At 54.6% G+C, this 139,603-nt stretch overlaps 3 protein-coding genes and 1 pseudogene across 3 annotated transcripts; 3 read left to right on the top strand and 1 right to left on the bottom strand.

Moving 5' to 3' along the window:
* The first annotated feature begins 34,563 nt into the window (after positions 1–34,563).
* On the top strand, positions 34,564–49,105 carry UBE2G2 (ubiquitin conjugating enzyme E2 G2). The gene is made up of 6 exons (XM_065876737.1): positions 34,564–34,594; positions 35,180–35,215; positions 35,309–35,354; positions 44,565–44,683; positions 47,535–47,675; positions 48,993–49,105. The coding sequence occupies exons 3-6, from the start codon at positions 35,314–35,316 to the stop codon at positions 49,103–49,105; spliced, it is 414 nt and encodes a 137-aa protein (XP_065732809.1). The 5' UTR covers positions 34,564–34,594; positions 35,180–35,215; positions 35,309–35,313.
* Positions 49,106–79,519: 30,414 nt separating this feature from the next.
* TSPEAR (thrombospondin type laminin G domain and EAR repeats) lies at positions 79,520–139,326 on the top strand. Its single transcript, XM_065876768.1, has 12 exons — positions 79,520–79,657; positions 98,799–99,019; positions 114,076–114,314; positions 116,147–116,237; positions 117,101–117,257; positions 118,503–118,634; positions 119,333–119,559; positions 120,881–121,067; positions 122,005–122,234; positions 133,137–133,324; positions 135,716–135,817; positions 138,703–139,326. Exons 1-12 carry the CDS (start codon positions 79,573–79,575, stop codon positions 138,854–138,856), a joined length of 2,013 nt encoding a protein of 670 aa, XP_065732840.1. The 5' UTR covers positions 79,520–79,572; the 3' UTR covers positions 138,857–139,326.
* Positions 86,747–87,276, bottom strand: LOC136122587 (keratin-associated protein 10-12-like; annotated as a pseudogene).
* Positions 105,096–111,605, top strand: LOC136122586 (keratin-associated protein 10-2-like). The gene is given in 8 exon segments (XM_065876653.1): positions 105,096–105,168; positions 105,767–106,063; positions 106,066–106,175; positions 106,177–106,276; positions 106,724–106,806; positions 111,162–111,262; positions 111,264–111,348; positions 111,381–111,605. Coding segments are annotated over 8 exon segments (1,074 nt in total).
* Positions 139,327–139,603: the final 277 nt, after the last annotated feature.

Here is a 139,603-nt window from a genome sequence, read left to right as displayed (position 1 = left end):
CCCAGGGAGATCGGGTGACCCCGCTCCATGGCAGCCTCCCTGGTCTGCAGAGGACAGCCACGGGGGGCACTTTGCCCTTGCGTTTCTCCATGACCCTGTGCAGGGAGTGTCCTGAGCTCAGCTGGAGGGGAGGTGCGCAGGCTCACGTAATAGGCCCACCGACACCCCCGTTTCTGGGAGCCCAGGCCTTTCCTCCGCAGCAGCGGGCCTGCACCTCGGCTGTTCACTGCGCTCGCCAGTGCCAGGCCCCACTCCCAGCCACACTCATCTCATGGGTCTCATTTCACAGGTGGTTTTTCTCCCCAACATCTCCAAGCGATCCTAATGCACAGCCGAGGCTGAGAACCGCTGCCCTCGAGGCTTGCTCATGATGTGGCCCAAGTTTTAGTAGACGGGCATCACCTGGGAGCTCAGTAGGCCTGCAGAACATCCGTCCCTACCCAGGACCTGCTGCGTCAGAACCCGCGTTTTCGCCCAGATTCCCTGACGATTTGTCTACAGTGTCCCGTCTGAGCAGCAGCGCTGTCCACCAGGGGTTCTCAAGCTTGAGCTGCGTCGGAACCCCCTGGAAGGCTCATAAAACCCAGATGGCGGGGCCCCACCCCAGGATTTCCGAGCCAGCGGGTCTGGGAGGGAGGGGCCCCAGAGTGTGCACAGCAGATGTGGATGGTGCTGGTCTAGGGACGTCAGGAAGGTTGCTCTAGAGTGCCAGGGACATTCGTTATTCTAAGCGGTCGGATGCCGGTGGTGCCCACGTTTCCATTAGCCAGACTGGTGACACCATCCCCGCCTCCTGGGGCGGCTCTCACAGAGGTACCTTCAGCCCAGTCAGGCTTGTGCATCATCTCCCTGGTCTGGCAGGTGTGAGCTCTGTTTCTACGATGTTCCCAGACCCTGCCAATATAGCTGGTGAGGACCCACAACCTTCAGGTAGATGTGTGGACCTCTGACCCTTCTTTGGGGCCCAGAGGAGGTCAGCGGAGGGGCCCCGCCTGCCTAGGGGAGGGGCCGGTGGGGTCATGTGACTGGGGCTGCCTGAGGGCCAGGCAGGGAGGGACGAGGGATAAAATGAAGGATCCCCGACGCTCTCTGGATCACAGGACCCCTTTTCCCGGTTTCTGTGACCAGGGTTTTCTCCTGAGGTGTGGGGTGCCTGGTCTATGGCCACAGTGCAGCTCCAGCATCGGGGTCTCTTCAGGACAGGATCCGGTGAGTAAAAAACACAAGACCAGCCAACCGACCAACCAACCAAAACCTGGGTTCACTCGCATGCTTTGGCTCGCAGGGTCTCCTTTCCTCTGGCCAGAGAGAGAGGCTTTCTCTTGGAGGTTTTGACACCTGCACTGGTATGTAATCCCACACTGGGGTCGACCTCGGTCGAAGCTGGCCGATGAAAGAGGAGGAACACTTGGAAAATCACCCCATCAGGTCTTTAAGTTTGGGGTCTGCTCTCTAAGCTGCCTGCTATGACTGACCTTTCAGAGTCCTCGGAGGGTTGTGTCCTGTCCACACCAGAAGTCTCTCCTTGGCTTCTGAAGGCTGGTTTGCTGATGATAGAGACCCGAGCTTCCTGTGTGTAGAGGCATCATGTCTTTGTCCTCATCGTCTTCGGCTCGCATCGTTTCTGCACCCGGTGTGCTGTGATTCTGATCCTTGTTCCTGCGCATGGAATGTGTCTTTTTTCCCCTCTCTCTGCCTTCAAGGTGTTTTCCTTATCTTTGGTTTTCATCGCTTGAATACGATGTGTCTTGTTGTGCCTTTTGTATATTTATTATATATATTATTAAATGTATATCTTTAAATCCTTCTGAATTTGGATCTGTGCTGTGGTGTCTTTATTTCTAGAGAATTTGTACTCGTTATTGTTTCCAACATTTCTCCCGCCCACTCTCTCCTCTCCTCCTGTGACTCCAATTACACATGTGTTGGACCAGTGGAAGTTATTCCAGGGCTTCCATTTGCTCTGCTCTGTTGGCGGGTTGGGGTCCACCTTGCCTCTTTGTTTAGTCTGGGTCATTTCCACGGTCTTATCTTGAAGCTCATGATTCTCTCCTCATCTGTGCTGAGTCTACTCGTGAGCCTGTTGAAGGCATTCTTCATCTCTGTTACCCCGTTTTTACTTCCAACATTTCCACTGGCCTCTTCCTCAGAGTCTCCGTCTCTGTGCTCAAAGTCTCCCCGCCCATTGATCTTCTATATGCAGATCTTCTATATGCTTACTTAGTGTTTGCCATTGTGACACCTTTCAGAAAGAAGAGGGAACCTCACCTCAAATTTGATCCAGTTGTCAAGACTGGTGACAACACACACACACACACACACACACGCACACACCCCAAGAGGGTATGGAAATGTTCATCCCTCACATAAGGAGGCTTTCTAGGGAGAGCAGTGCAGGCCTCCCAAGCTGGCCTGAAAATGGCTTGAGAGCCAGGAAAGGAGATGCACTTGGGGCTTCTATTGTGCGAGGGCGGGGCCGTGGTGAGGGTTTCTGCATGGGCAGGTGCTTGAGTGGTTTGAATTTCCCACCGGTACCAAAGGAGGCAGCGCCCGGTCTTTATCCACGTGCTAAGATGTGGGGAAGAAAGAGAAGAGGCAGGGATGAGGCTTTAAAGATGTCAGCTGTTATCAAAAAAACAGAGTGAGACCCTATTTGCATTTTTCTACCTGCCTCTTGGTGGCATGGACCCATTACTAATGTAATATATCTCTCATTGTCCATTTAATGCTTTGCAGTTTGAAATGTATTTCATCTGATATGAAAACTGTTATAAGCTATAGCATTTTTGCCTTTTATTTTTACTCTTTCTCTACAGTAGAAGAAAACATAGTTGTATCTTTTTGACCCACGTAGGGAGCCACTGTCCTTAAATAGAACAATTTAATCCATACATATCTAGTATGATTGCTGGTCTTTACTTATTCTTTTCTTTTTTAAAGGCAAAGTCTTTTTTTTTTTTAACTTATTTATTTTTATTGATTTTTTTTTGGTTGCGTTGGGTCTTCGTTGCTGCGCGCGGGCTTTCTCTAGTTGCGGCGAGCGGGGCTGCTCTTCGTTGTGGTGCGCGGGCTTCTCATTGTGGTGGCTTCTCTTGTTGCGGAGCAAGGGCTCTAGGCTCGCAGGCTTCAGTAGTTGTGGCACGCGGGCTCAGTAGTTGTGGCTCACAGGCTCTAGAGCACAGGCTCAGTAGTTGTGGTGCACGGGCTTAGTTGCTCCGCGGCATGTGGGATCTTCCCAGACCAGGGCTCGAACCCGTGTCCCCTGCATTGGCAGGCAGATTCTTAGCCACTGCGCCACCAGGGAAGCCCTACTTACTCTTACTATCTTATTTTTTGTATGCTCTATTCTACTTTCTTGCTGTAGAGCTAGTATAATTTCCTTTGCTTGAATCCTTGCTCTGCTGCTTTTAGTAACCAGGTAAACTTGGATGTGAAACTTGTGCCTCAGCTTCCATATCTGTGAAATGGTACAATAATGGTACCTACCTCATTCCATTAATGTGTATGAAGGTATGAGAGTGCAGGTCACATAAGTGCTACATAAATGTCTTCTGTTATTTCTATTGTTTCCTTTTATCTGTTTTTATGACGTTGTCAGATTGGTTGAGTTTTGTTGTTGCATTGTTCTTGCAGTGGTTTGAAAGCTATTTCTCCTATCCTTGGGACAATCCTCTCCCTCTGCTTCTGTTTTCTTCTGACCTACCTTCCATTTCATAATCTTCTCTTCCACTGTGTCTAATCTGTTGTTAAACCCATCTACTGAATTCATAGTTTCAGTGATTGTATTTGTTTTCAAATTTCCATTTCTTTATAGATTTCACTTATCTGCTGAAAATTTCCATCTCATAGTCTATTTCCTTGAACATGTTAGAGTTATTTAAAAATCTAATAATGCCGATATACTGTTCTCCTGTGGATTTATTACTAATATACACATATTTCTTCCGTTGGTTTTGGATCATTTGTTTTCTGGTTTTCTTTGTGAAGTTTTATTCTGTTCTGGATATTGTCTGTGAAGATGTTTTAGTTAACCTGAGGCCCAGGTGATGCTGCTGTCCTCCAGAGGTTTCCTTTGGCTTCAGGCTGGCAACGGGAAGGAGAGCAGATCAGCTTGGTGCAATTTGGGAGTGAGCCGTTGGGATGCTGGGTTTCAGTCTGTGAGGACTGATCTACACCTCAGCCTCACTCCTTTGTTGTAGGTTTCAGTGTTCCAGCTGAAGGTCCAGGTTATTATCAAAGCCCCCCGACCAGTTTATCTTGCAGTAGGTCCTGCCCAATCCTTGTCTCCCCCATCCTATGAGACTCAAAAGCTGTGCTCAGTGTCCCAACTTCTTGTGTACTGCACATATTAGGGACTGCATCGTGTGTCTCCCTCCCTCCCTCCCTCTCCCCCTCCCCTGCACACACAGAGGAAAGCCATGCGAGGACACGGGGAGATGGCGGCCATCTACAAGCCAAGGAGAGAGGCCTCAGGAGATACCCATACTGCCCACACCTTGATCTTGGACTTCCAGCCTCCAGAACTGTGCGAGAATGTTTACGCTGCCCAGTGTGTGGTATTTTGTTACGGCTGCTGAGCTGACTAAAACATCACACTAATCGCTAAATATCTCAAAAGGAAAACCACGTCCCTTCTTTCTGGGATCTTCGCTCCTCGAGCAAGTCTCCTCTGTTTTGGCAGTTATCGGGTGTCTTCAAATAGGTTTTCAAAATATTTTATACAGATTTTCTTGTTGTTCAAAACCATAATAGTTTTATAATTGGCTTTAAAAAAAAACACATAACGTGTGAGCATCTTTTACTGTTGTCAACTACTCTTTCTTTTTACACATTTAATAGTGGCTTAGCCTTTCGCTACATGAATCAACCATAGTTTAATTCCTTCTTGTAACACATTTAGATACTGTATTTCATCAATTCTAATTGGGGTGTCTTGCATCCATAACCTGTCATAGTTTAATGTGTGTGTTAAATAAAACAGTGTTTGGGCTTCCCTGGTGGCGCAGTGGTTGAGTCCGCCTGCCGATGCAGGGGACACGGGTTCGTGCCCCGGTCCGGGAGGATCCCACGTGCCGCGGAGCGGCTGGGCCAGTGAGCCTGCGCGTCCGGAGCCTGTGCTCCACAACGGGAGAGGCCACAACAGTGAGAGGCCCACGTACCGCAAAAACAAAAACAAATAAAACAATGTTTTATAACTGCTGACATCTTAGAGTCGATGATGGATGATGGGTCCAAGCTCTGCCTACCTGAAGTTACACCACAAACAATAATCTTGGGGTGGTGGTGGTGGTTCCCATTGTCCACCTCTGTCCTGGAAGGGGCCAGTTCCTGGAGACTCCCCTCTCCAGGAAGCACAGCTCGAGCTGGCCACTGTGCCTGGGGATCCCCTGGTAGAGGCACCACAGTCCAGGGTGAAAGGGACCAAACCCTTGGACCCGGCTGAGATGGAGGTCGGCTCTGACCAGAACTTTCAATGGACAGACTTCGTCAGCCTGTGACATGGCAGGTCCATTCTGGGGGGCCCCATTCCCCTCTCCTAAATGGTGCCTCTAGCCCAGGAAGTGAATTCTGAAGCGTCAAAATTGGTTTGTGACATTAAGGCCCGTGAAAACTTGGCTCTACGGCCTTTCTGTGTTAACAGGAAACGAGCTGAACCCAGTGGGCTAGGTCGCTGTCTTCCCCAGATGCTCAGCTGCCACTGGCTGGGCTCGGAAGGCCCCAAAGGGGGCTGGACAAGGGGAGACAAAGGAGCCGCAGAGAGTCGGCCTGGCTAAGCACAGAGTGAGAAGTGGACGGAGTGGGAGACTTTCCACCTCCCTGACCCCCTCCTGGAAAAGCCCCGTTTAGGCCTCGGTCCCCTGGGAGCTCTGGGTGGAAGCAGCTGGAGCTTGTGCGGCCTCGCTGAATGAACACGTGCCGTGTGTCCTTAGTGGACGGAGCTGCCCGGTCGGTCAGCTTGGTAGGCCTTCTTCCTTCGACCCCACTTCCTCAGGACACTTGGCTCCTCTGTGAAGGTGAACCGAGCCTTTCCTAGACCTGGGGTCGTCCCCGGGGCAGCCCTCTCTCACGCACGTCCACCGGGGCCACTGGAGGTAGTTCACCCGGCTGGCTTTATTTTCCTTGTTTCCCTGTGAGACGCACTCATCACAGAGGAAGCCAGTGGATACACCCGGTCTCAGCTGGTGGAGATGCGGTAGGTGAGGGGCCAGTTCGGGGGACGGGCGGGCCGTTCTCAGGCGCCAAGATAATGTTCCAGGCCTGCCCCCGACCCCGCACCTGTAGGGCTGATGGCCTGGCTCTCCGTGCACCCTTGGGGTCCCAGCGCGCCCCACCCACACAGCTCCCCCCGTGCCCCACGACCCTAGGTGCCCTGTGTTCCCGCGGCTTCCAGCGCGCCCCCCGAAGTACGGACGCCGGACTGCGCGGGTCCAGCCGGCTGACGCATTTGAAACTGCCAGGAACCTCGGCCGGCCGGGCACGCGCCCAACGCCCGGGAGCGCGCCTCGTGCACGCGCGCCCCACCGCGTGACCCGCGCCGGCCAACCTGCGCGCGGGGATTTGGGGGCAAAGCGCGGCCCCGCGAGCAGCTGCGGCGGGAGAGCGGCGGGCGGAGAGCGTGAGTCGCCCGCTCGGCGCTGTGTACTGCCCCGCCGCCCGCCGCGTGCAGCCATGTCCGAGGAGAAGCCCAAGGTAAGGGCCGGCAGGCGCGGGCCGGGCCCCGGACTCGGCCCCCCCGCCCGCGCCGCCCCCGTGCCCCGGACCCCGCCGCCCTCCGCCGCCGGCCTCCGGGGCCCAGGCCCAGCGGCGCCGGCAGGCCTCCCCGCCTTCCTTCCCCACTCCCCTCTCCACCCCCAGCCCCTCCTCCCCGCACCGCCCGGCTCCCCCAGTCTCCCCTCCCCCGCACGTCCCGCCCTCCGCCCAGGCCCCGCCCCCCGGGGCCGCCCCGCCCTTGAGCTCCGCCCCTGCCCGGGCCCCGCCCCCGGCTCCCTCCGCCCAGACTCCTCCTCCGCGGTCCGAGCTCCACCCCTCCGGTGGGCCGAGTCCCGAAGAGCGGGCGCCTCTAGCCCGGACCCTCCTGGCTGCGACCCTCTCCCTCCGCTGACATCGCACCTCCCGTCCCCAGTCCCTCTCTGGGACCGCCTCTCCCCAGGACCTCTTCCCTCGCCGGGACCCACCCCCACTACGCCTCTTACGCGGGGACCCACGGTCCGGGCCGGCCTGGGCCCTACTGTCCCGCGTGCGCGGGGCCCCCTCCTCAGTCCTCACTGCGGAGCGCCGAGAGGGCGCAGGCTGGGCAGGGGCTCTGAGAGGCCGGACTTGTCTGGACGCATTGCCGCCCCCAGGGTGTGCGCCCACCTCCCGTCGCTGTCACCCTGTGTGCGCCACGCCCTGCGCACCGGGCTCTCCGGTGCGCGCTCCGCACTCTGGTGCCCTGGACGGCAGTCCTCGCAAAGGCCCGCGGTTGTGCTAACTAGTCTTAAAAACAGGTTTCTGGAGCTCTTCGTCTGCGCTCTTGGGGTCTGTCTTTTTGAAGTGGACCATCTGCTGCATATTGAGTGCCTTGCGTGCAGGCTCCCGCCGACCCCGCTGATGCTGGAGGTTGAGCTGAAGTTGGGGCCCCTGGTCACGGAGCCCCTCCCTGGTCGGGATCACACGGTGGGGCTCCGGGGGAAGCTGCCTTCTCCTGTGAGAAAAAGCCACCCTCCAGGAGCGTACTCCCTCCAGGTGCAGTTGGAATTAACTTTGCTTTTCACACTTGGGGAGGCCAAATGTAAATGCCCTTTCTTTATGATTTCTGGGTGGCCTCCTCTTACTGTAGTTTATAGGCAACAAAATACACACAGTACCATCCCTTCAGTGTGTTTAAACTTAACTCTCCCACGTGGTCAACGTCCAAGGCCCAATTCAGCAGAATCAACTTGTTTTAACTACTCTCAAGGCAACTGGGCGGTTGTGCCTCGTGCCCCACCAGTGCCCACTGTGCCTGCCGGGCACTGCTCCCTACCTGGAGCCACTCCTTCCTCTGGGCCTGGAGAGGAGAGGGTAGGAGGTACACTCCCAGGCCATCTTGGCAGAAAGAAAACCTTGTGGATCAGTTGGGAAAGACAGTTTGCCTCCCCTCGAGAACACAGGCAGGGGACTGACAGTGTGAACTGTGGTTCTGGTGTTTAGGCTCTCCTCCCCGCCCCTCCTCTCTTCTAAGTTCCTTTGTTTGTTAGGGATTCTCCAGGGGTCTGGGCCAGGCCGTGTGCTCTTGGTGTCTTTCTCTGCCTGGTCTGCCCTCTTTCTGTTTGTTTTGTGTTCTGGCCCCAGTGTCCCTTTGTTTTGAACACACCCATATTGTTTCATCAAAAAAGCAAATGCATCCTCTATCCACGTGCAAAAGAATGAAGTTGGACCTTTTTTAACGCCGTATGCAAAAATTAAGTCAAGAAGGTTCGAGGACTTAAACGTAAGACCTAAAACAATAAAACTTATAGGAGAAAACATGGGACAGAAGCTCCATGACATTGGACTTGGTGATGATTTCTCGGATATGACACCAAAGGCACAGGTAACATGAAAAAAATAAACTAGACTCATGAAAATTAAAAAATTTTGTACATCAAAGGACACTGAACAGAGTAAAAAGCCAACCCACAGAAGGGGAGAAGATATTTTCAAATCACTATCAACCAAAAAGAGAACTGCAGAAGGCTGCAGATAAGAAAAGAGTTTATTTGGGGTGTTAAGAATTGCAGCTTGGGAGACACAGATTTGGGTAAAACCGAAAGAGCTTTCCGAGGAAGAGAAAGAATCAGGGGCTTTATAATAAAGGCGAAAGCCACGAGGCTGAGCTCTGACGCAAGAAAGGAAATATTTGTCCTTAAGGGATGGCTGTCACGAGTTGTTTTAGGGTCTGGGTCCCACAGGTGTCTTGAGTTTCTGGCAGGTGTCCCGGATGCCTTCATCAGGACAGGACGTGGTCACAGGGTCAGATTCCGTCCGGGCTGAGAGGAGCTTAAGGTCCGTCCTCAGTGGCCTCCTGGCTCTGTTCGAGAGGCTCTCTGAGCAACACTGACTCCATTTTGATTTTCCTTCCACATCGTATGTCTGATAAAGGATCAGTATCCAGAATATACAGAGAACTCCTAAAGCTCAGCAACAAGAAACAATGCAGAAATGAGCAAAAAAAAACTTGGATAGACATTCCTCCGAAGAAGACATACCAATGGCCAAGAAGCCCATGCAAAGATGCTCAACATCACTGATTATCGGACAAATGCATGTCAGAACTACAGTGAGATATCACCTCACCCATTAGGATTGCTGCTTTCAGAAAACAAAAGAGAAAACAACAAGTGTTGGCGAGGGGAAGTTGGAATTGGCGGTGGGAACGTAGAATGGTGCAGCTGCTGTGGAAGAGAGTATGGGAATTCCTCAAAAAGTTAAAAGTAGAATTACCATATGATCCGGCAACTCTGCTTCTGGATATAGACCCCCAAATGATTGAACACAGGGCCTCAAAGAGATATTTGTGCACCCGTGTTCATAGCAGCATTACTGACAATAGCTAAAATTGTGGAAGAACCCAAGTGTCGGTTGGCCCATGGATGAATGGGTAAGCACAACTTGGGCTGTGCATACAACGCATATTATTCAGGCCTGAGAAGGAAGGAAGTCCTTTTAGGATTTCCTAAACACATGCTGCAACAGGGATGAACCTTGAAGACATTATGCCAAGTCACGCAAGCCAGTCACAAAAGGCCAAATACTGTGGGATTCCACTCACAGGAGGTCCCTGGGGGAGTCAGATTCATAGGGGCAGAAGAGCGGTGGGGACCAGGGGCTGGAGGGGGAGGAGTTAGTGTTCAGTGGGGACAGAGTTTCGGTTTTACAAGATGAAAAGAGTTGTAGAGGTGGATGGTGGCAATGGCTGTATTTTATACTACTGAACTGTACGCTTGGAAATGGTTAAGGTGGTAAATTTTACGTGCATTTTAACGCGATGAATAAGTGGAAAAGAAATCTTATCTGTAAATGCAAGGTGGTATCCCGGATTGGATCCTGGAACAGAAAAGGGTGTTAGTGGAAAACCTGGTGAAATACAAAAGAGCTCGCGGTTCCGTTGTGAGCGGTGTGCCAGGGTCGGTTTCTTGGGTGTGATGGGCACTGCGGTACGTGAGATGTTAACAGGGGCGGGGCTGGTGTAGGAGTGCGCTGTGCCTCGGTACTGCAACTTTTCTGGAAATGTAAGATTATTCCAAAATAAAACCTTTATTTGAAAAAATGGAAAAGCAGCTGCACCCTCGGTCTCTGGGGAGGGATCATGGGGCCCAGCTCCATCAGAAGAGGCTCCTTGCCGCAGTCTCGCCTCCTGGGGCCACTTCTCGGGCCAGCCCGAGCTCACCTGCCGGGGTCTCCAGGGGCCAGAGTGCTGAGTGGCCTCCTTTCCTCTCCCCCTCCGTGAGGCAGGGAGGCGGCAGGGAAACGGCAGCGGGGAGTGGGTTCCTGGGGGAGGAAGGGGAAGAAGCAGGGAAGGAGCAGAGAGCCCGCGGCGGCCGGACCTGCCGGAGCCTCGGGAGGAGGGCGAGAGCATGTGACTGGACAGCGTACAGACCCGCTTTGGTCTCCATCCGGACTCGCCTGCAGATCGACTCAGGGGTCAGCTTCATCCTTTTGTTAGAAAGTAAACAACTCCCGTCTCCCCCGGCGCTACTCTCAGGCTGAGCCTCTGCTCTGAACACGAGCTTCCTGCGTCAACTTCCAGTGGTTTCCAGGGGCCAGAGACCCCCGCTACGGGATCATGTCAGGATAGAATACGGCGGTGACCCCGTCCAGGTGGGACTGGTGGCACAGAACGGACTTGAGGGTGGCCCTCCCTGGGTGGCGAGCAGGGAAGCTGTGGGCCGTCTGCATCCCAAGCCACTCGCACCCCACTTCCCCGGCTGGAAACATCTGTCGTTGGGTCTCATTCATCCGCGTGCGTAAGTATAAATCACCTGTGCGTACGTGTGGTTCCTAGTCTCATGAGAGCGATCTTAGAGCAAAGATGGATTTTCTCTCCACTGTTTTCTGGATCTATTGAGCAGGTTTTCCCCCTTGAATCGGCAGTCTGTGGAAACACTAGATTGGCAGGGCATTTCCTGACCCAGCAAGTAGAAGTGAAAAGTAAGTTCTGTGTAGAAATCAGGCAGTCCCACGAGTGACTGAATTGCTGGGGAATTTTAAGAAGTAGCTTGGTTTTCTCATGACTTCGCAAAAGGCCAGCAGCCACGCAAACACTTTGCCTTTAAAGTGATGTTTGTGGGGCAGCGGGCTGGAGGCCGAGATTCACGTCTCTTTGCAGGAGGGAGTGAAGACGGAGAACGGCCACATCAACCTGAAGGTGGCCGGGCAGGACGGCTCCGTCGTCCAGTTCAAGATCAAGAGGCACACGCCGCTCAGCAAGTTGATGAAGGCCTACTGTGAGCGCCAGGTGTGTGGGGGGGTCCCGGAGCACGTGCGCCTGTGTGTGTCTCTGTGTACGCACGCCTCCCCCGGAGGCGCTCCCCTCCGCCTGGCCCCTCCAGGCTGGCCGGTCACTCCCTCTTCAGCCACCCGGTCGTCCCCGGTCAGGGTTGGATGCCTGGTGATGTCCTCGTGGCGCTGCTGGGATCGGAGTGGTGGCTTCGCCTGGGATTCCATCCCTCCACCTTTGCGTCTGTGGAGCCGCTGCCCTCGACACAGTTCAGGTTCCAGACGATGCTTGATTCTCGCCCTTGGTTTACTACATTTCAAAATCAGGAGCCCGTGCTCGTATGTCCTCCCACGGTGACCAGAGAGACTGACCGCGCGGAGTGTGGAGTGTGTGCGACGTGTGTGCGTGACTGTGCCCTTGGGCCCCTCGGGCCCCTTGTGCTCTCTGAGGCTCCTGCCCGGTCTCTCCCCCTGAGCCCGTCCTTTCAGGTGAGGCAGCTTTTCTCAGGATACTTCGGAAATACCGGACCTTTGTTAGTTTCCGTTCTTGGCTTTGATAAATCCTTGCCTTGGGCTTTCTGTTGTTATTATTACAAAACCCTAAAAAAGCTCCACGCCTAACTCTCCTTCTCCCCACTTTTCAGAGCTTGCTCCTCGGAGGAGATCACTTTCAACTCCAACTTTTTTTGTCACTTTTCTTTGGTAAATATGCTTGCGCTTCTATTTCTTCACGTTCTTTGATTTTGGAGATTTTTTTCGCCTGTGAAAGGTGGGTCTTCAGCTCTGGTCCGCCATCCGCACATCCACCGCCCGCGCTTGCACACAGCTCCTTCCCTGGACTCCAGCCCATCGCTCTGGAATCTCCTGCTTCTGTCCTGACTGGGGCAGCGCCAGCCCTGAGCCACACAGCGGCCTGTGCAGATTTCTGGCTCTTGTCTGCGTCCTGTTTCTCCTGGTCTGGTGGTGGTTGTGTGTGTCATTTTCTGGGGGCCCCTTGTTAATTTATGCCCTGAATTTCCCGTCGTGCTGCGCCGTCCGCCACGTTCCTGGGCCTTTTGCTTTTCCATCGTCCCTCCCAGGGCCCCTCCCTCCCTGCCCCACCTGGACTGCTGCTCAGCCATCATCCCAGCGCCTCCTCCTGTGTATTTTCTGGATTAATCTTCTGCCCCTGTTTTGATGGAGCATATCTTCCAGTATCTTGCGCAGAAAGGGTATGAAAAACACTGCACGTCGGAAAGTGATTTGCTTTATAAACCTTCACGCTTGAATGTTTGAGTGCACGTAGATTGCAGTTCATTTTCTTTTCTTGGAGCTATTGCATCATTTTCGTCTAGTTTCCAACGCTGGTGTGGAAGGTTCAGTGGCGTTCTCACTCTCCTCTGTTTGCGGCTTGGTTTATCTCTGATAGCTTTTGGGACCTTGTTTGCGTGCTTTGAGGCAGTGTTACCATTTACTCTTCTGGGCACATTCTGGGCCTTTTCGGTCTAGAAACTCATTTTAGTTCAGGAACTAGACCTTCTGTTAGTTCTTTGGTAATTTGTGTCCCTCTTCACTGGAATTCCCATCCGGCTTGCAGTTACCTGCTCCAGGTGTGTTCGGTTGGATTATTTCCTCCCATCGTGCACTGGGTTTTGTTGCTATTGGTCTCTGTTCTGGGAGGTTTTCTCAACTTCATGTTCCCACTTTTTATGGACAGTCTTGTTTCTGTCATGATTTCTGATTTTTAAAAGTTCTTGTTCTGGGCTTCCCTGGTGGCGCAGTGGTTGAGAGTCCGCCTGCCGATGCAGGGGACACGGGTTCGTGCCCCGGTCCGGGAAGATCCCACATGCCGCGGAGCGGCTGGGCCCGTGAGCCATGGCCGCCGAGCCTGCGCGTCCGGAGCCTGTGCTCCGCAACAGGAGAGGCCACAGCAGTGAGAGGCCCGCGTACCGCAAAAGAAAAAAAATCTTGTTCTTTCCCGTTTTCTGAGGCTCCTTTTTCCCCAGGGGAACTTTCTGTTGTTTTCTATCTCCCTAAGAGCTTCAGGTGTGTGTATGCATCTGTGTGCACGTGCGTGTGCGTGTGCGGCTGTGTCTCTCTGCACATCTCTGCGTGCGTGTGTGTGCGCGCGCGTCCCGGCGTGCTCTGATCCTTCCTCCCCGTGCCCTCCTCGTCCCTTTCTTTCTTCTTTGCTTTGACTCCTCACACATTGGTCTTTCCTTAACTGTCCTCTCTCCCTGGGTGACGGCTCGTATTTAAGCACGAAGCACTAAAAAGCTGGTGGAAAGCTGCGCTGTGGACGGGGTGTGTGGTGTGTGGACGGGGCCCGCATGTTGTCGCGGGGCGGCCTGCCCAGGTGGGTGTTCTTTGGGGGTCCCAGTGTTGCAATCTGTGAGTCTTTAAGTCTCCCCGGAGTGGCCCCCAGGCTCCCGCCTGTGCCCTGGGAGCGCGGCGGCCGGGAGGAGCAGCTCGGCGGGGTGCCGGGTGTGCTGGGCATCACTCGCCTGCCTCCGCCGGCTACCTGTCACTGCCCCGTTTGTGCCTGTGTCCCCAGCCCAGGGCTCTGAGTCCACCTCTCCAGAACGGGGACCTTCTGACTGTGGGAGGGACAGTGCCCGACCTTGGGGTTGGGGGCCCTGCTTTGGGAGTCGGATATGGACTTTCCAGCAGTCACCCCAGATCAGCTGCATCGCTGCCACTTACACCTGTGTGCCCGGCCCCTGCCCCTCTCGGGGCTCTTGTTGTCCGCCCCCCTGCCCCCCAGCGCACCGCATCCTGACCTTGGGGTCTAGGATCCACAGCCCTGTAGCTTCCAGCCCGGAGGTGACGCCCTTTGTCTGCTGGCCTGGCCCCTCTCCTGTTTTCTTTGTCCTTGTTTATGCCTTTTTTTGTTTATGTCACATCAGTAGGTATCAGGAGGGAGCAGAGATGGGTGTTTTAATCCTGTCTGTCCCGATGAACTGGCTGTGCCCCCAACCACGTCCAGCTGTTCCCTCAGGAGGCAGAAGGGCCGCTTCCCAGCTTCAGGCAGGCTGCTCATCACATGCCTCAGGGTCGCCTGACCTATTTCTGAGAATTGTTTAAAGGGGAGGAAGTGATGGTGCCAACCGTGTGGAAATTCTGCTCAGCGCCTGGAGGGAAGCGAGAGGGATGGGTGAGCGCGGAGCCCCAGGAGCTAGAAGGTGCTGGAACTGCTTTGTCTGAAAGGTCGTAGCCCCACTGGTGAGGCTTCGCAGTCAACTGCGTCGTAAATCTGTATATGCAGAAATCTGGTGTTTCCACATAAATGTGGGATTTTTTTTTTTTTTTTTTTTTGCGGTACGCGGGCCTCTCACCGCCGTGGCCTCTCCCCTTGCGGAGCACAGGCTCCGGACGCGCAGGCTCGGCGGCCATGGCTCACGGGCCCAGCCGCTCCGCGGCATGTGGTATCTTCCCGGACCGGGGCACGAACCCGTGTCCCCTGCATTGGCAGGCGGACTCTCAACCACTGCGCCACCAGGGAAGCCCCAAATGTGTGATTCTTTTTGAATTAATGTGTTAGCTGAAAATGTTTAATGATGATTGCTTTTTCTTTTCAGGGCTTGTCAATGAGACAGATTCGATTCAGGTTTGATGGACAACCAATTAATGAAACAGACACCCCAGCACAGGTAGGAAAGCCGACCCTGTCTATACTTGAGGGCTTCTTCCGATCTGCGTTTCATAACTTCCATTTGGAATACTTGCATTTGAGAGGCACTGATTGCTTCTCACATAGAAAGAATTACATTTTCTTTCTTTTTTTTTTTTGACGCACCAGGTGGCTTGCGGGATCCTAGTTCCCCAAACCTGGGCCCTCGGCAGTGGAAATGCAGAGTCCTAACCACTGGACCACCAGGGAATACCCACCTTACCTTTTATTTTCTTTATTTATCAAAAAAAATTGTTTTTTTGGCTGTGCTCTGCGGCATGTGGGGTCTCAGTTCCCCGAGCAGTGATCGAACCTGTGTCCCCTGCAGTGGAAGCGTGGAGTCCTAACCACTGGACCTCCAGGGAAGTCCCTACATTTTCTTAATGGCTTTAATTATTAGATCATTTGACTTTGTAATTTTGAGGTTCAGTTTTCGAATGAGGAAGATGTCCTTTGTCAGCCTCTTCTGTGTTGGGAGAGGGACCAGGAGGGTTGGGTGCCCGGCGGAGGTGGTCCAGAGACAGGGACGAGGCCTGGGCCTGCCCATGCCCGCCGCCGTCTGCAGGCTCCAGGCGAGCCAGGCACGTGCGGTCACCACCCACTTGTAGCCTGGATTCTGGGTCTGCAACGTTAGCCGGTTTGTACTTTTCAGTAAAACTTTATAGAGACTTGTTTATTTGTAACAGGACTTAGTGTTTCTATCAGGTCAAGTCCTTAATGTTGACCGTTCCTTTGTTAGGGGAAGCTTGGGGAATAAGCGGGCTTGTTGGAAATCCACAGCTCAGCCTCTGTCCCCGGGTGCCCACCGACGGCAGGCTCGGGGCTCAGGCACCTCAGGGTGGTGTCCCTGGCGTGGGCGGGGGCAGCTCCAAGACCCTGGTGCTCAGCGGGGTGGGACCCCTTCCTGTGCCGTGAGGATACTCACTGCCCCCTCTGTGCCTGCAGCTGGAGATGGAGGACGAAGACACCATCGACGTGTTCCAGCAGCAGACGGGGGGGTCCGGGGCGGCCAGCTGCCTCTGGGGTGCAGCCCCTAGAGCCACCGTCCCCTCGTGTCACTGCGCTTGTGTTCGCTATTGAACAGTGAAGGTGTGACCATGCCCGCACCCGGGAGGCTCAGACACCGAGGACATTCCCCAGAAGGACTTTGCTCTCTGATGTACTTCAGTGCGGCCGCGGGGATGTCCACGGCTTCCCCCAGCCCATCACCCCGGTACCTCTGTTTGGGTAAAATGTATGGCGAGGGGTTTTGTTTTTGTTTTTACTTTCATTTTTGTTTTTCCTCCCTCCTATGACATTTCCCCCAAACTTGTGGCCTGAGTGCCCACTTTCCATCTAGGTGGGGCTCTTACCCCAGGTACCGGCCCCTACCCATTCCAGTCATGTAGAGAACTCGCGTCACTGCTCTGGGGGTGTTTCTGTGGGGTGAGTTTTGGGGACACAGTCGGGACGGGAGACAAACTTTCACTTATCGTTTCTTGCTGGCACAGGGTTTTTTTAATGCTAAATATTACAAGTGTAAGCTTTGTCAGAATATAGTAAAGTTGAAGGGAAAATACTGGACTGTTTCTTAAAAGGTAAGAAGTTCTTCAGTAACGTGGCCCCGCGTGGGGCCTGGGGCCCAGGACCCATCGCCACCCATGGCCAGTGATGCTGTTCAGGGGCAGTGAAAGTTGGCTTTTCCCCTTTTCCTTAACAGAGAAAAAAGTAATTCCCACACGTCTCACCTGGTAATAGTGCCGGGGCCTCAGATTTCTTCCAGTGTTTGCTTCTGATGAATGAGTCTGTACGTAAAAAAGGAAGATAGAGTATTGCTGATTTTGCAATTAACGTTTTTGTGTAAAAGAGCTGCTTCAAAGTGTGGTTACGAGTGAAAGACGGCTCCGGGGTCTCCCCACGGACTGTGCTCTGCTCCCCAAGTTGGTATGGAGTTTACGTGTTACATGTGATTTCAGTTCTGTGAAGCATTTGGGGTCTGTCCTGGTTAAACTCCGAGAGTTGTCCTGTTGCCCTCGTGTGTGGCCCCACTGCCGCCGGATGGCCCGGCATTGCTTGTCGGGTCACCTGGGCCGCGCGACCACCGTCATCTCTTGTCTGGCTGGCATCTCGCTGAAGATGTCTGGCCCGGCATTGCTTGTCGGGTCACCTGGGCCGCGCGACCACCGTCATCTCTCGTCCGGCTGGCATCTCGCTGAAGATGTCTCTGCCTTTCCTTTGTATTTTGCTCTTCGGGCACGGGTGGGATGTCTGCTGGCTCTGTTGTGTTTACTCCCGTTTGTACATTATTTGTTGTCCTTTACTACTGTCAACAGTAAATACAGTTTGGTATTCTGTCTCTCGGCTTGTATCCAGCACTGCGTATGGAGCTTGGGCGTTGTGTCACGTTCAGTATTTGCAGCGACCCTCCAGCGAGGCCACTCAGACTTCCATCTAAAGGCCGGTGCACCGCTGCCCCCCTTCCTGCGCCCGCGCAGGCTTCCCAGGCGGGTGGCGCCTCCTGCCGAGGACACCCCCTCACCCTCAGAACTCCCCTCCGTCCTCTCCTGGGTGTCCCGGGTGGAGGGTCGCCGTTACATCTGGGCTTCTCGATGTTTTTGGTGTTTGAGTGTAAGACTTTTCCTTGGTGCAGTTGACAACCTACTCACTCATCTGTTGGAAACGGAAGCGAGTTGGCACTAATTTGAGAACTTCCCTGCGTGCCACGCTGTGACAGCACCAGGGTGCATCAGGCGAGGTAAGCACAAGTTGAAAGGTCAAGGGCCGCCGGGCAGGGGGGCACTTGATTCACTTACAGCAGCGGCGGGAGGTGAAGGCACAGCACAGCGACTGGGTCGTGTGCCAGGCGCCGCGGCGGGTGGCGAAGCCCGACAGGGCAGCCCCTGCACTTGGGCCGAGAGGGACACGCCGGGGTGCCTTAGGTTAGGAGCAGCGCTGTTTCCTCGGGGGCCTTAGAACGGTGCTGCCGACCGAAGAGCAGGCAGCGTCCTGGCGGCTGTCTTTTATCTTAGAAATGCGTGCGCATTGTGCATTCGGAATAATCTGTTGATATCGATGTTTTTAAAATAATGTGACCTGAACCCAACTCCCAGAATCTGTGGGTTAAACTGATGCTTCAGCTGGAGACAGGCCCTACTGATGCTGTTGTTGGTGCCCTGGGTCCCAGCCGGCACTTTCTCAGTTCCGGTACCGCAAGTCCCATGTCCCAGGACCCCTCAGTTCCAGGCGCACGGGCGATGCCAGCCTGGCTGTGCTGCATAGCACAGGTCGGGAAGCATGTGTTAATATTGGCTCTGCCACGAGACACAGGTTCCACGGAAAGGAACTGCAAAAAGCAGATCCTTCTTGTACCTCAGAACTTCAGTTCCCAAAGAAACTCGCTGGCCTGTCCAGTGGACCAAAGCCTCTAAGTATTGATCTCACACACCTGCTACTCAGAGCCCTGGGGATACCAGGACCGACTGACCGAGCAGAGAGTTGCCAGATTGAGTGAATAAAATACAGGGTGCCCAGTTACACTTGAATCTCAGAGAAGACGGGTGGAGGGGCCTGCTTCCCTGAAGGCGAGGCCGTCCCACCAGCCACAGTGAGGTGAGAGCCTTCTGTTACGTTGAGCACCTCATGTTTTGGGTTTTTGTCACTTGAAACTAATCCTGGTACAAGCTGTGAATACACACTCTGCTCTACAACAGGAAAGTGATGTGACAAAGACAGCAGTGACACAGACGTGGACGCAGCTAAGAAAATACCCAGCATCTGACAGGTGCTGTTGTCTGAGCGTCATAATGTTGATGACAATGCTTTTCATCACCCACACTTCCTTTAGGTGACCAAGTGGAGTTTTCCTTTAGCCTCCATGGGAACCACACCCTCTGACCCCTGACCGGCTTGGGGGGATGGGGTGTGGTTTGATTGCAGAGAGGGCAACTACTTGAACGGGTGAAGCGCATGAGTATTTGTGCAAATCCATTACTCTTTGGAACTGTCTAAAAGTACTGTGTTGTTCTTATAAATCACCATGGTCATTTGAAAAGACAGTGTCAGACTGAATTTCTGTGACACCTCTACCGCAAAATATGCACCATTGTGAGGTCTGTGCGAATTGTTTAATTTTATTCAGCTCGACAGATACCTCCTGCCACGTCCAGGTACTGAGGCTGCATCCAGGAGCACACGAGAAGAGAACACCCTGCCCTCATGGGACATGTTTCTGGTTACAGGAGACAGATGAGTTGTGTACTGTGCTAAAGAATTATACAGGACATTACATAGAAATTCTATAGAGGAGTACGTTGGATATGTGTTGTGAAGATAAAAACTTTTCTTTTTTAAAAGGTGCACATATCCTTGCCACAAAGCACTAAATGTGCTGACTTCCTCTGAAGTAAGAATGGGGTTCTAAGAGGCATAAATAAATAGACCAACAGATAGATCAGTGGGCCAGTCAGTAGAACCACCATGAATGTTACGAAAAAAAGACTCGCCAGTCTAGTTATCCGATGCATATTACTCAGTGGAGACGCCAGAGCAGCAGCGGGGGCGGGGGGAGGGCGGTGTATGGCCCCTTGCTGGCCTCCTGAAGCAGTGGCCTGGGGGACTGCCAAGGGGGCCGTGGGGAAGTCTGGACCCGCTGCCTCTGGGAGCTGCTGGTCAGCAGGCTGGCGGTTGGGAGGGGAGCCCGTCCACACCTGGGGTGGGGGAGGGGTCTGGCCGCTGCTCTGCTCCCACCTCGAGCTCCCAAAGCTCCTCTCTTGGCCGAGTGGAATCCAGAACCACACCGACACGGCATAAAACCGCCACAATCGCCAATCTCACTTTTTCAAACCTAAAGCGGTGTGAGGGTAGCCACCGGGGCACCAAGTGTGTTCCGCGTGGATTCTCGCTCTGACTGCAGCTGGGCCTGAAAGTCGCCTCCTCTGAACTGCAGGGGTGACAGCGAGGGAGCCCCGACACCGTCCACGGTGTACCTTCAGCAAATAGTCTGAACGACATCTGCTCATCCGGCCCGCGAGTGGCCAGCCCTGCCCACCGCCCCCCTCGTCCGCCCTTCCCGCCGTCTCCATCCTCTGTCCACGATCCTCCATCCCCGTCCCCGCCGTCGGGGCCGCCCTGAGGCCACGAGGACGGAACAGGCGGTTCACACACACTCTGCGGGCGCTCGCTGCTCCGGGATCTTCTGCAGCGTTCCCTACCGGAATCCGGATCCCCGGAAGCGGCGTTGATCCCACAAAGCGGCTTAGGGCCCCGCCCCACCCCGCCCCACCCCGCCCCGCCCACCGCGCCCCGCCCCGCGCACGCGCCTCGCGTCCCGGAAGGGCTCCTGTGCCCCCGCGGCGACCCGGAAGCGGCCTTGGCGTCGGGCGGGAGGGAGGAGCGCTGCGGAGGCGAGGCCGACGGCGCAGCTGTTTCCCGGAAGATGGCGGGGACGGCGCTCAAGAGGCTGATGGCCGAGTACAAACGTGAGTTTAGGGCCGCGCGCCGCCCCTCGGCCCCCCGCCGGGCCCCGCGCCCCCGCCCGCACGCTTCTGGCTGCCGCCCCGACGTCCGGGTGCGGGGCGTGGACTCGGTCCGCCGCCGAGCCCGGCCCGCTTGTGCGCCGTCGGGGCGCGTTTCGTGCGGTCGCCGGCGGCCGCCCGCGACCCCGGGCGGGGAGAAGCCGGCGCGGCGCTGGTCTGGGGACCCTGGGCTCCGGCTCTGCCAGTAACCGGAGGGCTCCCCGACCCAGCCTCGCGGACGCCGGCGGGCCGGGCGGAGGGACAGCTCACCGGCCTAGTGAGAAGTTGCGGGAAGCGTCCTAGGAGGGTAATCGCGTAGTCATGAGGCGGAGGCGAAAGGCCAGATGTGGGTTTTCTCTTTAACGAGGGAACAGGGTTTTTGGACAATGCCACCTGCCATTCCTCCCGGGTAGCGTTGCAAGAGCCTCCTCCGTGCTTTCTTAGCCCGCAGAATTTTCCGATGGTTTGGGGAAAGCAAAGGGAGAAGCGAGAAGCGTGTTCTCCCTTTTACAGCGGAGGCTCCCTTGGAGGAGTCGCTGTGAGAAGCCGGGGATGGATGCCGTTGTGTTTGCTGGGCGCAAGGCGGGAGGGAGCCTGCTGGGGGTTCACACCTGCCTCTGCTTGTTAGTTGCGGACCTTGGCCTCGGACGTCGCCCTCTGCCTTTCCCCGTCGGTGAAGGTGGTGCTTAGCCAGGAACCTGACAGCTGGCTGTCCGCAGCGTCTGAGGACACTTTCCGAAGAAACTTGAACGTAAACTAAAATAACGAATGTCGTAAAGCTAACTGGTAAACACGCGCGCAGCTGAGTTTCCTAAACCATCTTGGCGGCCCTGCGCAGGGGGAGTCAGTGTTTGGCTAGAGCAAACCACAGAGTTGCAAATGCAGGCTCGTTAAAATAAATGGTTAGATAACACTAGATAACCATCTAGTGTTCTCTAAAGTAAGAATGTATGTTTAGAGGAGACTTTGGGGGGGCAGAGTGGGGGAACAGATGGTTCCCCCCGAACAGAGGGTTGGAGATGGGGGCCGTTGCCTCTGTCTCCTCATGGGAAACCTGGCTGGGGGTCAGATGTCTGGGAACACGTGCCATTTCCTGCCACCCTGGTCTGTGTCGCTGCATCTGTTTTCGTTTATTTGGCCCTGTTTCTAGATTGCCAGCAGGTACTGTTTTCTCATTTCTGTAGAGAAGGACTCTGTTAAACCCCTGCCTGGGGAGTTTAGGTGGCTGCTTCAGCCCAGTCTTTGCACTGTTGAGCTTGTATTTCCTAATATTTTCCCTTTTCTGTGCTTACAAAAAGTCCCATCCAGTATCTCAACCATGTTGTCAATTTGTAGTAATAAAACGTAAATAGCAGTTGACTTCCAAAGCTGTATCGCAGAAGTGTATGGTGTGTGTTTTTATGTGTAAATATACGACATTTTGGAGTGCGTCGCAGACAGAGCTCTACAGGTGTCTCCCTAAGACTCCCGTCCCCCGGTTACTCAGTCAGACACTGACCTGGGCACTGTGTGAAGGGACTCTGGAGATGTTGTTTACAGGTAACTAACGAGCTGACATTAAGATGGGGAGAGTGTCCTGGGTTATGGAGGTGGAACCCCATTGTCACGTGAGGCCCCCAGATGGGAGAGGAGACGGGAGAGGGGAGGCAGGAGACCCAGAGCAGGAGGAGGACCCCCTGCCGTGGCTGGGCCAGGAGCTGAGGACCACCGTGGCTTCTAGAATCTGCGAATGGCCCCGGCTGACAGCGGTGAGGGCCCTGGAGCCTCGGTCCTGCAGCCGCAGGGAGCAGGCTTCTGCCAGCCCTCTGAATGAACTTGGGGTGGCAGCCTTGTGAGGCTCTCGGCAGAGGACCAAGTGGCCTGTGCGGGGCCCAGGCGCTGACACACAGAAACCGCGAGATCATCAGTGGGTGTTGTTTTCAGCCACTGAGTTCGTGGTCATCGTCACGTCAGCCGTAGAAGATGACTCCAGTGTGTTGCTGGGGACGGGGGTTGTTGATGCGGTATCTTAGGACCGTGAGAAAATCCCACTTAGTGATTCTTGTCTTTTGTGTCTGAGCATCTGGTTTGCCCTCCTACCACATTTTAAGGTGGCACATCCAGTAGAAAGGTAGGCTTCACAGAAGCAACTTCTGTGCGGAATGGGTTTAGGTAGATTTGGGTGGGGTCCAGGCCCCCGTCTTGTATTTGGAATAGTCACACAGCTGCAGGAACTCAGAAGTGGTAGGACCTTGGATACGATTCCATTCAGGCCGCTGATTTAAAAAGTTTATAGGAAATTGATACCAGACAAAATGATTTGCTCAGGTTCTCATAACCAGAAAAAAAGAAAGATGGGAAAAGAAACAAGGTGTCGTAAACCGATATCTTTTCTCCATGTTTCATCTTCGTGCATCGTCTAGCCTTTCCTAGGAGTACCAGAGATGGACTTAGGTATTAGTTTGCCAGGGCTCCCGTAACAGAGTAGCACGAGCTAGGGCTTAACACAACAGAAGTGTATCCTCTCACAGCTCTGGAGGCCGGAAGTCCCGAATCAAGGTGTCGGCAGGGCCAAGCTCCCTGCAGAGGCTCTAGGAAGGATCCTTCCTTGCCTGTGCCAGCTTCTGGGCGTTGCTGGCAGCCCACGGTGCTCCTTGGCTAGTGGTAGCAGAACTCCCGTCTCTGCCCCTGTCTTCCCGTGGTCGTCTTCCCTCTTATAAAAACACCAGTCACTGGTTTAGCCTCATCCTAATCCAGCGTGATCTCGTTTTAACTTGATTACATCTGCACAGCCCCCGTTTCCAAATAAGGTTACTTTCACGGGTTCTGGGGGACACTGTTCAACCCAGTACGGTGTCTAGTAGGAACCCCGAACTTACACGTGTGGCGCCGAGCCGCTGTGCTCCTGCACCGTTGTTGTCCCACAGCCTTACCTGTCTCAGTGGCGGCCTTATTCTTCCGGCTGTTTGGGCTCAAAACCTTAGATTGGTCTTTTGAGGACTCACTTTCTTCTGTATCCAGGTGTAACCTGTTGACCTGCCTTCAGACTTCATTCATTTGTCCGGAGTCCAGTGCTGGCTCAGGCCGCTCCCCTCCGGCCTGCGTAACTGCAGCCCGGTCCTGACGGCGGTCTGCTTCTCTCTTGCCCCGCTGGGCTCTGTTCTCAGCACAGCAAAGTCAGATCGGTCGCTCTGTCCAGAAGCCCTTGCAGGGACTTCTCATGCTGTGTGCTCCGGCCCTTCTCTCGCCTCTGACCTCACTGACGCCTGCGCCCCGGTGCGTCTCCCCAGCCCCACCTGGTGCTGCAGCAGTGCACTCCTCTTGGGGTGTGGGCCCTTCCTTGCCCTGCCCCCCTGGAGACGCCTTCTCTGAACCACCAGACCCAGCCTGCCCTTCCCATTACTGTCATCCTTCCCAGTCATTAACCCGTTTTAGTTTTTTAAAGCGTCCTTTATTGTGAAGTATGTTACGTATGTAAAGGATATAAAAGGTGTACTTTCAGGTGAAATAGTGAAATGAACACCTGTACCTGTGGCACCAGCTTAAGAAGTAGGACGTTAACAGGAACTGAGCAGTCTGCTTTGTGCTGCTTCCCACCCCCACCAGGAGTTACCACCACCGAATTTTGTGTGACTTGTTCTTTTCTTTATCGTTCTGTCACTTAATATCCTCCTACACAACGTTTTATTTACTTTTGCCTGTGTTTGTACTTAGTGGAAATAGGATTGCACAGTATGTATTCTGCAGATTGAATCTTTGCTCCGCACTCCTTCTGCGATTCATTTACGTTGAAACATACAGCGGTGTTTATTTTCACTGCTGCATAGTATTTCGTTTTATGAATAAGCCACAATTTGTGCTTTACTGCTGGGCACGTAGGTTATTTCCAGCCTTTGCTTATCGTACAGATTGGTTGCTGTGGACATTTCTGGTGCCCGTGCAGTGTGGCGCAGCCCTGGAGCGCTCGCGGGTCGGCCTTATGGGTGACGCTTCCCTGTGTGCATGTTCCGCGTGCATCGCTGTGGGTATTCACCGACACCTTGGTGTTGTGCGGGGTCTGTTTCCTCCCACCCGGTGGGTGTGATGTGGTTCCTTGTGCTTTTAGTTTGTAGATCATGACTAATGAATGAAGGTGAGCATGCTGTCATGTTTTCCCTTTGTGAAATATCGTATCTTTTCCCAGATTTCCGTAGTGTGGTTTCTCTTTCTTACTGATTTGTAGGAGTCCTTTATAAATTCCCTATCCCTTTTTATATTCCTAATCCTTTGTTGGTTTTATGTGTTACAAGTATTTTATCCCAGTTTGTGCTTTGTCTTTTCAACTTTGTGGTGTCTTTTTTTCTAGCCACCTTTTTAAAAACAGTTTTACTGAGGTATAATTGACATACAGTAAGCCGATGTGTCTAAGCGTACATTTGATGAGTTTGGACGTGCGTGCACACACCTGTGAAGCCATCGCCACAGTCAGCATGCTGAGTGACCACCGCCCCCCAGTCTCCTGCCTCTTTGTAATCTGGCTTGGCCTTCTCTCTCCTGCGCCCCCAGGTCCCAGGCAGTGACTGGTCCGCCTTTGGTCACTCCTGTAGTTGTTTTGGCCTTTCTTTGGCAGAGCCTTCGCTCGGCCTAATCATGTTGCAGTTCATCCAGGGTGGTGCTTGGGTCAGTAGGCCCTTCGGGACCACAGCTTGCTGCTGCATTCACCTGTTGGTGGACCTCTGGATTGTTTCCAGTTCTTGGCTGTTACAAAGAAACGCGCTGTGAACGTTTGGGTTAGGGTTAGGGTTGAACCTTTCTTTCCGTGGACATGAGCGTTTGTTTCTTTTGAGTAAATTCCTGGGTCATATGTGAGCAGTGTGTTTAATTTTTAAGAAGTAGCCAGACTCTTTTCCCAAGTGGTTGTACCATTTTACATCCCCACCAGCAGTGTGTCAAGAGTTCCACTTCCTTGCTGACACTTGGTATAGTCAGTTTTAAAGTTTTTAGTCATTTCTGTTGGGTGTGTAGTGACATGTCATTGTGGTTTTAGTTTATGTTTTTATATGCCATCCATATATCTTTTCTGATAATGTGTCTTGAATCTTTTCCTCAGTTTTTTTGTTATTTTGTTGTTTTTTTTTTTTTTGCGGTACGCGGGCCTCTCACTGCTGTGGCCTCTCCCGTTGCGGAGCACAGGCTCCGGACGCGCAGGCTCGGCGGCCATGGCTCACGGGCCCAGCCGCTCCGCGGCATGTGGGATCTTCCCGGACCGGGGCACGAACCCGTGTCCCCTGCATCGGCAGGCGGACTCTCAACCACTGTGCCACCAGGGGAGCCCTTTTCCTCAGTTTTTAATCGAGTTTATTCTTTCCTTATTAAGCTGTAAGAGTTCTTTATATAATGAGGTAGGGATGTTTTGTTGGATATTTTGTAAATATTTTCACTTAGACTGTAGCTTGCCTTTTAGAAAACTGTGGTAAGAAACACATACTGTTGTCCCGTTGCCATCGGAAGTGTACCGTGCAGTGTTATGAGCTGTGTGCATGTGGCTGTGTGGCAGGGCTCTGCAGCTCCTTCACTAGGCTGGACGGAAAGGCTCTGTCCCTTGAACAACAGCTCCTGTGGTTTGCCTTGTAATTTTCATAACGTTGCCTTTAAAAGAGCAAAGGTTTGAAAATTTGCAGTGACATCCAATTGATTGACTTTTAAAACATTTCTTGCTTTCTGTGTTGCCTAACATAAGATCACTAAGGTTTTTTCTCCTATGATTTCTTTATACTCTCAGCTCTTACGTTTCAGTCTGTGATCCACGTCAAGTAAAGTTTTGTATGTGGTATGAGATAAAGGTCAAGGTTTATTTGCAGATGATTTGCAGATGGCCGTCCAGTTGTTTGGGCACTGTATCGGTTTGCTTGGGCTGCTGTAACAAAGTACCACAGGCTAAGGAGCTTAAACCACAGAAATTATTTCCTTGCAGTCAGAGATCCAGTTGCAGCAGGGCTGGTCCCTCCTGAAGCCTCTCTCCTGGGCGTGTAGACAGCCACCCGCTCTGTGTGTCCTCACAGCGTCTGTCCCTCTGTCCATGTCTGTGCCCTAATCTCCTTCTTATAAGGACATCTGTTAGACTGGATTAGGGCCCACCCCGATGACCTCATTTAATTACTTCTTTTTTAAAGACCCTAGTTATACACTCTTCTGCACTTTTTGTCATTTATTATGTCCTGGAGTTCATTCTGTACTAGGACACAGAGGTGTTCAACATTCCCTTTTACAGCCGCAAAGTGTCCCATCAGTAGACGTATCATAATTTGACTGGTCCCCTATTGATAGACATTTGGGTTGTTTCCAGTTTGTTTTTTGCTATTACAGAAAGTCCTGAAATGAATAACTTTACGCATGTGTCTTTTCTTGCCGAGGGATGGATTCTGAGAAGTAGGGCTACTGGTCAAAGTTTATATTTACGTTTTATTTTGCATGATGTCTATTTTTAAAGCCACTATTTATTTAAAGCAGTGTTTTTATTAACCAATTAACATTCTCAAGGAATCAGTGGCAAAGAATGGTCATTGGAAATTTCTCTGATATTGTTAAGATTTTGTTTCTCTTTTTGAAGTTGTTTTTATCATTAAACATGAAACTATATGGTTGTGGGTGTGTGTTTTAAAAACAAAAAACAAAATAAGGAAACAATGTAATCCAGAAACAGTCCCTCCGTCTGGAGAACTCGGTTGCTGTAATTCTTTGCTGACCGGTAGATGCCGCTGTTGACCAAGGATGCAGGTGGGCAGGCTGCTGGAGGTGGCAGTTGTGACCCTGAAAGGAGGGTGTCGTGGAGGGGAGTTCCCAGGGGATCTCTGCAAAGGAGAAATAAGGCCAGCTCTTTCTGGTGTAAGCTCCTCCTCGAGGCTCCAGGTGCCCCGCTCCCTTTCCCACCGACATTCTGTCCTCCGCCCCTCTTTAGCACTTTGCAATTCATCCGCCCTAATCTGGCGCGGGGCTTTCTCTTACAGAAGATGAGAAGTGCTGGGGATGCCGTGTACACCATGGGACTGTAGTAAATAACTCTGTGTTGTGTGTTTGACAGTTGTTAAGAGAGTAGGTCTTAAGAGTTCTCAGCACGAGATCTGTGGTGGTGGACGTCAGCTAGACGCATTGTGCTGGTCATTTCACAACAGATGCAATTCTGGAATCGCTTTGTTGTGCACCGGAAATTAATATAATGTTCCGTGTCAGTTATACCTCAGCTAAAAAAAAGAGCCCACCTTCAGTACCACCTGCCCAGCAGGCCTTTCCTGACCACCTGGCCACATCTTGCTGTCACTTCACTGTGTGCTTCACTGCGTCATCAGTATCTGAAACACTCTGTGTTTATGTGTCTCCGTGTTCACTGCCTGTCTTCCGCCACTAGAACTGAAGCTCACTGGAGGCAGGACCTCGTCTGTCTCATTCACCACGACACCCCCACTGCCTGGAATAGCTTTGCAGAGAGGAAGCGTAATTGATATTTGTTAGTTGATATGTGATTAGTGGTTGGCTGCTTCTGGTCATATTGGCCAAGTGTGGGTGCTCAAGCCATTGCCCTGTGGCTTGTCTAGCTCCTCAGAGCTTCAGATATCACCATGAAGCAAGCGTAAAGAGAAAAATACCACCTGGAATTGAATGATTCTGTGATTAGAATTGTAACTATAACATTATATAGGGGCTTCCCCGGTGGCGCAGTGGTTAAGAATCCGCCTGCCAATGCAGGGGACATGGGTTCGAGCCCTGGTCCAGAAGATCCCACTTGCTGCGGGGCAACTAAGCCCGAGCGCCACAGCTACTGAGCCCGCGTGCCTAGAGCCCGTGCTCTGCAACGGGCGAGGCCACCGCAATGAGAAGCCCACGCACTACAACAAAGAGTAGCCCCGCTCGCTGCCCAGCACAGCCAAAAATAAATAAACAAATACAAACAAAACAAAACAAAAAAACATTATATAGCAAAATAGAGACACATGACCAACTTTTAAACCACCAGTCAGAACAATATTTTCATGACAATGGAGAAATACTTAGATTGTCCTTTGTCTTACAAGATTTAGATTCATCGAGACTCTTCAGCAGTGGTACTGGCGAATTCTCCTCCTTACTCTTGCTTAAGCTACTATCCTTGGTCAGAGCCCATTCTCTGTCCGTTTTGGGAGAGTTGCCACATGTTACAATATAAAACTCCTTAATCACATCCAGTGACATTTCACCTGCTATTTCCCCATGTTTTTCCAGAAGTTGACACATACGGGGATTGTTGTAATTTGTTTTAAGTTGCTCTGCATATTGGTTGCTACCTAGATTCTGAAGCTAGTCTTCTAAGTCATGACATCATGACATCAGTAAAAAAAAAAAAAAAATTCTTTGACATGTCTCTTGGTGCACATGTGCACATATATCTGTGAGTTTGCACTCTGGGGAGGAATTTCTAGGTCATAGGAGGTGAGAGCAACCTCATTTTCAAAGTGGTTGTACCAGTTCACAGTCCTTCCGGCATTCTGTTTCTGTGGCTCCTTTTCTTCGTGGACACTTCATAGGGTCAGCCCTCTCAGCTGTGGCCACTGGGTGCTTCTGGTTGGGGTAGTACTCTGTGGGCTTGGTTTGCGTTTCCCCCCAATTAACGAGGTTGAACACCTTGTCTTAGGTTTATTGGCCACTTAGATGTCGTGTGTGTGTGTGTGTGTGTGTGTGTGTGTGTGTGTGTGTGTGTGTGTGTGAAGTGCCTGTTCAGGGCTTGCTTGTGCTTGATTTTCTTTTGGGTTGTTTATATATTTGTATTGATTTGTAAGGCATTCTTTCGAAGTTCAGATAGTAGCTCTTTGTTGGCTATATCTGTTACAGATGTCTTCTTCCTCTCCGGGGCTAAACTTTTCATTCTCTTAGAGGTGGATTTTATTTTGTTTTTTGTGTTTGTTTTTTTAGGATAATGAAGCTATTTTGGTATTATTTAAAATAAGAACAAGCTTTAAACCGTATGAAGTGGGCAGTAGGGGAGAAGCACGCCTTCCTGACAAGGGTCCTCCGAGAAGGGTCTCCTCGGGGGCAAAGGCAGCAAGGGTGGGTGGGCAGGAGGGAGTGCAGGCCTGGACGTCCGTGGTGCTTCCTCGGGGTGGGCTCTGCAGGTAGGAGAGGTGGCTCTGGGGCTTGGCAGCCCCTGGCTGGAGTGGAGGGAGCTGGCCTGGCGGTCAGTGCCAGTGACTCAGGCAGGGGTAGAGCAGGGGGTCAGCTGGGTTAAAAGAACTGTGCGTTCGAGTGTCAGGAGGAGGTGGTGGCCGGGCCTTGGCTCTCAGGACTCAAGGGGGACGTCAGGCTGCAGGAGGCCCAGGTCCGGGAGTGCCGATCCGCTCCCGTCTCTCCAGCAAGGCTCTGCGACTGTGCCCTGGGCGGGGGGTGGCCTTGCCTTGTCTTTTTTGAATGTTAAAAACAAAACTATCTTTTGAGGTCAGACTTTCTGTTTGTTTCTTTTTTTGGCTGTGCTGCTTGGCTTGCGGATTTCCGACAAGGGATGGAACCCCTGCCTGCCTCCCTCCCTGCCTCCCTCCCTGCCTCCCTCCCTCCCTGCCTCCCTCCCTCCCTGCCTCCCTCCCTCCCTGCCTGCCTCCCTCCCTCCCTCCCTCCCCTGAGGCTGCCAGGGAATTCCCAGAAGTTCTTGATTTTAGTGCTGTTAATTTTATCAGTCTTTTCCTTTATGGTTTGTGCTTTTTGTTTATTAACTTTACAGTTAGTTCTGTTTAAGAAGTCTTTACACTAAGAGCATGAAGAGATTCTTCTGCATTATTCTCTAGGAGACTTATTGTTTTATATTTCATAAAAAATATTAATTTGGGGTGGTCAGTTTTATTGAGATAAAATTTACACACTATAAAATGTGTCAATTTCAAATATACCATTTTTTTTCAATTAGTTTATTTTTGGCTGCGTTGGGTCTTTGTTGCTGCGCCCGGGCTTTCTCTAGTTGCGGCGAGCAGGGGCTACTCTTCCTTGCAGTGCGTGGGCTTCTTATTGCGGTGGCTTCTCTTATTGTGGAGCACGGGCTGTAGGCGCGCGGGCTTCAGTAGTTGTGGCACATGGGCTCAGTAGTTGTGGCTCGCGGGCTCTAGAGCACAGGCTCAGTAGTTGTGGTGCACGGGCTTAGTTGCTCCACGGCATGGGCTCTTCCCGGACCAGGGCTCAAACCTGTGTCCCCCGCGTTGGCAGGTGGATTCTTAACCACTGCGCCACCAGGGAAGTCCCAAGAATACCATTCTTTGAGCTTTGACACGTGTATGTTGTGTATAGTCGTCAACACAATCGTGGCAGACTGTTTCCATTGCCCTGGAAAGTTCCCTTGTAACTGGCCCCTGGGGTCTGGCAATGTTGGATTTACTTTCTATTACTATAACTTGCTTCTTTTAGAATTTGGTGTAAATAGACGCAGTGTGTAGCCTCTGTGTCAGGTTCTTTCACCCAGCCCGGTGCTTTGAGAGTCACCCTTGTTGTCACGTGTGCTGGTGGTTTGCTCCTGTCTGTTGCTGCCTAATGTTCCTGGTGTGGATGGATCACCCCTCGTTCAGTTACCGGTGGATGGATATTTGGGTTGCTTGCCCTGTGAGGCTATTGTGAGTAAAGTTGCTGGGAACACTCACATACGAGTCTGTGGGGACGTAAGTTTTAAGTTTATTTGTTTGTATTCCATTCCTATTTTCTGGTACCATCCTGTTTCAGGACCCCTGATTTATGTGTCCAGCCTGGACTACTGTTTAGGGCTCTAGTCTCACGTCCAGTTTCCTCTTTGACCGTCTGCACTTAGATGACTTACCAGCATCTTTAACTTGATGTTTTCAGAACTAGACCGTTTTCTTCCCTCTGAAACATGTTTTCTCTGGTGGCGTTTTCCAACTCAGTAGCACGCGTTCTCCCTGTGGTTCAAGTTAGATGCGCAGCTGCATCCCTGACTCTCCTGGTCCTTAGCCGCCTACAGAGTTCAGCACGCGCTGTCTGTTATGTCTGGTTGCAGCCGTGCAGCTGGTATCAAGGCTTCAGGATTTCTTTGGGCTTCGTGCTCGCCGGCTCCGCTGTAGGAGCAGTGTGTCAGGATCTACCTTAGCAGCAGGTGTTGAACACTGGGTCTGGTGCAGCTGGGGGTCAGATCCCAGAGAGGAATGCAAGCGATCTCAGGACCCTTAATGCAGTAGTACCATTCTGATGATAAACCCATTACTTATATCATTTTTATTAACTGAACGTATACACTTTGTGTTAAGAGAAATAATATACATTTCTGTTGGGGAAGGGGAAGGAGGTACTTGGCCTTGTCCACAGTCTTTAATCCCTGAGAATCAAGAATAAGAAAAGATTACAGATTTACAGCACCAAAGCAAGCAAATGAAAGTACAGTGTAGACCTCTTCTATAAACAGCGTAGTCAGTCCAAATGAAAGTACAGTGTAGACCTCTTCTATAAACAGCGTAGTCAGTCCAAATGAAAGTACAGTGTAGACCTCTTCTATAAACAGCGTAGTCAGTCCAAATGAAAGTACAGTGTAGACCTCTTCTATAAACAGCGTAGTCAGTCCAAATGAAAGTACAGTGTAGACCTCTTCTATAAACAGCGTAGTCAGTCCAAATGAAAGTACAGTGTAGACCTCTTCTATAAACAGCGTAGTCAGTCCAAATGAAAGTACAGTGTAGACCTCTTCTATAAACAGCGTAGTCAGTCAAGTATTTGCTGCATACCCACTTCGTGCCAGATGCTCTGCTAGGTGCCGTGAAGGGGCTCACTGACCACTAAGACAGGGCTCCTGTGTGTGCACAAAGCAGTCAAGAAAAGAAGTTTTCATTTCTCTCGGGTAGGCAGTCAGTAGTCGAGGTGTGGGGTCTCAGGGGGAGTACATGTTTAAGCTGTTTGCCAGGGGCAGCCAGAGCATTTTGCATTCCCGCTGGTGAAGCGTGAGAGACCCAGCTGCCGAACTTACCAGCGCTGGTATTAGCAAGTCTTTTAAATTTTAGCTCTTCTGTTCCAAGTGAAGATACTCTCACCGATAGGACTGTGTAGCAGTGTCTGTTAGTGGTCTTAATTTCGTCTCCCTCTGACTCACCGTGTTGACCATCTTCTCATGTGCTCGTTTGCCTCCATGCCCTCTTCGGTGATGGGTCTGTCGCATTCTCTTGCCCTGTTTAGAAAACTTCGCTTGTCCTGCATTTCTCCTTTACGCTCCTTCAACTGCCACGCTCACAGCACTTCTGACGACAGACGCGTGGGGGTTTTCCCACGCTCGGCACTTCTGTGACCCCAGCTGGGCGTCCTACGATTGCACTCAGTTCTGACACTACCTACCTGGAGTTAGTGTGTCAGATCCCACAGCCTGAGGGCCCAGTCCCGCGAGACTGCTCCCCCTCCCCCGCCCGCTGCAAATCCAGGGTATCGCCCGTGCTTCTGACTGATCGGCTATAAACTGGAGGTTTCCAAGACCCCCTCCTCGGGGTTGGTTAACCCGCCAGAGCAGCTCACAGAACCCAGAGAAGCATTTTACTTGCGTGGTTTCCAGTGTATTGTAGAAGGGTAGAACTCGGGAACGGCTGGCTGGAGGAGAAGCCGAGGGCAGGGGTGGCGAGGAGCCCAGGTTCCCGCTCTCTGGGTGCCTCTCCCTGCCAGCCCCTCCGCGTGCTCACCGACCCCGAAGCTCCCTGACCTTATGCTAGTGGGATTGTGTGGAGGCCTCCTCACGTGGGCCTGACTCACCAGTAACTCCATCTCCAGCCCCTCTCACCCTGGAGAATGGGAGGTGGGCCTGCAGCCTCCTAACCATGGCTCGGGCAGTCCTGGGGCCGGCGGCCACCTAGGGTGGGGGACGCCCCTGTGCTCTTGTCGCTTGGGGATTCACGAGGGACTTAGGAGCTTTGCTGGGAGCTGGCACAGAGCCCATGTGTGTACTTTCTACTAGTTCTCACGTTCCTTCTCCCCTTTTCCTTACATACTTTGATTTTTGTGTGTGGTTTGAGATAGGGAAAAGGGTTTTTTTCTCTTTTCACCTCTGTTCTTCTGTTCTTTCACCTCTTCCTGTGGGGCGACCTTCCTAGCAGATGGAGGACCTCTCTTTGCACGGCGTGCGCTGGGCGTGCTCACTTCTGTTCCGTCGTCTGTTGAACTTTGTGCCAGTGTCTGCTGCCTCCTTACTGCAGCTTTGTGATGAGTTTTGCTAGCCCACGGCTGGTTCTCAGTTACCCTTTTTACAGAACGCCTCGGCTCTTCTGCTCGTTCACATGTTCGCGTGTGTTCACCTAGTCCGTCAGACGAGAAAACCTGGTGGGGTTTTGGCTGAGGTTGCGCTCGATCCGTAGGTTCAGTTTGAGGAGGATTGATAACTTGATAATGTTGAATTTTTAGTCTATGAACGTGATATAATCTCCATTTATTAAGGTCTCTTAAAATTTTTTGCTAATGATTTCTGTTCTGTTACAGAGGTTGCACAGCTTTGAGAAGCGAATTTCTGCATGTTTCCCGTTGTAATTAGTGTCTTTCTGAGACTTTTCTAAACTGCTAATCTATAGAAGCACAGTTCAGTTGTATGTATTGACCTTGTGTTCAGCAACTTCGGCAAACTCACTTTTTATTATAATGTATCTTCTGACTCCTTTGGACTTTACGTAGGTAAGCGGAGCATCTGTGAATAATGATTATTTTTTCTTTTCCGGTGTTTACGCTTTATGTTTACTTGGCAGGGAATTGTTAGTTTTGTGTCTCTTCAGAGAACTAGCTTTTGCTTTTGTTGATCTTCTGTGTGTTTCTCACTGTTGTAGTCATGTCCCGGCCCTGCACTCGGCCCAGAGGGGGTGCCCTTGCCACCTGACCCCTTGCTCCCGTGGCCGTCCTTCTTGCCGAATCCTCCTCCATCTCCCGGTGTTCTCCTTGCCAGATTTGCCAGATTTGCCCGCGGGTGTGGTTTCATTCTGTAGCCTCCCGTGTATCATACAAAGCGAGGAGGCCAGGAGTGCAAAGGACAGCTTCCGGGTTGGCAGAGCCTTAGAACAACTATTAGCCTTAAATGCTGAGGAACGCTGCTGCCGATGGTTTCTTCTGTTCCTGCTCTCGGTCTGCTGCTCTGGGGGACCTCGCACGTGAGGTGGCTCGTGGATTTTGTAGCATGGTGTCGGAGGTCGACAGCCAGCCTATACGGTGCTGATGGACTTGATAATACCAGGCTTCTGAAACCTCGGCGCGGCCCCACAGCTCTGCTTTGTGGCCTTCAGAAAGCTTTGTGCCCCCTCTCAGAATGACAGGACATCCCTTCAGTGAGGAAACAACACACCGTGTTTGATGTGTGAGCTTTAATCAAAATAACCCGCAGGAGTATTTTGGAAAGAGAGTTAACAACACCTTTTGTTTGTTTCTTCATTGTAAGTTGAAAGTGTTGACAGTTCTAAAATTCTGCTTTTTGCTGGTATAAAGAACTGTTGACACAGTCTTGACCAGAAATGTAACTGCAGCAAGTTGTTCACGGGGGACAAGCAGAATTTTAATTTTCATCTGCTAATATGTATGCCATATACTTTAGAGCCTTGTATACGTTTTAATGTTTTTTGTTAAAATGCAACATAATATTCATTCTTTTTCATAATGGTTTTACTTTTTAACCTTATAGAATTAACACTGAATCCTCCGGAAGGAATTGTGGCAGGTAAGGCAGTGTGAAGTTCGCCTCTTATCATTTACTCCTGATCGCCAAAGTTTCCTTCAAAGTAAAGTTGTGAAATTTCTTCTTTTCCTGCAGGCCCCATGAATGAAGAGAATTTTTTTGAATGGGAGGCATTGATCATGTAAGTTAATCATATGTGTTGTTTGGTTTTAAGCCTTTGTTGGAAATTAGAGCCATGAATCACATCCTGCACTGAGTGATCAGAAGCGTCAATGGGGAAAAAAGGCCAAGCGCGCCTCTTTCATTGAGCTTTTCTGTGTCTGCCGATCTGAAAGCAGAAAACACGTACGTTCTTCCAAAAGAAATGAAAGTGCTTCCTTAGAACCAGTAAAAGGTTTAGTTGTAAGTGTTTATATTTGTAGAGTTTCAAAATAATGAAGTTTGTGTGTTGGGTTAGCCTCAAACGGAATGGGCTTTGGCTTCGAGGAGTCCCTGTGAGCCTGGGGCTCTGACGGTGCGGAGGGGTCCTCAGGGTGCGGGTGACGCCGCAGGCCTACTGGTGCAGCCTGGGCCCTGCCCACCTGTGTGCCTGGATTCTTCCCCTCCCCCTCCCGCTCCCCCTCCCCTCCCAGTTCTCCAGCTCCTCTGCTACTGCTCCTTCTCTGTGTACCTGGTCTGGCCTTGCCTTGTCCCTGACTTAGAGATCTGGCTTAGGTCTGAGGTGAGCAGTGTGGTTCCTGACCTCATTCTAGCGAGATCCTGACGGGGTTTCACATTCCACTTACAGTGGTGTTGCTTGGAAAGAGCCAAGTGGACCCCTGATTCCAGAGTATTCTTTGGCCCTATGACCCAGGCCCCTTTTTTTCTCATCTTTCTACCTTAGATGTACAATTCTTGGCCATTCTTAGACTACTTTTAACAAAATGTGGTTAGGTAGACTTTAGGAAGTTGAAATTTATAATCCATTTCAGTAGTCTCGTTAGTAAAATGAGAAATTAGCTAGACAGTTTTCAGGTGGGGTTCGTTGGGCTGAGGCGTGCTCTAGTGGGGTGGGCCTGGAAGATGTGCGAGGGGTATGTAGTGTCAGCCTCGTCAGACTTTCTGCATTTGCCCCGTGCCTGTATCCCATTTAGTCTGAAAACGAATTGCTGCTCAGTGTTGTCTGTGGAGCTCAGGTTAATACATGAAAATTCGTGTGAAAATGAGTTTTTTTCATTAATAAACACTATCCAGAGAAAGTACAGCGCACCTAACGTTTCCTGAGCATTTGTTATACCCTAATTCCCTGGGCCTGTGATACTCATTTCTTTTCTGTGTTTAAATGTTTCTGGCGTGATGATGACTTCACAGTCTGTGTTTGTATCTAATATGGTGGTGTGTCTTTCACCCCCTAAAGCACTTGCAGATTGCGTGGTGGGCCTCCTGGTCAGCGGTGTCCTTCGTTCGATGTAACAGGGCATTGCGCACTCAGGTCAGCTATAGCTTTTTATCTTTAGGGAAACAGTACGCCCCAGGGCAGCTGTCCTGGCTGGGGTGCACGGATGATTGGAAGGCCTTTGTGAGTACACAGGTCAGCGGGCCCCTGATGGTTTTTCCGTCCTTGGAAGGTGTGGCTGGTGCGCACCCACAGGAGACTACTGAGAAGCCCTTCCAGGGACACTTGAGCCTTCCAGTACGGTTTTTTTTTTAAGGGTTTATTGTTAAGAATCTGTTAGGATAAATATTACTAATTATAGATAAATAACGTAAAGTTAAGCCAGTATTTTGAAAACTTACCTTAAAAAGTAATTAGAAGTATTTTTAGGTAGAACATTTTTATGTTTGAAGAAGGCTTTTGCATTAGTATGGAATTCCCCTGCCTCAGGATGTGGTGAGTTTGTGGGTTTGGTCCTGTTCCAGATCCTTTCCCAAACGAGGCCGTTTACAAAGGTACTTACGACATCTATTAAGGAATTAACTGTCCTCCTCTTGATTTGCCTCGCTCCACTCTTCTGGCAGGCAGCTGGCTGAGTTTCACTCCTTAGCGATAGGTTTTCTCTTCTCTCATTTTATCCTTCGATTGTTTCCAGAGTTTCTTCCGTACCCCAGTGCTTCTGAAAGCCACGCTCGCCTCCGTTTCTGGGAGTCTGCTGCTGTTGCAGTAGTGCTTACCCGCGGAGCCTCAGCTATGCAATGCAGAGAACATCTTTTCAGACGTCCAGGCAACAAATGCTGAGTGCCTGTTATATTGGGGCCCTCGTCTAGGATACAGGCATGTCCTAGGTGACCCCAAATCTCCACCCTGAAAGAACAAGATTAAGGGACTAGGATGGGGAACACAACAAATTAACCAACAGGAATAAAATCAACACGGCCCGTTCTCTGATTAAAAGGAGACAGAACTCTAGTGACTCCCGGCCGAGCTTAGGGCAGGGTTTGACCTGTGACCCAGTGGGAGAGGGCTGGGGCTTCCGGTCAGTGACACTGACGGCCGCGGGCCCCTGAGCTGTGTGTGGCTGGCCTGGCCTTATGGTCTTGGGCAGTCACTCTGCCTCTCTGACCTTCGCTCATTTGGATCAGTACAGAGCCTCGACACCCTTTTAGACCAGTGGCTTCACTTCCACCTCTTCCAGCTCCAGGGTCTCTGGCCAGTGCAACCTCGTCGGCCCTTGGCTGCGGCGTGGCAGCTGTGGAGGGTCCACGCGAGCTTCTGCAGGACAGGAGGAGCCCTGCCGTGCAGGACGGCGGTTTATCCTCCGTGGCTGGAAGAGGCGTGAAGCCCTCGGCGTCTTGCTGCCCCGTTTCTGTCCTGCCCCAGGTTTCTTCAAGCAGCCGCATGGTGACCTCCCTGCCTGGTCTGTGGCCGAGCCGCTGTCCCATCTCCAGATCAGGGTCCCGAGGCTGCGGTGAGATGAGAAGGCCCTTCCCTCCCCCAACGGTTGGGGGCCCTTGGCTGACGCCATCCCTGCATCTCTGCTGGCGCACTTGGGTCCCAGCTGGTTCACACCTGCGGCGGGGAGGATTCCCCCGGCTGCGGCTCCTCCTAGGCTGTGCTTGGCTCACGCTGGGTGCCCAGGCCACGGTCACGGCCCCGCCCTCTACACCAGGCTTTCTTCTTTACAGAAGCCTGGCTCCTGTCAGGATTGTGCCTGCTCAGATAAACCTGAGATATTACAATAGATGTTCATAATTTGCACTGTATGTTCTCTGACCCAGCGGTTCCCACCCTGGGAATGTCTTCATCAGACATTCTGTTAGGAAAACCTCTGCGTAAGGAAGTGTATTACAGCATTCACTGCAATCATAAAAGAAAGTGGAAACATCGTTGTTCAGTGTAAGTTACGGACATCCAATCAGCAGGATGCCGGCAGCACTGCCGTGGTTCACGCAGTTCACGCAGACGCTGAGCGACGGGTCTAGACCAGTGTTGTCACGAGGTGTGGCCTCGCCCCCACGGACTTCGGGCAGTGTCTGGAGACATTGTGGCTGTCACACCGGGTAGCAGGGGGAGATCTCTACTGGCCCCGGGTGGGAGAGCGCTGAGCGCCCCGCCGTGCCCAGGACGCCCGAGGTGGCAGTGGTGCTGAGGCCCAGAGACCCTGGTGTGGCCGGGTGCATTCAATAGCTTTATTGAGATAGAAGTTAACATGCAGAGTTTCACCTGTATTAAGTGCACAAGTCAATGATTTTTAGTAAACTAAACTTATAGAGTTTTGCGGTCATCACACTTCACTTTTAGAGCATTTCCAAACACGTACTCACACCCCTGTGCACTCAGTCCCCACTCCCCCTCCGCCGCGGGCACCTCTCATCTGCTCTCCGACTCTGTTGATTTGCCTGTTCTGGACTTCTGCTGCAGGTGGGCTCACAGGATGCGGCACCTTTGGTGTCTGGCTTCTTTCGCTGGGCAGCCCGTGGGAGCGGCCCCTTCCCGTCGCCACTGAGCTGTGTCCACCGTGAATGGACCCGCTCGCCCATCGACGGGCATTTGGCGGCTTCCCTCTTCGGCTGTTGTGACGGTGCGGCTGCGAGCACGGGGCCTAAGTCTGTGCGCATCCTCGGCTGGACGCGCGGGAGTGGGCCTCCTGGCGTGTAGTGTCACCGTTTTACACTCCCACCCGCAGTGCTGAGTTCTCGGCTCTCCACTTCCTCACCCTCTTGGTGGTGTCTGATGCCAGCTGTCCTGCTGGGTGTGAGGTGGGTCTCATTGTGGGTTTGCGCTGCGTTGCCCTAATAACCGATGCTGTTGAGCATCTTTTCATGGCCTTATGAGCCATTCACCTATCTTTTTTGGTGAACTTCAGAACTTTTGCCCATTTTTTAATTGGGTTGTCTTCTTATTTGGTCCTAAGAGTTCTTTATATATTTTGGATACAAAGTCCTTTATCAGATGTATCAGTATGATTTTCAGATATTTTCTCCCAGTCTGTAGCTTTCCTTTTCCTTTTCTTTTTTATGTTTTAGGCCGAGCTGTGCGGAATGTGGGATCTTAGTTCCCTGACCAGGGATCAGACCCATGCCCTCTGCATTGGGAGCGTGGAGTCTTAACCACTGGACCGCTAGGGAAGTCCCTCCTTTTCATTTTCTTAACGGGGTCTTCTGAAACGCAAAGGTTTTCATTTCCAATGAAATGCAGTTCAGCAGTTTTTCCTTGTATAGATTATGCTTTTGGTGTCATATAACCCAAGGTTGAAAAGATTTTCTCCTGTGTTTTCTTCTAGAAGTTTTGTATTTATAGCTCTTAAATTTAGGTTTTTGGCCCATTTTGGATAATTTTGGAGTATAGCATTAGGTAAGAGCCAGGTTCATTTTTTGGCATGTGGCTGTCCAGTTGTCTTGCACCATTTGTTGAAAAGAAAATCCTTCCTACGTTGAATCGCCTTGGACCTTTGTCAGAATCAGTTCCCTAAGTGTGAGGGTTCATTTTGGACTCTGAATCCTGTTCCGTTGACCTGTGCTTGACCCTCCATGAGCACCACACACTCCGTCATTGCAGCTCGATAGTAAGCTTTGAAATTGGGAGGTGTTTTGTTCTCCTCTTTCAAGATGCCTTACCTATTCTGGGTCCCTTGGTCTCCATTGGAATCCGGGGATCAGCTTGTCATTTTCTGTGAAGAAACCAGCCGGGATTTGACAGGGATTGTGTTGAGCCTCTAGGTCAGCTTGAGGCATGTTGACAGCCTGATAACCTTGCGTGCTCCAGTCCATGCGCACGGAGTGTCTCCACTTATTCAATCCATGCGCATGGAGCGTCTCCACTTATTCAATCCATGCGCATGGAGTCTCTCCACTTACTCAATCCATGCGCATGGAGTGTCTCCACTCATTCAGGCCTTTAAAAATCCCTCAGCGATGCCACGGTACGTTTTTAGTAAAAAACGATCCAGTTTTTGCAGATGAAGGTATGTGAGTGGATGCAGTTGGAGGGGAAGCCTGGGAGGGTGACCAGACTCCGTAGTGGCTGCCTCAGAGCTGGTTCAGGAAGGCGGCAAGGAGGCATTTGCTTTTTACTTTATTTACTTATGTATTTGAGTATTTTCTAACATACATATTTTTTCTAGTTAGAGTCAAAGTTTATGTTGCAGAAGTCCATGTCAGAATTCGCTATGAAGTTCTTGTAATTGATGAACTTATTTAGTGAACTTTAAATATAGTTCAAATATATTTGAGTTAAAGTTTTCAGAAATTTCTGTTGCAAGCAAAAATTAGGGGATGACCGTAGGCTCATTTCAGACGGATTTAATCATGAAAATAATTACATGGAAGGAAGCCTGTATTTGTTACCACCGTGCTTTCCTGAGATGGAAGGCCCTGTCCTTTTCCTCCCTCACGGTTTAACCAGCGCTGGTTCTCTACATCAGGATCGCTAGGGTGCTTTGCACACAACAAAAGAGGAAAGCGGCTCTTGGGTCCATCCCCAGAGACTCGGTGCTGAGTCAGGGCTGGTGCCAGATGGGTGTAGACACATAGTCCGGCTGAGACCACCAGGCTCCCAAGGAGACAGGCAGCGAGGGCACTGTCTCCAGGACGACAGCTCCCTGCAGCCCTTCCTGGCTTTCCTGCAGGTGTGAAGGTCCTGTGAGCGGGAACTTCCGGTCAGTTTCTGTGCAGCCTTGCTGCTGGCGGGGTGACCCTCACGCAGCAGGCGCTCCTTCAGTGACTTGGGGGCTTAGAGGCACAGCAGGGCACCCCGGAGCTGGAGTCGTGGCTTCTAGAGCCCCTGGCCTGGGGGCTGTGCTTGCAGCCCACCTCCACTGGGGAGGTGGGGGCTTTGGCAAGAAGCTTCAGCCGAGCTGCGGAGCCAGGGGTGCAGGAAGGACGTGGCGCCCCTGCTCTGACGCCAGGCCCCCTCACGCCACCGCCGGGTGCTCCGTGTGGGTTCTGCAGCGAGAGAGAGAGGGCAGTGGCACCCTCACCTGGACTGGAGGGTGTTTGTGAAGCAGTGTGCCCTTCTTTTTTATACTTCAAGTGGTCATGGCTTTGGAGAATAATTGTCCCTTGGTAATCCAGTTCAAGTGTGCGCTAGTGGATGGGTTTACGGTCTCCATTATTTCAAGCCTCGTATGTATGTTTGAGAATTTTGTCTGTGTGCTATGACAAACTTGAAAAAGAACAGCGCAAAAACAGCTTCTTCCACACCTGCCACAGCTGGAGTGACGTGCAGGCTGCGGTCCTGGAACATGCCTGGCGGGCAGATGGCTCACTGACGCCCAGACACACCCAGCTTCCACGGTACAGCACTCTGGCCTCCCTGCCGCCTTCAGTATGCAGGCCGTGGGCTTCTTTTGTCATCTCTGTACAGTTTTAGAGATGCAAGGCAAAGCGCGGTGCTTCACTCGAGGTTAATGCTGAGAGACTAACCAAGCGTGTCTCCAGTTTTTATTGGCTCTGCAGGTGACCGACCGCCGTGATGGCTCGTGGCTGCCGGTGTTGAGCCAGCGCTGTCCTTTGGGAGGAGCGAGCGTTGCTGGGCCCTGGTTGGGCTTAGACCGTGGGTGCAACTCTCCCACTGCTGGTTCCCTGGCCTCTCGTTCCCCTAAAGCCGGGAAGTCAGAGTGCAGTATTGCCTTTACAGAGGAGAGCAAGGGCGTTCTGCTTTACTCTTAATACTAGTCTCAGAAAATAAATAAAACACTTACCTCAGAGCTCTGAAATAATTTAGGCCGTTACTTTAATCAATTAAGATAGAAAATAACTTGCAGGCTTTGAAGAGTTTGTATTTGCCTCAGATAAATTTGATTTTGAGGTGAGGCCTTCTTTGGTGAAAGCGGAGTGAGGCTGTCCTGAGTATGACTGGAAAGCTTGTCCAAAAATAACACGAATTATATCTCCCGTCTTGCTCCAGGAATCTACTCGATAGCATTTTCCATGAAGTCAGTGGGCAGGCCCCCGTGCACGTGGGCGCACCTGTGTGCTGGGCCAAGGCACTGGGCATTCTGGAAGAGAAAGAGGCCCCTGTTTCAAACCAGTCGCAAACCAGAGCGTTTGAAAATGGCTTTGATATTTCAGATGTGGGAGCACTTTAGGAAATGTTTGATCTTGCTTCTGAAGCTGTGGACGACCTAGTGGGGTTTTTTGTTTTTTTTTTTTTTAAAGAAAGCTCTATTATGAGAAACAAAGACCTGAGCAAATATCAAAGTCTTGAGAAAATACCACTTGGCTCAGTCCAAAAACACTTAACTACCCAGACATTCTTTTCTGTTCTAACTTGGAGGTGCCAAGAATACCGAGGCACTGCGAGCATTCCTGGTGCGGCCGCAGCCCCGATTTGCAGGCTCCTGGGTTAGCAGGCTGAGCCACCCGATCCGGGACCTGGCCTGAGTCAGGTGACCCTCGCTGAGGTGACAGCGCTGCTTCCTGGCACCTTCCCTCGGGAGGCCGTGTGAGGGCCAGCGCAGTGGTGTTTATCCTCTACTGTGAGTTGTAGGCTGGAAGAGGGACGGGGGGGCGCAGGCTCTCCCGTGCCGTCGGCGCTGACCCCCTCCAGAGGGGAGGGCTTGGAGGGCGGTTGTCGGGGAGCCCCGGCCCCCGAGCTCGCCTCTCCGTGTGGCCGTCCTGTCCCTGCTTCCTGCCGGGGCTCTGGGCGCCACTGTCCGGGGACGCTCATCCCTCCACAAGAGTAGTAGCTTTCCACTCTTGGTTTCCCCAGAAGTAGCGAGGACACAGTTTTCAGAATCCAGATGTGTCTTCAGTTGAAAAAAATGTGGCTTGGCCGAACACTTGCTGCCTTGTTCTTGTTTTGGCCATTTTACCAGCCCCTCCCCACCCCATGATGCAGTCCTGGCCTCCACTGCACTGGTGCCGTCGAAACCCCTAGGCGTTGTCACCAGGTGGAAGTGAAGCCGCCTGCACAGTTTCTTTGAGAATTTTTTGTCTACTTGAGCTGCTGCTGTAGCGCGGGGTCTCGGCCCCTGTGCTGGTCATCGGGGCCCGTGTGTTACGCGCTTGGGGCCTTGCCCTCTCCGTGCCCAGGAGGAGGACGGGATTCCTCTTCGTTGTTGCACTGACCGGCCCGCAGAGTGCTCGTCTGGTGTCGCTGTGTGTAGCTGTCATTCGGCAGCTCTGCCTCCTGATAAAAGTGTACAGAGGAGAGATGGTCTTAGATTTTAAACTGCTGTCGTGCATGTTTTATAAAGGACGTTTGTAAGGGGAGGAGGCGTTCCTCTCTCTGTTAACGTGCGAGCTGCTCTCCCTCTCCCTCTCCCTCTCCAGCTGGCCTTCACGTCTTGTCTGTTGGTCAAGATAGTGTTGATTTATACATATAGAGCTTTAAAAGTTGACAGGACTTTGGAAGTGGTTTGGCCCGTTTCTGCCATTTTCCACACCAGGAGGACGCGAACTCAGGCAGGCAGGCACGTGCCTGGTGACGGTGAGGACTCAGGTGACCGCGTGGTCCCAGGAGGTGGCGCGAGCCCAGGCCTGCAGGTCAGGGCCTGCGGCGGCCGCGCGTGCGTGCGAGCACCATCAGTGCTCCGTACGTGCTCTGTATGTTTCTCGAAGGTTACGAAACCACTTCTCAGGCACATTTAAAAGTTAAAAGTGACAGCTCTTCACCCCTCGTTCATTAGTGCAATAGAGTCCTGCTCTAACATGTACCAGGGTTTGTATCTTTATCCTAAAATGTAATTGTACCACATAGAAAAGCAGAATCCCTGCTGCCCCGCTCTCAGCCTTATTGATGTGAAAATGCCTGTGAGCCGGTCTTTGTGATTTAAACCTGACTGGAACGGAACGATGACACGTTACTTTCCAACCGTAAAAAAATACCAGTTCATTGTTATCATAATATTTAGATAATCTTTTCATGCACATGTGTAAAGCCGTAGATATTTCCTTAGCTCGTTTCTAAAGTGTGGTAGACATTGAAAAGAATCTACCTTGAAGTTCTATCTCTGTATTTTGTATCTTTTAGGGGCCCAGAAGACACCTGTTTTGAGTTTGGGGTTTTTCCTGCCATCCTGAGTTTCCCACTTGATTACCCGTTAAGTCCTCCAAAGATGAGATTTACCTGTGAGATGTTTCATCCCAACAGTAAGTGCTTTTGAAGTACTTTCGATGGTTCCAGGAGAGGCCTAGAGATTGTGTGCATGTGGGCATTCATGGTATACTGCTGTTTTGCTCTGTGTTTGGAATTTTCCATAATACAAAGTTTAAAAATTCATTATGGTCAGAAGAGTTGATTGAGGAAGTCAACAAGTTCAAGGTGATTAACCATAAAATACAACTATGAAGAGGATTGTGGGTAATTAAAAAATAAATGATAAGGGCTTCCCTGGTGGCGCAGTGGTTAGGAATCCGCCTGCCAATGCAGGGGACACGGGTTGGAGCCCTGGTCCAGGAAGATCCCACATGCCGCGGAGCAGCTAAGCCCGTGTGCCACAACTACTGAGCCCACGTGCCACAACTACTGAAGCTCGAGCGCCTAGAGCCCGTGCTCGGCAACAAGAGAAGCCACCGCAATGAGAATCCCGCACACCGCAACGAAGAGTAGCCCCCGCTCGCAGCAACTGGAGAAAGCCCGCGTGCAGCAACAAAGACCCAACGCAGCCAGAAATAAATAAATAAATAATAAGATTATATTGAAGATAAATATATTCTTTAGAACGATACCTGTGATGTGGTTTAAAGACAAATGAGGCCAATAAACTGATTGAATTATGTGTGTACTAAGAATAGCCTGATAATATTATTTTATTTATTTATTTTTTTGCGGTACGCGGGCCTCTCACTGCCGTGGCCTCTCCCGTTGTGGAGCACAGGCTCCGGACGCACAGGCTCAGCGGCTATGGCTCACGGGCCCAGCCGCTCCACGGCATGTGGAATCTTCCCGGACCGGGGCACGAACCCGTGTCCCCTGCATCGGCAGGCGGACTCTCAACCACTGCGCCACCAGGGAAGCCCCTGATAATATTATTTTTGATGTTCAGGTAATCAATGCAAATAGTTTTTAAATTTGGCCTTAGTGTAGGTGGGTATGTGTTACTTTTATTTTGTAAAAATTATTTTTGAGAAGAGCTATTCAGTAGGTCTGCTGATGTCATAAAAATTGGTCGGTCCATAAATACTTAAAAAAATAATCCAGCAGATTCACTGAGAGTTGCTGGGATGGGGTAGTGAGCAGACCGTCAGAGGTTGGGGGCTGGATGGTCAGGAGCTCCCAGTCTGAGGGCAGCGATGGACGCTGATGAAGGAATCATACAGAGAGATGTGAAACCGCATGGGAGGCCAGGGAGGGCCCTGCAGGGGTGGTGGTTGAACCCACCACCTGCAGGAGGAGCTGTAGGAGTTACCCAGGGGTCTGTTTGGGGCAGGGAGGGGGTCTAGCAGGTGCAGAGGCCCAGTGTGAGGAGGGAGGGGGAGGGGGAGGGGCCAAACCAGTTCAGGCCTTTTGGTCAACATTAAGGATTTTGATGTTTATCCGAGGAGCATTGGAGACCCGCTGAGGGGCTGGGAGTGAGCACGAGGGGCGGCGTGACCAGCATGGCCTTTGAAGGGTGACTGTGGTGCAGGCTGGAGGTGGAGCGGAGCGCGTGCTGGGCCGCTGCCGTGGCCTGGAGGGGAGACCGCCAGCCTGGCACCAGTGGGAGTTGTTGGCGCTGAAGCGCTGTGACTGGGCGGGGACTCGGGAGGGTTAGGAAATGACGCTGCTGTGGTGTGGTGGCGGGGGGGTGGCAGGGACACAGCTGCTTTTTGATGTTTCTGGGGTCAGCGGTGTCATCGCATGGTGCTGTCACCTTGAGGAAGTGACACTGAAGTTGAAAACTCTGCAACACCTCCTCTCCGTCCGTGGCAGAGAGAACTGTTCAAAGCATTCTGGGCGCCCTGGTCCCATGTGGGTGGACTTCAGATGGCCATCCTGGTGCCTGAGACAGATCGCACGTGGTTTCCTAACCCTTCAGTGAGAGTTTGCGGTACAGTTTCAAAGCATAGAAACCACTAGAACAAGGGATGCATGGGGAAAACGAGGGACCAGGTGTAAAAGAAAGGCTGTTTATAACGACTCACATTTCTATATGGTCACGAAATGCTGAGTTCATGAGTGAGGGTGAATTAAATAAATTTATTTAAAATTGTCTGGTGTTCTTATTATTATAACTTATAGCCTTACAGTTTTACAGGTGATTCCTGGATATCTGAGCATATACTAAACCATCTGAGAATTTCCCCAAGTATGTGTAAAAGAAAGATAACAGGTGCTTTTGACCTTCTTGACAGGATCAACCCCAGACTTTGAATTGAAAATTTATTTTTCTTGAATCAGATCTTGAGGGTCTCGTTAGTGATGCTGTTGATGGGAGATGCATTTAGATTCAGGCACAGCTGATGTCCAGAGAAGACAGGTGGTCGTTTCTCTGTTATAGTCAGTTAGCAAGAGAATTCCAGGCATCTGTCTTTCTCTGGGTATTTAAGTAATTCCTGTAGCGTTTTTCCCAGCTATGGCAACGTATATTTTACACAGTCCATTTCAGGGATTTAATGGCAGAACGAGGGGTATGTAAGAAACTTTTTATGAAAAGTGTTGTGGAGAGTCTAATTACATGAGGTATTTTGGTGGGATATCTGGCTGCCAGGTAGCCTTTCATTTATCCCCTTTGGATATAGTGCTTTTTAAATCCGTATGAAGGTGGAGTCACACCATGAGACTAGAGCTGCTCAGACTGGCCCAGCACCCTGTCGGTGCATGAGCGGCGCCCTGGGAGCCCGACCGGGCCCGCGGGGAGCGCGTGCACGTGAGCGTGGCCGTGGATGTGGCGCCGGGGCCGCGTGCAGGCAGCTCCGTCCCGCTGTCTGCACCGCTTGCTGCCCTTTCTCTGTGGGCCTGACCGAGCGCCCTATCGCGGGCCCATTCCCTCGGCTCACCGGGTGTGCTCTGACCCCGCAGTCTACCCTGACGGCAGAGTCTGCATCTCCATCCTGCACGCTCCCGGCGACGACCCCATGGGCTACGAGAGCAGCGCCGAGCGGTGGAGCCCCGTGCAGAGCGTGGAGAAGATCCTCCTGTCGGTGGTGAGCATGCTGGCAGGTAACGCCCGCCCCGCCGGCTCCTGGCACACTGCAGGTTCACGTCCGGAGGGGGAGACCCGACACTCGGTGCTGCTTCTCTTTCCTCGTTAACCCTTGTCTGTAACTCCCTGTCCACCGTGAGGAGTCGATATATACTGTTTTCCTTTCTGCTTTTTCACGTAATGTCATTCATGCACACTTTGCCAAGCGTAAGCTGCTTTTCATGGTTCCAGATGTGAAGATGGTCTTGTATGTGCCCACCGTTGGCCGTGAGTAGCCGTGGGCATTTCATTCACTCAGTGGGCACTGTGTCCTGGGGTGTAAAGCTCAGGTGACACCGACCCCAACCCTAAGGCCCCGCGTTCTAAGGGAACCTTCACAGCCACCAGCTGTTGCAGGCCGCTGTGATAAATCCTGAGATCAGGGTGCAGGGGACACTTCCCGAGGTGAGTTTAGAACACGTGGGAGTTAACAAGGTTGTGGGGGGGCACGGACCCTCTGGCGGCGTCACCAGGACTATAGGTATGGCTGGAGCCCGGCTGGGGGTGGGGCGCCCCGTGGACCTGCACTGGCCCGGAGCTGATGCTCGCTTGTGGGGCTGTTATCGCCCTTGCAGCCCATGTGCTTGAAACAGGCGGGGTGGGTCCCAGGCCAAGAGGATGGAGGAGGTTGGGGGGACCTTGGAGACTCCGGCTCTAGGGCCTCAGCATCCTGGGGGGGGCGCTCCTGCCCTCACTGTGGGGTGGAGGGGTGCGGACTTCGGGGACGGGACTCCAGACGGAGCAGGATTTGGGGGAGAGAAGAGTTCGGGGTGTTGTGTGAGTCGCCACCTTGACGGGGGCTCTTGGGGACTGGCTGTGGAGGTGAGGGTGTGTGCCCTCTCCGGGTAGACAGGGCTCGTGGCAGGAGGGAGCTGAGAGAGGAACGGCCCGGCAGCCCCGGGGGAAGAGAGCGCCCATGAAACGGAGGAGCATCGAACCGAGAGAGCTGGTGGCCAAACAGGAGGCCCGAGGGGGAGGCCCCTAGTGGCCGCTTGATCTGCTCGGCTCATGCCTCTTGAGTGAAGCCGAGTTGGCTGGTGTGGCCCTTGGGAGGCTCGGGTGGAGGAGCCCTGAGGGTGGGTCTGTCCGCCGCTGCTCCGCCCCGTCCCTCAGGGGAAGGCTCTCATGTCCACAGAACTGATGTCCTTGCCCGGAGTTCCACGTCCCTCGGCGCTTCTGGTTCATCTCTGGTTACCTCTCTGGGAAGATCAGTGATGTTCTTACAGGAGGTGGGAGGTCTTGCCAGGGCTTTCCTTCTTGAGCCCCTTCACGTGGAGGTTCACCTTCTCTTTCAGAGCCCAACGATGAAAGCGGGGCCAACGTGGATGCCTCCAAAATGTGGCGGGATGACCGGGAACAGTTTTACAAGATCGCCAAGCAGATCGTGCAGAAGTCGCTGGGGCTCTGAGCCTTGCCCACGTGTGTGCACAGCTGTGTGCCCGCGCGTGCGTGCAGGCACACCACCGAGCAGTTTTTGGAGTTTCTCCTCCAAGACACTTAGTGACAGTGACACTGTGCTGGTACCAAAAAAGGCAAGCTTGCAGAACCACAGCATCTATTTCTTTTCTCCCTTTCCCACCCCAAACAGCCTTCTCTTCTGCAGTGATGGTTTCTGTAAGACGATGACAGCTGGATGCAGTTGAGGGACCCACCCCTCGTTCTTGCCGAGGTGGCCCAGGGAGATGATGAGCCGTCACCACTACCTCTCCAGCTGACGTGCCTGCGGACCCAGCACTTAGTGCGGAGCGGGGAGGGGCGTACGCGCCGGCCCCCCAGGGACTAGCACCAGTGACGCTCCTTCCGAAGACGTGGGGCCTTGCAGACCAGGAGGAGGGCAGCGGCCGGATGTCTCTGGGGGCCCCTCCTGGTTCCCTTGTCCCCCGTGAGGAGGACATGACTTTGTTTCAGTACTTTGTTTTACAAGCAGATTTTTTTCTTGCAATCTAGGCACATTTTTCATTTGTTGTATGTTACAAATAATCACATTTAGAAATACTTTCAGGAAATAAATACTTTTTTAAAATGTGGACTAATGAAAAATGGGGCACATAGAAAAGAAGTTTCCTCCTGGCCATGAAGACCGGCGTTTTCCCTGCTGGTATTGATCACAGTTTACGCTCGTGTCTCAGTTCCCAGTGCATTTACCAGAGCAGGGGCACGTGAGACCGAGATTGTAGTCAGAGTGTCTTCTGGGTGTGTTGGAGTTTTTCTTTTCCAATCTGAAAACTGGAAAGTGCTAAGCGTTTGTACGTGGTGGCTGCAGCGGGAACTTTAACTATTGGGACAAAACCGTTCTTTGCAACTTGGGAAGGGACGCTCCCGGTAGCGCAGGGCGCAGAGGTGTGCTTCCTCCCAGACCTGACCGGCGCTCGTGGGAGCGTGGCACATGGGGTCCCCGGGGTCCCCGAGTCGGTAGGGGGTGCTCAGCTGCGGCTCGTGGTTTTGAGGTGGTCTGGATTCCTCCGGCGTGGGTAGCTCAGCTGCGGGTAGCTCAGCCGTGCGGCCAGGGCTCCGTTTCAAGCAATAACAGATCTGTTGCAAGCAGTTAAATATTTGGCCTGTTTCAAACAGGTTAAATTTAAATAGGAGTTTCTATTTTTGAAATAAGGGCAAGTCTACAAGACATACAATACATTTTACTTTATGTTATCCTTTCCCTTTCATAATGTGCCCGCGGGCAGGAGTCTGTTTTACTGAAACCTCGCTAATTTCTTGGTGTTAAGTGGTACTGGCTAAAGGGCTTCTGTGGAAACCAGACTCTTTCCTTCTCAGAAGGGAATCATTTAAAAGTTGAAATGCAGTACGAGGACTTGTATTCGGAAGGGGATGGGGAAAGGAGAGGTATTGTACCTACATAGTATCTGCGGGCGTGTTGGATGAGACGTAGCCCTCTCCATAGAGAGGAAAAGGTGGAGTGTGGGCCTGTGACCACGTCAGCAGGTGGCCACGGGGGCTCAGGAAATCTGGAGAAGGAAGGGGGCAGTCTGTTTGCAAAAGAAAGTATTTTTATTCATTTGTATTTATTAAATGAAACAAAAGAGGAGTCCCATGGTGTCCTTATTCTGTGACGGAGTTTATTAATTCCTATGGTAAAATAAAGCTATATCTTCCCCCTGTCCCAAGCAGTGTTTTCTCTGTCGTGTTTTAATATAATCGTATGGGAACCCCGTGGCCGGTGGGCAGCGGGGGTGCCCCCTACAGGTGGCACGGCCGCCAGGACTCCCACTACCACCTCCTTCCCAAGACACGTGAGCTTTGGGAAGTTTCGCTCTTTCCTGTTCCTTCCGCCCGCTGGCCTCCCCTGGAATTCCCGTGTGTCCCTGTTGGGGTCGGCAGACGTTTTCACCAGCCTCGACTGACCCGCGGGCTTTCCTTGAGCTGTGAGTGTTGGCAGCAGACGGCCGTCGGGCGAGGAGAGACCAGCAGGCGCGGAGGTGGCGCTTCTGTCCTGCTCTCGAGTCTCCAGTCTCATCATGGCTGCTGACGTGAGTCTGCTTATGTCCCTCGGCCTCCTCTCCCCCAACGCCCTCTGTGCCGTGTCCGGGCCAGGGGCTCGGCCCGCCCTCCAGCAGCCTTCATTCTGCCTTTTGCCCAGGGGTTTCCAGCGTACTTCTTACTATTGAAGATCTCCGACGTGATCGTGAGTTGGGGTCCCCAGTACCACCCCCAGGTTCAGTGGTTCCCTGGGAGACCTCACGGCTGAGATCTGTTACAGCCAAAGGCCCAGGGACTCGAGCGCCACAGGGAACGTGGCGTGGGGAGGGGTCGGGGGCACCAGGCACAGGCCTCCCGAGCACCCCCCAGCGGAGCCACACGGCGTGCGCTTGACTCCCCGGCAGGGAGCTCCTGGGGGACCAGCGCCCAGGGCTTTTATCGGGGGCTGGTCACGTGGGCACCCTCTGCCTGGCACCAAGACTCCAGTCCCCCGAGGGAGAGAAGGTGTGCAGATCGTTTAGGCCAGTGAGGCGCTCCTGTCCCACCACGTGGGACCCCCTCCCCGAGCGCATGTCCCCAGCTGCCTGAGGACGGCCGTCCCAGGCCAGCTGTGCTCTCTCCTGCACAGGTATCCTGAACTTTTCCCCTCTGGGGATTTTAATTAGATTTAATTGAAAAGGTTGGTTTGCTCTGTTAGGTTTCTTTGTGGTTCATTTTTCATGTGTTGTGTTTAATGCCCCTTCTCCATGGCATTGGTCTTCTGCAGAGGTTTGGTTATTTGAGGCGAATGTCCACCCTTGTTTTCCTGTTTGCCAGTCTGGTTCTGGGCACAAAGAGGGGAGTTCCGGGGTTTTATCGTCTGGGTGTGGGAGCCCCACTGCGGTGTCCTGGGCGTGTCCTGGGGGGAGGGGCGCATCCCTGCCGGCTCTGTGGCCCCGGAGGACTGGAAACACGGAGCCCGCAGGGTCCACTCTGCCCTTCCCTCCCATGCGTGGGCTGTGGCTGCTTTCCGTGTGGTTTTTGTACAGGTCAGGTTGCTGATTTTTCAGAGGTCGTGCTGGTGTGATGCATTCGTCCTGTGCATCGTCAGGGCTCCTGGGTGGAGTACAGAACCCACCCTGGTTACATGGGGGCGGCTCAGGATCCCCTGCTGCCACTCCCCCCGCGCCCCCCGAGGCCTGACCGCAGGCCATGTGGCCAGAAGGCTATGCCCCGGCCCTGGAAGTCAGCTCAGAGCACAGCAGGACACTGGACTGGCCTCTGTAGAGGGCACAGAGCCACGGTCCAGTCCCTGCAGAGGCAGAAGTCTGCCTTCCCCACCCCTGACCGAGTCCCCGGGCCCCGCTCCCGCTGCCCGGGCCCCGCGGCATCTGGCCTGTGTCCTGGGTGCGGCCTCACCCCTGGCCCACCACCTCCCTGTTCGAGCGAAGCCCAGCTCCTGAGGATGCCAGCCCGGCCGGGTCACAGAGGCCGCCCCTCCAGCCTCCCCTCAGCGCCATCTGCCTGGGCCCCCAGCCCTGTCACCCTGAGCCTCTCTCCACAGTGCCTGCCCTGCTGGGGGCCGCCGCGTGTGCACTGGGCGCAGACTCCCCGCAGCTGTCTACGCCGCCGCCAGCCTCGGGGGAGCAGTGCTGTCCCCCGCCTGCCTGCTCCCCGCCTTCCGTCCTAGGGTGGGGCCCCGGAGCCCACTGCTGCCTGCGTCCTGGCGGCCCTCATGAGCCCGGTGAGCTGGCAGGCCCTGCCGCCCCGGAGTCCTCATCTGAACGGCCGCGGCTCCCGTGGGGGCGCGGCTCCCATGGGGGCATGTTCCGCCGTGTCCCCACGGACGCAGCGTTGCTGGGGCAAGTCAACCTGCAGCCCTTAGGACACGGCACGTGGCGCGTCCTCAGCCTCACCTCTGCTGACTACACTTGGGACAATGTGTAAAACGCACGGAGCATGGAAGGGAGAGGTACCCGGGGAGTGTCTGCTGTGACACCGAGGGGCACTCGCGGAGCCAGCAGGGGTGCAGCCGCGCCGTGGAAGTCCTCCCTCGAGTCCCAGGGCGTCTTGGTGGTGTCATCTCCTTTCAGGGGCCCAGACAAGGGTGGACGTGTTCATGGGCCCCAGGCCTGGGCATCCAGCCCTGCAAGGAGCTGAGCTCGGCCCCTGGAGGGGCGCAGGCTGCGGGGGACGGGCCGGTGGGGATGGCGGTGGGGGGTGGTGAGACCGCATCACCTCCGTCCCTCCACGCAGGTCACCGCGTTGTGGCTGTGGGCTGCCCTGTCTGAGCGGCTCCCACTGGGCCCTGGCAGCAGCACCGGGAGGGCGCCCGGGCCTGCTGAGTGGGGGCCATGGACTGGGCCTGTCCGCACCCCACGCGGCTCGGCGGAGTGTGTGTGAGCGACTGGATGTCCCTGTGACTTGTGCTCGCTCCGGGGAACGTCGCGACATGTCCCTTTAGCAGGCGTGAGCGTGTGCGTGCGTGTGGACTTACCTTCCCGGCAGAGGACCTGACGCTGGAACCGACTCGGTGGAGATGAGAGACCGAGGATATTGTCTTTTGCCGGTGGCTTTTGGAAATCCTGGGTGATGTACTAAACGAGTTGGAACCACAGGAAACACTTGCAGCTTCAGGGCAGAGCAGACTCGGGGGCTCTCACCGGGTTCTCCCTCCTGGACTAGTTCCCGCCCGTGAAGCAGCTCCCTGGGGCGACGGGTGGCAGGGAGGTCCCACCCGCAGACCTGGGCACCACCTCGCCCAGCCGGCCCTGCCTGCTTAAGGCTGGTGCCCCCACCCAACGTATGCCCGCACTGGAGCCTCGGTATCCAGGGAGGATGAGACCACCCGAGGTCCGGCCGTGCGGGGCGGGATGGAGCTTGGCCTTCACGTCCCGCCCCTGCACCCCCTGGGCACCGCAGGGAGCCCGGCAGTCTTACAGGGACCCTGAGGCCTGGGTGAGAGGTGGAGGGCATCCTAGCCCTGCTGCGCCGGAGCTGAGGTCACCGGGTTGTGACCGGCCACCAGCCAGGGACCAGCCCCTGCCAACCAGAGCCCAGCAGCGGGGGAGGGTGGGAGTGAATCCTCCATCTGTCCACTCTCCTCCGGGCCACGGGGACATGCTGGAGCTTCCCTCGGCCAAACCTGGCCCAAGGACCCCGAGGGCAGAGCCTGAGCCAGGGTAGCAGAGGGAGGAGGGGTGGGCCGGGCTCCGGGGCTCAGAGCACCCTGCAGGTGGGGCCTGCAGGGGGGCCTTGGGGCCGGCTTTCTTCTGGGCTGGGGCCCGTGGGTGGTCGAGAGAGTGGTCACAATGCATACTTGGGCCAGGGCCCCTGGGGGGTCTTTGGAACACCTCTGGAGAGAACGGAGCCTGCCCTTCAGCGCAGATCTCTGTGTCTCCTCTTAACCGCCATCGGCCGGGGCCACCCCGTCGCATCAGCACTCCTCGCTGTGGACGTGCAATCAGGGTGGACGAGCACCGTGAGGTGCCGGCTGGGTGTTCATCACGCTGCTGCCCAGGGCCGAGGGGACCACGGAGTGGGGCTGCCAGGCGCCGCAGGGAAAGAAAAGCTCCCCCCAGATCACTCGTCTTTCAAAGCAGAAGCTGAGTCCTGCGGCCCCTGTGCTATGAAACCAGACAGCTCCCGGTCACCGGAGGACGGGTTGGCCCGGAGAGCCTGCCCCCCGACCCCCTCCCCATGCTGAGATGCAGCCCCCCCTCCGGGTAGTTTTCGGGGCACTGCTCAGACTTCACTTGCTCTGATGATGCCTGCCCCGCCCCTGCCGCCCACCTGCACCCATGAGCACCCTTTTCCTGTTAATCCGTAAAGTGAGTTGCGTTTCCGGATTTTTCTATAATTGCACCATCCTGTGTTTGTGGGGTAATCCGGTGTGTTCTTCCTGAAATCGTCTGTTCCACTTGATTGGCAGCGCTTGGCTGACGGGTTTCTGGCTACGCTCACGAGGGAGTGGGTTGGCTTCTCTCTGTGTCTTGGTTTTGGCATCAGAGTCAGACTGGCCTCAGGGATGGTTTGGGGAGTCTCTGTTCTTTTTTCTTACTGGATTACCTGTTTCTTGAAAGTTTGGTAGAACTTACCTGTTAAACTATCTGGACTTACTGGTTTCTTTGGGGAATTTTTTTTTTTAACATTAAAGCCATATATAGCAATATATTTAAAGTGGATTTCTTACAGATAGCATGTATTGGGGTGTTGTTCCTATGCTTTTATTATTTCTATCCGATGTGACAGTCTCTCTTTTAATTAGCATATTTTTGTTTAGTAAAGTCATCGAGGTGCTTGGATCTGGTCTACAGCTTCATTTGCTTTGTCTGCTCCTCTGGTTGGGGTATTTGTTCCTGTTCTCCTGCCCTCTTTTAGGTTATTTGAATCTCTTTTAGTATTCTATTTAGTTTGTTAGCTTTAGCATATATTTATTTGTATTAATCTCCTAACGATTGCTCTAGGGATTACAGTAGACATACCTGGTTTTGCACAGTCTATGTTAATAATTTACCACTTTAAGTGACACCCAGAACCCATACAGCCGTGCAGGACCCCCCCATTTGTCATCCGTGTCACATGTGCACACGTTGGGGGGGGGAGTCACCCAGACGATGTTCTGGTTTTTGCTTTCAGGATTTAGTTATTTTAAAGACTTTCAAGGAGATAAATAACGTATTATCCTTGTTGAGATGTTCACTATTTCTGTTTTCTGCACCTGCCTCTGGGGCCTCGTCCCCCTGGTGACATTTTCTGCCTCGAGAACATCCTCCTCGTTTCCTTCTTCCCAGCCTGTTGGTTTTGCCTCTGTTCCTGGAGATGCTGCACCCCATGTAGGATTCGGACTAGACTCGCCGTCCCCGCTGCCTCTTGGCCTCCATATCCGGCGAGGAACCGTCGTGGCCGAACTTGCCGTCCCTTGAGCACTCCGTCCCTCTGACGGCTTCCAGGCTCCGGCCTCCGTCTCCGGTTCTCTTAATGGGATGAGCGTGGCCCTGGGCCCCGTGGAGTTTGTCCCGTTTGGGTGTCATGGAGCTCTGCGAGTGTGTAGATTTGTGTGTCTGCAGATTTGAGCAGTTGTCAGTCATCCTTGCTCGAGGCACCCGGCTGCACCATCTTCTCGCTCACCCTGGACGCCTGGAGGTTACTTTTAAAGTGTGCTTCACGTTATTTTTTGGCTTTGACTGTCCGTCCTCTGTATGAACCCACACTCTGTTTTGGGGTCTCGCACAGACCTTGGTGTCAGGCCCATCCAAAGACCCAAAGCAGCAAGAACCAGAACCCCTGACGCGGCAAGGCCACCGTGCAGGTGTGCCTGGCCCGGGGACTGTGGCGGGTGTGGTCAGCGACTAGTGCACGGAGGACGGGGCAGCCCGCCCAGGAGGTACGGGCCATGGGAGCAGAGAAGGGTTTCCCGCCACAGTGATGGAGTGGTGAGTGAGGGGGCGGTTCATGGGGCAGCTGTGGGGCAGTGGGGCTACCTTGGCTGCCAGAGGTTCTGCGTTGATGGCGGGAGGAGCCAACCGTGGCCGGTGCTCTGTCTGGCTGTGTGCAGCCTGCCAAGCTCCCCTGCAGGGTCAGCTGGGGGAGCCACACCATTCCGGAGGGATGGCTGAGCCGGCAGGTGGCCCGGAGCAGGGCTCTGACCAGGGGTGGGGGTCGGGGAGGCTGAAGTCTCAGGGGAGGAGCCGGGGGGGGGGGGGCCCTGCATCCCACGGTTTCTAGATTGATCTAGAAAGTTCAGTTGTGCTGCTGAATGGAAGAGGGTGGGTGGGACGAAGGGGCCAGGACGGAGGAGCTGGGGTGGGGACCCCACTATGGTGACGGCACCCAGGGGCCCACTGGTGACCCAGGTCTTGGCGTCCAGGCTTATCGAGGGAGGGGCCGCAGGGCTGGGCAAGCAGACAGTGCCCGGAGCACACACTCACATCTAAGTGCCTGGACACCCAGCAAGGGGCCCTCAGTGCCCTCCCAGAGCAGGGCAGAGGCCTGGCCCCAGCGCCGCCCCCCGCCCCTGGCGCTCCCTGCCGCTGGCATCCCGTCCATCAGATAGTGCCCCGTACCTGGCAGCGCTCCACGTTCGTGGACTGGCTTCAAGTATTTTCATGTACCCTCGAGAGAATGATTAAAAAATAATTAACCTAATTTAGCCTGATTGTCATAAAGAAATTAGCCGCATGAATCACCTGCGATTTGCCGGCCCGCGCATGCCGGGCTCCAGGTGCTCGCGCTCGCCGTGGGGAGGGGCCCGAGCCTCATCTGGAGGACCGGGACCCGCCAAAGCCCCTGCCCACCGGCTGTGTCCCTGCTGACCGTAGGTGGCAGACGAGGTCCCTGGTGCATCGGCACATGCCAGGCCCCTGCCCGGAGCCCCGTGGGCTTGCCCCTCCCTGGAGCGTCCTCTGACGCAGGAGCCTGCGGGGTCTCCAGATGTGGCCTGGGTGGCCACTCGTGCTGCGGCTAGGTGGCTGCGGGGCTCCAGGACGGCCGGGGCGGTGGGCCTGCCCCTCACTGTCCATCCCTGTCCGGGGGGTCTGCAGGGGCTCTCAGCTAAGGGCTCCTCCCCTGCACGGGCCCCTCCAGGAAGGGAGGGGCTTAGAGCCAGCAGGGGGCGGGGACGGGGTGGGGGGTGGGGGGACGGGGGGGGGGGGTGGGGCCCGCGCATGGGAAGGACGAAGGGGAGACAATAAACCGTGAAGTAAGACACGTCCGTCCCCATCCCGACCAGGAAGTGTTGACGGCAAAGTACGAAAACAGTTCAGTTGTGGCCGCTTGGGTCTGGGGCTTCTGTTGATGAGCTGGTGACGTCGGATGTGTAATCAACACAAACACGGTTTTTTCCCTCGTTGTTGTGCATTTATCCCATAAAATGTATTCTTTCCCTCATTTCAACAGAATCACTAATCACGTCATACTCAAGATTTTCACTAAATTAATATCTATTAACAGTGTTGCTCTAAAATATTCTTAAAAGCTGTGATTATATTCAGCGTGTACAAAACTTGAATACATTTCCATCAAATAAGTAAAGTTAAATAGGAAGATAAAAGGCAAAGTACTTTTCAGTATTTAAAAAGTTCTCTTCTGAGGTATTCAAGGGTACCTATTAAAAGTGAAAGTGCAAATTATAACGGATGATTTGCAAAATACAAATATAATTAATGATTATAACATGGAAATCAAAATTATTAAAATTAAGCTTTTGAAAATCTAATTCTTTTGAAAATGCAGCTAAATCTTACGGAAGGTGCTTTAAAGGAGCGACTTGCCATCTGAATATGAAGTAGAAGGAGGAGCCAGGGGTCCTTCCGGGCCTGCTTGGAGAGGCGCTGCGTCACGAGGAACGTCCCTGGGTCTCAGCAGCGAGGGCTGCAAATCCGTGAAGCCCCGAGCATGCCCGTCAGAACGAGAGGGAGCGCCGGGCAGCCAGACCCGCACTGGTGGCCAGGACTGGACAGGTGAACTCACCTGGTCCTCTCACGCCCGGAGCTTCCTCCCGTCCCTCCGGGGCCCAGGCCCAGCTCTGCAGCCACACTAGCCACAGGCCAGCCCTTCCCGGGATGAGGGCCTGAGCCCGGGGCCTGGGTGTGCCGGCTGCACCGGGCGGTGCTGGGTCCCTCGCGGGTGTCCCCTCCCCGTCTTCGGTGAGTGTGACCTGCAGGTGGCTGACACGTGGGCCGGGACCACCCCCGCCGCCTCCCCTTCTGGGCTGCGGTCACCTCGCTCACAGCCCGCTGGCCAGAAGCAGTCACCCACAGGGCTCGGGACAAGGATAGGGCCTCCCGGGCCTGGAAGGATTGGGGGTGGCCGGTCTTAGGTCAGGACTCTCCTCTCACCCCCTCCCTCCCCCGGAGCCTCTCCCTGCACTTGACCGTGGGCTCACCTGGGGCTTGCGATGTCTGCTGGGGAGGAGCGGGCCAGCCAGGATTTCCTCCGCTCTATGCGTATTTTTGAACTGTTTCCGTTTACAGTTGGCAAATGCACGTGAGTAAGCGTGACTGTCCTGACTCCTGTCCCAGCGTGCCGTGCCCGCCGCTCCTCCAGGACAGGGTCCCTGGCTCTGCTGCGTTGAGGGCCACCTTCCTAGGCTCCCTGCGTTCGGGACTGTGGTCACCCAGAGAGTGTAGCCCTTTGCGGGGTGTCCTGCCTCTTCTCAGGAGCCCGGGGTCCTGCCTTCCACCGTGAGGGCTCAGCCAGGCTGGGCAGCCGACGCCCAGGTTCCCAGGTCCAGCCGAGCCTGGGTTCCCAGGTCTGGGCGCCTTCCTGGTCCCTTCCTTTCCCCCACTCCCCACACCACCCGTGGGCTCCTGCTGTCACTCGGCCCTGAATGCACTGGGGGGCGTTTTCCGTACCCCCACCACCGTCTGCCCCAGCATCCCACCCTTCCGTCTAGTCTCTTGTCTGTCTCTATGGAGACACATGGGGAAGGCATGGCACTGCCACGTGAAACGCACGGGCGGCCGCTTGAACAACAGACGTTCACTTCTCGTGGGTTGGTGCCTGGAGGCCGAGGCCAGGTGCCTGCACGGTCGGGTCCGGTGAGAAGCCTCTTCCTGGTCTGCAGCCTCCTTGCCGTGTCCTCTCAGGGCAGGAGCGGAAGCTCTGGTCTCCCCCTCTTCTCTCAAGGACATGAATCCCGCTGGGGCCCCACCCTCATGACCTCGGTTGACCTAGCTACATCCCAAAGCTCCCACCTCCAAACACCATCACACTGGGGCTTCAGTGTGTGAATCTGGGGAACATGACGGCCTCCCGCCCCGTGCAGAGAGCGGGGCCTGGCTTGGATTCCCTGCCCCGTAAGTGTTCATGGAACGAGCGGTCCCCTTTCCCAGCACGCTGCAGTGGAGGCTCCCAGCCCCCTCCCGCTCCCTGGCGTCTGGGCCCTGCAGTGCCCACTGGCCTGGGACCTCCTTGATGGCGTGAATGCCCCAGCTTCAGGAGCCTCCTGCACCAGGGGGCCCCAGGGAGGGGCATTCTCTGCGGCTCCTCCCCTGTCTCCCTCGGCCCGGCTTCAAGTCCAGAGCCTTTGTCCTCAAGGCGGAGCCCCGCCTGCTGCTGCAGGGCCTCCCGCGTCCCATTCCCCGAGGAGCCGCCCTGCTGGCTGTGAGGTAGTGATTGAAACTGACCCCAGGAGGACTGTCCTGAGGTCAGACCGTGGAGTCCCCATGGAGGGCCTCGCAGAGCTGCCCAGGGGTGGCCGAGAACTTGGCTCAGGGGCAGCCAGACCTGGGTTTGGGCCTGGATCCTTCTCGCTGGAGCTGGAGCCTGGCGCTCAGGGGCCCGACGTAAACAGGACCCGTGACCGTTGTTACTGTCATTTGTCACTGTCGTCACCCACTATGGCCTCCCCGGGGTCCTCGAGGGCAGGGGGCCTTGAGTAACAGGCACTTTCTACTAAGCTGCCTTCCAGGATGCCTCCACCGCCACCTCTGTCCAGAGCACCGGCATGGGGAGCCCCACCCTCACCCTCGTGTATATCTGTACACACACACACACACACACACACACACACAGGCAGGCTCACCGTGTGTCCAGACCAGTCACCAGCCCCTCATTAGCGATGACCCTCCAGGAGTCAGTCGTGCTCGGAACCTGTCCAGCTCCCTCCCTCATCTACAGCTGCCCTGCGCACCTGGTCTGCCGAGATCCTATCAAAGCTGGGCCTGCGCCCAGCGCTCATCACCTGCGGCTGGAGGAGACGCACAGGCCTCGGACTCTCGTGGGGCCCTGTCCTCACTGGTTAGACGGCCACACGCGCGTGCACAGGCACGTGCATACATACGTGCCCACACGCAAACGTGCACAGAGATGGCTGGGAACGGGGCACCCCGGTGAGGCTGCACGGAGTGGCCCGGACGTGGCCTCGTGGGCGGCGTGTCCAGCATGGCTGTCCTTCCACAGGTGGTGGGGCCCTCGAGGTCCCAGGAGCCACCCACCCGCGTGGAGTGGCGTCTTGAAAGGCCCCTCCTGCTCGTGGGGGACGGGTGGGGCAGGGGGCACGGAAGCCGGGTCAGCTGGAGGCTGTGCTAGGGGGTTGGGGGCGGAGAAGATGGAGACTGGAGGCACTCGAGGCTGGTTTTTGGAGAATCCACGGGATTTGCCAATGGATCCGCGGAGGAGCAGAGGCAAGGGAGTAAGGCTGCTGGCTGGAGCAGCCAGGGACAGCTGGGGCAGTGTGACGTGTGAGGTGCTTGCTTGGGCCCTGGGCCCCTTCTCTCCTATTTTGGCAATGCCCCCCGCGCCAGTGCCCTTTGGGAATCTCCTTTCTCCATGGCTGCCGTAGGTGGGACGGGGAGCCTGCAATCCACGCCTCAGCCACTAGGGCCGTGCCTCGGGGGCTGGAGCCCTGAGCTGAGGGTCCCAGGACAGACACACCCCAAGCACGTGCCCCTCGGGACAGACGTCCTGTGGCCCTGTGACCCCGGAGCCCTCCATCCACTTCCGCCCCCAGGGGCAGATTTTGTTCTTTGCAACCTGAGGAACCCGTCTCCGGGGCCTCTGCAAGTTCACCACGAGAGCGTGTGACACACGTGTCCTGCCTGAGCTCAGGGGACCACGGCAGGTCAGAGGCACAAATCCCAGGGAGTGAAACCGCTCAGAGTGTTAGAAAGGGCCGGAGCTTCCACGGGGATGTTCCTGTCGGCGGTGCTCACCTGTAATTGGTCTGCGCGTTCTGGTGGATTCTGTGGGGGCACTGCCCTCGCTCCACTTGCGGGTCGTGGCCCTGGCTCGACCATCTGGCACACGCGCGCCTGGCGTTTAATTCTGCCTATTACACGCCGATACCCGCCACTGGGAGCGAGAGGTTAACCCTGCCTAAAACCACTCAGAATGCAAGAAAGCAGCGGGGCGTTTTGTTGATTTGTGAGTAAGAGCATCTGGGCAGAGGCTCGTCACCTGGGTGCACAGAGAGCAGAGCACAGAGGGGACACGGCTCAGCCTCTGTGTTCACAGCCCAGCGTCTGTGTCCATCACCAGAAACGCAAGAGCTTCCAGCAGGGCCCCTCCTGCCGTCCAGAGCCAGTGAGAGCCGTCTGGCGCCCCAGACCAGGGTCTGAGTCCTAGGGGGAGTGCAGGGGGGCAGCAGGGCTGCAGCCAGGCCTCATGGGGCTTGGGGGAGCCGCAGGAGTCCACCGTCTCCTCAGTGACGTGTCAGTGGGGCAGGACATCATTCACTCATTCATTTGGTACAAACAGTGTGTTCTCAGCCTGGTGGTGCAGGGGGGATGGACTGCGAGATCATTGCACAGATGTTGGAAAGGTCTGGCCAAGTGCTTCACAGCTTTGGGCAGGGGCTGAGTGGCCCACGTTATCTCTAGACACAGGCTCCAACGACCCAGCGCCAGGCCTCTGGACTCTTTCACTCGAGGCTCAGGTGGACTCTGGTTGGTGGAAGCGCCCTGTAAGCACGGACACTGCAGGATGCGGCCCCCAACGTGGTGCTGCCTCAGGCAGCCTTGCTTCACGTGGGGTCCCTGGCAGGTGACTGGGGGCAGGGCCAGCACGGTGCAGGCTGCCCTGGCCGGGTGGGAACTCCTGGGACCAGCCTGAGAGGAGTCAGGGGTCGGCTGGGTCAGCAGCGAACATCCTCTGTCTGGAGACGCCTGGTCAGGCTCGGCCGCGCGGGGAGAACGAGAGCCACCCACCCTGAAGGGGACCGCGATCACCCTGCTCCCCCAGACCCGGTCGACATCTGAGCCTGAGCGCTGCGCCTGCCTTTCCTGTTCCTGACGTCCCCGGTTAGGGGCTGCAGGCAGTGATCTGGGACACGGCATCGGGTGACAGCTATCGGTGGTGATGGCACCCGGCCCAGAGCCCCGGCCAAGCAGCACCGGGCGCCCTCGGCCTCGGGGCAGCCCCGTGGGGAAGCTGCACCGTTGCCATCCTGGGGAGTCCCTGGGAAGAGGCAGCCTGAACACTGGTTCCGTCCGGCCCTGGAGTGCCATCCCCCCGCCAAGGCCTTAAGAGGTTCTTCCCGTCTGGGACCGTCCTGGGGCCACGGGGCCGGGCAGAGCCCAGCAGCATCACTGACCCGCTGATCAACGAGGCCTTTGGTCTCTGGTAGTGGGGCAGCTGTGGACGGGAAAGGATCTCAGACAGCTCGTGACCTAAGTGACAATGGAAGTGTGGGCGGGTGACGGACGGACGGAATCACGCTGTGGTCCCCAGCGGGCTGTTTTTAAGAGAAAATTCATATAACATAAAAATTACCAGTTTTAAAGTGACCGTTCAGCGGCATTTAGCACGTTCACATTACCGTACAGACATCACCTCTGTCTGGTCCCCAAAGGTGAACCCCGCACCCATCAGCCGGCACTCCCCTCCCCTCTCCCAGCTGGCACCCCAGAATCCGCTCCCTGCTGCTGCAGAGCTGCTCTCTGAGCGCTTCACAGCGACAGAGTCGCACACGTGCTCCTGGGGCCTGGCTGCTTCTGCCGAGCCTGGGGTTTTGAGGTCCGGCCGCCTGGCGGCCTGGAGGGGAAATCTGTGCCTGGCGGGGCCTCCCGCTGGGGCTGTGGGGGGACGGTGCGGGGAACCGGGGCCCCGCCTCGTTTCTGACCTTCCCTCCCGGCGCCCTGGCGCCTTCTGCAGCGCAGCCCGTCCTGGCCCACGCCTCCCCGCACCTGAGGGTCTGGGTTGTCGGCCTTTCTGCCGCAGATACAAAACCCCACAGCAGCCGAGTCACCCGGAGGCCTGGGCCCCCAGCCCGGGTGGGACCTGAGAATTTGCATTTCGAAGGAGTACCCAGGTGATGCCCACCTGCAGGAGAGGTGCTGCCCCTCCTCGGACGCAGGTCTGACTCAGGTCTGGCCGGCCCGGCAGAGCGGGGGCCTGCACGTGGCACGCCGAGAGCAGGCTCGTCTAACTGACACCCAGGGGACAGCATGGAGCCCGGGGAGCTGGTTTCTCAGCGAAGGGCCCCGCACTGCCCACGCTCACAGTTTAACCAGAGTCCCATTGTTTTGCTGGGAAAGGCTTTTGTGGTTCATCCTATCACAGTTCTCTGCGACGGAGGCCGGTGTGCCAATCGAAACGAGCGTTTCAAAAGTTCCGTGACCATCAGGCTCACAGCGCTCAATCATTTCTTTTGGATTTTTCTGGATTTTCCCTTAAACTAATCTTAGTACAAAATGCATAACTCTGCGTAAACAATATAATTATATATATTTTGGCTGCGTTGGGTCTTCGTTGCTGCTCGCGGGCTTTCTCTAGTTGCGGTGAGCGGGGGCTGCTCTCCGTTGTGGTGCGTGGGCTTCTCACTGCGGCAGCTTCTCTTGTTGCAAAACACGGGCTCTATAGGCAAGCAGGCTCAGTAGTTGTGCCACGTGGGCTTCGTTGCTCCGCGGCATGTGGGATCTTCCCGGACCAGGGCTCGAACCCGTGTCCCCTGCATTGGCAGGCGGATTCTTAAGCAGTGTGCCACCAGGGAAGTCCTAATTATATCTTTTGATAAAATATTTAAAACCACAGTAGGCATTTTTGGGGGAAATGCACCTCTTGCTTAGATGGCCCTTTGGGTTTTTCTGTGGTTCATGTATCATTGATCGATAGGATCAAACAAGCCTCAGTGGACATTAACACTGAATTGATGACCACGTCATAGGCCACTCAGAAGTCCGGGGCTCACACGAGTACTTTGACGACTGGCTGAGTGTCTCATGTGAGTTGTGGTTGACATTGCATTGCTGTTAGTTTGATCCACATCCAATCAGTAGATGATGGGGCTGGATGGAGAAGTGAAGGTGGCAGTCAGGTGACAGGAGGAAAGGCTGTGTCTGAACAGAAGAGGGTACCTGCCTGAGTACCTGCTCTATGACATGTCACCCAAACTTAGCTACTCGAGACAGGCACAAGTTTCCTCTCTGTCTCTGAGGGTTGGGCATCCCGCGGCCACCGGGCTGGGTGGTTCTGGCTCAGACATCCCGCGAGGCTGCCGTCAGGGTGTTGGCTGGGCTCCATCGTCTGGAGGCTCCCGTGGGCTGGAGGGTCCACGGCTGCCTCGCAGGGTTAGCCTTGTCGTGCTGGTTGTCAGCTGGGGGCCTGCGTGCCCAGCCTCGTGGCCTCTCCAGAGGGGTGGCCTGGACCATTTTACATGGCGGCTGGGCTCTGAGAGGGGGTGGGGGAGAGACAGAGAGATGAGGGTGGGAGAGAGTGGGCAGAGAGAGAGAGACCGCCACGTGGGCCGCCCCCGAAGCTCCCGGCCCGCACCCCCAGGGCCGCCCCCACCACCCTGGGGCTATATCTCTCATCTGGGATCTTCAATTCCTCCTCTGAGGGACCCTGCGTGGCACACCCCGCACCCCTCCCCTCTGCCCCGCCAACAGCTGGCAGCTGGCCCTGGGGCCCATGCCACTCGGGGCGTCGGGCTGGGCTCTGGGACGGGGCACAGTTTGGGTGCAGGTGGTCTTCCTTGCTTCACAGGGACCGGTGGGGAGGGGAGACTGGCCAGGTCTCCCGGGTCCCAGACCGGCCCCTGCGGAGGGACGTGGGGCAGTGGCCAGAGGCGGTTCACCCGCCTGGTTCCAGTGCCCGGGGTCGGTGGGGGAAGAGCAGTGAGCTGCCCTCGCCGGGCCTGCAGCTGCCTGCGCGGTGCAAGGTCCCCTGGTGTCGCCCGGCGGGGCTTGGCGCTCACCGCCCTCGGTGCCGCAGGCGGCGTGGGGAGCGCGCCGATGAGCCCCTCCTCCGGCAGCTCCTCCACGCACCTGCCGCCCCCCCCCCCCCCCCCCCCCCCCCCCCCCCCCCCGCCTCGAGGCCCCTCCGGCTGACGGCCACGACGCCTCCACCCCCACCCGGTGCTGCTGACAGCCTTCTCTGTCCCTGTGCTTCTGTGGGAGTAGCTTGTGAACGTGTCCCCGGCGGCACTCGCTGGGTCAGAGGGCTGGCCGCTCTCAATGCCGAGCTCCCACCGGGAGCACGAGGCCCAGGCCTCCGCCGCAAGGACGGTGCCACTGGCCTGGCCCACCTTCCCGGCTGGGGCAGGTTGGGCCCTAATCCAGCAGCGGGCACCCTTGAGTGGAGCTGTGAGAGGACAGACCAGGGAGAAGCCAGTGATCAGGGGCAGAGGCGCAGCCAGGAGCCTGGACCCCGTGGAGGTCAGCCGCTGGCAGACCTGAGACGCGTCTCGGCCCCTCGGGCCAGGGAGCCCACGCTGGCGCCCCGCCTCCTGCCCCCGGACACCTGCCGCTCCAGGGCGCACGCAGCCCTTCCGCTCGGGAGGTGCCGCTCCACAGACATCGGGGAGAGAGCGGGGAACATGAGGGGGCGGGTGAGGAGGGGCCTAGGGCGGGCACGAGGCTCTCCAGGGCGGGGAAGGAGCCTGCGCCCCGGGTCAGGGCACTGGGCTTTCAGAACTGCTGTCCCGAGCCTCCCTTAGCAGGTGGAGTGAATGGCCCGGGGGTGGGGGGAGGGGGGAGGGGGAGGGGCGCTCTCAGGAATGAGGCTGCAGCGACCAGGGACGTGGCCTCACCTGCAGGGCAAGGGGGCAGGTGTGTGGGCCTGGTCAGGGAGGAGTGAGGCAGCTCAGCTGAGGAAGAACGGGGGTTGTGCAGGGAGCCCGGGGAGGGCACACAGCCTCTGACCCCACGGTCCCCCACGCAGCAAGGAGGCCGAGGCCGGGGCGCCGTTTGTGGGAATAACGGACAGACCGCGTGCACCCTGGCATATGCCCGCCACCGCCAGGCGGGCTGGGTCCCGGCCCCCCCACCTCACTGACCGGACAGAGTGACACCCACGCCTGCCTGTGCAAGAAGACATCGCGAGAGAAGATCTCAATGCAGGACTGAGAGTCCACAAATGCCCCAAAGTCCGGTTCTATTTAAGCCAGAAAACTATGCGTTCACCGTCACTCCCCCGGAACCCGTTTAAAACTGAGCACACGGTGCCCCAGGGCAGCATTCGCACAGCCTGTGTCTTCGGAAGACACGGTTTTAAAAATGTCTTAAGGTAACAAGGATAGGACACCAACATGGAGGCCAAAATACTCTGATCTGGGGCCAGTCTGGGGCCAGCTGGCCATCAGGCAAGTGGCCTGTGGATGGTCACCCTGGACCCCGAGCTTTCTTCTCTCTGGTAGGTCCTTCTGGAGGCCCCCCAAGCCTGGCTTCCCTCCCCAGATCCCAAGGTCCCCGTGGCAGGGAGGGCGGGGCCCCTGCTCTTCAGGTGCCCGGGACACCCAGCCCCAGGGAGGCTCTGACCTCTGCCTGCCAAGGGCAGCTGGGGTTCCGAGAGGGTGCAGGCCAGGGCACAGACCTAGCCCTGTCCCGGCAGATGCCCCCCAGGGTGGGAGGCAGACCACGCCCATCTCCATCCTGCTTTGGGGCACCTGGGCCAGCACCGATAGGGAGCCGGTGAGTCCCGTTGGTCTCCCCAAAGCCTGGCCTGTTGCATCCCTGCGTTTCCACGGACTGGGCAGAGGGAGGGCGGCTGGCGGGGTCCCCGGTGCAAGGTGCAGGGTGGAGGTACACGCCTCCCCTTCCGGACTCGGGTTGACTCACATCAAGCAGTGGGGCCTTTGTTCCTGCCGCTCTGAGCGGGAGGCAATTACACCTCTGCCTGCTCCGCCCCCATCCCCCGCCTTTGAAGTGGGTGCTGCCCCGCCAGCCTCGCACCCCTGTAATTGCAGCTTCCCTCCAGGCCCTGCTGCTGGTTTTATTGTTCTTTTCACCAGGTTGTTGGGGGAAATGACAGTGCAGCTCCGAGTAGAAGGTAAAACCTATGCTTTTATCGGGCTTAGATTAACGTGGGTTAATCTGGAAAGAATTTTAAGAACAGGCTTTGTGCCTGGAGGTGGGAACGGGGCCCCCGGCCAGCTGGAAATGACGGTCTGGTGGGCCAGGGGGAGGAAGCAGCCTGCTGGCCTTGGCACCGAGGCTGAGAGGTGCGGCCTGGCCTCCACAGGGCGGATGTGCTACGTCCCTTGTCCTGCCTTCGGGGCACAGCAGTCACAGAACTAGCACAAAGCAGAATGCCCTTCGCCTCAGCTCCCTTCTTATAACCAGCTAAGAAAACTAACTTGGGTGATTACACGAATGCAGCTTTTGGTATTTATTTACTTGCTTTAAAATTTATTTTATTTATTGATTTATTTTTGACCGTGTTGGGTCTTCGTTGCTGCACGCGGGTTTTCTCTACTTGCGGCAAGTGGGGGCTGCTCCTTGTTGCGGTGCACGGGCTTCTCATTGCAGTGGCTTCTCTTGTTTCGGAGCACGGGCTCTAGGTGCACGGGCTTCAGTAGTTGTGGCACATAGGCTCAGTAGTTGTGGCGCACGGGCTTAGTTGCTCCGTGGCATGTGGGATCTTCCTGGACCAGGGCTCGAACCCGTGTCCCCTGCATTGGCAGGCGGATTCTTAATCACTGCACCACCAGGGAAGCCGGCTTTTGGTATTTAAAGTAATCCAAAAGCCTGTTAGTGGGGGAAAGGCAGGGTCATACTTCCTTCTACCCAACTCCACTCCCCCATCTCACATTTGGTCCCAACGTAATGGGCGGAGCCTTTAGAGATGACCACTCCAGCAGTAAGCATGCTTCTAGAAACAATCACGTGGGGTTGGGAGGGGGGTTGTGGTGTTGGAAATTCAGCATAGCTTCCTCCTCCAGGCAGGCTCCTGGTGACAGCGAGCTGCCTTCCCTCTTTCTGGGATGGGCTTCCCTGGGCCACATTTGCGGCAAACCTGGCTGAGCCCAGGACCTTCAAAGGAAAACTGCCAGGGCCTCCTTGAACCCTAAACGTGATGTAATGCTGAGCTCTTGGACAGGCTTCGTCTAGGTGGAGTCTATAACAAAGAGTCCCTTAGAAGCTTCTGGGGTGTCATCATAGGGCAGGATAGTGTAGAAAACAGTAAGTGCGTGCCTAAGGTGTGTGGTAACCTACTCAAGGAATAGAGGTGCCCCCACTGAGGATAGATCCAACCTTCAGGATCCACGTAAATGGATCATGTTGAACTTCCCTACCACCGTGGTTTCTAGACTTAAGTCTTAACGTAGGAGACCCTGTCCCCCTAAAGTGACAGTACATGGAACTCCAGTCTATAAGCAGAGTAGAAGCAGAGCTCTGCTTGCAGAGGGGTCAGTGTCGAGGAGCCTCGCCTTCTCAGCGCGTCTTCCTCCTTCCCCTGCCCCTCCGCTCTCCCCTCTGCACCCTAGGGTGTGTCCTGAAGATAACTTATGAAGCACTGCCTTAGCTGTAGTCGTCAGGGTTCGCCAGAGAAACTGAAGCAATAGGAGAGAGAGAGAGACTGGTTTTGAGGAGGTGGCTCCGTAATCGCGGGCATTAGCGGGTCCCAAACGTCCAGACCTGCAGGGCAGGCTGGCAGGCTGGAGACCCAGGGAAGAGCTGATCTTGTAGCTCCAGTCTGAATACAGATTCCGGGCAGAATTCCTTCCTCCTTGAAAGAACACCAACCAGTCTTTTTCCTGAAGCTTTTAACTCGTTGGAGGAGGCCTGCTCACCTTATGGCAGGTAATCTGCTTTATTCAAAATCTACTGATTTACATGTTAATCTCATCTAGAAAACACCTTCACAGCAACAGCCGGACATGTTTGACCAAATATCTGAGTACCGTGGCCCAGCCGAGTTGACACATAAAATCAACCATCACGCCAGCAAATTTCAGAGCGTCATTCATTTCCCAAATGGTGCACCTGCTCCCAGGACATTTCCTGTGGGTTCTGAGCGGGCAGTCCCAGCCCCCCGGGAGCCTGGGGGCCTTCCTGACAGTGTGGGACTCGGCTGTCAGCCCTTTCCTTCCTGTGTGTGAGTCATGGGCGCCAGTGGGCAGTACCTCCCGTCAGTCAGCGGTAAATGGGTGTTTACGAGGAAAAGCAAAGGGTAGGGACAAACTGGGCCTCAGGCCTCATCTGATGTGAAGTTCATTAGTGAACTCTGAGCTCCTCGCGCTGGGGCTTTGTTTAATTTCAGGACGGGCTCAAATGTCTCCTTCCTGTGACTCTGTCCCCAAGTTCCCAAAGGGAGAGCCCTCCTGTAGGTTCTCCCTGTACTTTTGTTGTCAGGAAGGAGTCTGTGTGGTGAGGTCTAGTGTGTGAAAGCAGAGACCAGCGACAGGGGCGTTGAAAGCTCTGCGTGCTGGTGGAGCAGAAGGGCCCAGGCCCAGGAGAGCTTCAGGGACCCTGGGGGAGCTTTGAGGGACACCTGGGCTTCGCGTGTCTCTACTGATAGGAGGACCTCAAGGGCCAAAGACACCCAGGAGAACGAAAGCAGGGATTTGGGAATGAGAGGCACCTGGAGGAGGGGGAGGGAAGGGCATTTGTCTTGTTGAGAAGGAGAAATGTATTAGAGTTATTGAAATTTATGTGATATATTTTTTAATCACACTGATTCTATTTTTAGACATTTAGATTGTTCTACCTTTTCTCCACTGTAAGAAATGACCCCGTACCAGTGAAAATGTTTGAGTCAAAGGGAGCATTTTGTGCATAGATTTGAGATTTTAAAAATAATTGAAAACAATACTGGGATGTCACAGATGCCATTAATATTTAATGCCCCCCCCCCAAAAAAAAGGAGAAACAGCCAGACAGGTTCCTGGGACATCTGTGTGTGTGTGTGTGTGTGTGTGTGTGTGTGTGTTTCTCCATCAACCTCATCTGGCTCATGTCAAAGTAAAATCACTTGAGCCCTTCAAGAGGTTTACATCAAGAGCTCTTAAGGGCTGAGGTTTGACCCCACTTGCATATTGTCAGGTCGGCCTGACACAGTATCGGGGATTCTGGCAGAAGACGTGAGACTCCTGGGCCAGAGACAGAGGCAGTGTGTCCCTCCCATGATGGCAGCAGGCAGGTGCCAGCATCCGTACCAGTTCCACAGGGTGACGTGAAGGCCCAGGCACCATGTGCACACGCAGTGGGTTGCCTTGTAGGAACCCGAGCTTAGGGAGCATGAACGTTGTCTAAAGTGCAGTGTATTCGTTTGCTAGGGCTGCTGTAACAAAGCACCGCAAGCCCAGGGGCTTAGAAATTTACTGTTTCACTGTTTCGGAGGCCAGAGGCCTGACATCAGGGTGTCGCCACTGTCGCTTCCTTCTGAGGGTCATGAAGAGAATCTGTTCCAGGCTGTCCCTTAGCTTCCGGGGCTTTGCTGGCCACGCTTAGTGTCCCTTGGCTTGTAGGAGCATCACCCCGATCTCTTCATCTTCATGTGGCATCTCTCTGTGTGTACGTCTGTGTCCAAATGTCCCCTTTATATAAGGGCACAGTCATATTGGATTAGGGAGCCCCTGTTCTAGAATGACTCCAGCTTAACCAATGACATCTGCAAGGACACCTCACATTCCAAGGTGCGGGGGTTGGCATTTCAACCCGTGAATTTTAGGGAGACACAACTCAGCCCATAACAGGCAGCAAGCATGAACCTTTGTCTCTGGAGGGGACACTGTCTCTAATCTACCGAACAGTAAGCATGTTGGCTAATTGCTCCCAAGACAGACACTGTCTCTGAATTTCAGGCCATTCCATCTACAAATACCCTTGAAAAGGTATTTCAGAACTAAGGATCCTTGGTGCCCATGAGGCTCACAAGATAAGCAGAAATAAGATAAGCCAGAGGAGCTTCCCTGGTGGCACAGTGGTTGAGAGTCCGCCTGCCGATGCAGGGGACACGGGTTCGTGCCCCGGTCCGGGAAGATCCCACATGCCGCGGAGCGGCTGGGCCCGTGAGCCATGGCCGCTGAGCCTGCGTGTCTGGAGCCTGTGCTCTGCAACAGGAGAGGCCACAACAGTGAGAGGCCCGCGTACCGCAAAAAAAAAAAAAAAAAAAAAAAAAAAAGATAAGCCAGAGACCCAGGGAGAAGTGTCTCCTGACAGTTTGTTATCAAGCATTCAATTCTAATTCCTAATTCCAGAATCTATGTACCGTTCAAGGCATATGTTTTAAAATGCCATGTGATGCAACTCTCCTTATTTAACCAGCAGGAGTGTCATCACGGAGAATCAGGGAGCAGCCGTTAGAATGACGAGACTGGTGTGTATTTATTGGGAAGTTGTTCACAGTACAATAAGTGAACAACGGAAGCAGCAGTGGCTCTGTGTCTCGTGCTCCCAGTACTTCAGGGGCTATTCTAAGCGCTTACTGTATGTACCACCTCATGTAACCCTCCCAACAAACTGGCGAGGCGGGGGCTGTCATTATGCCCATCTCACCCAGGAATTAACAGAGGCACAGAGAAGTTAAGTTATCTGCCTAGGATCTGCACAGCTAATAATTAACAGAGCCAGCATTCAAAGCCAGGAATTCTGGCTTAAGGGTCTGGGTTTGAACCACCGTTCTACGTTGCCTCTGTCTAGGCAGAGATGTGTGATGTAATATCACATTGTAAAGCGGCATCAGCTATATATTTACATAGAGGCTTATGGAAAGTTCTAGACTAAAATTTTAAAGGTGATGTCTAGAATTAGAGACACCCTTTCCCCTTGTTTGCTTAATTATATTTTTATACAATGAAAATGAGTGATGTTTTATGGGTAAGGTAGTTGTTATAGAGTGAAACTTTTAAGGGCAAAGAAAAGACGGCATTGACCCCCCATAAACACCTTTAATCCCAAGGCAGAACGAGGATCTCTACTACACGGCTCATTCCAGTTCTTCTGTGAAGTTCCTCTTCCACAGCTGAAGGATGAGAAGAGGATTCAGGTTACTCCATCGTTTCGCACGCTTTCCAAGCCCAGAGATCTTTTCTCTGTCTCGATGCTTCTGGAGCTGCAGCAGGGTTCCTTGTGCGCACTGGCCCGTACGACAGTCAGCTCTCAGGCCGCTTCGCTGATCTCTCGTCAAATAAGTCATCGATATTAACTCATGAAGAAGTATAAAGAGTAAACAACGGAACATAAAAGAAATTGTAAGTTTGTTTGAAACATACATCATTGAAAGAGTCCCAATCTGGAACTTAACTATGGTCATCATTGGATTAATGGTATTTTTCTTAGGTATGATAATCTATTGTAGAAACATTGGAGTGTGTCCTTATTTTAGGAAACACATGCAGAAATATCTGGGGTGAAGGTCATGTTAACAATTTATGTCCAAATGGTTCAACAGAAAAAAGAGTTTCTATAGGCACATACAGGCATAAGAGAGAAGCAAATATGACAAAGTGTTAACAATGGCTGCATTAAAGCACATTTTGTGTCAAATTTTCTGTAGACTTGAAAAGTTTTTTAAAATGTTGCAAGAAGAAGAAGCCTCAAACATTTTCACAAATGAGGCCCAGTTTATCACCAGAAAACAAATTCTTACCATAGTCAAAGGATTCTAGACCATGGGAAAGCACCCCCGTTAGTTTTATAAAGCTGGGAGAACCTTAGTATCACCCCACGATCAAGATAGTAAGTTCACCCATTGACTACATGTTTTCGAATGCCAGGATACAAGGCTGAGCCCTACAAGGTGTGGCCTGGGCGCCGGGGCTTCAGACATTATTCAAAGGGTCACCTGAACAAGGGAGCTCCTGCAGGGAGGCTTCCCCACAGGAGTTAATCAGGCCAGGGAGGCGGAGGGTGCTGGGGAGCCGCCCCACCTGGGACAGCCCAGGGCAGGAAGAGGCACAGCCTGGACGTGGCGTGTGTGTGGACAGGTGAGACTGCAGCTGGGGGGCAGGCAGGGCCGGCCCCCAGGCCACACCCTGCATGTTGTCTCTATTCTGGGAGCCACCGAAGGGAGACCAGCCAGGCCAGGTCTGGAGTCTGCAGAGGTGGCTACTGGCAGGTGCGGGAGGGCGTGGGAGATGGCTGAGCAGAGGCAGTGTGGGACGGGGGGTGGCTGGACCAGGAGTGCGGGGGGCAGGAGGCAGGAGTATTTGTGGGTAAACTCAATGGGACTTCCTGAGGGAGGTGCCAAGGATGAGTCCTGGGTTTCTGGCCTGCACCCAGGACGGGGTCTGCTCTGAGTGGGCAGCATTGGGACAGTGCCTTTGAGATGCCGGCGGGTGGGGATGTCAGGCGAGTGGCTGCAGATACGGCCCGATGCTCAGCACAGAGGTACAGGCTGTGTCCCCTGAGTCCGGCGGTAAGACTGAGCTCCAGAGGCCTGTCTGGGAAGAGAGCGAGGAGAAGAGAAGGATGTGAGTATGAAAGCAAGCATTCCAAGTGCAACGCTGGGTGGAGTCGGCAGCGTATTAGAAGAAGGATGCACCACGACCCCGTGTGCTTACCCCAGGAATGTAAGGATGGTTCAACATTAGGAAGAGATCTTGTGATTAATTCCACTGACAAATTCAATAGAAAATATGTGAAATCATATCAATCGAGGTGCAGAAGCATGTGAGAAACGGCAGCAGCCCTTCCTCCTCTAAGGAAAAGAGGAAACGAGGAAAGAGGAAACTCAGGAATGAGAAAAGCTCATCATTGTCACCGTTTCCAACATTGTGTTTTTTTGTTTTGTTTTGTTTTTTTTGTGGTACGCGGGCCTCTCACTGCTGTGGCCTCTCCCGTTGCGGAGCACGGGCTCCGGACGCGCAGGCTCAGCGGCCATGGCTCACGGGCCCAGCCGCTCCGCGGCACGTGGGATCCTCCCGGACCGGGGCACGAACCCGTGTGCCCTGCATCGGCAGGCGGACTCTCAACCACTGCGCCACCGGGGAAGCCCTCCAACATTGTTTTGAAGGCTCTAGTTCACGCCATAAAATAAGAAGACAGGCTGGCACACATATTAAAACAGAAGGGCCAACATTATTTTTATTTGTAGACGATGTTTGTCTAGAAAAACGAGAGATTCTAAAATCACTTAGTAAATTTAAAGTTGTTAGATACAAGATAACTGTACAAAAATGAACCAGTTTTCTTTTCTTTTTTTTAATTAATTTTTTTGGCTGTGTCCCACGCAGCTTGTGGGATCTTAGTTCCCCAACCAGGGATCAAACCTGGGCCCTCGGCAGTGAAAGCACGGAGTCCTAACCACTGGACGGCCAGGGAATTCCCCCAATTTTCTTTATACTAGCAATAACCAACGACAAGTGGAAATGGGGGGATTATGTTAATGAATGATAAAATCACAAATAAATTTATAGGATATTTACAGGAATGACTTTATAGAAAAAGTACAGGATCTCTATAGTCAAAACTATAATTTTTTTGATGAATTTAATTCAAGGTTGGAATAAACAGAGAGATACACATATCCCTGAGTGGGAAGACTTCATATCATAAAAATATCCAGTATTCTGAGATTAATCTATAAACTTATTGCCATTCCAATAGGTATTCCTGTAATGCTTTTTGCTCATTTGTTCAAATTTCATTTGAAAGGCAGAGATGAGAACCAATCGTTTTTAAGGTCATATGGGACAATACGTGAGAATTGCTAATACATTCTTGAAAAGTGAAAACTAGTGCATATATCCTTTATCTGTCTGTATGAACACTTATTATAAATGCTGTTGTCAAAATAATATGCTGGGAAAGAAAAGAGACAGAGGTTAGTAGAACAGAGATTAGTGGAATGGATCCAAGTATACGTAGAAGCGGAATCCACCATAAATGTGACATTTCAAGGTGGTGGGAAAGGAGAGGTGTTTAATGAAATGTGCGTGTATAGCAGCTTTCTGGAAATAGAGTCCAACTCACTGCATCCCAAATATTCAAGACCACACTCCAGAAGGAATAGAGAGTTACACAAATACAACAGCAGAAAATTCGAAAGTCCTTCAAGACCCACAAGTCTTAAGGAAACTGTTGCTGATTAAATAAAAAATTTAAGAAGTACCTGGCAAAAGACAAAAGCATCGAAAAGTATCAAAAAAAGCGCATTTAAACCAAAGCATCAAAAAAGAAGTGACATGCCAGGGCTTCCCAGGTGGCGCAGTGGTTGAGAGTCCGCCTGCCGATGCAGGGGACACGGGTTCGTGCCCCGGTCCGGGAAGATCCCACATGCCGCGGAGCGGCTGGGCCTGTGAGCCATGGGCGCTGAGCCTGCACGTCTGGAGCCTGTGCTCCGTAACAGGAGAGGCCACAGCAGTGAGAGGCCCGAGTACCGCAAAAAAAAAAAAAAAGAAGTGACAGGGAGAAAATATTTGCAGTAACCCCTTAGCAGACAAAGGGTTACTAGCCCTAGTAATCTAAAGAAGCTTCTTGTGATAAGAAAAGCAAGCTCTATCCTCTTACTCAATAACCTGATGAGACCTCCCTTATTAGATCACTCTCAAAATGGAATTCTAGCCTGCATTTCCTGGAGACAGTGGGTGTCATGTGCTCCTCGCCAGGGGAGTCAGCGATTGACGGGAGCACGGCTGGGTGCCAGGTGGGAGCCCAGCCCTGGGAGGGGGCCTGGCCCAGGAGCAGTTAGCCTGGGGTCGGCTATCCTCACTGTCCAAGCTCGCTGGGTCCTCCCAAGTCCATCGAGACTCACTGTCACGTGCCAAGTGTTCTCTTCTGTTCCCCAGAGACATTTCCAAACGTCCTTAGGACAATGGTCATTAAATACCAAATTATGGCAGATTTCAGAGGAGTGTTTGTGCCTTTAAATGACTAAAAACCACGGAGGTTCCACAGTCTGCATAAGTGACAGGTTAGTTTAATAGAAAGACCAGGGGATTAGGTGATATGTTTTTGTAACCCAAAGTTACCATTTCAAATTTCTCTTTTACCTGTCACTTCTCCCCGTTTTCCTGGAGGAAGCAGCACCCCTGGTTGGCATACAAGCCTCTCTTCCGGGCTGAACAGCTCCAGAGAAGTGGACACACAGTGGAGAGGGGCAGTCAGCACCAGTTAGGCAGCATGTGTTTGGGGACCTTCTCGGGAGGTTTCCTATGCTTTCATTCGGAGGCAGTTAGCGGACCCAGGATGGGCTGGCGTTCCGGCTTGCTCTTCCTGGGACTTCCCAAGAGGGAAATCCCATCTATGAAAAGTTCGCACAGCTTCTGAACAGCCACACAGGTAGGGGCAGGGTCGTGCTCTGTTCTTCTCACACGCATTTGTCTTAGTGGGTTCTGGGGACGCATCTCTGTGACTTTAGTGCCTGTGACGTGGGGAAAAGTGATTTCCTCGGCACATGAGCCTGGGGAAAACTGGGATAGAAAGCTGTAAGCAGCTTTCTTTGTTGCCAAAGGCTCAGAGGCTTCCACTCCTGGGCGCTTGTGTGTCCCCGGGGAGGGACGTGGAATCCCCCTACCCTGGCTGAGTCCCTCAGAGCCGTGTGACTGGGACGCGTTTGCAGAAATGCTGCTTCATGTAAACTAAACCCAGCACGTAGCTCACAGGACGTCCCTGCCGTGCAGGGCTTAAGAGGCACGTTCTACAGATGTGGAAACAATTCAGAGCATTCATGTGACTTGTCCAAGGTCACACGGGAACCAGTCTAGAGAAGGGAATTCTGAGCTTTTCTCTGCTTTCAGGCACATATTTCTGTAGCTTTAAAAACGAATAAATTTTCACTAGAGACCCTTGTTGACCGTCAGGAGTCTGACTAGTATTACTGGGTCAAATGTAATAGAAGGAAAGCTTTTTTGGAAGGGTTCCAGGTAACATAATTTTTTTTTTTTTTTTTTTTTTTTTTTTTTTTTTTTTTTGCGGTACACAGGCCTCTCACTGTTGTGGCCTCTCCCTTTGCGGAGCACAGGCTCCGGACACGCAGGCTCAGCGGCCATGGCTCACGGGCCCAGCCGCTCCGCGGCATGTGGGATCCTCCCAGACCGGGGCACGAACCCATGTCCCCTGCATCGGCAGGCGGACTCTCAACCACTGCGCCACCAGGGAAGCCCCCCAGGTAACATAATTTTGATTTTTCAAATCTGGTTGTTAAAAAACAATACATGATTTTACTTTTATCACCCAGTTAAAGGTCAGCAAGAGACTTGGAGGTCAGAGGTTATCGGTCATGTGGCGAGGTCAGCAGGAGTCACAGGGACGCTGCCTGGGTTGGTGGCCCTGCCCGAGGGGCCACCTGCCCATCCTGTGGGAAGTCACCTGTCCTTCTGACCTGCCCTGCCCCACCCAGGGCCACCGTGACCCCGAAGTTCTCATCAATTGCGAAAGAAAAGAGAAGAGCTCAATTTGTTCAATTTAAATTCCTGTCCCTTCTCCAAAGACCAGGCCTTCCCTCTCTGGGGGGACTACGTCCTTCCTCTCATCGAATGGTGTCCGTATCTGTACCGTGTGTGAGCATCTCACAGCCCCTGGGGTCCCGCGGGGTCAGAGTCTCCTTCCCTACCCTGTGGGTCCGGCCGGACCCAGGTGGGCAGGGGCCCTGGGGCAGGGGTGAGGGAGGCCCCCCCAGGGATCCCTGGCACTCTGAGGGGGCAGGTGTAAGTGGGGGGGTCACAGAGTTTCTTCATGTGACCCCAGAAAAAGAGACCCTCTGACTAGGATGCAAAACACCTGCGTGTGGACAGACAGACCGAGAGACAGACAGCAAGAATCTCTGGAGTCACAGCGGCTGTTTTACGGGAAGAGCCTTTCACATAGGCTTTCTGTGCCTACAGCCCCTTTCTCTCTGTTCCTGTCTCTGTCTCTCCCTCCCTCTCCCTTCCCCTCCCCCCAAGCCCTAACCCCAGGGTCTGTGTCCTCCACAAGCCCCTTCTGTGTCTGACCGGCCTCTGCCCACACCTTGGAGCTGGGGCTTCCCGGGGACAGCTTGGGGTTCACAACCATAACGCTGCCTCTGAAACGAGGAAAGGGTGCCCTTTGGGGGCCTGTGAGTTCTCTCCCTGTCCCCTCTCCCTGGTCTGTCCTTGCACACTCAGCGGAGGAGTTTTAAAAAAGAATAATCACACTTAGTAACTACCCGGCCTGGAGCAGCGTTGCCCGCGGACCGCGGTTTGGGGAGGCCAGAGCCCAGTGGCCGGTCGCCAAGGAAACGAACCACCCGCCTCGCGGCCACGCCTCTCCCCGGACGCTCCTGTCTCCTCATTAGCTGTTGCCCTGAAGGACTGACTTCCCTCCCGAGGGAAATTCCTGAAACCCAAAGGTTGACAAACCCACACGCCCTGGGGAGGGCTGGGCGCCAGATAAAAGCCCTGGGCGGCCGCGTGGGGACCACGGCCAGCTCAGGACCGCCCACCGGCTCTGCTCCCTCCTCCCGGCGGGTGGCCGGAGCTCCCGTCCTCTGCCCGCGGTGGGCGCGGGGTCTGCACCCGGGGAACACCAGCGGGAGTTTTCTGGTTTGCTCTCAGCTCTCCCGATGATCTATTTCTGTCTTTCCTTTGGGAAAAATGCGCTTTGCCAATGACTAATCTCGGCCCCGCTGAGATGTTATCAGCTGTCACCTGCAGGGCAGGACCACAGCCCAGGTGTAAATGAGATAGAGTGAGGCTGCAGCCCGACCTGCCAGCACCACCTGAGTTCCGTCCCCGCCGGGCGCCGCTGTCCCTGCGCAGGCCCCGGGGATGTGGCCACCGCAGTGACCGCCGGGGCGAGGCCGCCCTGGAAGGGCCGAGCCAGGCGTGCGAGGAGCGGGTGCCTCCCGGTGCGGGCGTGTGTGGAGCCCCTGGATGGAACTTGGGAGCCGGGGCCCCTCATGTCTGTCCTGCTGACTCTGTGCGTCGTGCTCCTGGCCCTGGCGACCCCGGGCCGAGGCGCCGGGCGATGGGAGCCCTGCACGGGTAAGTGGGGGCACGGGGCGGAGCGCGCGCGGGGGCCGGGAGGGGCGCCGGGCGTGCGGTGCCACTTTCTCAGGCCGAGTCCAGGTCACGGTGCCGAGTGGCCACGGGAGCAGCGGCAGCTGGACCAGGAGGAGGGACAGAAGGTTAAAGGGGGCAGCAGGGCGCTCAGGAGAGGAATGCCAACAGGGTGGGGACTCCTTGCAAAGGGTTACCCTCCCCCATCCCAGGCCCTTCACAGTACTTACCTGCTGGGCCTCCAGGAAGGCCTTACACCTGCCGGAGGAATGAGGCCCAGCGGCCGGCGGGTCACTCGCCCGCCGTGGACAGAGAAGCCAGGGCTGCACTTGGCACAGTGCAGACCCGCCGCTGGGGCTGGGCAGTCCTGTCCCGCGAGAAGAGGGGCACGTGGGGCCGGCCCCAGGCACGCGGACCCCCTCCAGCGGAGAGCGGAGTGGGAGGGGAGATCCCGCCCCTTCTCCTTAGAAAGGCCGAGTTGACCTGCCAGTGACCACGACACCATGCCTCTACCAAGAGACTTTATCCCACCTAACGCTGACACAGAGTAACGGGGAAATGAGACCCGGAAGCTAGAAGCTGAGCGCCGGGATGGGAGTGAGCGAGGGGCGTGCGGGCCTCGCCGAGGGTGGTGGCGCTGAGACGGGTTTGTGCGTGGCCCCCGGTTTATTTGCAAATATCTCATTCTGGGCTCCGGGAATCCTCCCAGGTCCCCGCGTGTTATGGCTCTTTGCTCTGATGGCACTCGGTTCCCAATGATGTGATCAGGAGATGGCCCATGATGACCCAAGTTTGGAACGCTGACCTGTGTTCACACCGGAAGGGGGGGTCCATAAAAATCCCCAGCCCCCCCAGGGAACAGCCAGGGCGTGCGGGTGGAGGGGAGCAACCCCCGGGTGTGTGCTGGGAAGGAATACCAGGGCCCCCGAGGCCCCTGCACCTGCTGCGGTCACAGCCTTGGGATGCGTGATGTGCAAGCCACACAGAAGCCAAGGCCACCGGTAGCCCTGAAACACCGCCGCCCCCCACCCGGCTTTGAGCATGGAGGACAGACCCGCACACGGGGTCTGGGGCGCAGCACCCGACCTGCGTCGTCCTGAGCACTCAGCATCTCCCAGGTGGGGTGAGTCACAGACGTGTATCTTCATGTTCCCTTCAGCACCCGGAACAGAATCAACTTGCATAGTAATAATAAAGGTTATTTATAAAGCCCGCCCCCTCTCCCCTGAAAGGATGTTGCAAATAGTTAAAAGATGACCCAGTTATAAATACTGACAACCAGGGGGAAAAGATAAAAGCCAAGTAAATAATATTGAACTAAATTTGGAAGCTCCCAAGACCCTTGATAGCGGCTAGTACCGTAGGGTTTGTGCGGGTTTGGATTTCACTTTCCCTTAGCCCCTGCTCCTGGGTCTGCGGTGCTGTGTGTGAAGTGCCTGGACCTTGGCTGTGACGACCTCGGGTTTTGAAGTCCTGTCCCCCTTCCCCAAGCCCATCTGAGTCTGTGACTATGAGACAGCAGCCCCCTACAGAAGGTGGTGGGGACAGTTTTGCCGCTGAGGAAGTTGAGGTTACATCTCTGCCCCGGGTCTGGTGCAGACCCTCTGATAAGGGCTGGGGCCTGGGGCTGGCCCTTCTGCAAAGGGGCATCTGAGGATGGGTCAAGTCTCAGAGAGCCTCAGCTGACCCTGGCAGGCTGTCAGCACGAAGAGGCTGCGGGGGGCAGGTGGGAGGCGCAGGCTGGGAAACCAGCCGCAGCTGCTGGGCCAGCCTCAGGGCGGGAGGGTGAGGAGGGTCTGCAGCAGAGAGGCTGGGGCTCCGGGGCGCAGTGGCTGTGTGGAGCGGGTTCCCCTGGGGTGACTGTGGCAGGCAGGATCCTGGGGCCTCGCTGACCCCAGAGCCAGCCTGGGTCTTCTGATACTCGGACCCCCCCGCTGCTCCAGCCAGCCGGGCCAGCTGCCCTGGGACAGAGGCTGAGCCAGGAGTGGAAGACCTTCAGCTCCCACACAAAGTCCACGACTCTGGGGGGCGTGATGTGCGTGGTGCCAGGAAAGTGGCTGGGGGTTTCCTGCCAGGGGACAGCTTGGTGGCCTGAATTCTAGACCTGGGCTCTTGGTCAGGGAGTGACGAGCCGCTGTGGCCAGAGAGCCTGCCGTCCACCCCCGACTCAGCCTGTCCCGACCCAGCATTGTCTCCACGTGGGCGGGAGGCCAAGGCGGAGGGGTTCTGTGGAAGCCGTAGCGGGGGCAGCTGGACCCCAAGGCTGGGTCACTGGCGGGGTGCAGGGGGTGGGCGCTTGGAGTGGGGTGACCTGCCGTGGGGTGTCAGAACAGTGTCCTCTGTCACCCCGGGAAAGTCAGAGGCGGCTCCTCACCCGGGGCTCAGGGCCGTGCTGAGGCGTGGGAACCTAGCGAACATAGCACCCTCGGCACCTCCTTCCTTCCTTCACCTGCTCGACGCCCCTGCAAGGAAGGCACTGCGCCTGCACTGTTACACTGCAGCCCGGTCGGTGCGTGGGCAAGGCTCTCGGCAGGTGTGGGGGATCCTGGGGCGGGTGGGTGGTCAGACCTGGGGTCTGGGGTGGGGTGCATCCCTGGAGCGAGAGGAAGTGCCCAGGAAATGAGGGGCACAGATTTGCATTACAAAAGCTAGTTGGGGTGTGAAGGCTGCAGGCAGGTGGTCCAATGAGGGGCATGGGGTTGGGCGGGGGAGGAAGCCCTTCTCCTCCCTTGCTGGCGGCTCCCAGGAATTCTTCAACCCTGTCCTTTGGGCTCTGTTAATGGAAACGCTGCAGGAAGGGCAGTGCTGCCCAGGGAGCTGGGGAATCCTGGCCACCTGGCGAGGTCCGCACGCCGGTTCCTGGGAGTCCTGTGTGGGCACGACGCCCCCTTCTGGGCTCAAGCAGCCGCCAGCAGGGCCGTGAGCAAAGCAGAGGAGCAGTTTGCAGTTAGGAAGCTGCTGCTAGATTCCCAGTCAGCTGTCCTTTGTCCACATGCGTGTGGCTTCCCACCCCGCCCTCGGGTGCTGGGGGCCCCCGAGGCTGCGTCCCAGCCGCCCCAGCCCCAGGCCGGCGCCCCATTCAACACCAGCTTCATCTGAGCTCTACACCCCAGGTGGCCCCTGGAGCCACTCTGCGTGGGCCACAGGAAGGAGAGGTCGCCAAGTGGCGGGTCACGTGGGGACCGAGGCTGAAAGGCCCACGTGGCCTGCTTGACAGTTTTGCAGGGCTGGGGTGTGGCTGGCAACTGGAGACACACTGTCAGCCTGACGCCCATTTCCTTTTAAAGAATTCTCAACCGTTAAACCAGGGCGTTGTTTGTCTGCACAGAAATTAGGAAACCAAGAATATTCTTCTTTTTGTTTGTTTTTTTTGCGGTACGCGGGCCTCTCACTGTTGCGGCCTCTCCCATTGCGGAGCACAGGCTCCGGACGTGCAGGCTCAGCGGCCATGGCTCACGGGCCCAGTCGTTCCGCGGCATGTGGGATCCTCCCGGACTGGGGCATGAACCCGTGTCCCCTGCATCGGCAGGTGGACTCCCAACCACTGCGCCACCAGGGAAGCCCAAGAATATTCATTTTTATAATGCAAACTCATACACTATATGCTGATTCTTTGGTTTTGATTTTTAAGAGTAAATCATAGATTTCCAGGAGGTCTTTTTCCAGGATAAAATCTAGGAAGCCACCAACGCACACTTCGGGGTCTGGGCTCTGTTTCCAGCCGGACTCCCCCATCTCTCCCTCCCCCCTCCCCCGCAATCCTCCTCTTCCCCCCCCACCCCAGGTGGATTCTGAGCTCTGGGCTTACAGGGACCTCTACGTCTGTGTGGGGTGGGGATGGGAGGGCACCCACACTTGTCTCCCCATCTTGAGAGTCTGGGGAGCGACGAGGACGTGGCCCCTGGCTGTCACCCTCGGCGTCCCAACCACACATCTCTGCCTTTAGGAGGGTCCGGGCCGGGGGCTGGGGGCTCCCCGAGCCTCTCGGAGACCCCTCATCACCCAGCAGCCATGCTCACGCTAACGCCCCCACGTGACCCCACCCCCAGCCCCGAACAGAAAGCCTGAAAGCCGGTTCCTTCCCGCGGGTCTGGGTCCTCGGAGGGGCTGGAGCGCCCTGTGTTAGTGGCTCATTTTCATATCACCCCCAGGTCGGGGCATGGCGCTTTGGGGACTTTGTGGGAGTCTCCGGCGAATCCACTCTAGTGAGCATCTCTGGCACTGCCAGGGGGTACTTACCCGCCGCTGGGAGGTGCGAGAGGAAAAGGAGGATGTCCACCCCGCCTCCACGGTGACCCCACGGTCGGATTGCAGCCCGGAGAGCGCCCCCTCCGCCCCCGGTAGGGCCTCGGGTGATGGAAGGGGGAAGGGAGGTGACCCCGAAGGCGGGAGCTGCCCACCTCTGGGCGGGGCGGTGTTGGGGCCACAGCACGGGCCTCGCTGTCGCCCCTGCCGGCCTGGCGGGACCTAGGGGAGCGCGTGGACCGGGTGGGGGTGTCTTCCTACGCCGAGGGGAAGGCGGGGTGTGCGCGCGCGCGCGTGGATATGTGAGTGTGCACGGGTGCGTGAACACGTGTATTAGTGTGAGTGCGTGTGCGCGCCCGCTCGCCGCTGGGAAGAAGCCGGAGGACATCTACCCAGGTGGTGAAATTCGGTTGTCTTTCTGGCCCCGCGCGTTTCCGCGGTTGCTGCAGCGGGTAACCGAGGGAGACGGGAAACTCTTCCAGGCCGCGGGCGCGGCGGCTCGGCAGCTCCACGTGGCGCAGGCGGGCGGTACGGTGGCTCCGGGCTGGGGCTCTCGGGGTCATCGGTGGCCGGGCTCGGGTGCCGCCGCATGGGGACGGAGCTCAAGTGGGCGCTCCGGGGACCCCTGCGCTGGTGAACAGCTCTCCCCGGGATGCCTCGCTCTGCGTGTCGCGCGTCTGGGGGCGGGTCGAGCGCTGAGCTTGGGGCGCCCCAGGGAAGGGTCACCCGTCGTTGGCGACTGGCCGCCGCCGCCGTCCGCGTACGCTCTGTCCCCGACGCAGCTGGCTCCATCCAGGGTCGGGGGCTGCAATTCAGTGGCCGTGAACTTGGGCAGGACGCGCCGCACCTTCGTCTCCATAACTAACCCCGACGCAGCAGCTCCCAGTGAGGGGCGTGCCTGCTTTTGGCCACACCCGGAACTGTCACCAGCTGCGCCACGGGCATCCTCCGGCCCCGCAAAAATATGCACAAACGTTCTGTCCCCATCCGCCCGAGGCCCGCCGCTCCTCTTGTTAATGCCTTAATAAAAAAGCCCACACCTCACTATACCATTAAAATTGTTTATTTTATTTTATTTTTGGTAATTGGTAATGCTAATGGGCTCCCCCTGAAATCTGGAGTATTGTATTTTCTGCAGTTAAACTCGTGTTTCTGAGAAGGGCTTGTGGATTTCACTAGCTGGCAGTGGAGTCAAGGCGTACAGGAAGCCGGGGCCCCACAGTTCACTGGTCTCTGGGATGGGGTTGCTGGTGGGGTTGGCCAGAGGGAGGCTGCTAAAGGCATAGAAGAGGCCCTGGTGGGCAGAGCCCCAGTGAATTTTCTGGCCCCTGTAATAGCTGGGGGAATTGATTTCTCACACCTTTTCCTCCATACGAGGGTTCCCAGGACGCAGGGGCAGGGTCCCCTAGAGAGTGGTGGGGCGGGGCGGGGCCCCAGGGGAGGCTGGGTTCAGGACTCCCACCTCCCTCCACAACCCCAGAATGTAGGAGGAGGGCCGTAGGGTGCTAGTCTGTCTGTACCCATTTCCACCACCCAGTTCTAGTTGCAGGAGGGCCCTAGTTCCACCGACAGATTCCCTGAGGACCCCCTTTTGGGGAATAGTGGCACTGGAGAAGCCACCCAGGGAGTCTGGACCCAGCTCTCCAGGGGAGACCACCGGAGGGTCAGGTGATCGCTCAGACCTGCTCTAAGGGGCATTCACTGTTGGCCCCCCTCGTTTTGGGGAACGTCTTGCTGGATTTCATGGCCTCCTGGGAGGGAGGGAGGTGTCACGTCAATAGCAGGGTAGGGTTAAGAGCTAGAGGTGGCACTGGGGGGAGGGTGGAGGTGGAGGGAAGGCTGGTTAGGAATGAGGGTTGGCCATGTGAAGCTTGGGGCTCCGGGAAACATGGGGGCCCCATCCAGACCGGCCCCAAGGGTCGCCCTCAGGCCCCAGAGTGTGGGCCCTGGAAGTCACCTACCTGCTGGCCGCTTCCCCACCCAGCCGGGAGCCGGGGCTGGGGAGGGGGCGTCGTCACTAGTCTATGTGGCACAGACAAGGCAGGTTGGGACATTTGAAGATTGAATGAAGCTCACAGTTCGAGGGGGGCTGGAGGGACAGGCGCAGCTGGTGGTCAGCAAGAATGCTCCACTCCAGCTGCGTCCCAGGAGGCCAGGAGCCAGCGGGGCCCCGCCTTCTGCGCGTCCTCAGGCTGACCAGGGAGAGCCAGGCCGGGGGCAGGGGGCCGCTGGCCAGGTGGCGTTGGCCACCACAATCTCGGACACACAGCACAGCCACCCAGAGCTGCCCAGAGATACAGACGCAGGAGTCGAGGGCCTTGGGGCCGACTGGGTGGGCCTCCGAGCTCAACACCCTTGGAGATGCTCCCGGGGCATGGCTTGGCTCCAAGGCTGCTGAGGCCGGAGTTATTTACATCAGCCCGGAGGGCCTGAAGCGATGAAACATACAGCCAGCTGCGGGGGACTGCCAGTTTATCCACTCAGCTCGAGACCCTGTGAGGGGAGGGGAGGCCACACAGCAGCAGGAGGGGCAGAGACGGAGCAGAGCAAGGCCCCCAAAGACTAGGGGGAGAGCGGTGTCCATGGCTTTCAGGAGAAACCTGGGGACCCGCAGTAATAGGGGAGGGCTGTCTCAGGTTCATCTGGGCCTGATCTGGAGGCTACGGATGGGCTAAGCCCTGCTTGTTGGGGTCCTAGGTCAGCTCACATTCATGTAGAGGTGTAGACCACAGCTTGTGCTGGGTTAAATCCTGAGGGTGGCTGGTGGCTGGCAATGGCAGAGGTGGGGGTGGCCCATAGCACCTGGCAGGCCCTGGGGGGACGTGCCAGTCAGCTGCGGGACGTGCCCGAGGCAGGGACGCAGCACGCGGGACGGCAGAGCAGGGATGCGGAGGAGGAGGGTCTGCGGCAGGACGAGCGGCAGGGGGTGGGATGGCAGCACGAGGGGGCTGAGCAGGGGGCCCTCACAGCACACGGGCTCGCAGCACACAGGTGTGTAACAGACGGGCTCGCAGCACGCAGGTGTGCGGCAGACGGGCACACGGCAGGCCTGCTGGCAGGGGGAGCAGGTGCGGCGGGGGGCTGGCAGCTAGACTGCTGGCGGCACGAGGCCATGCAGGGGCCGGTGCAGGCTGGTTGGCAGCAGGGGCTGGGCACGCAGCTCACCGGGGCGCAGACGAGGGTCAGGCAGGGGGCCGGGGCGCAGCCGCTGGGGGCACGGCAGGGGGGCTGGCAGCAGCTCTCTGGGCCGTCGTCCACCTGCCAGCAGGAGCCGGTGCAGGAGTCACAGGGACCAGGCAGGCAGAGCCGCTGCCGTAGCTCAGGGCGCTGGAGCAGACGGACAGGGTGTATGCGGCCATGGTGGGGTAGGGGGGCTGAAGGAGGGTGTGAGTGTGTGTGTGTGTGTGTGAGTGTGTGTGTGATGTGCTCGGCTGTCGGCTTCACCCCCTCCTGGGTGTGTGTGCTGTCCTGGGGAGGCTCCACACCCTCCCTTCCTGGTTGCTGTTGAGAGCAGGTCCACAGAAAGAGCGGCAGCTTTGTTGTTCCAGGAGTCATTGCTCAGCTCACAAAACTCTTGAGATTGGCTTGGGATGCCTTTACTCGTTTTTGTCCTAGAAAGAAACCCCAGGGTGGAGTGTAAGTCACCTTGCCATTTTAGGCGGTGTTGCAAGTCGGGGCCGGTGTCTGTGGGCACTGGGTCCTGGCCCCTGGTCAGGGTGAGCGCTGCTGGGGTCGCCCAGCTGGCTGAATGAGGTCATGTGCCTCTGTGGTTGGAAGGTTAGGGAGAGGTGTATTTGGCTTCTAAATAAAGATAACGTGAGTCATGCTTTGTAGGCAGCAGTAACAGCACAGCAGATGGGTCGGCTCACACGACAGAAACGTATCTCATAGTCTGGATGTCCGACGTCTGAGGTCAAGGTGCCGGAAGGGCTGTTTTCTTCCAAGGCTGTCGGGGGAGAGTCTGCCCCAGGCTGTCTCCTAGCTTCTGGGGCTTTTCCCGTAATTCTTGGAGCTTCTTGGCTTGTAGAAGCACCACCCTGATCTCTACCTTCACCTTCACAGGGCTTTTTCCGTGTGTGCCTGTCTGCGTCCAAATTTCCCCCTTTCGTAGGGACACCAATCAGGTTGGATTAGGGGCCACCCCCAAGACCTCATTTTATCTTGATTGTATCTGCAAAGACCCTATTTCCAAATAAGGTCAGATTCACAGGTGCTGGGGGCTGAGGCCGCGGCATCCCATTGCGACACAATTCAGCCCCTCGTGAGTGCTGTCCCTGCTCTGAGGCTGACACTTGGCCAGAGTCTGGGATGGAAGGAAAAGCTGAGCAGGTGTCGACTTTCTTCTTTCTCAGGGACAGTAGTGAAGGGCGGGGTGCAGGCAGCAGGTGGCCTGACAGGTTTGGAGCACACCCAAAATTTCTGTCAATCCAGGCGTGGTTTGAGCTCATGGGTTGATTCTTTTTTTAGTTTATTTTATGGAATAATCATAAAAGGAGTACAGAGAATTCACGTATGCCCGTCTCCCAGGTTTCTCTAGTGATAGCGTCGCACAGAACTGTAGATCAATTACCAAGTCTTAGAAACCAGCATTGGGACATTACTGTTCCCTAAGGACAGACTTTTCGGATTCACCAGCTTCCCAGGAGTGTCCTCTCTCTGTTCCAGGACCCCACGGTGCATTCATCAGATCTCCTTAGTTGGCTCTAGTCTGGGACGATTGCTCACAGTTTCCTTGTCCTTGGTGACTGTGACACTTTTGAAGAGCAGTGATCAGGTGTGTTGTGGGCTGTCCCTCAAGTTGGGTTTGTCTGACATTTTCTTATGATTGGACTCGGACTGTTAGGTTTAGGGGAAGAATCCACGGAACTAATGTGTCCAGTGAAGCAGGGGTTACTTGGTGGTGTTATGTCTAATCACTGGAGATGTGACTGTTTCTCCCTTTGTAATTAATAAACGTCTGGGGCAGATTCTTTGAGACTTTGCGGTTATCCTCCTTCTGCTGAAACATTTGCCCTGTGGTTTCTGCACCCCTCTGGGGATCATGCCTACAGCATGACTACGGTGTGCTAATGGGATTTTCTACTTCTACGGCCCATCTCCAATTATTAATTAAAATTCTTCTCTAAGGAAGAGTTGTTCCCCCCCCAATATGTTTATTTGTCCAGTTATGGACTAAAGAATGTTAATTTTATTGAGTTCTACTACAATATTATCATCATTTTCTTGTTCGAATTGCTTCAGGTTTGGGACAAGGACCCATCTTTGACATTTTGACCACTGGAGCTCTTTCATTTGTCTCTTGGACCCTTCCAGCATCCCTGGAGTCAAGCACTTCTCCAAGGAGCCCAGGTCCCTTGTAGTGGATGGTGGCGTTTAGAAACCAAGGCCTGGAGCTAGGTGTGCCCACTGCTGCTGGGTGTCACTTCCCCCATGCCCCCTGGTGGAGAGAGCAAGGCGGTGCATGTATGTCAACACACACTCCTGAACTTAGGGGGAACGCCTTCCGTCTTCCACCGTGAAGGGTCACGTTAGCTGTAGCTTTCTGTAGATTAGCTTTCTCAGGCTAAAAGTTCTCTTCTGTTGCTGAGAGGTTTTATCACGAACGGATGTTGGGTTTCATGAAATGCTTTTTGTGCATCTGTTGAGATGATCATATTGTTTTCTTTGTAAGTCTGTTAACGTCGTGAATTACATTAACTGATTTTTTAAAAACTTTTTATTTTGAAATAGTTATAGATTCACGGGAAATTGGGAAACTAGTATAGAGAGGTGCTGTGTACCCACATTGATTGATATTTGAATACTGAAGCAGTCTTGAGTTGCTAGATAAACTCCGCTTGGCTGTGATGTATCGTCTTTCTGGCGTGTTGCTGGATTTGATTAGCTAATAGCTTGTTCAGGATTTTCATATCCGTATGCATGAGGGTACTGGTCTGTAGTTCTCTTTCACTGTAACATCCTTGGCTTTCATAACGTGGTTTTCATGATGGGAGTTGGCAAGCTCCTTTTCCATTTTCTACAAGAGATGGTGTAGAGTTGGCATTTTGTCTTCTTCAAATACTTAGTAGGAATTTCTAAGAAACTGGAGTTTTCTTAATAGATATAGGAAATTCCAGTTATTTGCTTCTTCTTTAATGAGTTTCGGTAGTTTTGTTACGGAACCAAACTTGGGTCCACTCGCCCATGCACAGTAAAGCCAATCTACTGATGCCGAACTGTGGTGAAGGAAAGTGCAGTGTTTACTGCAAGCGCCAAGGAAGGAGTTCGGGTGGCTACCCGAAAGGCTTTCAGGAAAGGTTTCTAAAGACAGGGTGAGGGAAGGAGCTGTGGTGTGTGATTATCTCGTGATTGGTTGGTGGTGAGGTAATCAGGAATCAGTATCTTCAACCTGCTGGTTCCAACCAGTCTGGGGTCCACCTGCTGGTGGTCAGCATGCAGTTAACTTCCTCCACCTGGTGGGGTTTCAGTATCTGCGAAACAACTCAGTGGTGTGACTCGGGATATTACCTACAGCCCTCGAGGAGGAACTAAAGTTCTTTGACTTTGTTTAATGACTAAACTATTATTACTCTGTCTTGCTTGACTGAATTTTCTACGTTTTCTCACTTCTCCGATTCAATTTATTCTTTGGAACTCAGGGAAGGCCTAGGAGGCTAAAGTTTTTCTACCAACGAGAGGCAGGTGGAGGACATGGGGGCGCTCTGTCCCGGGAAGGCCCCACAGGGTCCTGCTTGGTTACAGTTTGTGCCTTTCAAGGAGTTGGTCCATTTCATCTGAGGTTTTGAATATATAGGCCTAATGTTGTTTGTAGAGTCTCCTCATTATCCTTTTAATTTTTTTTTTTAAAATTGACTTTATTGAAGTATAGTTGATTTACAATGTGGTGTTAATCTCTGCTGTACAGCAAAGTGATTCAGTTATACATATATATACATGTTTTTAAAATTCTTTTCCATGATGGTTTATCACAGGATATTGAATCTAGTTCCCTGTGCTGTACAGTAGGACCTTGTCGTTTATCCATCCTGTATATAACAGTTTGCATCTGCTAATCCTGAACTCCCACTCCATCCCTACCCTGCCCACCCCCCTCCCCCTTGGCAGCCACAAGTCTGTTCTCTATGTCCCCGGGTCTATTTCTGCTTCCTTTTAATTTTTGAAAAATGTTTAGTGATATCTCATTTTTTGTTCTTGACACTGATACATTGTTCCTTCTTGTTTTTCCCTGTCAGTCTGGCTAGAAGTTTATCAATTTTATTGATCTTCTTGAAGAACCAGCTTTGGTTTCAATGAATTTTTCTTTTGTTTCCATCACATTGATTTCTGCCCTTCTACTCCCTTCTCCTCACTGGGGGTTCCACTTGCTCTTCTTGTGCAAGTTTCTCCAGTGGAAGCCTCGACGGTCGGTTTGGTACCTTTTTTCTTTTCTCGTGGAAGCACTTAGGACCACACGCCTTCCTCTTCTTCAGCTGCATCCACACGTCCTTTCCGTGCGGACCATCCTGGTCTATAATCTGAGGCTTTGAACGAGCTGATCTCCCGTTTCACTCTGATTCCATAACTGCTGATTCATACACAAGTTTTAAGGACAGTAGAATCGGGGGGACTCACGCGCAACAGGATTTGGGGGCAGCTGAGCCTCTGGGTGCTGAGGGTTTGGACTTCCACTTTCTGCAGCCCGAGGCCACTGCAACCGGATTCATCGCTATTCACGTTTTCACTCACCTGGAGGACGTGCGATAAGGGAACACGGAAAGCTGGCTGGATCAAAGAATGATCGCGCCCAGCGGGAGTGAGCATTGTTTCTATTGCAAAGGTCTCTGAAGTCGGGGCTGCCCCTTCATCCTCGCCTCGCCCACCTCGGCTCCTGGTAGGAGAAGACGGGGAGGAGGCTCTTCAGATCGGTGGAGATGCCTCTGTGGGCGGGACCCTGCGGGCAAATGAGCATCCCGTCCAAACCCCCTCGTCCCCGTGCCAGCCCTGCCGCCTGCGTGGCACGCGCTGTCTTCGCCTCCTGAATGTCCACGTGCCTGGTGAGGCCATGCGGCTGCTGGACCCAATGGAGAACATGTGAGGAAGGTTCAGGTTTGGAGCTGGCAAGCTCGGGCCGGGAGATGGACTGGCTCTGCTCTGCGTGCGGACTTCTCTGCGTCAGCTGACTAAGGCATCCCGGACGCCCTGTTGCCTGTTTATGTGAAGTGAATTCACGTCAGCTGTTTACCAGCCGCGTGGATCTTACTCAGGAGACCTACTTGGCAGCCCTGGCAGCTGCCCTCTTGCAGGCAGACACAGATGCTCTCGCAAATTCAGGGGGGAAGTTACAAACTGACCCACAAAGTGGCCCGGTGCAGGGCTGACCGCACCATGAGGGGTGGGCAGTCCCTCTCCCAGTCCCTGTGAGGCAATCCCATTCAGGGAGCAGCTCCTGTCTGCCTGGCAATATCCCCAACCCCTCCCACAGCCCCCCAAGAAAGGGGGGACCAGCCTCCGAGAGGTCAACACAGAGGCTGCCATGGGAAACAGCGGGTTCCGGGGGAGCTGGGTGCAAAGGCAGCGGCCGTCGCTCTACACCCTGCTTGGCCCACTGGACAACGTCAGGCGTTCCCAGGGGCTAACACAGACTCTGGAGGCTGATTGAGGGAGGGGACGTGTGTGGATTTGAAAGCGTGCATATGTGTGCAGCCTGAGCCCGCCCAGGGGGCTCTGTTACGTCTAGGGCTCATTGCCGCTGTCCTGCTCTTTCGATGCCTCCCCTGTAGCTTCCATGGCCTGGTCCCTATGTGGCCTTTGGCTTTCTAGGCTCTGGATATCCCAGGGACATCTCACGCTCCAGCCTAGAGAGCCCAGGTCCCGTTCGAAGCCCAGCAGCCCTGCCTCACTCCACATTCCTTGACGTCCTTTAAAACAAGTGAAGAAAAGCAGATTTAAACACACAACAGGGACGGGCCAATTGCCCCTTTGTGCTCCATCTTTTTTTTTTTAATTGGAGTCTAGTTGATTTACAATGTGTTCATTTCTGCTGTACAGCAAAGCGAGTCGGTTATATACATATACATATTCTTCTTCATATTCTTCTCCATTACAGTTTATCTCAGGATATAGGATATAGTTCCCTGTGCTCTACAGTAGGACCTCGGTGTTTATCCATTCTATATATACTAGTTTGCATCTGCTGACCCCAAACTGCCAATCCCTCCCTCCCCCACCCCCTCCCCCTTGGCAACCACAAGTCTGTTCTCTGTGTCTGAGTCTGTTTCTGTTTTGTAGATCAGTTCATTTGTGTCATATTTTAGATTCCACATAGAAGTGATATCACATGGTATTTGTCTTTCTCTGTGTGACTGACTTCACTTAGCATGATGACCTCTAGGTCCATCCATGTCGCTGCAAATGGCATTATTTCATCCTTTTTTACGGCCGAGTAGTACTCCATTGTGTATATTTTTTCGTACCACAGCTTTTTTATCCATTCACCTGCCGATGGACATTTAGGTTGTTTCTGTGCTCCATCTTTATATTTTTTCCTGTTTCCTTTTTTAACCAGTGTAATAGGAGAAAAGTGATACCTTGTCACTGTTTAATTTACACTGACTGTATTGACTTAGCTTTCATCATATTTGAGTTGTTTCTTTCTTAGGTTGCCTGCCTTTGGGGTAAGGATTGTTCTTATGTTTTCCTTGCTGGTGTCCTGGGTGCCTTGTTCCTTCTGTGTGTTCACCCCTTGCCAGTTTTAAGGACGGCAAACCCCCTTCCTGCTCTGTCCTGTGACAACAGCATGGCCTGTGGTGTCCTTTATTGAGTGGAAATCCTTGTTTTGATGTGAGCAGATGGACCAGCTTCTTTCTGATGGTTTGTGTGCGGTGTTGAGAAATCCTCCTTAACCCCAGGTCGCAAAGAGAGCCCCCGACTTCCCCCTCTGACATGGAAGTCCCACTTTCCACCCCACCTGGAGCTGATGGCCTGTGTCCTGTTCAGGGAGGAATTGGGCCTGGCTTCTCTCCCCACCGAAGCCCAGCTTTCCCACCACCACCCACTGATCGGTCCACCCTCCACGGATCTGCGTGGAGCCCGGACCGCGTGTCATCCCCGCTTGCATGGGTCTCTGAGCCCTTGGACCTCCCTATCACTGGTCCATCTGCCTCTTCTTGGGCCCAAACTGGACTCTTCTGTCACTATGGCAGTGTCATCGGTCCCACTGTCCCGCAGGGCACACCTAATAGTAGCCTCACCTAAATTCTTGGAAATGAATTGTCCTGGTCCCTGGGCACCCACTGAACTCAACGAAATCCAGAGGAAAGAGGATCTTATTGGCCGTCTCGTTTCCCTCCCTCCCCACCCCCAGTGGAGGGGCCCATCTCAGAGACTGTCTGAAGCTGGCCGGGTGTCCACCTGGCTGCAGGCCTGTGGCTCATACCTGTGCATCCAGCATAAGGCAGTTGCCCCTCCACCAAATAACCCCGGTCTTCACGGCCCCAGCATGGGGTGCCTCCCCAGGGGACTTTTCCAGGGCACGAGGAGCCTGGCTTCTGGCCAGAGCTGCTTTGAGAGATCTCGTAGGCCAACCACAGGCCTCACAAGGACGCTGCCCACTCCCCCCAGACTTGGGGCACAGCCAGGGCACTTCCGTCCTTGGGGGAGCTGGCCTCACCGGCCACAGCCATGGCCACGGCCCACTCACATGCACATCTGCACCCCCGGCCTCCTTTCAGGCCTCCCGTGAAGACACTTGCCCCTCTCTGGCCCACGCCCCAGTGCTTTCCCACTCGTGGCCCTTCCTCCCGCTCCCTCCCTGGCCCCAGGGCTCATCAGACTGCAGGTGGCTTTTGTCCTGGGCTCCCTGGCACGCCCATTGGTGCCCTTCCGGGGGTGGGGGGTCTTGCTGACGCTGTCGCAGTACAGGGTTAAAGTCTTCACTCTCTTCCCGCTTTGCCTGTTGCTGTGATCGGCTCCTACGACACCTGGTGGCTCAGCTCTTTCTCCAGCTTAGCTGAGCCCCCGACACGGACAGTCGCCACCCTCCCATTTTACAGATGAGGAAACTGAGGCTCGGAGAGGTGCAGCGAGTCAGTTGTGGGCCAGATCTTACGATGCTGAGGTGTAGGTCAGGGCCCTACTGGTAGCCAGCTTTGAGTTCATCTCTCTGTGGCCGCCACAGTCTCTCTGCTAAATTATAGGCACCACAGGGCAACGACGATTTATTCTGGAAACTGGCATTTCAAGAAGGCTTTGTGGAACAGACGAAGACCATGCAAATGAGGCCAAGCCCGGCTGTTTATCCCACCGGCTCTGACAGGGGCCCACCAGTGTCACCTGGGCTTGGCAGGGGCTAAGGCAGGCACAGCTTAGAGTGGAGAGTGGAAGGCCCGGGTGCGGCCTGATGGAGGCTGTCGGCGAGGGAAGCTGGGGCTGGACCAGCAGCTGCGCCCCATGTGCCTGGTTGGGGAGCAGATCCGGTTTTCTCCGTGGGGCCCTGAACTGGACGTGGGGACAAAAGTGGTCACCGGCCACATTCTGGGCATTCCGGGCAGCAGCTGCCAAGGTTGTAGGTCAGGTGTCTGTGGCTCGGCCATTGTCTGTCTGTCTGTCCAGCCCGTCAGCATGAGTCCAGCAGGTGCCAGTGTACATGTCCCATCGGTTAACTTGCTGGAGTCTATCGCTTAGGCATCTGGACGTCCCGAGGTGGCACTGACCTTTGTGAACTCGGTCACTCGCTCGTTCCTGCAACCAGCGGGGCTTTCCTGGGAAGGCACGAACGCACTGTCTCTGTCAACCTGGAGAACCCTCGGCAGGTGTGTGGGCGTGTGGACCAGGCTCAGGTGGAGAGAGCCCGTGTGGATGAGTACCTGCCAGGCCACAGGCCGCTCGGGCCTGCATGGGTTCTGGGGGGCGCGGGGGGACGAGGAGGAGGCTGTTTCAGTTAAACAGTGGAGGGAGAGACCCGCACTGAGATTAGCCGAGTTTGGGTCCCCCCAGTTGCCGGTGCCTGGGGCTCGGCCGGGCTGAGGCATGTCCTGGAAGCCGAGCGGCCTGCCTGGTGGAGGGCCCACATTTCCTGAAGGGCCGGACGCTGGCGGGGCCACGGCTAAAACCGCGACGGCGGGCCACTGCCAGACAGGGCCCACGTACCCTGTGTCTCTCAGTTTGTGGGTGACTTTAGGACACACAGTGTTTACTTAGAGCCCGTGCTCCCCAGGGACTCCAGCCAGGCACGACCACATAGGATGTGGAATCTGACCCCCGGCCTGGGTCCGTCCCCCAGGACACGGGCACCCCTCCACCCCTGAGATGCCAGACTCCTCCCTGGCGTCTCTCTGGGACCCCGTCCCCGACACACACAGCGGCCTCGGGGTGACCGCCGCCCTTGATGTTGGAGTACATCAGAGCGCCAAGCTGCGAGCGCCTTTGTTTACACACAGGTGCTTTCCCAGGAACGATGCTCTTTCCTCCCAGGCCGCTTCTCGCTTTCAGTCGCGTAAATGACAACAGTGCCCTGCCCTCCCGTCACAGAGCAGCTGCCGACCCTCCCTCACCACATCCCCCAGAGGGCCTCACACGCCCGTCCTCCCAGACACTGCTCAGGCCGCCACATCCCTCAGTCTCTCTGTCCCCCCCCCCACCAGGGCTGGCATGAGCCTCGGGCCGGAGTCCAGGTCTGCACGCGGCCGGGCCGCCCACCGCCGTCCAGCCTGCCCTTGGTCCCTGCACCCTCGGGCGTGTCCACACCCCGTGGGTGCTTCCGGGCACTTGAGGATGCCCCTTGCAGGAGGATGTCAGCGTCCCTGGCTGTGCCCCACTTGATGGCCCCAGACTCTGTACCATGTTGGGCGCTGGGGCGGGGCAGCGAGTGTGGTCTGGGTTCAGGAGCCCCGTTCCTTGTTTGCACAGCACGTCCTCTTTCCCGTGTTGGTAAGAATCCCCGGTGTCCTGGATATGAGTCCCCTGTCCTCTCGCCCTTTCCCCCGCAGTGTGTTGCTCTGGCCCCTCTCGTTACTGACCTCTCCTTCCAGGTTTCATGCTCTCACTTTGAATTGCTTTCTCCTCCTCTCTTCTTTGAGCTCGGTGTCTTTCCTCTGAACTGGTTCGGAGAGACCTCTTGTTTCCTAAATTCCCTGGACTTAATGGAGAAAACGAGCTCCTGTCTTCCACTTCATCTGCCCCCGTCTGTGACGCCCCCTGCTCCCCCCGCGTTCTCCCCTCAGTGCTGCGCTGGTCGCCCTCTGGCCGCTGTGAGTCCCTGGACGGGGGAAGGGGGAGCCCCGGCAAGGGTGGGGGCCAGGCCCGAGTGCGGGGGGAGTGCAGAGGGGGCGTCCTCTGCTCTCATGGCCGCAGCCCCGCTGACTTGCTGACCGATCCCCGTGGTGCACTGACCACTGGCTCCAGGGCCAGCACCCCTGTGTCAGGCTCAGACCCCTTAGCAGGACCGCCAGACCCCGAGGGAGACGGCTCTGGGGAACGGCTGTTTCATTCGCACGTGCCTGTCATTTGTCCCAGGCCACGGCCTGACACATGCTGGCCGAGTCTGGAAGGGTCCAAGGGGCAGCCATGGGCTCTGCTCTGAGCCAGCACTTCCCTCCACTGCGGGGCCGGGTGGGCCGTCTGGAACCCCACCTCTAGTCACAGGTGCTCCCTGCGCTCCCCGCTCTCCTTTCCTATCATCTGGGCTCAGGTGAGTTTTGTTTCTGATGACCTTGAACTGCGGAGCAGGAGCCTGTCTGCTCCTCTACAACGTGTGGGGAATGCAGTGCCCAGGCCAGGGCGGCGTCCAGGTCCTGTCCGGGGCCCTGCCCTCCGATGGCACCACCGGGACCGTGTCACAGACGGCTGAGCTGGGGGCTCGGGGATGCCGTGCCTGCCTTGTCTCAGACCCTGGAGGCTTCCCATGCGCGAGCCTGTCTCCCAGGGACCACGGGCTCCCCGGGGCCGGGTGGGGGCTTCCTTGTGCCCCAGCACACCCAGCACAGCGCCTGGTGGTTGACTTGAAAATGGCAGCAAAACCCAGGGGGACGGGGTGGAAGGGTGGGAAGGAGAGGTCACGGTAGACCCGGGTGGCCGTGAACCCTTGGTGCCTCCGCTTTCTCACTGGATAGACGGGCGTCGACTGAAAAAAATGCACAACCTAAAAGTTAAGAGTTGTGGTTTATTCAGCGGACAAAACTGAGGACTTAACCAGGACACAGCATCTCAGATGGCTCTGAGGGACGGCTCCGAGGTCAGGGCGGAGCCAGGATACAGAGGAGTTTTGTAAGAAAACCAGGTAGTCAGACCATCAAAAGAATGCTGTTAATTAAAGAAAACCCGACATCTCAAGTTGAGGAATTCGGTGCGTTTCTGTGTATGGGAAGATGCAAGAGTCCGGGCTCGCTGAAATCATTCCTTTGGTTTTTTTTTGCGGTACGCGGGCCTCTCACTGTTGGGGCCTCTCCCCTTGCGGAGCACAGGCTCCGGACACGCAGGCTCAACGGTCATGGCTCACGGGCCCAGCCGCTCCGCGGCATGTGGGATCTTCCCGGACTGGGGCACGAACCCGCATCCCCTGCCTCGGCAGGCGGACTCTCAACCACGGCGCCACCAGGGAAGCCCTGAAATCATTCCTTTGATGTGCACCTCAGCTACCCGGGGCCAGCATCCCGTGTTTTCCCGTCCTGAGTCTCCTCAGGGTGCATGTCAGGGGCGGCTGTAATGTGATGGCTTGATGGCTGATACATCCTTTGTTTTCTGATGTGTCAGGAGACATTCTCAGTCCACACGGGATAATCGTGGCGCCCTGCTCACAGGGCTCTTTCGAGGACCCTGTAGGACACTGAGACCAGAGCCCGGACACTCACACCTGGGCGCCCCCGTAAACGCCCTGGCATAACCCACGTGTGATTCCTTGACACAGACCTGCGGCCCCTGGACATCCTGGCAGAGGCGGTCCCTCCTGATGGCACTGCGGTCGGGGTCACGGTGACACAGGTCCAAGGTGCGCGAGGACTTCAGCTCTCAGCTGCTGCCCCACACAACCTGAGCTTTCCTGCGTCAAGGATTTTCTTCAGATGCGACCTCTTCCCGGAAGAATTTTCCATCGTCGTAACCTTGAAAGTTCCCAGTCTCCCCGCTAAGGTCAGTGACACTTCCCACTCTTCCTGTAGAATGACCCCCCCTTCCCGTACCTTTGCACGTTCTCAATGCCAGAGCGTGTGAAGGGCACGACTGATCCGGTCAAGAGGTCAAGAGTGGCTGGCCGTGATAGGTAGTGAGGTCCCCATCACTGTGAGTATGCAGGCAGAGCCTGTGTGACCATTTGTTAGGAGTCTGTACAGCAATTATAATTTTCTGGTGTGCTAAGCTGTCAAAGGCTAGGGATAAGGCTCGGAGTTTTTAGTTTGACATCCTTTAGCAGGAAATGTAAACAAAATAACAAAAACATATTCTTTAGGGGTCTGTTTACCTGTGACTTGCAGTCCCATCCTCCGCAGATCCAGCTAATATTCCCACCGTCCCCGGCTAGGGTGGAAGTGCCCCTGGAGGTTTCCCCAGGGTCCAGCACAAGGCACTTCCTGGGCGTGTGACCAATCCTTCCCATTCCGAGTCAGCATCCCCGATTCTCTCACAGCCAAGGTTCTCCCAGCTGGTTTTCTGTCGACTGTGATTCCATCCTGATACCCCCGGGGGCTCGTCGTTCTGTACAATCTGCTCTCAAACCCACAGCTGCTGGGCTTTCAGTTGCAGCCATTGCATTTTCAGTTCTGTGATTTCCATTTTCCTCTTGTTTTTAATGTGAATTCCAGTTCTCAGGTGAAAGTCTGGCTTGTCAGCTGCTTTCTTGAACAAGCCTCCAACCTGTGGGTCCCCCGGGGGACTGGCTCACCGTCAACTCCATCTCTTTATTTACTGTCATGCTCAGTAACTTTCTAACAGGCTCTTTGAGATATGACTCACACGTTTGAGGTGCGCGATTCAGTGGCGTACGGTGCAGTCAGCGGCTCGGTGCAGCCCTCACCACAGCACGTCGTAACTCACGCTCATCGCCTCGGAGAGAAGCCCCGAGCCCTCTGGCTCCCCGCCCCCCACGACCCCGCTCCCTACCCCCAGCACTAAGCGGCAGCTCATTGACTTTCTGGATCTGCGGGTTTGCCTGCTGTGGACATTTCCTATAAACGGAATCATATACTGTAATATATGATCTTTGTAACTAGCTTACGTAGTACGTGTTCAAGGTTCACCCGTGATGTAGCGTGTATCAGCGCTTCATTCCTTTTCATGGCCACGTCATATTTTACTGTGTGTATATAGCACATTTTGATCACCCCATTCATCGTTGATGGACATTTGGCTTGTTTCTGCCTTTTGGTTATTATGAATAATGCTGCTATAAGCATTCACGTACACATTTTTGTAGGGGCATGTGTTTTCATTTCTCTTGGGTATATACTTAGGAGTGGAATTGCTGAGTCTTAGGGTAACTTTATGATTAACGTTTTAGAAACTGCCAGACTGTTTCCCCGAGGTAGCTGCACCATCCGATATTCCCGCCAGCACTGGATGAGGGTTGCAACTTCTCCACAGCCTCACCAACACTTGTTATTATCTGATTTCTCGATTCTAGCGACGCATGTGGGCCTGAAGCAGTATTTCATTGTGGCTTTGATTTGCATTTCCCTGATGAATAATGATGCTGTGTATTTTTTCATGTGTGTATTGGCCACTTATGTCTCTTCTTTGGAGAAATGTCTAATCAAGTCCTCTGCCTAGTTTTTAATTGGATTATTTGCCTTTTTAATTGTTGTGTTATGAGTTCCTTATGTATTCTAGATATAAGTGCCCTATCATATATAGGATTTTCAAATATTTTCTCCCATTATATGGGTTGTCTTTTCACTTTCTTGATGGTGTCCTTTGAAGCACAAAACTTTTTAATTTTGATGAAGTCATATTTACCTATGTTTTCTTTTCTTGCGTATACTTTTAGTGCCATATCTTAGAATCCAATGCCAAATCTGAGATCATAAAGATTTATCCCAAAGTTTTCTTCCAAGAGCTTTATAGAATTAGCTCTTATATTTAGGTCTTTGATCCATTAATTAAATGGAAGGTTAGGTTTGATTTGAGATCTTTCTTCTTTCTTAATATAGGTACTTACAGCTATAAATTTCCCTCTAAGAAGTGCTTTAGCTGCATCCCATAAGTTTTGGTATTTTGATCTTTGTTTTCACTCATCTTAAAGTATTTTATTATTTCCTTTTTGGTTTCTTCTTTGACCCTTTGGTTATTTAGGTGTGTATTGTTTAGTTTCCACATATTCATGAACGTCCCACTTTCTTCAATTATTAATTTCTAATTTCACTCCATTGTGGTCAGAAAACATACTTTGTGTTATTTCTGTCCTTTTTAACTTATTGAGGTTTGTTGTCTGTCCTAGCATATGTTCTCCCCTAGAGAATGTTCCATGTGTGTTTCTGTAGAATGTATATTCTGCTGCTGTTGGGTAGGGCGTTCTACAGATGTCTGTTAGGACTTGTTGGCTTATTGTGCTGTTCAAGTCTGATGTTTCCATTTTGATCTTCTCTCTAGTTGTTCTATACATTGTTGAAATTGGTATTTTACAGTTTTAAACTAATATTGTTGAACTGTCTATTTTTCCCTTCATTTCTGTCAGTTTTAACTTTATGTATTTTGAAGCTCTGTTATTATTTGCATGTATGTTTATAATTGTTATATATTCCTGATGGATTGACTTTTTATTATTATAAAATGCCTGTCTGTAGTTAACAATTTTTGTTTAAAGTCTATTTTATCTGATATTAGTAAAATATTAATATTTCCTTGTGGTTTCGGTTTGTATATCTTTTTCTATCCTTTTACTGTCAATCTATTTCTGTCTTTGAATCTAAAGTATGTCTCATGCAGAGAGCATATAGTTGAATCGTGTTTGTTTATGCAGTCTAACAATCTCTGACTTTTGATTGCATTATTTGCTTTTATGTTATTACTGACATATAGTTGATCCTCATTATTCACAGACTTTGTATGTGCAAATTCACCTACTTTCTAAAATTGATTTGTAACCCCCAAATCAATACTTTTGGCACTTCCAAAGTCATTCATGGACATGCATAGAGCTGCAAAACATTTGATGTCATGGGAACAACATGCATGTTCCCAGCTGAGGATGACAAGGCAATGCTCTGCCTTCTTGCTTCAGTTCATACTGTAAACAAGTGCCCTTTTGCTGTCATTTAGAGCTACGTTCTTCACATTTTTGTGCTTTTCACTGGTGACCTTGCTGCTTGAAATGGCTCCCAAACATAGTGCTGAAGTGCTGTCTAGTGTTCCTAAGTGCAAGAAGGCTGTGATGTGCATTAGGAAGAAAATACGTGCATCAGGTAAGTGCCATTCAGGCATGAATTATGCTGCTGTTGGAAGTGAGTTCAGTGCTAATGAATCAACAATAAATATTAAACATACATTGTGAAATAATACCATATCTATTATCTATCTAACCCTGGCTAATATCTGGTATTTGACCCTCATTTCTGACACAGATCTCCTAATCCCTTGGAATTTCCTGGGATAGGAGTTGTCTTTTATTCTAATAAGGCAACCCTTGGTGGGCTCCTGGATGGGAGAGGGTCACCAGAAAGACCAAGCCTTGATTAGTAGCTTGGTACTTTCAGCCCCACCTCCTATTCTCCAGAAAGGGGAGAGGGGCTAGAAATTGAGTTAATCAATGCCTACAAGATGAAGCCTCCATAAAAATCCCCAAAGTACAGGGCTTGGAGAACGCCTGGGTTGTTGAACACGTCCACATGCCAGGAGGGTGATACACCCCAACTCCATGGAAACAGAAGCTCCTGCACTCAGAACCCTTCCAGAACTCACCCTATGTATCTTCATGTGGCTGTTGGTCTGCATCCTTTAAAATATCCTTTGTAAAAAATCAGCAATAATAAGTAAACTGTTTTTCTGGGTTCTGCTCTAGCAACTTATTCAAGGAGTCATGGGAACCTCCAATCTGTAGCCAAGTCAGACAGACGTTGTGGGTCACCCGGGCGCCTGCTACTTGTAATTGGCATCTGAAGCCGGGGGCGGTATTGTACAACTGAAACCTAACCTGTGGGGTCTGTGTTGACTCTGGTTAGGGTCAGAACTGAGCTGACTTGTAGGGCACTCATATGGTGTCAGAGAACTTGTCGGGGTGGGCGAAGACCCACACATCTGGTGTCAGAAGCAGTCTTCATGAGAGTAAAGGAAAACTCAGTGCATTTTTCCAAGACACACATAACACAAGGTTATGTATTGATTAGTTGATGAAAATGAGGCTAGAGGCTCACAGGAACCTACATCTTTATTTCCCCTAGAAGCAATGGTTGAGTACTTGCTAATCCAGTGTTCGCAGTGACTTTCTATAACAATAATGAGCATCAACTGTGGTTGGATTGATGTCTGCTATTTCACTTTTTTGTTTCCTATTTCTCATGTCTTTCTTGTAATTGTGTTTCTTTAGTCCTTTTCTACTGCTTTCTTTTGCTTTTAGTAAATACTTTCCAATGTAGCAATTTTATTTCTTTAATGATTTTTTTCATCATATATTTTTAAGTTTCCCTTTGCTCTAGGGTCTATCATGTACTTATGTTAACTTATCAGAATCAACTTCCAATTTATACCAACTCAATTCCAGTTATATATAAAAACACTGCTCATTTTTATATGTAACTCTATTCCTTCCTGTCTTTTTTGTCCTTCCTATTATAATATTTCATCTTAAAATTCCAAGAATATATTGTTATAATTATTACTTAGTATACTTTTAAGAAGCTTAGAGAAGAAAGGAACGCAAAGCTTTTGTTATCCTAGCCTTTTTATCATTTCTGGTTCTCTTCACTTTTTCCTGTGATCTGAGTTCTCATCTGCTGTAATTTCCTTAACCCAGTACAGTTTTGCTCCCATGTACCTCCTTTGGGCTGATGTTGTCAAATATATTGCATTTCTAGACTATAGGCCCCAAAATACATTGTATACATATTGTTTTATACAATATGCTTTATATATATATTGTTTTATAAATTGTGTTAAATCAAGTAAGAGAAGAAACAAGAAAAAAATATGCATTTGTATTGTCTTTTCTAATTACATAATTAACTTTACTGGCATCTTTTTTTTCCCTGTGGGTTGGAATTTCTGTCTGGGGTTACTTGCTTTTAGCCTAAAGAACTCCATTTAGTATGTCTAATAAGATGAGTCTGCTAATATCAGATCCTCTCAGTTTTTATTTATCTGAGAATATATTTTTCCTCCATTTTGAAAAATAGCTTTCTTTGCATATAGGATTCTTGATTGACAGTTTTTACTTTGAGCATTTTGAGTACATGGTCCCACTGCCTCTGGTCTCCACGGTTTCTGATGGAAAGTCAGCCGTTAATCTTACTGGGCTTCCCTTGTGAGTGACTCAGCATTTTTCTCCTGCTGCTTTTGAGATTTCCTCCTTGTCTTTGACTTTTAGCATATTTAGTATGACATGTCTGTTTGTGAATCTTTTGTGTTGAAAAGATTTTGTGTTCATCAAGCTTCCTGGATGTGTAGATTAGAGTTTTTCACTTTGACAGTTTTAAGCTATTATTTCGTTGAGGTAATATCTCTCCATTGCAGTCTGACTGCCACGTGGTCCTCCAGCAGAGTCCCCAGCCCCACCCATCAGCCTCACCCTGAAGCCCACTGACCCCCAACAAGTCCCTGATGGAGCCCTGGCTACTCCTGCAGAGGCCTGCAGCCGAGCACATCACCAAGGGCCCCGCCCTTGCCCCTCAGAGACTTGGCAGACTACAGTGGCTGAAGAGTGAGGACATGAGGGACCATGGCCAGATGTCACTAGGTCCCAGGTGTAGACCGAGCACTGGGGCACGGGCTGCTACACACTGTGCAGGTGTCTGTGGACAAGGCTCCATGGGCAACAAGGCTCCGCTACTGAACGTTTATTATGACAGAGGCTCCAGGAACTGACAACAGAGGGTCAGGTCACAGCCACCACATCCTTCTGCCTGTGAGGGGGAGTGCTTGAGGGAGGAGATCCTGTCCTAATTTGCACCCAGGGGCTGTAGGAACCCCTGATGTTGTCTGGAGCCCCCTGATATTGTAGAATAGTGGAAGGTGTGAGCATTAAGACTCTATCAGGGGAGGTTCTATAGACGTTCAAGCCGCAATGAAGCGAAAGGCATTTGCCCCCACGGTCATTCTCTCTGCGCTAGCCTGCGTCTGCATCCCTGCCCCTCTCTGTGAGCCAGTCTCTGCCCCAGGGGGACACCTGTCCTCACACCTGCCCCAGGGCTCACTCCTAGTGGACACAGGCCCCCTCACCTCCCCCCACCATCAGCAGCGTCTGCTCACCAAGTGCATCCCACCCTGTGGCCAGGCCAGTGGGGCGTGGCCAGACCTGTCCACACCTGAAAACACTTCCCTCGCCTCAAAGCCCAGATTCTGGGATTGTTCCTGCTTGTCCCTTCCTTTGGAACAGGAGTTTTGTTTACAAGAGCAGCCCCTGCCCCCAGTGGAGCACAGGGCTGTCACTAACGAGAGTCACCTGACTGCTACTGTCCCTGCAAAAACATCAAAAAGATTCCTACCGTCTATCCTCTGGAGACAGACACAGGTCAGGACAGCCCCACCCCCACTCAGGAGCCTCACCAGCCAAAGGCATCTACAGACAGTGACCAGTGCTGCCAAAACAGAGCAGGACACTAAACAAGGAAGGAAAGACCTCACCAAGCTGCTGCCGTGCCAACCCACAACACAGGACGGCTATAGAGCTGGGCAGCCCTGAGCACCTCACACACACACACACACACACACACACACTCTCTCACCCTCCTCCAGCCACCGCCCCCACCACGGCCGCGTCCACCCTGTCTGTCTGCTCCAGCGCCGAGCTACGGCAGCGGCTCTGCCTGCCTGGTCCCTGTGACTCCCGCACCGGCTCCTGCTGGCAGGTGGACGACTGCCCAGAGAGCTGCTGCCAGCCCCCCCGCCACGCCCCCAGCGGCTGCACCCCGGCCCCCTGCCTGACCCTCGTCTGCGCCCCGGTGAGCTGCGTGCCCAGCCCCTGCTGCCAACCAGCCTGCACCGGCCCCTGCATGGCCTCGTGCCACCGGCAGTCTAGCTGCCAGCCCCCCGCCGCACCTGCTCCCCCTGCCAGCAGGCCTGCCGTGTGCCCGTCTGCCGCACACCTGCGTGCTGCGAGCCCGTCTGTTACACACCTGCGTGCTGCGAGCCCGTGTGCTGTGAGGGCCCCCTGCTCAGCCCCCTCGTGCTGCCATCCCACCCCCTGCCGCTCGTCCTGCCGCAGACCCTCCTCCTCCGCATCCCTGCTCTGCCGTCCCGCGTGCTGCATCCCTGCCTGCTGCTGACTGGGCACATTGCCAGCTACTCCTAGGGCCAACCCTGAATTCCATCTGAAATCTCTGCAGCCTTGAGCCCAGTCTGGGATCTCCTTCTGCCCCAGAACCACCCACTTCCACAGCCTGGGCTGAGTTCTCACTGCCCAGCTGGCTCCCTGGACTGGCTCCTGGCTTCCTCTAGACCCTAAGTCTCAGCAGCGTCCTCCTCTCCATCCTTGTCAGATCGTGGATTTTCTTCTGCCCTATGTGAGGGGCCAGTCTGTTAACAAATAGTCATTGTCAGGCCCTCTCCAAGACCCTGAGTGCATATCTGTGCAAACCCTAGAGAAGAGCTTTGATGTGGAGTGTGGCCTTGAGCTGCGTCCAGGGCAGTAGGACCATTGGGCAGGGCCAGACAGGCCCTCCCGCGCTCTGCCTGGGCGTCCTGTGCTAGCAGTTCCCCTGCAGCCTCCAGCCCAGAGATTCCTGCTCACCTGGAGACCCCTGCAGCCTCCACCAGTGAAGGACGGCAGCGGGCAGGTAACCAGGCCCTGGGTCTCACACACTGGGGACTTGGAGCTTTACTAGAGACAAGGGACACTCCGTTTAATAAAGCATCTGCCTTGAAGGCATAAAGCCCACTCCAGAAACAGCTTCAGACAGGCTGGGGCCAGCTGCTCTCCAGTGCCCCGGGCACGAGGGTGAGTGCTTCTGTCTGTGTGAAGAGGCCAGGAGGGAGAGAGCCATGTGCGGTGACGACGGAGCCTGTGTTAGTCAGGGTTCTCCAGAGAAACAACCAATGAGACGTGTGTGTACGTATGCAGAGACGTTTATTTTGAGGAGCTGTCTCACGTGATTGTGGAGACTGGCAAGTCCAAAGTCTGCAGGGCGGGCTTCCCAGAGAAGAGCTGGTGTTGCAGCTCGAGTGTAGAGATGGTCTGCTGGTGGAGTCTCTTCCTCCTCTGGGGACCTCAGTCTTTTCTTAAGGCCTTCAACTGATTGGGTGAGGCCCACCCATGTTTTGGAGGGCAATCTGCTTTCCTCAGAGTCCACTGATTTCAATGTTGCTCTCACCTAAGAAATAAGTTTGTCATGAAATCCAGACATGTTTATCCAAACAACTGGGCACCACGACCTGGTCAAGTTGACACATGAAACTCACCATCACAGGGACCAACAGCCAAGGGGGAGGAGGGATATTTGGAAGTGGCAGGTGTTCACTGGGTGATCCCCTCAGGAATTCAAATATTAAGGCAGGTTGCCCTCTTGGGAAATACAGGGAGGAGGGAGTCACCCTGGCCCTGCAGGGACGGTGCTGGGCAGGCAATCACCTGGAGGACACGGGTGTTCCCCAGCGAGAAGGGCCTTGGCTGGGGACCTCAAATGTAAACTATTATAATAGCTACATTTAAAAGTGAAAAAAGAAACAGGTGAAATTAATTTAACATATTTTATTTAACCCAATATATCCAAAAAGTTACCATTTCAATACGTGTTACTAAAAGCTGCTTTTAAAATGCTTATAGATTCACTATTTGTTCAATATTTTTCTAAAGTGATTTTTGGAAGGAAAAGAGAGGTCTAGGCATTTTGTTCAATCTTAGTTAAAATGTAAAAGCCCACTTAACATTCCTGTTTAATGATTTAACATATTTTTTTAAAATAAATTTATTTATTTATTTTTGGCTGCTCTGAGTCTTTGTTGCTGCGCCCGGGCTTTCTCTAGTTGCGGCGAGCGGGGGCTACTCTTCTTTGCAGTGCGCGGGCTTCTCATTGCGGTGGCTTCTCTTGTTGCGGAGCAAGGGCTCTAGGTGCGTGGGCTTCAGTAGTTGTGGCTCGCGGGCTCTGGAGCGCAGGCTCAGTAGTTGTGGTGCACGGATTAGTTGATCCGTGGCATGTGGGATCTTCCTGGACCAGGGCTTGAACCCGTGTCCCCTGCATTGGCAGGTGGATTCTTAACCACTGTGCCACCGGGGAAGTCCTGATTTAACATATTTATTGAGCACCTTCTATGTACCAAGCACTGTTTCAGGCACCGGGGATAGAAGGCTGAACACAGCAGGAAAAATTCTTCTCTAACGGAGTTTACATTCTAGGTGGGGGAGGTGACAATCAATAATAAATAATGCAAAAATTTTTTAAAAGTTGGGAAAATGGGTAGGGATTGTTGAGGGGATCCTGCAGTGTTTTAGTATTAAATATTTAGTGTTTATCAGTGTTTTCAAAATACTTCCAGAGATTAATACCTTTATCTTTGTACCTTGTTGCTTTTAGTAAGTTAATGTAGCCATATTCTTATGGTATCAGTTATATTGAAAGAAGAGAATCAGTCGTGCACGTCCAGCAAGTTGAAGATCAAATTGAGAGTAATCCTGTCTCCATTTGTATACAGTCATCATTGGTTGACTCATCACTGCTGCTCCAAGTAGGAGCCAGTCCAGACTCTTGATTTTCCCATTGTTCCTTCTGTAGCCCATCCGCCGGCCTTTGTAGCATATTCCAAATGATCAAGGCATTTGTATTCAGGGATTATGACCAACTGTTCTGAAAAGTAAATTTGAAAAAAAAATGACTTAAATGAGTTTTATTTTGATTAAATGGTAAATTTTGATTAAATGAGTTTTGAGGTAAATTTTGACTGAGTTGTTTAGGACCTTGAAAAATTGTATAATAATTCATTCCTACCTGTATAGAGCAAAGTGGGAATAGAAAAATAATCTACTTTGCATTCCTTGTGCTTCCACATGTCGGGTTTTCAGCAAGTTTTAGATCCATTTGTTTGTGGACATTTTTGTTTTACTTAGGGACATGACTTGTGGTGAGATGCTCTGTTATTCTTTCATAAAAATGGGCCCTTCTGTGTATCAATACTAAGAATTGTTCTAGGCACCAGAGATACAACAGTGAACAAAACAATTTCTTCTCTTAAAAAAACAAACAAAAAACCCCCCAAAACCGAACATGTGGTACTGGCTACTTTTCAAGGGCTCGGCAGCCAGGTGGCTCTCACACAGACAGAGCATCTGATATTAATAAAGTGTTAGGACCTCACCAGGGTCACTGCTTACGAAGGATCAGACTCTGCACACACAACCCATCTCACTGGCTATTTCGACTTGTTTCCCCTTCTTTGCACCGACGCCAGCCCAACCCCCCAGGTGCTCCTGTCTGCTTCATCACTTGGTCGTTTGTCTTATTTCTTTAAGTGTTCTTTTCAAGAGGGAAATGTGAGTGGAGTACTTTCTAAGCTCTTGCTTATATGAAAATACACCGCTGTGCTCTTTACTTGAGAAAGATGTAACAATTTGAAAAAAGATCAAATCAGCCTTAATCCCGGATGGTCCCCCAGAAGCTCTGTGTCTTTCACTGTTTGGTGGGAGAGGGGTCCGGAGTCAGCCCTGGGGGGGGGTTCATTTCCAGACTATGTGCTGTTTCTTCCTGCACGGCGAAGGGGCTGCTATTAATTCTCTTCATTTAAAAACTGCCAACACATGTCTAGGGTGGGTGGGCTCTAAAGACCTGAGGTTCTTGGAATTCATGAAGCCCTTCCAGTCCAAACACACACACACCTTTGCACACTCAGCTCAGAGCGGTTCAGGCTGTTTTGTCTCTACTGTTTTATCCTAGCTGTGCCTCCTCCCTCCCCAGCAAATGGACTGTCATGTTTGGTGTCGGCGAAACACACGGTCCGTTTATTACATTTTCTCTCATCGTATTTGGGGTTTTATCTTTTATCTCTGTGATTTGGAGGATCCCCGCCTGGCCTAGAACAGGTGCTCAGACGGTGCTGTCTAACCCCACAGCTGTGGCCGTCGTGACCATCCCTGCTCCAGGCGTCGACCTCTTCACCAGAGTCAGCCCATGCTGACTTTCTGTTCCAGGCTCCCCAGGACCACATCTTCTTGATCCACGAGGGAAACTGACTGTTGCCTGGGCTTTAAGTTTGGGTGTTACCTGGGGTCCGCACGTCTCCACTGCTCACACGTGGGGTCTCCAGGAGACCCTCTCCCTCTCTCTGAGTCTTTCAGGGCATCACCTCTGAGGGAGGCAACCTCGGGCCAAGAAGGGCAATTTGCTCAGCCGAGGAGTGTGGGGTGCACAGCCTGTGCAGAAAGGCACTTGAGTTTGGGTGAAATGTTGATGAAAACGGCTCCCGACTTACCCTGCAGTCCTGCGTCCCTTTCACGGCCCCAGACTCACTCAGACACCTGTGAGCGCTGCTCCTTGAGAAAGTTTCATTGCAGAGTCCATGTCCGACCGTGCCCCATTAACGCTCCTCTTGGGCACGCTAGGCTGGGCTGCCAGGGCTCTGGGCATCCTTCACCTCCTGCTGGCAGAGCCTGGGTCTCACACCAGGCCCTGCTGGAACGTGACCCTAGACCCACGCTATGGTCCAATCTTCTGAACCACTTGCATTTTATAAGACGTGCCAATGTCACTTTACACTTAAGTTTCTTTTTTTTTTGGCTGCGTTGGGTCTTCGTTGCTGCGTGCGGGCTTTCTCTAGTTGCGGCGAGCAGGGGCTGCTCTTCGTTGCTGCATGTGGGCTTCTCACTGCGGTGGCTTCTCTCGTTGCGGAGCACGGGCTCTAGGCGCGCGAGCTCAGTAGTGGCGGCACGCAGGGTACACTTAAATTTTAAAACGCTTAAAAGTTAAACTGATATTAAAAGGACCCCAAACACAGGAGAGGTGGAACAGAATTCATCAATTTGGAGAGGTATTCACCTCTAAACCACACTCAGCATAACCCTGCCTCAACATTTTCCATAACTTTCTGGAGCCAAACAAAGGAGCGAAGGGAAAACATCCTGCAACTCAGGATATTTACACTCACAACTTTAACGAGGGAAAACTATTGTAGAAACTACGCCAGCACTAACGAGGGGCTCCTGCAGCCAGTTCTCAACCCCAAGGAGGAAGGGCAAGTGTGGGAGCCCCCCTGCCGCACCTGCTCCCCCCGCCAGCAGGCCTGCTGTGTGCCCATCTGCTGCAAGCCTGTGTTGCACACCTGTCTGTTGCAAACCTGTCTGCTGCAAGCCCGTCCGTTACACACCTGCGTGCTGCGAGCCCGTGTGCTGTGAGGCCCCCCCTGCTCAGCCCCCACGTGCTGCCAGCCCACCCCCTGCCCCTCGTCCTGCCGCAGACCCTCCTCCTCTGTGTCCCTGCTCTGCCGCCCTGCCTGCTGTGTCCCCGCCTCGGGCACGTCCCCGCCGGGCCAGCCGGGCTCAGGTCCCCCCATGACTCGGTCCTCCCAGCCTCCCTCACTCCTGACCTGGGTTGGGCGGCTGCCCCCACTCGGGACAGGGTCCCCTTCGTCCCCACTGTCCTGGCCTGACTGACTTCTGATCCTGCCCCGGGAACCCCGACCTCGCTGCTCCCCGGGCTTCTGCCTCCCAGGAGGTGCCTCCACCTGCCTCTGGGTCACCCGTCCCCCTCCCAGTTCCTCTGCCTGTGTCACTTGGCTTCGACTTCCGTCCTGTCAGCACCTCCTCAGGCACCCGGATTAATAAACTTACTTCATCACATGATCCAATTCCTGTCTCTCACCTTCACTGGGGGGAAACACAGGGTTCTGACCAGACACTGGTCTCCTCCAGCCAGGAGTATTCCTAGAGGTGAGGGACTGAACCCCAAAGGTCAGTGGCCTGACCCCTCTGGGTGGGGCCCCTGCCCTCTCCAAGAGGCAGGTCAGAGCCTGCTCGGGCTCCGGGGTCCTGGGACGTGAACGTGGGGGAGTAAAGACGCCTGTCCACCCGAGGCCCTGGCTGTGACGTCACCGTCCTTTCCAGCCACCCGCCTCACGGGTCCAGCCACCACTGTGAGCATTTTGTCCTGCTGTGTCATTTCCACCCATCCCATGCACTTCCTGAGACTTGGCTCACGGGAAGGCGCCCTTCACATGGAAGATAAGTGCAGGGGCCACACGTGTCCCCTCAGCGCCCGGAGTGGCCAGAGGCCGTGTGACCCAAGCTGTGCAAATTGATTTTGCTAAATTAGGTGTTAAATTAAACATGAGGACCATGGAGTTTTTCCACTTCTTTAGTGTGACAGTTGCGTGGAATTCACTGATAGTTTTACATGGGCAGAGACTTGCTAACAAACTGTATTCTATATTTAACATATCTGCTTAGCATTCAGGTTTAATCACCTTCATTTCTTTACACTTTCCTTCGTGTTAGGCTAGAAATGAACAGACTAAACTGCAGTACGTACAGGCAAGTACATATGGTCTTTCCCTGGCCCGAGCGGGAAAATGATGCGCAGCTGGGGTTGCTGGCATTTGGAGATCGCGACAATGGCGGGTGGCGCGAGGTTTGTTAAATTGTGGTAAAATACACGTAACATGAAATTTCCCATTTTAACCCTTTTTAAGCGCACAGCTCAGCGGCATTAAGGGCAGTCAGGCTGTTGTGCAGACATCAGCACCGTCCTTTCCAGAACCTTTTCATCTTCCCCAAACGGAAACTCTACATGCGTTAAACAGCAGCTCCCCATGACTGCCCCCCAGCCCCGGCCCCACCGCCCACCTTCGGCCCCTGTGCATCGGCTCCCCCAGGGACCTCACATCAGTGGATCGCACACTACCCGTCCTTTTGTGACTGGCTTACGTCACTGAGCATCAGGTCCTCAAGGTTCATCCACGCTGACGTCAGAACTTCCTTTTTAAGGCTGAACAATACCCCATTGCATGAATGGACCGCATCTTAGTTATCCATCTCTCCATCGGTGGACACTGGCTGCCTCGACATTTTAGCTATTGAGAGCGATGCTCGCGTGAACATGGGTGTGCAAATACCTCTCCAGAGGCTGCTGCCAGTCCTTTTGGGCACACACCCAGAAGTGGAATTGCTAGGTCAGATGGTAATTCCACACTCATTTTTTGGGGAACCTCCATACTGTTTCCTATAACAGCTGCACCATTTTATTGCTGCCTTCCCCCCCAGCAGTGCACAAGGGCTCCAATTTCTCCACATCCTCAGCAATTTTCTGTTTTACTGACAGTAGCTGTCCTCATGGGTGTGAGTGGTGCATTTGGTTTCATCACAGACCCTCGTTACTGTCTCAGGCGCTGCGGCCCAGAGACCCGCCCTCACCTGCCCCCCTGCACCTGCCGCCCTCACCTGCCCCCCTTCACCTGCCGCCCTCACCTGCCCCCGTTCACCTGCCGCCCTCACCTGCCCCCGTTCACCTGCCGCCCTCACCTGCCCCCTTCACCTGCCCCCCTTCACCTGCCGCCCTCACCTGCTCCCCTTCACCTGTCCCCCTCACCTGCCCCCCTTCACCTGCCCCCTCACCTGCCCCCCTTCGCCTGCCCCCTTCGCCTGCCCCCTCACCTGCCCTTCACCTGCCACCCTCACCTGCTCCCCTTCACCTGCCGCCCTCACCTGCCCCCCTTCACCTGCCCCCTTCACCTGCCCCCCTCACCTGCCCCCGTTCACCTGCCCCCTTCACCTGCCCCCCTTCACCTGCCCCCTCACCTGCCCCCCTTCACCTGCCCCCCTCACCTGCCCTTCACCTGCCACCCTCACCTGCCCCCTTCACCTGCCCCCCTTCACCTGCCGCCCTCACCTGCCCCCGTTCACCTGCCGCCCTCACCTGCCCCCGTTCACCTGCCGCCCTCACCTGCCCCCTTCACCCGCCCCCTTCACCTGCCCCCTCACCTGCCCTTCACCTGCCACCCTCACCTGCCCCCCTTCACCTGCCCCCTTCACCTGCCCCCTTCACCTGCCGCCCTCACCTGCCCCCCTTCACCTGCCCCCCCTCACCTGCCCCCTCCCTGCCCCGCCCCCGCTGGCCCCTCTCTTGCAGAAGAACGAGTACCTGTTCACGGTGATGGCGGAGGAGCGGGACTCGCTGCTGCTCGGCCTGCGCTACTCGCCCACCCAGCTGCACTTCCTCTTCCTCAGGGAGGACGGGGCGCGCGCCTGGCAGACCCGCGTGTCCTTCCGCGGCCCGGCTCTGACGGACGGCCAGTGGCACACGCTGGTCTTGGCCGTGTCCGAAGGCTCCTTCTCCCTCACCAGGGACTGCGGCCTCCCCGTGGACATGTAGGTACCGCGGCGCCGGAGGGGTGGCAGGGGGCCGGGTGCTGCCGGCAGGGCTCGCAGGGCGCACGCTGGCCCGCGGGGCTCCGCCGAAGGCCGCTGGGGTCAGGCTGGAGGAGGCGCGCCAGGCTCTTTGGCTGGTGGACGTGGAACGGCCCCGCCCCCCAGAGAGACGGCGATGGGCGGGAGCGCCCGGGCTGGGAGGGGCCGCAGCCTGCCCGCTGGGGCTGGGGGATGGGACTCGACCCATCGACGGGGCTGCGGAGTCGGTAGCATCGAGGCAAGGCCCAGAGGAAGGTCAGAGTGAACTCGGGCACCAGGAGCCCAAAAGGAGCTGCCGCCCGATGAGGCCCAGGTCTTGCTTTGTGACTTTCAACCCATCACTTAACCTCTCTGACTCAGTTTCCTTTTCTGGGACGAGGGAGTAAATATTCACCAGAACATCACCTTAGTAGCTTTGACGCAACCCCGGGCACTCGAGAGCCCGAGCCCATCTCTTGTCGTGGCCGTGGCCTGGTCCCCATGGCCTGGCTCCCGGGTAAGCTGGGCCGGGACGACCCCCACCGGACCTCAGCGTCCCTCCTCGCTGGCTGGGGCTCGCCACCCTTTCTTTCTTAATCACAAACGGTCCATTTACACTGGATCTATCCTTATGACAAATATTCCTTTCAAAGGTAGAACCTCACTCTGCTTTGTCATGAAACTTGCTGGAATAAAAGATTCTCCTTAACACTTACACACTGTTTAAACATGCCTTTATCACAACTCCGCCCCACCATGCCCCGAATACACTGGGGCCTTTACAGGGAGCCGGCGGTGGGGCAGTTCTGGGATGGGGGCCATGTGCAGGAGGACAAGGCTGGCGGTGCGGGCGCTGGAGCTCATTGCGGCGCCGCGGAGGGCTCACACCCGGACCCAGGAAGCCTGGGAGCTGTGCTCGGAGCGCAGGCATTCTGGGACCTTGCAACGGCCAGCGGCAGCCAGACGGCAGACCCTGGACGGAGCAGGTGCTTTGACTAGAGGACGTGGCATCATGGTCCGGGAGGTGCTGGACAGTGGAGAGGAAGCACACACCTGGTTCTTCCCCCAGAGGCTCCAGCCACGCAGTCCCCTCCAGGAGGTCCCACGTCTTCCCCATCCCGAGTTGGGCCTCCACTTGCATCTCAAGACCCAACTCCAGCCACATCTTCCCACAGATCCCGGCTCACCGAGGTGAACCCCGTCTGGCCCCGACATCATCTGTCCCACGGCCCTGGGCTCAGAGGAGGGGGACGGGCTGGGGACCCCGTGCCGGGAGGAGCCACTGGAGACGCCTGTGACATGGAGAGGGGCCACTGAACACCTCCGCAGCACACGCTTTTGTAGAAGATCCTTGTCCTGGGGCAAAGAGCATCCCCCAAATTCACATCCGCTAGAACCGGAGAATGGGACGTCGTTTGGAAACAGCATCTCTGCAGGCATAACCGAGCTAAGCTGAGGAGTAGGCTGGCCCTGACACAGTGACCTTACAAGGAGGCATGGAGGAGAAGGCCGCGTGATTCAGCCACAATCCAGGAAACTCCAGGAGCTCCCAGCAACCGGAAGGGGTGGCAGGACCTTCCCCTGGAGTCTTCAGAGGGGGTACACCCAGCCGACACCCTGATCTCAGACCTCTGGCCTCCAGCACTGTGAGAGAACACACTTCTGTGGTTTAAGGCACCCAGCCTGTGATACTCCTTATGGCCGACCCCAGACATTGATACAGCCTCAGGCGGTGCTGCCCCCATCCTTTTCTATGTAAATAGGCCATGACCCTGCTCTCCCATGGCCCTAAAACCATCCTCCAATGTTTTCAGAATGGCTGATATGCCCTTCCCGGCCACCCTATCGGTGCAAGGAGCCCGGTTCTTCATCGGCAGCCGGAGGAGGACCAAAGGCCAGTTCACGGTAAGTATGGAGGAGCTGCCTGCCTGGACCTCCCAACACCAGTGCTCCTGGGGGGCTGTCACCACTGGTCTGGCACCCCAGTTTGACACTGTTGTACGTGCAGTTGGGAATGGGGAGCATAAAGGTTCAGTTGAGTCCCATGCATGCCGGGCACACTCCCACCACAGGGCCTTTGCACCTGCTGTGCCCTCCTCCTAGAACATTTGTCCCACTCCTGCCATGGCACACTCCCTATGACTTTGGGGCCCTGCCCTGTGCCCTCATACCATGGAGGCCTTCCCCTCCACTCTGAGGAGATGACACCCACACCCAGCCCTCTCATCCCCTTCCCCAGATTGTCTTTGTAGCCCTGACCACCTTCAGACCAGCGGTGTGTTTGCTCATTGCCTGTCTTTCCCTTAGAGTGCAGGGGAGCGGGGGGAACCTTGCTCCATGAGGGTAAGGGCTTTTGTTTCTTGCCGTGTCCAGTGTAAAGAACCATGCTCTGAATATTTACCAATGGCATGCTTGGATGGATGGATGGACAGAGATGGACAAGTGGATGGATGGATGGATGGACAGATAGGTAGACAGAGAGACGAACGGATGGACATATAGATGGATGAGCATTGTACCCGGTCACTGTAGGGCAGTCCACAGGAAAGGTCCCTTCTGTGGTGTAATCACCTTCGAATGGTGCACAGCTCTCCACCACCGCTCCCAATGCCCCCCTTACCCAACGGGCTGACTCCTCTCTCCTGGCTTTAGAGCTTAGACCCGCGCCCGCATTGCCACCCCTCCCTCGGGGGCTGGGTGGGCTGAGCCCAGTGGGCGGGGCCCGCTCCAGCAGTGCAGGTCTCAGTGCGCTGTCCCTCTCTCTGCAGGGCCTGGTGAGGCAGCTGGTCCTGCTGCCCGGCTCAGACGCTACCCTGAGGCTCTGTCCCTGCAGGACTCCTGAGCTCGCCCTGCTGTCCATCCCCCCTGTCCTGCGGGGACTCACGGGGAAGCCGGAAGATAGTGAGGTGCTAAAGTATCCCTATGGTTAGTAGGCCGCAGCTACCCACTCCCCACGCCGACAGTAGACCCTGGGCGCCTTGTCACTTCCAACCTCCCCGGGCACAAGACAGCAGGGCGCTTGGCACATGGATGAAGGGAACGCCGGGGCCTGACGCAGACACCCCGCAGGGAAGGCAGATGGTGCCGCCAGACCCGTCTCCCTCCCAAGGGCGCCCCCCATGGCTGTTTAACCCCCGCCTGGACCGTGCCCTCGATTAACTGCTCGTCCTGCCTGGGACCTGGGGCTGAGCCTACAATCTTGCATCCCTAACTCCCACCTGCTGCCTGCTTTGCCCCCAGAGCAGCGTTGGGGCCCTTTCCCCCCTTCCTTTCCAACAGACATCAAGCGTCAGCACCCCAGCCCCGCGGGGACCCCGACCTTCGTGAGGTTCATTGCTGTTTTCTGGGATCCCCCAGCCTAGAGCATCCCCAGCTTTGCCGTCTTTAGTTTGTGTTTGCACCTCCCCAAGGTAAAGTTAGTGTTGACGGTTTATTTAAGCCACATCCCCTGCCACGGAGAGTCTGAAACCCCTCCTCCCTACTAGGGAGGCGAGGAGACAGCCTGACCCTCTCTCGAGCCTCACGAGTCAGGGGAGCCCCTGAGCAAGTGGGCCCTTAGACCCAATCCTGGACCCGTGTCCCCAAATTCCCAGAGGCACACGGCCTCTGGGTTGTTTGCCAGGCCTCGGGCAGGAGTCGGGCCCCAGGCCTCTGCCAGGAGTCGGGCCCCAGGCCTCTACCAGGCAGATCAAGAGGTCGAGGATGCGCTCAGTGTCACAGACTGGCCGCCGGGGCCTCAGCGCGGACGTTGCTGTAAAGGGGCCAAGTGGCACCATCGGGGTGAGGGCTGGACCTGGGATGAAGCCGTGAGCCCTGGGGTCAGGGGTGAGGGGTCAGGGGCCTCAGAACTACGCAGAACACAAGTTGCGTGGACGCGTGCCAGCGAGTCTCAGATGGAAGCGGAGAGCCGTGCGGCGTGATGGCTCAGGGCTCTCAGCAGAGCTGAGGTCACGGGGAAGAACTAGGTGGGCGGGAGGCCGTCCTGCGTGCGGACGCCCCGGGCAGGCCATGGGCTCTCGGGTCTCCCTCCCTCCCCGAGACCCTGAGTGGTTCCTGGCAGCTCAGGGGGTGGAGCTGAAGGCGAAAGCAGGGGTCACCTGACACTCCCGCCCCTGCCCTCCTCCGGGGAGCACGTACCCACCGGACACCCGTCTTCCTGCCTCCCCGCAGAAACCGACATGAAGGTGACGCTGGGATCCCGGCCGCCGTGTACCAAAGCGGAGAACGCCCAGTTCTGGTTTGACGCCGGCCGCAAGGGGCTATACCTGTGCGTGGGCAGCGAGTGGGTCTCCGTGTTAGCAGGTGAGGTGGATGGGGCTCTGGGGACCTCGGGGTCTTCTCAGAGCCAGCGATACTTAGGGACAGGGACGACCTCCTCCCCCCCCACGGAGTGGTGAGCCTGCGTGCCTCACCTGGAAATGCATGCCCTCCTGGGCCCTACTGGTAGGCTGGCAGGTTCTCAGCTCTCGAGCCATCTAGGGGAGACCGTGAGCCTCCCTGAGGGGGCCAGCCCCGCTCCAGGAGCCCCACCTGCTCTCCTTACCCTCTCCGCCCACTCGGGTCAAGATTGGACGCGATGGTGCCGGGAGCCTGGGAGTGGTTCTGTTGGCGGGGAGGTGAGGAGAGGTTCCGTGATGCTCCCCAAGGGGGTCCTCGGGAAATGGGAACTGGCTCCGGGGGAAAGTCCCCGAGCCGTGGCCTCTACTCTCTAGTTCCCATCAGGGCACAGCCTTTCGTGGAAGCCGCAAGCCGTGGGAAACATCTAGTAGGGACCTGACATGTCAGTTCCACCCGACTAGTATCCCTGGGGGCTCTGCAGACCCTAAAACCTGTGCGGGGATGAGAGGCTCCTTTGCCGGGCCTCCGGGTGAGGGCAGCACGGCACTCAAGGCCACAGTGCTCCGGGTCATGGCCCAGGTCCCTGGGGTCACACCGCTGGACGTCCATCCAGGCTTCTGTTCTGGGGAGCATTAACTGGGTCTCTGTGTCTCTATCACAAGCCAAAGAAAGGCTGGAGTACGTGGAGGAGCATCAGAGCCTGTTCACGAACTCAGAGACACTGGGTATCGAGGTCTTCGTCATCCCTGGGGCCGGGCTCTTCGTGGCCACTGCCAACCGGAAAACCACGTCCGCCATCTACAAATGGGCCGACGGGAAGTTCTCCTCGTACCAGGACATTCCCACGCACCAAGCACAGTCCTGGAGACATTTCACCATTGGAAAAAAGGCAAGTCTGCATTCGGAGTCTTTCTTGATCCTTTTTACCTTGGGAAACCCCACAGAGCCCAAAGGTTGGGGCTCCTTATGTAGATTTTATGGGGAAAGGCACTTCTACTGGTTTCAAAGCCTCATGCGGTTCTAAATGCCTTTTAAAGTCAGACACGGCTGCACCTCTGTGTCCAGAACGTGACTGAGAAAGTCTGTTTGGCTTCCGCAAAATAGAGATCAGCCCATTTCTGAGATGCTCCCCAGCTCTGTGCAGACCCACCACTGCCTCCTTAAACCTTGGAGATAATCTGACCTAAACCAGTCTGCAGGGCGGACATCACGTCAGAATGAAAATAGGCCTCCATTCCCAGCCTTCCTTTACTCGCTCCATACACACCAGGGACACGTGATGTCCTAATGGAGGGGACAGGTGAGGATGGTGAGCTTGGCCCAGAGGCCTTGGGTGGGAAAGCCTCGTGGGCAGCCTCCCCTTCCTTCCACCAGGGCTGCTTGAGCAGTGGCCCATGGGTCGTGGCTAAGAGGGTCATCCCCTTGTGAGAGTTTACCCTTTACCTACCAGAGCCCGCCCCCAAGTCACTTGCTCACTAACACGTGTGCCAGGTGCAGCCCTGCCCTCACCTGGGCCCCCCCGACGGGGGACAAAACTGAGCGAAACAGACAGACCTCTGTTCCCCGTCGCTGCCGACCCTCAGGGTCCTGCGCTCCCAGCCAGCCTGGTGAAGGAGTGACTAGCCCTCTGGTTTTATGGTTGATGACATTTTAAAGGTTCCTATTTTTTCATTATAAAAAACAACCTGATATCAAAGAAAAATCGGGAACTTTAGAAAACTAAGGAAAAGGCCTGCCCCGTCCCCTAAGCAGTGGCAGAGAGTACCCGGGGCTGCTTCAGCCACCACGAGCGTGCCCCACCCCCGGGCTTCCGGCTCCTGCCTCAATCACACGACCCACCACCTGGCCTCCAGCTCATGCCACACGTAGGGCGTTGCCGTGTTGTCCTCGACTGCGTGCGTGCCAAACGTGTGCTTCCTGAGACAGCAGGGCGTTAAGATTTTTCCTCTTCACCCGGTGCTGAAGAGCATTTCCGAGAGTAAAGCGTTTCCTGGGTTTGGGAGACAGGAACGGAGCTCGTGGGCTGGTAAATGCGGACGCCGCTGCGGGTCTTAATGTGATGAAGACCTGGAGAGTCAGTCGTGGGCTCTTGGGCCCGCCCCAGGCCGTCAGTCCCGGCTCAGCCCCGGTCCCGAGGCCGATGTTCAGAAGCCTTGAGTGCCGGACCCCTCGCGTGGATCACCAGAACGCTGTCCCGGTCCTCTCCCCAGATCTTCCTGGCTGTGGCTAATTTTGAACCGAATGAAAAGGGTCAGGAGTTCTCTGTCATTTACAAATGGAGCCAGAGAAGGCGGAGGTTCGCACCGTACCAGAGGGTCCTCACCCACGGCGCCCGAGACTGGGAGGCCTTCGAGGTGTCCGGGGAGCACTTCCTGGCCGTGGCCAACCACCGGGAAGGTAGGGGCTATGGCCTGGGCTCCGGGGCCAGGGCAGGGTCACCTGCAGGGTTCAGTGTATCTCATTAAAAATGTGTAATAAACCACACGTGGCCCGTGTCCTCGGGCTTGGCAGTCTGACAGTGGCGTCTGAGGGAGGACACACCTGAGCACCCCCTCATCTGTCCTGGTAAGGGCGTCCCTGCCCTTATCCACTCTGGGCACAAACTCTGTGGGATGCAGTGGGTGCAGTGGGGGACAGTCCTGGGAGGGTCTGGGAAACCTGGCTTCTGGGCCAGGTGACTGCCCTGCGTGGCCACAGTGAGCCCTTCCCTGCCTTGTAGCTCTTGGGGGACAGGGCCCCGGGGGGCGGTCGGCCCTGCAGGGCACCTCTGGCCTCGGCAGGCTCTGCGGCTCAGCGATCACCTGAGTCTACACCTGCCGGGGAACTCTGGCGGCGGGCGGGGGGCCGGGGAGGAGACCCCACCACCGCTCATGGGCAGAGAGGACCCCAGGAGCCCGCCACCCAGTACCCCCCATGGGAGTGAGTGTCCCGGGAGAGGCTGGCCCAGCCCTGGGGGTGGGTGAGGAGCTCCAGGGAGCACGTTCTGGGCAGGCCTGACCGGCGGTGGGGAGCGCAAAGGGGATGGTGGACAGCGTGAGGGGTGAGGCTGGGGAGGGCGGGGGTCCCGCCTCCAGCGTGCTGCAAGGCCTCAGGGGGGTCTGGAGCCGTCCGAAGCCGGGGCCCCCGAGGGTTCTCATCGGGGCACAGAGGCAGGAAGGTCACATGAAGGGCGTTGCCACTGCTGGGGGCCTGGGGAGGGTGCAGGAGAGCAGGGCCTGGCTGGACTGGACGGGCTGCAGGGCCTGGGGCAGGGTCCGGGCGGGCAGGGTCTTGCCAAGGCCGCCGCGAGGCCACGGCGGCCCGTCTCCCTTCCTCCATGGCGCTCGGCTTCCAGGCAGCGACCACAACATCTACAGCGTCATCTACAAGTGGAGCCCAGGGGCCCGGCTCTTCGAGGCCAACCAGACCGTCGCCACGTCGGGCGCCTGCGACTGGGAGTTCTTCACGGTGGGGCCCTACGCCTTCCTGGCCGTGGCCAACGCCTTCAACGGCACGTCCACGCAGCTGCAGTCCCACCTGTACGTGCGGCTGGGCGGCAGCTTCCAGCTCTTCCAGTCCTTCCTGGTAAGGACCCTGTGCTCCCCGCCGGCCCCGCACCTCTGCCTGGCGCCTGGGCGACGCAGGACCCGGGCCGCACGAGCCAGGCCCAGGGCCCCAGCCCGGGCCTCTGCGCCCAGGCTCCTCCCCAGAATAAGGCTCAGGCCGAGCCCCTGGGACCCCGAATATAGCCTGGGAGCCCTAAAATGAGGCGGGAGGTCTGCCCTGGCACGGAGTTTCCGGCAGCCCGGCTGCTCAGCCGGGTCCCCTGGCCCCTGGGGGCCCTCCTGGTCTGACCCACCGTTATGTGGGCGCCAGGCTCTTGCCCCGGAGCAGCAGGCAGCTGGCCTCTGACCTGATCAGCTGTGGCGGCAGCACTGCCCACCTTCCCTGCAGACCTTGAGTGTCCCTCAGCTGGTCCCAGCTGTCGTGGGCTGCCCGGAGGGACCTCTGACCGAGGCAGCGAGAAGCCTTTATTACGTGGTGTGGCCCCAGATGCCCGACTGAACCACACACGAGCCGCTGGGTCCCAGGCTAGCAGGCGGCACTGGCGTCCCCTCTTCACGCCCACCGTGGTCTAGGGTGACGATGTGGGGCCCCAACCCTCCTCCCACCTTCCCTCGCCCTCCTCCCTCCAAGCCGCCCAGCTTGTCCCTCTCGGTGTCAGACCCCAGGCCGAGCCCCACGGATTCTAAAATCGAGAGTCACTGTCGGCATTTGCATCGTCCTGGCTGCGTCCCAACGTCGTTCGCGCAGATCCAAGGGCGCGGCTGTGATCACTCCCTTCTCAGTGGTTTCAGTGGTGGGATGACCTGCGTGCCACCCCTGGGGACAGTCCCTGAATGCGGTTCAGACTCTCCTTTCATGCCACAAGCCCACCACACGTGGCTCACTTCGTACGTGGACGCCATGAGCTGCACGTAATGTCTCTCCACAAGCTCCTAATTGCTTTTTCTGAAGTCTTTCCCTCCCTCTCCTTTCCTTTTCGGGGAAGAAAACCCCCGTCTCTGCACATGGTAATGTCCCCCGGCTTCCTGCTGGCCATCCCCGTCCCCGAGAGCCCCTGTGAACACCGCGTCTTCAGTGCCTCCTGAGTTCCCGCCTGCGTGTTGGTGCTCCCATCGCGTCGGCAAGGTCTCTGGCCGGTGTGCGCCCGTGAAGACCCCGCCCTCTTTTCCCATAATCCCCCTCCTGGGCCCTCCTGCCTGTGCTGTCCAGGCTGACTGTCTCTAGAACTGACAGTGGTCCCCTTTCTGGAACTTTCCTTTACCGCCCTCTTTGGCTGGAGCCACCGTGTCCAAATCTGATGTCCGGTGTCCTGGTTGACCTCAAGGTTGACACCCCGCCTTCCAGGTGCTCCCCGACACTCCCCAGTGTCCCTGCAGCTCAGCCAGGTTATGTGACCAGGACCAGCCAATGGGTGTTGATCAGAGTGAGCCGACGTCAATCCTGGGCTGAGGGTGAGAGCTCACCCCTCGCCCTCTGCAGCCACGTGGGCCACGTGCCCCGACAGCACAGCCACAGGCTGGGGGAGCCGTGACCTCGCCGGCTTCATCCCAGTGAGAGCCACCTTCTGTGGCGGGAAGTGTGGACACTCACGGTGGCTGCATCCTTTACCCTGCCTCATGTACCGCGTGCAGGGTTTTAGGGGGGAGGTCTCCTTGCAAACACTGAGGGCAGCCCCCTGCCTCCCCAGGTGCCTTTCCTATGACCTTCTCTGCCCTCAGTGCCCACAGGTTTCTTCGCAGTGGTTTCCTGTGCTTCCTGTTGTGCTCGGCCCCGGGCGTCCCCGGGAGTCCCGACCAGCAGGACAAATCCTTGTGAGTCCGAGGAGGAACCTGTAGGGGTTGAAAAGAGAAGAAGGGGCAGGAGACGCGAAAGAATGGAGGCAAGACAAAATCCTGATCAAGCCTCAAACTTTTATTGCTGCAGTAGCTGTATTTATACAGTACAGAGAAAGGGGGGCGGGATCCAGAATAAGGGAAGTACTTGGCAAATTATCATTGGTGCTGCGTGCGCGGGCTTTCGTTTTAGGCGCGGGCTTTTATCTCATTAAGCAGGAAGAGAAGCAGGATGTCGGCCATCTTCTAATGGCGAAAACTTCTTGGCTCCCAACATCCTGTCTGATTGGTCTCAGTGCCCTTTCAACCTGAAGGCGTGCGTCCCCAGGCCTGGGAGATTTTCTTCGTTTTTCTTGATCGTCTCACGCTCCCCTCTCTCTAGAACGGTTAGCCAGCTTTCGGATCTCCTGGATTGAATCTGTCTTTTCTTTTTCTACAACCTAGAAGCTTTCCTTACCTTTATTCTCTAATCCTGTTGATAAGCGTCTTCTTGTAATGCTAGGAATCGTGTTTTTAATCTCCAAGAACTCTTCCCTTTAACGGCATTCTGTATTCACTCTATAAATGCAGTATCTTCTTGAATACTTCTGAAGATAATTACAATTTTATTTTTATAAGAGTTTGTGTAATTTATTTTCTTTTTAAGTTTATTTATTTAATTTATATTTATTTTTGGCTGCATTGGGTCTTCGTGGCTGCACGCAGGCTTTCTCTAGTTGCAGCAAGTGGGGGCTGCTCTTCATTGCGGTGCACGGACGACTTCTTGTGGTGGCTTCTCTTGTTGTGGAGCACGGGCTCTAGGCACGCGGGCTTCAGTAGCTGTGGCTCGCGGGCTGTAGAGCACAGGCTCAGTAGTTGTGGCTCGCGGGCTCTAGAGCGCAGGCTCAGTAGTTGTGGCTCACGGCTTAGTTGCTCCACGGCATGTGGGATCTTCCTGGACCAGGGCTCGAACCCGTGTCCCCTGCATTGGCAGGTGGATTCTTAACCACTCTGCCACCAGGGAAGTCTGATAATTATAATTTTTTAAAATTTCTATTCTGTTCCTAGAACCAGCTCAGTTTCTTCCAGTATGAGTGTATGTGTATGTTGTAGCCTGACTCTCATGTTCTAGGTCTTTTATAAAACATCTGGAGGACCCTTAGTTTTCTGTTGATGTTTAACGTTGAGCCTGGCAGTGGGTGGCGTTGTCACTGGCCGCTGTGCCCCGGGGAGCTGGGGACCTGGTTGAAGCCCTTGATGAAGTGCCATGATGAAGACCTTCCTAAACTGGCCTCTCGCTCAGATGTAGGTGAGGCTGGATCACAGTGCTGGCAGCTACAGATCGATAATCTCCAAGAGGCACTCCCCAAACAGCTGCAGGAACCCTCCTCATATCACATGCTTGGTGTGACAGCCCTGCTAGGGACCTGTGTGGTTGACCAGAAGGCCGCTTGCCGGGCCTCTGTGCCAGGCTGCAGGACTGTGCTCTCCGGACACCACGGGAGTCTGCTCCCCTGTGCCACCGGCTTGTCTGCTAGATATTTGGAAACAGTCACTGCAGATCTCTCAGAATAGTCTTCAGTTCCTGCCGTTGTCCCCCGTGCGGTATGTTCCAAATCCCAAGGAGATTCTGGCCAATCTCCTTGAACGCCCCCCAGTGTGCCGGCTCCAGATATGTGAGACCCTGAAACTCTGCATTTCAGGCAGCATCTGGATTCAGCTCCAGTCTGCACCCAGCCCTGCCGTAGGCCTCAGACACAGAAGGGAGGCCGGGGCCAAGGGCCAGCGACGGTGCCAGCTGAGCCAGGGCAGGGGCCATCCGGGTTACAGGACCTAAAGGAGAACCAGCTGAGGGGTGTGACGTCAGCTGGAAGAATCACCCACAAGGGCGGGCGAGAGCAGGACCACAGTGGCTGTGAGAGAGCGTGTCTCTGGCCAGCGGGCAGAGTGACTGTGGGCGCTGCGAGGGGGCACTGCTGCCACCCGAGCCCGCAGACAACTGCGGAGCCCTGCCTGAAGGCTGCCTTCTCTTATGACCCGTGTTTCTTCATACTCGATGAGTCCTCAGAACCCACAAGGTCCCACTTCCATGTTCTGCCAGCATTTTTCATACTGTGTTTTGATCCTCTTAGGTCCTGGAGATGTCTTCATGTGTTTCCACTTGATTTGGAGCTTTGCACCATCTCTCACGGCCATGGGCTTTGAAGCAGGAGAGGCCGGTGCTTTGAAAGCATGTGTGGGTGGAGAGGTGCCCACATCGCAGGGAAACCTTTCTGGAGGGACGGCCGGGCAAGGGGCGCACGCCGGTGTTTGCGAAACTATGCACACAGACGGTGCTGGGAGGGGCGCTGGGCGGGGTCCCAGGGCTGCGGGGTGAGTTCAGCTCACCAGGAGGGCCCAGGCCATGCCCACGCTAGGTCTGTGGCTCAGGTGTACGTGGGAGGCTGGCTGCCCACCCTGGACGAATTCCTCAGCCCCACCCTCCAGACCTCCCCACCTCTCCCACCAGGAATCCTGGAACCTTCCTCAGGTGGCAGAGACCACAGCTCCAACCACTTGGCCTCGCCATCTTGGACCAAAGGAGGTCCGAGCGGGGTGTGTGCAGGAAGGAATGGGCTCTGTCCACAGAAATCCAGCCTCCAGCCGCTGGGATTTCTGCTCCCTGAGCTGTCTGGCTGTGGGGCCTGTGGTCACAGTCATCACGTGTAGACCCAGAATGGAGGGGCCGAGGGAGGGGAGAGGGGAATGGTGGACCAAGATGGTGGGCTTTATTACCTGGGAGGCGGGGCTGATGGAGGTGCCGCTGACAGAAAAGAGAACCGAGAGCAGTGGGAGATTCGTGGTGGGGGGGGAGGCACGCAGCTGAGGGCTGACAGGGGTCCCAGTGGAGACGGCCAGTGAACCCCAGGAAGCCGTGCGTCGGGGCAGGTGGAGGGGACGGGCAGAGGCGCTGCCCAGAGCTATCAGTGGGTGTCTGGGGATGGGGTGAAGCTGTGGGCTTGTCAGAAACGTAGTCACCACCGGGAATGTAGATGTCCAGAAACGAAGGAAAAGAAGGAGGCACGTCTGTAAGGAGGGTGGTGTGAGAGCGCCCTCAGCAGTCAGCGCCGGGAGGGGCCGGGCTCAGGTGCTAGCAGGGGCCCTGGCGCTTCCTCCTGTGCCTCGGGTCTGCTCTGTGAGGCAGGAGCGGGCAGTGGACCAGGCGGCCTGGGGAGGAGCAAGGTTTGGAGGGGCTGCTGGGCCAGGGGAGAGCTGGGAGGGGCACCCCCCTGAAGCCTCCTAGGATGGGACCCTCACCCACCTTAGCCAGCTGCCCACAGTGGGAATGGCAGCGTCCCCCCAAGGCCCTTTGGGGGGCTGCCTGCCTTCCCCAGGCAGCGCGCCCCGTCCCTCCCTCCCCAGGCACTCCCAGACCTTGGGTCTTTGCTCCATCAGAGCCGGAACCCGAGGGCCTCCTCCCCAGGAAATGATCCGCTGGTTACCGGGAGCCCACCCACCCTCAAGGGAGGCCGTCAGGGGTTCCAGGTGCTCCCGGCTGCCAAGTCCTGGAAGCACCATCGTCCCTCGACGTGCTCCAGAGCCTGCCAGGCCCGCAGCCAGGGGACTCCAGGGCAGAGCTCCGGGGGAATTCCGCTCAGGAGGGCGGGAAGGGCCCACCAGCCCAGCAGGTGCCTGGCCTCCTTGCTCCGGCGCCAGGCAGGGTTTGATGTGGGAACTGCTTCTTTTCTCCCTGGTGAGTCCCTAATGCGCTTAGAGTCCAGGAGCGGCCTGACCGCGGGGCCTCAGGCCCGCTCACGCCCTGCCCAGGCTGGAGCAGCCCTGGGTGGGGACGGTCCCCCATTCACTTCCGAGCGGGGGCAGCGCAGCCTCTGGCTGAGGGCGCAGGTGCTGGTCCCACCCTGCGAGGAGAGCTCATCGCTAGCCGGTGACTGTGAGCCGGGGGCCCCATGCAGGTCTCTGCCAGCCTCTGGCGGAAAAAATACCGGACACCCAGTTCATTGTGAATTCCAGATAAACAACGAATCATTGTTTAGTAAAAGCGTGTCCATACACATACACTGAAAAACCATTGTTTATCTGAAATTCAAATTGAACGAGGCGCCGCGTACTTGCTGTATCTGGCGCCTGACGCAGCCGCGCGCACAGCAGAGGTAGGGTGAGAGCACATCTCCCCCACCTGCTCCGCCCGCGCTAAGCCACGCCCACCTGGATGCTCCTCCCCACCTCGCTGCCGCTGGCCACGCCCCCGTCCTTCCTCCTGGGTTCCTGGCCCTTTTCTCCCCGTTTCCCAGGCCCTGACAGCCCCTTCACCGACCCCCATCTGCACGTCCCTCCCCCTCCGCGCTGCGGCTCAAGGCAAGTGAGCGGAGGGTGGAGTGAGTCGGAGCTGGAAGGCAGCCCTGGCAATCTGTGGGATACCCCCTCTTCAGACCAGCCCTGGCCCCCTGTCCTGTGTGGGTGTGTACACGTGCAGGAGTGTGTGTACACGTGCGTGCTTGCAAGGGTGTGCATGTATATACACAATGCATGTGTGTGCACCAGGTATAAGGGCGTACAGGTGTATACAGGTGGGTGTGTACATAAAAGCTTGTGTGCCTGCAGGTATGTGTACATGTATACACTTGTATGCATGCAGGATTGTATGTAAAATCGTGTCCATGCAGGTGTGTGCACGCAGGTGTCTTGTGTGTCTGCACACGTGCACGTGTGTGCAGGTGTGTGTGCGGCTGTGGGCGTTTCCCACTGACGTGGTCTCATCAGCGCCGGGGTGGGAGGAGCTGGCGATCGCACCCACCGGCCTCTCCGGTGGTTTCTGCGACCTGCCAGAGCTGGCGCGCGTGTCACTGCACACTCGTGCGGGTCTTTAACGTCGGTCGTCTATGAAGCGGCCACAGAGCAGATGAGGCTGGCGGCCCCGCGGGCCCGAGTGTCCCCACCAGCTCGGAAGTTTCTGGGTGACCCCAGGGGACATAGTGCCACCTCCGGAGCCGCGGTGAGGAGAGGACGCCAATGCAGAAAGGCCTCAGCCCAGCTCCTGGCCCGGAAGGGGTTGGCAACGCCAGGTGTCCTGGCCCCTGTCCTTGTCCTCGTGTGTCACTTTTAGCTTGAGCTCCCTTGTTTCGGCCCCTCAGGACGGGCCCAGGCCTGTTTCTACGGCAGCGGCTCTGCCCGGGATCGGGGTTCCGCGAACCGGGCGGCGACGCCCTCTGCTGGGCGTGGAGAAAATACCAAGCCGGGCGACCTGGCCGGGTACCGGAGCCGCCTGGGCCAGAGGGCGCGCTGGGCGGCGCGGACCCATCTACAAGCGGGGAAGGGACCTCCGAGGAGGGGCAGACCGCCCTGCCCGGTCCGGGTAAAGAAAAACGGAGCCGCTTCCCACGTGGCGTGGGGATGCGAGTGTTCCTCCAGCATCGCTGGGCATCGGGTGACTGGCTCTGCCCCCGCCACGACCACCTGCGTCTGGGGACGCACGGTGTCCCCAGGAAGCAGCCCGGTCCCGAGCCTGTGCGCTGCGTGGCTTCCAGGCTCGGTTCCTTGTCCGTCCAACCTGAGCTGTTCCCAGCTTTTCACTGTCATGAATAAATCTACTACAGGCATCTCATCAAGGCTTTCCGTGGGCAAATTGTTTTCATTTCTGAGTGGAATTCTGGGCCATAAGGTAGGCGGATGTTTAACTTTGCAGACATTGCCAAGCAGTTTTCCGAAACGATTCTACCATTTCACACGCTCCCCCGCACAGCATGAGCTCCAGCCGCCCCGCGCTCTTGCCAACACCGGGTTTTGTCTGTATTTGCAGTTTTACTTGTTGGGTGTGAAGGCGCACCGCAGTGTGGTTTTTAAGTCAAAATCCCCTGGTGACTAGATGGCGGGTTTCCATCCACCTGCTGGCTTGCTAGAGCCCCCTTGCGAAATGCCTATTCAAGTCTTTTACCCATATTTTATTTTATTTTCTGCCTTTCATTATTGATATGTAGGAGTTCCTTATATATTCTGGATACAAGCCCTCTGTCACATACATAGTCTTCTATCTCCTCTTTTTTGTGTTGATTCAATGTGTTGTGCAATTGTGCGTTCCAGTAATTACGGTATATGTATTCAACTTACTACAGTCTATTTTTTATTAACCATGAGTCCCTGTTAATATGTACAATTCAAATTCAAATTTTTTATTTTATATTGGAGTATAGCTGATTAATAATGTTGTGTTAGTTTCAGGTGTACAATCTATTTTGAATTAATGTTATACCTTACATATAATGTAATAACCTTACAACAACATGATTTCATTTACCCCTACCCGTCTGTCCGGCTACTGTGAGCATGTATAGACTCACACGTCTACTTAGGTTATAAGCTCCACAATTTATCATTTTTGCTGTCGGTTGTCTTTACACCCACATGCTCACCATTCCCAACGCCCTCTGCATCCCTTCCACAGACACGACTCTCCTTGTGGTGTAATCACCCTTCAGCTTCACAGCTTCCTTCGGTACTTCTCGTAGAGCAGGTCTGCTGGCAACTCATTCTACCACTTTTATCTGAAAATGACTTTATTCTACCTTGAAGGATATTTTCACTGGTTGTAGAATTCTGGGTTCATGTCTTTTCTTTCGTTTACTTTAAAGATGGTTTTCTGTTGACGTCAAGCTTCCACTGTTTCTGATGAGACGTCGGGTACCATTGGTACCACTGTTTCCCTATATCGAATGTGTCGTCTTCCTCTGGTGGCTTTTGCAATCTTCTCCTTCTATTCTCGGATATTTAAATATGATGTGTCAAGGTGTGGAGTTTCTTTTGTCTTTATTCTGGTTGGGGTCTCTGATCTTCTTGGATCTGTGGTTTGGTGTTTTTAAGCAAATTCGGAAAAATATTAGCCATCATTTATTTAAATGTTTTTTCTGCCTCATTCTCTTTTCTTTTCCTTCTGTGACGCAATTACACTCACGGTAGACTGCATTATATTATTCCTCAGTCATGGAGGCTCTGTTCACCTTTATTGTAAACTTTTTTTTTTAAACATATTTATTTATTTATGGCTGCGTTGGGTCTTCGTTGCTGCACGCAGGCTTTCTCTAGTTGCGGTGAGCGGGGGCTACTCTTCCTTGTGGTGCACGGGCTTCTCATTGCGGTGGCTTCTCATGTAGTGGCTCACGGGCTCTAGAGCGCAGGCTCAGTAGTTGTGGCACACGGGCTCAGTAGTTGTGGCTCGCGGGCTCTAGAGCACAGGCTCAGTAGTTGTGGCACACAGGCTTAGCTTCTCCGTGGCATGTGGGATCTTTCCGAACCAGGGCTCTCACCCGTGTCCCCTGCATCGGTAGGCGGATTCTTAACCACTGTGCCACCAGGGAAATCCCTATTGTAAACGTTTTCCCCCCTTTCTGTGCTTCAATTCAGGCAATGTCTATCGGTCTCTCTGCTAGTTCACTGATTCTTTCTTCTGGATGGTCCTGGTAGCTCTTGATCCCATGCAATAAATTTGTGAATACAGATATTTTCCTCTTCAGGTAGGATTTCTATTTGGCTCCTTTTAGAGTTTTCCTAGCTTTCCAAATCCGCCCATCTCATTGGTCATCACACACATATTTCCCTATAGATTGTGATCATAGCTACTGTAAAGTTTGCACTGTGTCCACCTGTTTCTACCTGCTCTTTCTTCTCTTGATTATGGGTCACGTTCGCCTGCCTGTTTCCCCAGGTGCTTACCTCTCTGGTCAGTTCCTTCAGCCTCTCAGTTGTTGTTTGTCTCTGGGTCCCTGGGATCTTGTCCCCTGTGTGTGCACCTCAGGAGCTGGACAGGACTTGAAAGAAGTTACTAAGGAGACATTGGGGCTCCCCCTTCTGGGGTTCCCTCCTTCGTAGGGTAGTCCCCTTCCATTTCTAGAGACTCTGCAAGCCCCAAACTCTCACCTTGGACTCCCATGTCCAACCAGCCTGCTGCCTCCATTCGAGTGCCGTGCCCATGCGCCCCAGGATGGGGAGTGCTCTCAGAGAAAACGTCAGATAAACATGCATCCAGGGGTCGCATCCCCTCCACTTTCCACCTGCCCTCGGCCCTTGTCCAACACCTTCAAACAACTGTGTACTTTTTTAAGCATCGCATCCAGAGTTCACGATTATTATAGCAGGAGGCTCAGTCTAGTGTAAATCTCTCCACCAGGATCAGAAACCAGAAGCCAAGAGGCAAAACATTTAAATACAATTTCATGCCAAGTGTCCCATCGGCGCTTCTGCAGCCCTCGCCAGCCCATGGGGAACAGAGTCAACCCCTTTCTGCTGACGTAGGAGCTCAGACCCCAGCGGCCTCCTCGGGCTGTGGTTTGGGGTCCCCAGGAGCTTCGGCATGCAGTTCCACCAGCCACAGGCCGCTCACTGCTGCGGGGAGCTGCCACATCTTCCCTGGCTCCACTTAAGCCCCTGCCGCTTGCTGCCTTCAGGGGTGGTCACTCCTTTTGTTTCTTCCCCACCCTCTCTCTTCAGGGCTCAGACCAGGGCCTGGATCTGGACCCCTCTGGTCCTCCCCTTCCCCATGCACCCTCATCCCAGCACCCCCGAGATGCTGGCCGTAACTTCCTCCTCCTGGGTCCCACCTGCAAATCAGCTCATGCAGCTCGAGGTCTGGGGACAAGGCTTGGCAGCCGGCTATTCACGTAAAGGTCCAGCCCTGTTGCCCCACGCACACCTCACCCTCCAGGGTGATAAGTGATTTCAGAGGGACAGCACAGGAACCCAGAGATGGGGTGGTCCCTAGAGCCAAAGGAGAGCCTCGGGCCAGGGACAGCGTGTAGTGAGAAACTCCAGAGGTCCCTAGAGTTTGCTTTGGAGTTCAGAGCCTGACTGGGGGAGCAGGGAGGGCTCCCTGGCAGAGATGTTGTAGCAGCTGGACCTCCTGGATGGGCACACTGGGGCGTGGGGGAGTGGGCGGCACAGGTGGTAAGAAGCACTTTGTGCAGATGGTCCCCTGACTCACGTGCAGTGAGGCTGGGAAAAAGCCGTGCTGGCGGGGGGGCCCCCACCTGGCGCCTGGAGTGCGCAGGGGCTGGAGCGCGTGGGTGGCCATTCCGAGGGTCTCCATTCACGCGTGCTCTTGGCCCCCTTCTCACCATCCCAGACGTTTGGCGCCGCAGACTGGGAGGTTTTCCACATCGGGGAGAGGGTGTTTCTTGCCGTCGCGAACAGTCACCGCTATGACGTGAAAATGCAAGTGCAAAACGACTCTTACGTCATCGACTCCGTCATCTACGAGCTGAACGTCACCGCGCAGACGTTCGTCAGGTTCCAGGAGATCCGCACCTGCAGGTACCGGGGCGCGGGGTGGGGGTGGGGCAGGGATCCAGGGGGACCCGCTTCCCGCCCGGCAGCCCACAGACGGCAGCGCGCCTGTGCCTCCCGGAAGCCGCGGGTGCCCCACCCGCTTCCCGGAGGTGTGACGTGGTCTCACTCCCCACTCCCTGCAGACCTTTCTCCAGGGCCAGCTGAATGATAGTGGCTCCTGTTGTAACCTTGACTCTGCTTTCAAACGATGTGGCTTGTGTGTGTGTTTTTCAATTAAATTCACAGGTGTGTGCAACCATCACCACAGTGACTTTAGAATATTTTCATCACCTCAAAAAAACCCCCACCCTTTAGCTGTCTTTGCCCCTCCCCCCACCTCCCCAGCCTCTGGCACCCACCAGTCTGCTTTCCGTCCCTCTGGGTTTCCCCATTCTGGACGCTGCCTGGGAATGGAACACATAGGCTGTGGTCTGTCGTGTCTGGCTTCTTTCACTCGGCATGTGTTCAAGGCTCACCTACGTTGTACGTCAGTGCTTCACTCCTTTTAATGACTGAGTAACATTCCACCGTATTTATTTACCGCACCTTGTTCATCCCTCATCAGTCGATGGATATTTGTCCATTTCCAAATGGTGTGGTTCTGAAGGGTAAAGATATGCTTCCCGTTACTGTCAGCGGCTTACCGTCCTGCTGCTCTGGAGGGAGAGCGGGAAGTCACGCCAGACGTTTGCTTCCTCCTGGATTAAAGCCGACGCGGCTCCCGATGTGAGCTGTGGGGCAGACAGTGTAAGTCAGCACTTTGCTGTTTGCGTCTTTTCCACGGCCTCGGTTTTAGAGCCCAGCTGCGACCGGCAGGATACCGCGTGGGGGCCACACGGCTGCCCTGCTGCCCGCGGCACGAGGCGCTGCCCCTCAACGAGCACGGCCACGGCCGCGACTTTTTTTAATGACCGAATCGTGACTGGCCATGCCTGGAAGTGGCCTGAGACAGGATTCCAAACAAGAGAAGAAGGAAGCAGTGAGGAGTCCCAGGGCCCCCACTGGCCTCAGCCCCCCTGCATGTCCCCAGGGACCCCCATGGGCCCTCTCACATCCAGGGTCCTGTAGGAGCTCTAGGCTAGCGCCCTCAGTGCCCCACTGAGAAGGAGCCCAGGGGTGAGTATCGACCAAGAGAGAAGGGCCCTCTACTGCCTGAATAAGCCACAACCCTGAGGCCACTGGAAGCAGATGCACCGGCCTGACCTTTGGCATCCAAGTGACTCCCACTTGCTGCAAGGCTGTGGCCTCGGTTTCCTTATCTGTAAAGTGGACACAGGACAGTAATGCAGTAATCAGAGTGGTGACTGGGGACCGTGGCTGATGCCCAGGTTGGCCTCCTTGGATAGACAGGGCTCTGGGATGTCCTTCCTGGAAGCCCTCTGTCAGACCCCTGGGAACTGAGCCATCTCTGAGCACAGACTCACCCTTAGCAAGCTCAGAAGGCACTTCCTGAAGACAGGATGCAGCGGTCTGTTTGCAGTAAGAACCACAGCTTGCAAATGTAGGGGAAAGTCTCTGTGTCAGCAGACCCTGCTGGCACCTGAACGGCTATCAGGGAAGGAGTGGGTGAGTGGGTGAGCTCACAGCCAGTGTCCTCAAGTTCCCGCCTCCAGGGGGTGCTGCAGGCCTTCATGGAGCGACCACGGGCTTGAGACTGTTCCTCTATTTCAACCTCTTCTAAGTGAGTGACCTTTGCACCCATGTTCATAGCATCAGCGTTGACACTTGTAACCCAAGTGTCCGTCGACAGAGGAATGGATAGAATGTGGTCCGTTCTTACAATGGAATATTGTTCAGCCTCAGAAAGGAAGGACGTTCTGACAACTGTGAAAACACGGATGAACCCTGAGGACATGAGGCTCAGTGACGTAAGCCAGTCAAAAAAGGACAAATGCTGTAGACTCCACTGATATGCGGTCCCTGGAGGAGCCAGATTCATAGGGACACACGGCAGGACGGTGGGGGCCGGGGGCTGGCGGGGGGGATGGGAGGGAGTGTTTCATGGGGGCGGAGTTTCAGTTTGGGAAGATGGAGAGTTCTGTGGATGGACGGTGGTGATGGCTCCCCAACAGTGTGAATGGACTGAATGCCACTGAGCTGTGCACTTAAGAATGGGTAAAACAGACGGTTTTGTGTATTTTAGTACAATTAAAATTTTTTTATTTAAAAAAGTGAACAATTAATTTGTATTTCCCGGGAATAGACCAACTGGCTGTGTGACTGAGAAAATCGCTCCCCCTTCTGTGGACTTTGGAAGTGGGACCTACCGCCCTGAATTCTGAGATTAGGGGGAGAACTGGCTGAACTCCAGCCCCCCGAGTTCCATGGCAACATGTCCGAGTGCCGTGTCCTAAGGTCTGCTCATTGCTTTTGCAGTGCTCTGGACTGGGAGTTCTTCTCAGTGGGAGAAGATTATTTCCTGGTGGTTGCAAACTCCTTCGACGGAAATACCTTCTCAGTAAACAGTATTATTTACAGGTAAAGGCCGTGCCCCTCCTCATCACCTCGGTTCACGTGGCGTGTGCTTGCCTTCCCCACTGGTGACCACAGGCTCAGAGCGAGTCACAGGTTATCGGACCCTGTGGGTCACCTGGCACCCAGCGCACCGGAGTGCAGGCTGAGTCTGGGTGATGCCCCTGGGTTAGCCAGGTGACCACTAGTCTCGCTGAGGCTCACGACTTTGGATTTGGCCAGAGATGCAGTGTGTGGATACACTAATTTGAGAGTTATTCGTATATTATCCTTTAAACGTTTCCATCCAGGCCTACGGTAGACCCCTCTGTTTTTCACGTGTCCTTCAATAAAATTTTACACTTCGTCATAGAGGCACTGTCGTGTTCGCAAGACCTTCACTTCTGGGAGTTTTCCTAGTTGTAAGCACATGTCCATTTCCATCTGCGTATCCTGACGATTAATCGTCGTGTCTGGCCATCCAGCCACGTTATCTCTTCCAGTTCTAATGGTTTCCTGAAAAAATGTCTGTGGGAGCTCTAGAAGTATAACACCTACAAATAAAAGCAACTTTGCCTCTGTCTTCCTAATGTTTTTACTGCTTATCCAGTTTTCTCAATTAGCTAGAAATTCCAGGATGATTTTGAGTTGTAGGAGCAGTGACCGGCCATTCCGTCTGACTGATGTGATGGGAACGGTCTGGGCGTTACACAGTTTGACAGGATGTGAGCAGTCTCACCCCGCGGGCATTCTTTAGTGCCTGGCGTGCATCTTCCCGGTCAATCTGTTGACATAATGATTTATGAGAGGTGACCTTGCACTCTGGTACAAGCATCACTTAACGAAGATGCGCAATTATTTAACATGTCACTGGCTACCAATCATTATGATTGATTTCAGGTTTTTGTATCTGTAATAGGAAATGAAATTGCTCTGTGATTTCTTCTGGACACTTGGTATGGAACCTAACTTAAGAGGCACACCACCTACACCTGTGGGCTGGGATAGTTTGAACAGTAGGACTAATCTGTTTTCTTTACGATGTGGTTAAATTCAGTTACAAAGCCGTCTGGGCCTGGTTCCTTTTCAATAGTGTTTGTGGAGCAGCTTGTCCAGTCTCCCCCGTGGCTATTGGTTTAATCAGGTTCTACATCTCTTCCTGAGACAAGTTTGCTTATCTATACTTTATTAGAAAAATCATCAATTTTCTTTAGACTTTCTAATTAATTGCTGTTTTCAACAAGAAAAAGTAATTTTAAAATTTTAAGTAATTTAAAACTTTTTCAAATCTTAAGTAATTTAAAATTTTTTTAAATTTTAAGTAATTAAAAAATATTAATTTTAAGTAATTTTTAAGTTTTAATTAATTTTTAACTTTTAAGTAATTTAAAATTTTAAAAATTTAAGTAATTTAAAAATTCATGTGGAAGAAAAAATTTTCAAAGATGGTCAAGAAAATGTTGAAAAGGAGAATAGTGAAGGAGGTCCTGACAGCCTGCAAATAAAGCAGTATGATTTTTGCTAAACATAAACAAATATGTAGAAGGAGTAGACTACAGTCCAGAAAAGAGCCGATCTTTCACAATCATCTAGTGTGATAATGCCATATTTCAGCTCAGTGAGAAAAAGACGAATTAATAAAATAATTTCCTGTCCATCTGGAAGAAAACACACCTATACCTCTGCTTCATATTATACACAAAGTAAATTTTATAAGGAGCAAACACCTAAATGTCAAAAATTCAACAACAGAAATATTAGAAGAAAAGCTAAGATGACTTTGTAAAACCTCAAAGTTCTGCAGAGAAGATGTGAGACCTTCCATAGGCTGGAAAGAGGCCTCCAGGCCGACCACCTACATTTAAAGTTTTTCTATGGAAAGGGCGTCCCATTCAAAATCAAAGGACAAACTGTCCACAACACATATGGCAGAACAGGAACCCCACAAATTAATAAAAGATTTGTTTTGAATTTGGAAAAATGGGCAAAAGATATAAATAGGGTCTTCAGAACTAAAAATGGACAATGTGAATAAACATGTTAGAAATTGTTGTTTCAGAGCGCGAGGATGACACACATCCCCCATCTGTTCGGACGCTGTTTAAAGACCCACAGTGCTGAGTGTGTGTGTGTGTTCGGTGGGGAGGGCTGGCCCTTCCCCACCAGGACAGGAATCACCCCAACCTTTCCAGAAAGTCATCTGGAAAAACATTTAAGTTAAAACTACGACTGCTTTTGATCCCGGCGGCCCACTGTGGGGCCTCCACCCAATGGAAACAGAGCTACCTGTCGATAAATCCCTTTTGAAGGGCAAAACCTAGAAACCGCTGACTGGGGCAGGACGAAGGGCTAGGTGTGGCATCCTCATGTGGGAGCGGGGGTCACAGAGCCGTGTGCCGGCAGTGGGGTTCCTGCATCCAAAGAGGGGTGCCATACCTGAGCTGTGCCAGGTGTGTGTCTGAGGGCCGTGCCTCACTGCCAACCCCAGCAGTGAGGAGGGGGCTTCAGCTCGGACCCCACTATTAACCCACCAGGAGGCCCTCCCCATCCCCCGCCCGACGGAGAAATCCGAAGGCAATCTAGGCTGGGAGCAGGACCCTGGGTGGATCAGAGCAGCCGCGGGGTCTCGGACAGGGCAGGTCCCCCCTTCCGGGCCTCAGTTTCTTCTTTGCAGGCTGAGAAGGCCCCTCCTGGCCCAGCTCCCCGTGATTGTAACCTGGGGGGATTGTGAGGCTGGGATGCTTGGCCCCTCCATGCTGTGCCCGGTGGGAGAAGCAGGTGAAGAAGGCCTGGCGAGGATCACGGCAGGGGGGGATACAGTGGGAGCTCCAACGCCCAGGCACCTTCTCCTTTCGCTGAGAGCAGCCTGGCGCCGGCGTCCCTGTCCCGAGGCTGACAGTCTCTCCCCACAGGTGGCAGGGGTATGAAGGCTTCGTGGCTGTGCACAGCCTCCCGACCTTCGGCTGCAGGGACTGGGAGACCTTCCGCACTGCTGCCGGCTCCTACCTGGTCTACTCCAGCGCCAAGGAGCCGCTGTCCCGGGTGCTGAAGCTGAGGACAGGGTGATGGGCCCAGGGACCCAGGAATGGGACCCACCTCGCCGTACCCCAGAACCTCACCTGAGAAGGAACCTCCGGGGACGGGGACGAGCCTGGGAGAAGCTGTGGCTTCCAGAGCCACCACCTCGCCACCCCTGGCTCTTGTCTAGCCAAGGATGTTTTCACTTCCACCCTGGTAACCATGGTGGCCGGACTCATGTGGCTCTGTGGGTGTCCAGGTGGAAGGCCAGAGCTGCTCCTGCAAGCCTGGTGTCCTGCAGGGATTTCGCTTTAAAGGAAAAGCTCATACAAAGTTTTACCTCAAAAACAGCGGAGCCTGGTCACCTTCCCGTGGTGCCCACCATGTGGCCAGATGCTCGGCTCTGCTTGGGGAGCCCAGACATGGGAACCGGCTTGATGCTGTCTGACGTATTTGTACCAGCTATTTACTGTATTCTGTCTAGACTGAACTATACTTATGGTGCTCTCTACAAAAAGCACTGCTGCGTCTGTGTGTTTCTGGCGGGGACTCAACCCTCATGGAGAGCAATCACCGGGCCGTAGCACGCACTCTGCCACCACAGCCCGATGTGCCCTTGGGTCCCCGGTCACCAACACGCCTCTCCTCTGCAGGAGCTTTTCCCTCCAGCCTCAGTTTACCCATGAATGCGGTGGGGTAGGGTCAGGTCAGGAATCCCAAGGATGCATGGCACGGGTCTTGTCTCCTCCCGGAGCCACACCCGTGGGAGACCCCGGGCCGATGGGACCCTCTTGC

The sequence above is a fragment of the Phocoena phocoena genome, chromosome 4 (genome assembly GCF_963924675.1).
Source record: "Phocoena phocoena chromosome 4, mPhoPho1.1, whole genome shotgun sequence".
Taxonomy (NCBI): domain Eukaryota; kingdom Metazoa; phylum Chordata; class Mammalia; order Artiodactyla; family Phocoenidae; genus Phocoena; species Phocoena phocoena.
This window is presented reverse-complemented; position numbering and strand designations above follow the sequence as displayed.

Excerpts from the sequence above, each read along its gene's own strand:
- TSPEAR (XM_065876768.1), top strand. The coding sequence starts at position 79,573 with ATGTCTGTCCTGCTGACTCTGTGCGTCGTGCTCCTGGCCCTGGCGACC. Across the intron at positions 79,658-98,798 it reads GCGATGGGAGCCCTGCACGG|ACCTGCGGCCCCTGGACATC; the intron begins GTAAGTGGGGGC and ends TCCTTGACACAG. Across the intron at positions 121,068-122,004 it reads CGTGGCCAACCACCGGGAAG|GCAGCGACCACAACATCTAC; the intron begins GTAGGGGCTATG and ends CTCGGCTTCCAG.
- UBE2G2 (XM_065876737.1), top strand. The coding sequence starts at position 35,314 with ATGAATGAAGAGAATTTTTTTGAATGGGAGGCATTGATCAT. Across the intron at positions 44,684-47,534 it reads TGAGATGTTTCATCCCAACA|TCTACCCTGACGGCAGAGTC; the intron begins GTAAGTGCTTTT and ends CTGACCCCGCAG. Across the intron at positions 47,676-48,992 it reads GGTGGTGAGCATGCTGGCAG|AGCCCAACGATGAAAGCGGG; the intron begins GTAACGCCCGCC and ends CTTCTCTTTCAG.